The sequence below is a fragment of the Chenopodium album genome, chromosome 16, assembly GCF_948465745.1.
Source record: "Chenopodium album chromosome 16, dcCheAlbu1.1, whole genome shotgun sequence".
NCBI lineage: Eukaryota > Viridiplantae > Streptophyta > Magnoliopsida > Caryophyllales > Amaranthaceae > Chenopodium > Chenopodium album.
This window is the reverse complement of record NC_137849.1, coordinates 44990884-45133674: the sequence shown is the minus strand read 5'-3', so window position 1 is coordinate 45133674 and position 142791 is coordinate 44990884. Positions and strand designations below refer to the sequence as shown.

General features: G+C 33.7%; 14 protein-coding genes and 2 pseudogenes across 16 annotated transcripts in view; 8 read left to right on the top strand and 8 right to left on the bottom strand.

The window, feature by feature from the left end:
• The window catches only part of LOC145585552 (dolichyl-diphosphooligosaccharide--protein glycosyltransferase subunit 2-like), a 9322-nt gene extending 4988 nt beyond the window's left edge, over positions 1-4334 (top strand). Inside the window, exons 11-20 of the mRNA XM_081642253.1 lie at positions 683-752; positions 1316-1420; positions 1534-1623; positions 1738-1886; positions 2253-2364; positions 2440-2523; positions 2932-3012; positions 3087-3311; positions 3681-3803; positions 4016-4334. Coding sequence (XP_081498379.1) covers positions 683-752; positions 1316-1420; positions 1534-1623; positions 1738-1886; positions 2253-2364; positions 2440-2523; positions 2932-3012; positions 3087-3311; positions 3681-3803; positions 4016-4120 — 1144 coding nt within the window. The 3' untranslated portion in view covers positions 4121-4334. The remainder of the gene's footprint in view (positions 1-682; positions 753-1315; positions 1421-1533; positions 1624-1737; positions 1887-2252; positions 2365-2439; positions 2524-2931; positions 3013-3086; positions 3312-3680; positions 3804-4015) is intronic.
• Positions 4335-5028: 694 nt separating this feature from the next.
• Positions 5029-10648, bottom strand: LOC145586669 (uncharacterized). The gene is made up of 11 exons (XM_081643558.1): positions 10280-10648; positions 8254-8861; positions 8077-8166; positions 7724-7963; positions 6907-7128; positions 6515-6815; positions 6118-6434; positions 5909-6024; positions 5726-5829; positions 5567-5640; positions 5029-5479 (listed from the first exon to the last, which is right to left on the bottom strand). The coding sequence occupies exons 1-11, from the start codon at positions 10497-10499 to the stop codon at positions 5387-5389; spliced, it is 2385 nt and encodes a 794-aa protein (XP_081499684.1). The 5' UTR covers positions 10500-10648; the 3' UTR covers positions 5029-5386.
• Positions 10649-11808: 1160 nt separating this feature from the next.
• LOC145585551 (exocyst complex component EXO70A1-like) lies at positions 11809-15088 on the bottom strand. Its single transcript, XM_081642252.1, has 10 exons — positions 14843-15088; positions 14166-14371; positions 13866-14081; positions 13491-13629; positions 13188-13400; positions 12841-13046; positions 12555-12752; positions 12375-12474; positions 12047-12294; positions 11809-11926 (listed from the first exon to the last, which is right to left on the bottom strand). The coding sequence occupies exons 1-10, from the start codon at positions 15083-15085 to the stop codon at positions 11809-11811; spliced, it is 1887 nt and encodes a 628-aa protein (XP_081498378.1). The 5' UTR covers positions 15086-15088.
• A 1140-nt stretch (positions 15089-16228) lies between these two features.
• On the bottom strand, positions 16229-20487 carry LOC145585550 (uncharacterized protein At1g28695-like). The gene is made up of 3 exons (XM_081642251.1): positions 20187-20487; positions 19698-20090; positions 16229-16762 (listed from the first exon to the last, which is right to left on the bottom strand). Exons 1-3 carry the CDS (start codon positions 20382-20384, stop codon positions 16229-16231), a joined length of 1125 nt encoding a protein of 374 aa, XP_081498377.1. The 5' UTR covers positions 20385-20487.
• A 9422-nt stretch (positions 20488-29909) lies between these two features.
• Positions 29910-33394, bottom strand: LOC145584401 (cytochrome P450 714C2-like; annotated as a pseudogene).
• Positions 33395-45333: 11939 nt separating this feature from the next.
• Positions 45334-51767, top strand: LOC145586668 (putative casein kinase II subunit beta-4). The gene is made up of 5 exons (XM_081643557.1): positions 45334-45989; positions 48496-48714; positions 50051-50160; positions 50264-50429; positions 51304-51767. Exons 1-5 carry the CDS (start codon positions 45746-45748, stop codon positions 51432-51434), a joined length of 870 nt encoding a protein of 289 aa, XP_081499683.1. The 5' UTR covers positions 45334-45745; the 3' UTR covers positions 51435-51767.
• A 3854-nt stretch (positions 51768-55621) lies between these two features.
• Positions 55622-61463, top strand: LOC145586665 (uncharacterized). The gene is made up of 3 exons (XM_081643554.1): positions 55622-57161; positions 59946-60207; positions 60865-61463. Exons 1-3 carry the CDS (start codon positions 55990-55992, stop codon positions 61045-61047), a joined length of 1617 nt encoding a protein of 538 aa, XP_081499680.1. The 5' UTR covers positions 55622-55989; the 3' UTR covers positions 61048-61463.
• Positions 61464-62521: 1058 nt separating this feature from the next.
• On the bottom strand, positions 62522-64266 carry LOC145586667 (large ribosomal subunit protein eL43). The gene is made up of 5 exons (XM_081643556.1): positions 64162-64266; positions 63421-63460; positions 62998-63086; positions 62813-62895; positions 62522-62720 (listed from the first exon to the last, which is right to left on the bottom strand). The coding sequence occupies exons 1-5, from the start codon at positions 64162-64164 to the stop codon at positions 62657-62659; spliced, it is 279 nt and encodes a 92-aa protein (XP_081499682.1). The 5' UTR covers positions 64165-64266; the 3' UTR covers positions 62522-62656.
• Positions 64267-66361: 2095 nt separating this feature from the next.
• LOC145586666 (large ribosomal subunit protein eL8y) lies at positions 66362-69030 on the bottom strand. Its single transcript, XM_081643555.1, has 7 exons — positions 68912-69030; positions 68246-68290; positions 67656-67857; positions 67318-67487; positions 67068-67196; positions 66884-66976; positions 66362-66697 (listed from the first exon to the last, which is right to left on the bottom strand). Exons 1-7 carry the CDS (start codon positions 68912-68914, stop codon positions 66566-66568), a joined length of 774 nt encoding a protein of 257 aa, XP_081499681.1. The 5' UTR covers positions 68915-69030; the 3' UTR covers positions 66362-66565.
• Positions 69031-73095: 4065 nt separating this feature from the next.
• Positions 73096-78908, top strand: LOC145586664 (metacaspase-1-like). Its single transcript, XM_081643553.1, has 5 exons — positions 73096-73603; positions 75417-75747; positions 76739-76859; positions 76968-77198; positions 78477-78908. The coding sequence occupies exons 1-5, from the start codon at positions 73255-73257 to the stop codon at positions 78534-78536; spliced, it is 1092 nt and encodes a 363-aa protein (XP_081499679.1). The 5' UTR covers positions 73096-73254; the 3' UTR covers positions 78537-78908.
• A 1136-nt stretch (positions 78909-80044) lies between these two features.
• Positions 80045-89381, top strand: LOC145584399 (eukaryotic translation initiation factor 4G-like; annotated as a pseudogene). The gene is made up of 10 exons (XR_014100354.1): positions 80045-80214; positions 80964-81106; positions 81230-81376; positions 81496-81563; positions 81745-81801; positions 82398-83542; positions 83675-83834; positions 84187-86926; positions 88497-88691; positions 89048-89381. The product of XR_014100354.1 is annotated as a eukaryotic translation initiation factor 4G-like (transcript).
• Positions 89382-94834: 5453 nt separating this feature from the next.
• LOC145585549 (putative serine/threonine-protein kinase PBL19) lies at positions 94835-98807 on the top strand. Its single transcript, XM_081642250.1, has 4 exons — positions 94835-95583; positions 96333-96593; positions 97390-97512; positions 98033-98807. The coding sequence occupies exons 1-4, from the start codon at positions 95221-95223 to the stop codon at positions 98579-98581; spliced, it is 1296 nt and encodes a 431-aa protein (XP_081498376.1). The 5' UTR covers positions 94835-95220; the 3' UTR covers positions 98582-98807.
• A 6828-nt stretch (positions 98808-105635) lies between these two features.
• Positions 105636-106539, bottom strand: LOC145585547 (FCS-Like Zinc finger 3-like). Its single transcript, XM_081642249.1, has 2 exons — positions 106318-106539; positions 105636-106185 (listed from the first exon to the last, which is right to left on the bottom strand). Exons 1-2 carry the CDS (start codon positions 106470-106472, stop codon positions 106026-106028), a joined length of 315 nt encoding a protein of 104 aa, XP_081498375.1. The 5' UTR covers positions 106473-106539; the 3' UTR covers positions 105636-106025.
• An 18391-nt stretch (positions 106540-124930) lies between these two features.
• Positions 124931-128219, top strand: LOC145585546 (sterol 14-demethylase-like). Of its 2 annotated transcripts, none has more exons than XM_081642247.1 (3): positions 124931-125063; positions 125914-126414; positions 126941-128219. In XM_081642247.1, the coding sequence occupies exons 2-3, from the start codon at positions 125941-125943 to the stop codon at positions 127937-127939; spliced, it is 1473 nt and encodes a 490-aa protein (XP_081498373.1). In that variant the 5' UTR covers positions 124931-125063; positions 125914-125940; the 3' UTR covers positions 127940-128219. The 2 variants fall into 2 exon arrangements, with proteins under 2 accessions (XP_081498373.1, XP_081498374.1); XM_081642248.1 differs by having other exon boundaries at positions 125034-125063; positions 125918-126414.
• Positions 128220-128611: 392 nt separating this feature from the next.
• LOC145585545 (ATP synthase subunit delta', mitochondrial-like) lies at positions 128612-131139 on the bottom strand. The gene is made up of 2 exons (XM_081642246.1): positions 130760-131139; positions 128612-129160 (listed from the first exon to the last, which is right to left on the bottom strand). The coding sequence occupies exons 1-2, from the start codon at positions 131006-131008 to the stop codon at positions 128816-128818; spliced, it is 594 nt and encodes a 197-aa protein (XP_081498372.1). The 5' UTR covers positions 131009-131139; the 3' UTR covers positions 128612-128815.
• Positions 131140-132905: 1766 nt separating this feature from the next.
• Positions 132906-139485, top strand: LOC145585544 (dolichyl pyrophosphate Glc1Man9GlcNAc2 alpha-1,3-glucosyltransferase-like). The gene is made up of 4 exons (XM_081642245.1): positions 132906-133790; positions 136419-136625; positions 137168-137405; positions 138833-139485. The coding sequence occupies exons 1-4, from the start codon at positions 133065-133067 to the stop codon at positions 139231-139233; spliced, it is 1572 nt and encodes a 523-aa protein (XP_081498371.1). The 5' UTR covers positions 132906-133064; the 3' UTR covers positions 139234-139485.
• The last annotated feature ends 3306 nt before the right edge of the window (positions 139486-142791 follow it).

Here is a 142791-nt window from a genome sequence, read left to right as displayed (position 1 = left end):
CGATTCTTCCTTGGTAATATAGGCATTGGAATGGTCAGGTTTCATGTAAATTTCAATTTATAGACCTTTTAGCCAATATGAAACACTAAGAATTGAAATAAACTTTGAAAATTTACAAATAGCAAAAATATTTTGGGAAGTATTCTATATAATTAGAAAGTATACGTAATTGATATCTCTGTCATGGAACTTGGAGAAAAGATCGTGATTAATCCCAAAGAATGGGGAAAATACCTTTTTTGTGTATGAAAGGAGATTTCAGGTCTGGACGTCTGGTGGTTCAGATTAGTTAGTTTTGGATCAAACTAACAAATAACTCGAAGTTGTTGGGTTTTGAATTAAATTCAATTTATTTAACACGAGCAATGAAAATTCTAGATTATTTATGTAATATGTACTTGTCTGGTTTCAAATGGCTTGATGTAGTAGGTTTGAAGATTGACCCCATAAGCACTGAGTGTATGTCCCTGCATAATAAAGATTGCAAATAATTGCCAGTCATTTTTTTACATTTTATATTATATAAGATTTCAATAACTGGAAAAGCGACTTTTCTCTCATTACTGTTAACTTCCCTATTGATTTACATTTTGCTGCTTTGTTCCCTCTACTATGTATGAATACAGAGCATGGTGAGTTGAGCTTCATGTAAATGTAACAATTTTTTATTTTTCCTGTGTAGGGTGTCAATTCCATTGATCTTGTCACTCCCATCTACGGTGCTATCCTATTCCAGAAATGACCAGCTCAAGGTACCCACCATTTTTATCTTTCATATGTGAGAAGTTGCTTTTTATGTGCCTTAATCTTTTTAGTGCGAGGGCTCGCTTCCCATAGATAGTTTTGAGGGCAAAGGAAAATGTAGAGTAGACCATTCTATTGTTAGTGTCCGCATGTGTACTATGTAGGCTATATATCCAGGCTGACTGGTGTCATTGATGTCTAATATGTGAACTGGAGGCAACTTATATAGGATACCATTTTTTTTTGTGGGGTGGGGAGCATGCTGGCAGAGAAAATTCAGTTTTTTTTTTTTTTTTTTTTTTTTTTTTTTTTTTTTTTTTCCCTTTCTTCCTCAACCACTTTAGTATGGTCTATGACCTTGTCATAAGTATGGTATGTGGTTAGTGAAATGTGATATTTTTTTTGGCTGATTGAAGCTCTTGTATCTCATAGCATCAGTTCGTATAATTTCCTGCAATAATATGTGCATAGCTTACCTTCTTTTTGTAAAGGCTGCAAAGTGTTACAAATTGACAAGTATGGAGTATTTTTCTAGTGTTAAGTTTGTTTTAATTGTAATATATGTGAGCAGGTTAAGGTGAACACCGTACTTGGATCTGAGGCACCTGCCCTGACTGTGAAAATCGTGCAAGCTGCCAGTGTTAATTCAAAAAGTGCTCCCGTGATTGAGAACCAGGTTTTGACAAACTTGGCATATGTTGCTTGATTTGTTTCTTATATTTACAATTCTGATTTCCTACAAGCTTTTTAATGACTTGCCAACTAATAAAGCCAAATCTGTTGTCTCAGGATCTTAAGTATGCCGCAGATGGTGGATTCCATGTTTTGGATTCTTTGCCGAAGGACATTGATGTTGGGAAATATGAATTTGTTTTCAAGGTAATATTTCTGTTCTTCACTTTTCACTGCTAATGTTGTGATCTCATGCAGAAAAAAGCCAGGAATTGACATCTCTTTTTTTTTTCCCCTCCCTTTTCTTGGATCATAAATTAGATTGCTCTCAATGATCCAAGTCAGAGTGATGTATATGCTACAGGAGGCCGAACTTGGGTTAAAATTTATTTCACAGGAGAAATTAAAGTTGAAAATGCAGAGATATCAGTCCTTGATAATGATCTTGGCAATGTGGAATCTCAGAAACAGTAAGTATATTTCCAACAAGTTTCTGAATACTTATTCATCCACCATCTTTGATTCTGAGCATGATATATCAAATATTGGCACATTTTATAAATCATACATTCCAAAGTCGTATCTGTGCAAAATGAACCCGTAATTCCATGATTTGGCTGTTGGAGAACTTATGGTCGCATCTGAGCTAAATTAGAAAATGGAGACGTTATAGTGTATTTTGAACACTTTGTGTACCATAGTCAATTAGGCACACTCATTTATTGTTCTAGAATCTGGGCTTGACATGCTTGTTCAAGAAATGAAAAGAAAAATTCTTTATTAGAGAGTTGTCTTGCAATAATCAAGTTTTTTAATGTTAGAAGATGGGATTGCAGGTTAGATTTGTCCACAGACAGTGCCATTTCTCTGTCAGCAAACCATCTTCAGAAGCTGCGTCTCTCCTTTCAGCTGTCCTCACCTCTGGGAAATGCATTCAAGCCCCATCAGGTTTTTATTTTATTTTTTTAGAGAATGCCTCATCTTCAAGATCTTTAGATAGTTTGCTAATCAAGATGGCGGCAGGCATTGTTGAAGCTGCGACACGAGACAAATGTTGAACATGTATTTGTTGTTGGGAGTTCGGGGAAAACGTTTGAATTGACGCTGGTAAGTTTCCTTTACTGCTTTCGGTATATCATGTCACCAATGAATCTTTCTATATCTGCATAGAATTATATGAATTCCTATTTTTAATTTTGAAAGAAAAGTTAACTCATTAACAGAAGAGGCATATGATATCTACAAGAGAAATCAAAACTAGCAAATAGAAACTGAATTGGATAAAAAAATATTTCTAATGGGAAATCGTTGGGGATGTTTATGTTGCTGTGTAGTACAGCCCTACATGAGGGGTCTTTCGATCTAATTATAGCATTGTTGGCTTTGAAACTCCTATTCTTTGCTCCATGTACATAACATATAACGCATGGATGAAATATTGTGTACAGTTTATAGTTTTATCATCTTTCTGAAATTACGTATCTGCAAGCATCATCTCATGATTTTGTTCTGTAGGATTTCCTTGGACTAGTGGACAAGCTCTACTACCTTTCTGGCAAGTATGATCTGCAATTAACCGTTGGAGATGCTGTCATGGTAATTATGATTCTGTACATTTTCAATGTTCTAGTACTTGCATTGTTTTGGTTTTTCTAAATTGACCTTTTCAGGAGAACTCTTTCTTTCGATACCTGGGTCATATCGACTTAGATCTACCTGAAGCACCTGAGAAGGCAACTCGGCCACCTCTTCAGCCAATTGACCCTCTTTCGAGGTTTGGACCCAAAGAAGAAATAGCTCACATTTTCAGAGCCCCAGAAATGCGTCCACCTAAGGAACTTTCTCTTGCTTTCTTGGGCCTTACCCTTGTTCCACTTGTAGGATTTTTTATTGGGGTAAGTTAATCTTTTCAGGCCGTTTTACTTCCATTGTGCCCCAACTGGCCAAAAGGCAATTATTTCCTTGTTTAAAGAAATAATTATATAAAATAAGCTCCAAGATGTTAAGTTACAATACAAGATATGAAATTGTTCATGCCATTTTGATTATTTGTATGCATTGAAGTAGAATTCCTTGCTGTCAAAAAGTTGTCCTTTTATCTGTTCTGATTATTGTAACATACATGCTTTAGCCTTTGTGAACCACTAACCATTGGATTTTATAATGTTTGTAGTTTTGTACTTTTAATTCCTGTTCAATTTACTAACTGTTAGCTTTGAGGTGCCACTTTTTCTCTTACTCTGATCTTCAATGCCTTCTTGCAGCTCCTTCGCCTTGGGATAAACTTTAAGAAGTTCCCTACAGCAACAGTATCTGCTGCATTTGCTGCACTCTTCCATGTTGGCATTGCAGCTGTACTTTGCCTCTATGTCCTTTTCTGGCTGAAGGTTTGTGTATACTATAACTCATTTTCCACATGAACTTGTGATTTGTAAATCCTTTGTACAAAACTGTCTTATTTTTTTTTCCAAATTATTCTCTTGGTCTGGACTTGATTCATTTTCCAGGAAATCTTTATTTTTTTTTTAATTTTATTTTCTTGTGTTTGCGGTTCTGCAAATGGTTCTTCTGTATTCAACCCTTTGTTCAATACCTGCAGTTGGACCTGTTTACAACACTGAAATACCTGAGCTTCTTGGGAGTCTTCTTGTTATTTGTCGGTCACAGGACTCTTTCCAACCTAGCCAAAGTGAAAGCTGACTAGCACGGTACATTGGAGGAAAATTTCCTTGATTGAAGTGTGCTGTTGGGGCACATATTTATTTGAGGAATTCCCCTTTCAGAAAGTTGAGAAGTTGTAGACATTTAGAGTCAATTTTGTAGAATTCGATTTTTCACTTGAGAATGCCAGCTATAGTGTAGTTCTTTATTTTATTGTATACACGTATTCAGAACTTTTATCTAAAAGCATTCTCTTCTATGAAGTCTTTCAATATTCCCCTTCCCCCCAACATTGTTATTGCCTTCCAATCTGTGGTTCCAACAGCCCAAATTCAAGACATTGAATCAACTTGTAAACAATGAAGGCTATAAAAGTGAATCATATTTTGAGTTTTTGAGTCGTTCAAATCATCTTTTCATCTGCATTTATCGGTATGGTTCAGTTCAGTCAGATCAATGTTGTTTTGTACTTGTGGATATAGTCATATAACTGCAAGGTCTGCAACACAAGGGACATAGTAAAGGACTCTGTGGCGGTCTAATTATAAAAACTTAATCAACCATATCCAATTTTGAAAATGTTTATGCAGTAGCTATTGGTATAAAAACTGTATATTGTGGGTTAAGTGATTAACACTCAAATTTGAAGATTTAAAATTTTCTTGGTGCTTAAGGAGCCACAAAGGCAGATGATCAGAATCGATCCGTATGACCATATTCCTAAAATCAAGAAGAAACCTTTAATCACTTGAGCTATCCCTAAATCTCAATTGTTAACCTTTATAATTGGTGATTAGTCCATTTAATATCTCCCCATAATTACTCATCAACCTTTTTGCAGTCACAAAAAATTTAAACTTTGATCTCGCCAAGCCAATTGGTGGCTGCATCTATCTCCTCCCTGAGGGTTTGTGTAGAACGACTCTTTAACAGATTGTATAGGAAAGAGGATAACATTAATGCCAATGTATAAATCATTTCTTGCCTTGTAACTACATCAAAACACAAGCTTCCTTGCAGGAAAATTTTGAAACAGAATTTCTTGCCTCTAAACCTATCTAAAGTGCTATGCTAAACTAACAATACAAGATCTTATCATCACTCGGCCTTAAATAGGACAAGTGTAACTATTGCAAATGAAATACACTAGTAGAGCTTAACCCCACATCACCTTACTGCCGCCTTCATATGAACATAGAGGTAAAAAGAAAATTGTAGAATTGTTGAAGTAGCAATACTAACGCATGTTGCTGCAAAGATGAGAATTTTAAGGCGTCTTTGCTGCCTCACAGTACTAAAACCAATCAACTCAGTAATATGATCCAGAACTTCCACCTCCCATGTAACCACTACCACTCACACCACGGCCAGAATACAGTGATGAGTAAGAACTGCCACCAACCTGAAAGATCAACAAAATTGAGTAAAAGCCTACCCAATTTTAGAAACTGAACTGAATTTTCAACTAAGCAGGGACTTCGAAACATACATCTGATCCACGAGAAGGATATTCACTCCCATAGCTTGATGAATACATACCACCATCATTGCCACTGTATGAACCTAGAGTACAAGAAACTATCAAAAAGAGACGTATGGTGACATAAAACGTTCAAGTTACTAAATATTTATAGTTACAAGGGTGTACCATTATAGCTCATGCCTTGACGACTACTGTAAATGCCATGAGAATCCTGAGCAGAGATTGAACTTCTGCTGCTGCCACTATATCCCGCAGTGGACCTCCCCATTCTAGAAGCAAGAGATAATTTTAGTAGCTGAAAGAAAAATACATGGCCAAATACATTTTAGTCCTGAGATTAACATTGACCTGTCACCATATGTATCTGCATACTGAGAGCTTCCTGAAGGAATGTCATAGTCCACACGTGCCCTTGAATGGCGAATACTATGACCAGGATCAGTGTATCGTGAAGGAACATCATCCTTGGAAATCAACATCAGAATTTAGTAAAACCATTATGTTGAATAACAAAATGAGAAGGTACAAATTGAAACAAAGGAACCTCAGCAACTAACCATAGCACTATAAGGGCGTTTAGAACCAGAAACAGACTCATAATCACGAGGGCGCCCTTCACGATAACTTGGAGGTGGTCTTTCATATCTTGGGGCATAGCTATCCTCTGGATAAGGTCTCCTAGTTGCAGAGCGTGATGCACTGCTCCTATGCACATCAGCATAGACAGGTGAACGGGCAGCATACTCGTCCCTATAAGTTGGACGCCTTTCTGGTGGCATCCTAGACCCATATTCTGCCACAGCCCTGCTCCTTGGAGGGAGCTCTTCCCTCCTGATATAATCTCTCTTCAAGCTACTCTTGGGTGATGGAGGAGCTGCACACAACAATGGGTCAGATGACACTAATACAGTTTACTGCCATCAAAAGTGACCAGCAAAGATCAGAATAAAATACCAGGAGCTCTTCTATCATACGGCCTCGGTGGAGGTGGCAAAGGCCTGGCTCTAGCTGGCATAGGTGGTGGGGGACGCCTATCCCGTACTCCAACAGGCCTCTTCAAGCCACGACCAACAGCAATGGGAGCCCGGCTAGCAAGTCCCCTCATACGAGGAGGAAGGGGACGTGGTGGTAATGGACGGTTCCAAGGAGCCCTGGGACGCCGCCCAGCTACACGGCCACCCTTATGATCAGCACGGGGATGGTTTTTACCTTTACCCCGCTGCAATGGCCTGGACAATCTGGCTCTTACTTTAGCCTGTAGAAGAATAAAATCAGGTAAAGCCATATGCATTATCTCACATACCTAGGTAAAAAACACATAAACAAGCTTATAAACCAATAATAACCTTGTGATCTCCTTCACCCAATTCTACATTATTAATGCTTTTAGCACATGTTACTGCTGCATCATGAGAGTCAAACGAAACAAAGCCAAAATCCTTTCTTCTTGCAGATGGCATATTACGAGCAAGTTCAACCTTTTCAATTTCCCCAAAACTCTTGAGTAGGATACGAACACGATCCTCATCCCATGAGGCAGGAAGACCATCAATAAACACAGTTTTGACCTAAAACAGTTTCAACCCAATATCATCCACAGTTAAAAGAAACAAATATTCAAAGAAATTGAGCAATGCATGACAAGAGCTTAACAGATGTGAAGCCTGGAACCTCAAAGATAATCCCACATTAAATATATACCTCAGCCAGCAACCCCAACCAGTGCTACATTCTTACAAAGATGTGGATAAGTATTACAAAAAAAAAAAAAAAAAAAAAAAAAAAAAATTACAAGAAATTAAAGAAGCATATATCATATCCAAAGTCGTAAGTAAAGACCACGTGTTGTTATAAAATTTAAGTTTAAAAAAAAAGCTTAGACAATTAGATCTACAGATATAAATATGAATAGAGCACAATGAAATATAATTAAGAATGATTGATATTTATTTAAGATAAGTAATAAAAAATAAAGAAAGCAGGAATAAGCATAGCCAATAATTCAATAAATTAAAGAGGAGAGGGGGGGAATAGAGACTGTATTCTGCTTTAATTGGCCATGTACTCACAAACTACCCTTCCTAATAGGTGTTTGACAGCTTGTAAGATCAATATTACTCCATTATCATCCAAGGAATGGGAAAGATGCTTGATCTAATTTACCTGGGCCATAATTTCATCTCCAGGATCAATGAAAGAATCTGCAAAAGAAACTTTTGCAGGCCTCTCAACTCCAAGCAAAACATCCCTTTTCTGAAGACGTTTAAAAGCATCCATGGCCTCGGAACGGGAGGAAAACTCCAAAAAGGCAAAACCTCTATTTTTTCCTTCATTGTTACTATCTTCCACTAATGTCAAGTCCTCGATATTTTCTATTCCATAAAGTTTCAATTTCTCTTTTAACTGGAAGAACAAATTAATATAGGCCAATCAGAAGAGAATAATGCAACTCCACATAACCAATAACAAAATAAACGCGAAGCCTGAAGAAGACAGCAACACCACAGTCTACTTACTTTTTCCTTTGTCCATGTTTTGCATATGTTACCCAAAAAAAGGGTATCGCTGTCTTGGCTTGGTGTGACACCACATTGCTTCCCATTCACCTGGAATTTTTGGTGTTAGAATAAACTCATCAACATTATCTGTGCTTTGCAGTCACTCAATCTATATGACAAGATCAAAACAAGTACCACAGGATTTTTAAGCTCCAAGACAGCTCGCTTTGCTTGCTCAACAGTAGCAAAGCGTAAGAATGCAAAGCCCTTGTTCTTTTTGGTCTGAGGGTTCATCATGAGCCTGACTTCAGTAACCTCGCCAACAACACTAAAAACTTCCTTCAAATCCTCCTCAGTAGCATCTTTGTCTAAACCACCAACAAACACTTCGAATTCTTTACGTTTACGCCTCTCTTTGACAAGTTCATGGTGTTCACGTTCTTCTGCAGCATCAAACAGTTCAGCATGCTCATGGCCATGGTCAATCTCATGCTTATGCTCAAGCTCATGGCCAGCATCAGTATGCTCATCGTCTTCTTCACCCTCCAGTTCCTCTGGAACTTCTTCCATATCCTCCTCAGCCATGTCTCTCTCCTCTTCCTCTTCCTCTTCCTCCTCTTCAACTAGGTCACCTTCCTCAACTTCCTCCACAACTTCGTCCTCTTCCTCCTGGAAATCTTCCTGGTCAACTTCTTTCTCATCATATCCATCACCATACTCTTCTGGTTCATATTCTGGTTCGTTATCCTCAAGGTCCAACCGTTCATCTTTTTCATATTCATCCTCTTTAACCTCATCTTCTTCTGCCATAGAAAGAGAGGTTGACAGAAATCCAGCCAGTTAACATGGTGAATTCACCATTAGGAGTAATAAGAGTTCTAAAGTGTTGGATGCACAGATAAAATTTCCATTAAGCCTCCAAAATCCAAAATCAAAAACATAATTGATATGGTTATTCAATAAAGTTAACTCAGGTTAAAAGTAAACATGTCCAAAAGAGCATTGGAGCATAGATTGTCTGTCATATCCGGAAAAAAAATAAAGCCACTTCCATTACTTTGTTGTTTCCTCGTAATAGATATTTGGGCAATTCTTAATTGTACCAAATGCATTAATCTTCATAGAAAGTAAACAGATTCGTAATCCATTTCTCACTAATGTTAACCTTTGCATACCATTGGCAATTTATAACAGACCTTGGTGTAAGCACACTCTATAAAAGTGTTTAGAGATTAAGGGAGTTTGAAACTTGTGCATATAAACAAACAGGAGATAAAACATAGCAAGGTAAATATAATGTTATGAAGAACACTTGTCCCTTCAAAAGCCCTTATCCCCAATATTGAAGTCTTAGATGGGCACTCCACATAAATGACTGTTTCCAAACACTGAAAAAGGGCTTGAACCATCAAGAACAGCTGAAACAACACAAAGACTTCCCTTGGTCATGCGTATATTAGATTTCCAATGGTTTAAAATCTTTCATTACCAGAAATATAGATTTGTCCTCCGAACAAGAGATGTCATGCCAGGTTAATGTGAGAAAGAACACAATGTACAAAAATCACTCTTTTAACACGCCTTTCTTATACACTTCATGTGAAAACTCACTACGAAATTATCCAAATTTCAATGTTTATAGTCCTCCCCATCTCCGAAGAGAATAAGGTGGAGTCACTTGAATTTCACCTAAGAAATTAGTTCTTTCTTGCTCATAACTTCAACAGGGATGGACCGACTTCAAGAATAGAGAGACTTATATAATCTAACAACAATTCATTCATTAGTGCCCAAAATGTCACCCCCACGACTAAACCAACCAAGCTAATTAAGCATCTGATTGACAAATTAGCCTAAACTGTATACCCAACAAATAAAAAAACATAACATGCAAAAACAATAATGAATCTTTTCTTCCATTCAGATAAAATTCATTCAACAAAGATATCTCCTTTACTCTTTTTTCTCATAAAACCTTCAAACATACCAACAATTAACTTCACCTAATAGCACTAATACATCATTAATATGAAATTATATCATAGATTAACAAACAAATAATCACCCACAATTCCAATTTCTCTTTCCTATCAAAAATCTAACCCAAATCAACAATTTCTTCCAATAAAATCAATATTAGCCTAAAAAAACATACAATTAATCAATAATTAAATCAATTGCAGAAATAATAATTAAAAAAAAAAAAAAAAAAGATACTTACTTGTCAAAAGAAAGGATCCATTAGACTCAGATAAAGGCTCAACATTCAGATCCGTTAAGCTATCAAGACTATAATTTTGTTCGGAAACTTTAACGTTATTGTCGTTAATTTCAGCCCTAACAACCTCGTTTTTAACATCATCGGACTTCACCGGAGTTTGTGAAGTTCTTGTCGTCTTCTTCCCCGGAGTAGCCGCCGCTTTCTTCGTTCTCGGGGGCATCTTCTTCTTCTAAGTCGTCTTCTTCAACTTTCGATAATTTTTTTTTTCTTCAGATTTTGGGGAAAATCAGGAAATTGAATAGAGAGAAATAAAGAAGCAAGAAATCAAGATAAATAGAGAGAGAAAAAGAGGGGTTTAAAATTAGGAAAGAAGAACCCTAATTTTGGGTTCGTTTACTTTTATTAGGATTTTCCACCGCATGACGTGGACATGTACACGTACTTAATAAATACGGAGTATTAAATACTCTTATTACCAAGTCTTTGCCTTTTTTTTTTTTTTTCTTTTTTCTTTTTTCTTTTTAATTTTTAATTTTTTTCTTTTTGTATTTGTGGAATCCTTTGACTCTATGAGAATATATGATCTCACTATGTCCTTTACTACTTATGATCTCATAGGCAATTTTTATTTCACAACAGGTTGTACTGGAGAAACATGGGGAAATTGAGGATCACAAAGTCGATAGAAATAATGTTAAAATAAATAAATACAATGAAAATTTTTAAATTAAGGCTTCATTTGGTTTTATTAAAATAAATACAATGAAAAATGATTTTTCATTGAGAACTTATATTCAACCACAATTGCAAATTAGTTTTCCTTTGTTTGGTTCATTATAAGAATTTTTTTAGAGACATTGAAAATAAGAGTCGAATTGTGAAGATAGTTGAGAGGAGTAGAAAAGGGAATGATGGAAGGAAAAAAGATGACTTTCCTTCTTTTGAAAAGGAAAATGTTTTTCATCATTGAGAGTACAGTGTAATAAGTTTTTTTGAGGAAGAGAAAATATGGAAATTCATAATGGAGACAAAGATTGAGGTGAGGGGAATAAGGGAGAATTGTTACATTAATTGTTAATTGTTACAATAAGGATTGAATGTTAAGGATCAATGTTACAATTAATGTTACATATTGAAATTGAATGTTAAGGATCGATGTAACAATTATTTGTTAAGAACCATTAATTGTTACATCAATCCTACCTTAACATTCCATTTCAATATATGATATGATTTTTCTTAGTGTAATTTGATGTCTATATCAATTAACTATTATATATTCTTGAATGTTATTGATAACTTATCGGCTTTCTTGGATAAACAAAAATCAAAATTAAAAATGAGCACAATATTCGGACATCAATCACCCCTTTTTCCAAATGTGTCAACCTTCATATGTCTCAATTACACATGACAATACATAGTTTCCCAGAGTTGTATGAGAAAGTTTAACTAACAATCATGTTAAATCAAGAAATATGTGCATGCAATAAGTCTCACAAGCTAGTCATTTCAGTTGTAATAAGCACCTATCGCTTTTGTTCACCCCAGTTCTTGCCCTCGAAAAACTCGTTTAGCATACGATCAAGATCTTCTGCACTGAATCTGATATACTTTTGAGGGTTTTTTCCACTTTCTATCATAGGTCTACAACCACAAAATTCCCATATTTATCAGTTAACTCAGTTTATACAAGTATATGTTAATTTATGTTGTAATATTAATCTTGCTTGTATAGAATTGAAGGGGTTTGCTATGATCACTTACCCATAGCGTTTGAAAAAATTTCGATAAGCAGGCAATAAGACCTCTGCTATAGCCAACCTCAGAGACTCGCGCAACTCACTGTCAGGAACTGTCCATTGAGATTGTCTTTGATGAAGCTCCTCGAATTGAATGTTGAAGTTCTTGAATCTCTCCTTTACCATTGACCTTGAAAGGGTCGGTGTTGCATCAGGCGTACTACCACCCCCACTAGTCGAACCTGCTGGCTGGACTGACAGAAATTGAAGGATCTACGAAAACAACAAAAATAAGGCTACTGCACTTTGTTGTTGATCATAACAAGCACAATAGTATGTCAGTAGAGCAATACTTTAGACCAGGAAATCCTCTTGTATTGATTAGCATGTTGTTGGACAATCCTACGATGTCGTTGAACCCAATCATCTCCTAGTAGGTCTTTTGCTTCAGACCTGCAGCAAAAGGAAAGCAGAATGAGTACGAGTAATGACAAGAAAAAGTTAAACAATAAAGATAAAAATGTGTAACAAACCTCCTAACTGATCGAACAATGTAATGAATGTTGTTCATAAGAAATAGTTGAGTCAAAGCAATATCTTTATACTGCTTGGATTTGCCATCCAGGTTAGTCTGAAGTGCTTGCATTATTCGAGTTGTGATTGCAGCTAGCTGCGCTCCTGTATTATCCCCACTCACTTCCTGGAAAAGTTGTTTCAGAGTGGACCGATAACTGTGAGACAGGAATTGATCACAACATGAATATATAACCTATTCATAGGAGAAATTACAAGAAATCATTCAAATTACACTTGGCTTACTCGAACAAAAACTTGACATAGTTAATCACATAGCTAGTCAATGGATGCACTGTTCCGTCCATAACAGTTGTTTTTGTGGCATCCTTCTCGACTGCATCTTCAAAATCACCAAATGTCTCATGGGCTGTCTGTGCCAGACGTTTTGTCAAGCTTGTCGCGGATTCCCTCATTTCCATACAAGGCTTACCCTCAAAAATAGTTTCTATCTATAGATACAACAACAGAACCAAAAAATGTACTTACTGTCAAATCCTAACAGATAATTCAAATGGAAAAAACAGAGGAAATCAACTGAATTTATAAGAAAAATAACACAATAAAATCAAAGATTACTTGATTCTTGTTACCTCAGGCTGAAGTTCTCTCATTATCTCATACATGTCCAACAATACAAATAATTTTTCGGGTGACCTTTTACTTCTCGCAATTGCATCCCCAAAACTAAGGAGCGAGGACACACATCCTGAAGTCACTTCAGCAAAACATAATATTCTGATTGATTCAATAGCTTTAAATATCTCATCACAAACTTTCTTCTCGCCAGAAAAGAGCAGTTTAACCTGCATTATTAATTCAGAATGCCAATAATAAATTCCATCACGAAACATTAGGATTGTGTAAAGACTTCAGATACAAGATCGATTTCTTACAGCAATTCGCATAAAATGTATCCAATTCCCAATCTTTGCCTCCAAAGCCTCCCACTGCATCTTTTGTACATCTTCTTTGGTAAGTCTCTCCACCCCGAGTTTTCTAAATGTTATTTCCATTACAGATGAACGTGTTTCCCTAGATATTCATATAGGATTAAAGACACTATTAATTAGTACTAATGACCACAAATCTTATACTAAATTATTAGCAGTTAATCTATCAAATTTCCCATGTTTGAAAGAAGATCATACATCTTTCTGATTTTTTTTTTTTCTTCTGTTTTGCTAGGTAGAAAACATATTACAACTCCTCTAATCAATCTCGATATCTCAACTAAATGAAACAACATAAGTAAAAAACAATGTGCATACCGATAAATGCTGAGAATTTGTTGTTGGTAGCCTGCTTGAATCATTTGATTGGCCAACTCATGGAGCAAAGGCAAAACTCGAGGTGGAATAAGATCTAGGGACTTATAACCTGCATTTTCCGTGCTTTTATTACTCTGTTCACCAGAAGCTGATGTTGAGTTAGGCCGTAATGTGTTTGGAAGGCAGTCGAAAAGACAATCTGGTTCAACAGGCTTGCTGAAACAAGGATACATAACCATTGATCACTCACTAATACCAAAAATTTGCATCAAAGTTGAAAATTTTTGAGTGATGACAAACCTGTTGGACATTAGAATTTGCTTAAACTCGTCTTCTAGTTTAGAAATGGCCTTAGAAAGTAAGTTGTTAACGCGATTTAGAGCATCATCATTACTCTTGAAACTTTTGTTGCTGCTGAAAAAAATTAGGACTGTTTTCAACTGATCAATTGCTTCAAGGTAACTTTCTAAATCTTCATGAGGTCCTCTTAAAATTTTTGCCTCAGCCTGCATTTTTTAGGACCGAAAAATTAAGTAAACCTCTTTGTTACACCCTTGATTATTATATATGTCAATAAGTTCCATAGAAAGCATATTGAAAAAATAAAGGCTCCAACTCATACCAACAACTCCCTCTACTAATACCATATGACAAATGTTATAGCCTTACGATGGTTTTGTATATTATATCACGCAACTCACATTTGGCTCTTGATACCATGTCAGATGACCAAATTAACCAAAAGTCCTAGACATCAAGCTTGCATTTTAACAATGTCGTGATGCCTATTTGAATAATATCCGAAACAATGCATGACCACAACAATTGATCATAGATTAAATTTTAGGAATAATGGCTATGAAATGCAATATTGTAGATATTAAACATTATTATATTGTTCCACATACTCATTATCAAGTTACATTTATTTCACCTCAAGTACTCGTGTGAGATCATCAAAGAATTAAGAAAAGAACCTTGCGAGCGAGATCAAATTGAGCGACGACTAACTCGGTAGCATTCAAAGTCTTGTCAATATTTTCATGCGCCCTTCGAATGGAATGGGTTCGAATCTGAGTAGGGCGCATAGCAGTTTCGAGGGAAGATAAGCGATGATCGAAAGAACCCAAAATAGAAACCATGTTATCTGTAATTGTTTGGCTTTTTGAAAGAGATTCTTTCATGAATTTCACCCTTTCTTCTAATGTTTCTTTTGACATTGGCAATGGTGCCCCCATTTTTTTTTCCTTGAGATTTTGTTTTCTGCCAATAACTTTATGTTTGTTGGTTTTGTTCACAGAGGTGCCCGATAAACTAGGATACAATTTTCATTTTATTTTTGAAAAAAAAAAAGTTGAAAGGTTTGTTAAATTTTTATTTTTGTTTTTTTTTTTTTTACTTTTGTTTAGCAAAGAACCCCTAACGGTGATATCGTTTCTGTGCATAAAAACTGTAAACACCATTAGCGATTTTTCTAAATTAAATAATATCATCCTCACCCAAAAAAATATTAAATAAAATATTATACTTTAATTTTTTTTTTCCACTTTAGCGATTTTATAATCATACATTAAAACTGCAAACACCATTAGCGATTAGCATTTTTAAATAAATGTACAAATAAGATTTGATCCTTGAAATTTACAATGGCTGCATTGAAAAGTCGTCATCGTTAGTATTTGAAAGAAAGATTTGTATTGTTTGGGAGAGAATTGCAAGTGTTTGGATGCTAGGTATAAATGTGCCTTTAGGCCATGCTTCTTGAGTTTTAGTCTAGAATCTTGTATGTTGGAGCGAGTTTTCACCAAAATCTTTACAAGCTTTTGCCTATCTTTTCAAAATGCTCCAAATAGTTCATTGTAGAAGGCTCTAAAACTAAGAACGAACCTCCTAAAACCTTCTACAAGGAGCCATCTAGCTAGGGGTTACTCACTCCCATCACCCATGCATGCGACTCCGTTATGGACAAGGATGTTTCCCACCAAATTTCAAGCATAATTGCATCAAGCCTAATGTAACCCATTAAAGCCTTGAACCGCGACTTTATATCCCCACACGAGGGTTCATTACATTTTCATAGGAAGAGGCTATCCAAGACATCCCATGGATTCATTACATTTTAATCAAACGCCCTTTTCTCAAAGGTTATCCCACTTTATCAACCGAATTGATTACAATTACTCTTACATACTTGTACAAAGTAATATATAGATCATTGGACACTAACTTTTATCTTATTTTTGTATACACTATTTGAAGGGTAAAAAAAGTATACAAAAAACAGCAATTATATATGATTGCATATTAAACTATTAAGCATTTTATGAATTTGAATTGTAAACCCAAATTAAAATTCTTCCAAATCAAGTCATAGTGCCATTTTCAACATTATTCCTACGCCATGACTTTACGCATTCCACATGTGAGGACCATCGAAGAGACCTTGTTACATTCGCCGGAGCAACTTTGAATTGGCCCCAATCATGAAGGACCCTCCTCAAGTCAGCCACTTTGGCACTAATATACCGGCAACAATTTGAATGGACCGTTACAACGGAACGGACATCCCGACTATCTTGGCAAAAACCACTAAAATAACGGGTATCAAGGAATCGCGCCTTGATACCCATTTTTTTAAGTTTTCCTTGCCATATCATTTTTTGTAAGACGTCTTGCTCCTTAAAACCGGTTGAGTTGTCCTTCAACCCGTACCATTTTTCAAACAAAGAAATGGTTTTGTTGTTGGATTTTACAAAATAAAATCCGGTGTTGATTGGGTTGGAACTAGAAGACGAGTTACCATTGAAATTGTCCGTGCTAAATTGTATGTCAAAATGTCGAGTCTTATTTGTGGTTAGGATTGTAAAGGGATTCCTTAACCATACCACGTCTGTATCCTGTTACAAAATATTGAAAAACACTTCATTTCATTAGTCCATAATCATTAAATCGAATTTGATCGTAATTTCGATTACAAGCTTTGTACTATGGGCAGGGACAATTAGCTCTTCAAAGAATAATGCAAGCACAAGAAGAGTGAAGAAATTTTTTTAAAAAAAAACAAAATGCCACAGAAACAAAGTGATGGCCCCTAAATTATGGTAGGTGAGAATTAAAAAAAATAAATAAATAAATAAAAACAAATATACGAAGTATAATAATACGGAATCTGTGTTTAAGGCTTTTATTGTTGCATATAATATGAAACAGATGTAATATTTGTAAATGTTAATTTTGAAAATTGATTTTTGAACACCCTTGTGTGAGAAGAGCGTAAAAAACTGTGCTCTCACATAAGGATGTGCCAAAATCAATTTTTGTGTGCCAAAATCATTTTCCGTTAATTTTATATTTACGTCAAAGTTTTCTTCCCCCACCATTTATATATCAACGTCAAAGTTTTCTTCCCCCACCATCAAATCAATACAAACTTATGGAGTAATAATTGGCATTGTCCTAAACTCTGGTGTCACAAACAAAAGACAATATGAGGTTAAAAAAAATGAGTAACATGTGACAACTAAGCTAAACTTGGAACTTGCTAACCACAAATGGAAGAAAAAAAAAGGGAAAGATGGGGGTTGCACTTGTACCAATTAGGAATATGATACCCTACAATCACCAATTCTCCTCTAAGTTCTTGTAGGACTTGTACTACATTTGGATCTACTAAGAAAACTGCCCTTTTACTTTGAAAACGAAAGTTCTTTACTTGAACTAGTTAAAACTAGAAACTTAACAATTAGTGATATGATGGAGTGCTTCCTATATTAGTTCAGAAATGGTAGGATTATGTTAGGTTTCAGGAGTTCATGTTTATGCTTTTATGGGTTTCGTTGTTATAAACGTGAGATTGATTGATTAGATGAAAAACAACGAATAATCCACACGCACATAGTCAATTGTTTCATGATAGTAACAATATGTTAGCTACATTAACTAGATAAAGAAAATAGATAAGCTCTATTGATTTTGAGAAAAATTAGTCACAAGATTAGATTGCTTTTGTTTTAAATTATTGTTATATAAGATCAAATATAGTTATATTCATTAATAGAAGATTTTAATCCCTCCGGTCATATTTATTGGTGAAAATGATCAAATCGTAAACAAAAAAAAAAACAAGGAATAAGGATCTGTTCTCTTTAACTTAATTTAAGTTCAGTTCCTTTCGTAATAACCTTCACTCATAAACAATTTAGTTCAGCTCAGTAAATCAGAACATGCCCTAAGTGGTTAAGTGCCAAGAACATATGAGTAAATTAAATAAGGGTATATTTTATTCACCTGATTTTCACTTATTTGAACTTAACTGAACTAGAAATTGATTTATAGAAGTAGAAATTGAACCTATGAGGATTTGAACATATGAGGATTTGAACCTACATGCGATCCAATGTGCATAGGCTCTAGTCTAATTAACCTCTAGATTCTAGACCAAGAACTCATTGATTTTAATGGTTTATAAGCGAGGCGAACAAGGATGGTGTCCATTCCAACTCGAACAAAACCAACAAATCATATACCTAATTTTAGAAATCAAATGTTGTAGTGTGAACATATAATTGTAAATATATAACAATATATGATGGTTAATTCCAAAAATAAGATGATGCATACTTAAAGCCAAATTAGGACTTATTGAAACTTTCTGTTGAGTGCCCATCTTTTAATTTTTCCACATGTACTACATAGTTTTCAATCTTTTCATAGACATTAATGCCTAATTATACGGAATTGCTAATACCGTCAACTTTTATTACGCTAAAAGAATTACCAATTAGAGTAACAGCTTTGATTTTTGTTTAAGACTAAACATTTAATGCTTCTTGAATACTGTGGCAATCACTTTGGATCTCACAAGTAACCATAATTAATAATTAAATATTCTATTTCCATGTACCTAACCTACTTCTGTTGTCAGGCCCAAAATGTGATTAATTAAAAAAAAAAATACTTGAACCTTAAGTCCTTAGTTCCTACGTTACACACACCTTTATGGTTTCAATATTTTGACTTCTTTATTTATATGACTGATTTATTATGGTGTAAGTTATAAGACTTATAGTTATAACTCATGATACTGTGAGTTTCTGAACCCGTTTAAACTTACGCCAACCCAACACGTACAACCCGACACGTTTTATACCCACATATTAGAACATGACGTAAGTTTAGATAAGTTTCAATTGAATGAGATCAAAAAAGTTAAGTTTAAAGGTAATTAAAAAGGTTTTAATTTATAACTACGTAAAGTTCTGATCTACAGATTACTCCGTAATCCATTTAGGTAAGTTTGATAAAAAGACTATGCACCAATAATTTTATGGTAAGTAATTACATTTGAAAATTTTACCATTTTAATTGACAAAGGATGTATCAATTTACATACAACCAAATCAGCATCCCCTTGTTGAACTTGTGTTTCGTTTTTATTGACATTTATTCTTTTCAAACTATATTCCGTAACTATGTAAAGTACTCCGTAATACATAGGTAAGTTCTGATAAAAAGACTATTATGCACCAACATTTTCATGATAAGCAATCACATTTGAAAATTTTGCAATTTTAAATTGACAAAGGGATTAAAACATCTAGTTCAGCCTCCCCTTGAACTTGTGTTTCGTTTTCGTTGACATTTTAATGTTTTCAAAAGTTACGGAAAACCACTTAATTATTTTTCTTAAAATTCATAAAAATTAAAAGCTTCTCGTCAAAATCAATAACAAAATGACATCCCAATTCCTTAATTTTATAAATTGAAATCCAAAGTTCCATATAACTACGTAAATAATGTCAACAGTCAAAATGTTAAAAAACACACACGTACCGTAAAAATGAAGTTGTACCCTTTTTTAAGGATATCAGTGAGAAACAGAGTTCGACTCCACATCATGTTGATGAAATCTTTAGACATGAAAACTTTCTCCCCCATGAAATCTACACCGTCCGTTACTAGTCGATAACAATGGAGCACACGAAACCGACATCGATCGTAAGCCGTCTGATCAACAGCCACAATCATCAAATGGTTCACAAGCTCTCTTGTATTTTCCCCTGCCCAAAACCCTTCTAAGAACAAATCAAGCATATTTGGCACAACTTCACCCTCCACATACGCCTTATTTACAACTGCTATTATTACTGTTTTATTATCCTTCATCGATGCCTTCTCCAACGCCTCGTCTAGCTCGTCTTTCTGAAAAGGCTGTAATGCTGCCATCTGTTTTTTTTTTTTTTGAAAAACAATACATGGTCAATAGTTATTAATTAACATGAACATGAATTTGACACGACATAGGAAAATAAAATTAATTACCTCGTTCGGACGGGGAAGAGAAGGGCATTGGAGGAATTTGGAAGAGAGGAGGGATTTAGAGGAGAATGAAGAGAGAAAAGATAGGGAAAAAACTCCAACAATGAGAAGAAGAATAATGGAAATGTTTTTAATAGAATAAAAAAAAGGGTTTTTGTTGGAATCCATGATTATTGAGAAATAATTAGAGGGTTTTTCCATTGAAGTTAGAGTTTAAGGAATGAAAGAAGAATTGAAGGGAGCTGAGGAGAGAGAAGGACGGAGTGATGTTCGGGTGGAGAAGTCATGCAGGAAACATGAGTCGTTATTGGCCTGGAGATCATAAAAGGTATTGAATCGTGGAATTAATAATCTCTCTTGTTTTTATATTATTTAGGGGAAGAAATGGGTAAATAAGGAGATTGATATGTTTTTGGGTTTTTGTTTTTGGGTGGGGACACTCAGCACGACTGCGTTATGTACTACGCGTAATTGTAATTTAAGTTTTTTTTTCCGGGGATTAAATGGGGGTGGAAGCATGAATAAGGTTTTAGGCGTCTAGAAAATCATATTTAGTCATAACCGGATTTGAGGTTTAAATTGGCATTTATTGATGTTTTTTAATTTCGGTTTTGAGATTCTTAAAGTGGTACGTATATAACAAGTTAATATGACTGTGTTTTAATTTTGAAGGATTGAAAAAAATAAACAATGTTTATGGCGTCAAGAAAATCATACATCAAGTTATGGCCAAAAAGAAGGCTCTGTTTCGTTTTGATATTATTTTTTGTTTATTTTTGAGATTTCCAGAGCTTCTAATATACTACAGATTATCATATGATTATTTCTGTTAAATTAGAGAACAATTGACAAAGAAGTTAAGCTTTTTGTTTGCGTAGTTCCTAGAAATTTGTTTTTCGAAAAATGAATACTCACAATAATCGCAAGCGAATACAATACTCGTATCAAACAAGGCATTATAAAGGCAAAAAGGTATTGTTTGTATAGCAATCAATTATGGAAAGAAATCACAAAGAATTGAAAAAGGCATGAACATAGAACATTGATTATTTTGATATGAACCAATCATAATTTGAGTAATTGAGTTATGAGCCTCATAATAATTCACATTCTTTCAATAGAGGTAATGTTATTGCATATAAGCATTTAAATATACTAGTTCCGATTTTTTTTAGTTGCAACTTTGGGGTATTATTTGAGAGATATAAAATATTTCAAAGTTGCAATTAAAAAAAATCGGAGGTAGTACTTCCTTTTTTGTATTAAGTTGGGAATTTATCGACAATTTACGAGTAAATCGGTGTTATAAATGTTTATTTATTGTCTATTTTTTTCACTTTTAGCTTTTTATATGCAGCCCTTAGAACTACATACATCTTTTTCCTTTTTTTTTTTTTTTTTTTTTTATCATATGGAGATATTATTTCCTATTTCCCCTCTTCAAGTTACCTTATGTGAGATCCTATCAAATAATTGAATTAAAAAATATATATATTTTTGACAGAAGATCTTTTTGAAATTCTATGTTAGAGCTAATTGAATTTTCCAAGAACAAATCAACAATATTAAATTTCTTAGAACCTTGGAGAATATATTGTACGACATTTCTCTTGTACTGCTACATTTTTTAAATGGTCATGAAAGGTTGGTAATATTATTTAATCAAGCTTAAACATAAAAATAAAAAAATAATTTTGGCCACTTGGCAAATTTACACTTGAACAGAGCGATACTAATCTTGAGATTAACTAATGTCAAAAATTATAAGTTTACCAATAAGGAGTACTAGGAACCAAATTTAGGTCCATACTTTTGACTTATAATAGGGTCGGCAAATATTGCTACTTTTATTTTTCTATGCATAAAATATTTTTATTACTATTTGAGAGTGACGTAAATAATTAATGGCACACAACGTTTGAAATGACCTTTTATTAAAAGTAATAAATCACAAATATTACTTGAAAAGTAATCAATTATATGTGTGGGCGGTCTTTCGATCTTATGGCAAGCTTAAGATCTTATATATAGTTTTTTTAAAAAAAAATACTCCCTCTGTTTCATAATATTAGTCATATATGAAATCAATCACATAAAATAAGAAAAGAAATATATTTGGAATCTAACATTAAAGTACAACATAATTCATAATTAGTTTACCTTATTTAACTTTTTTGATTTTTTATTAGGAAAGCACAAGTCATAATTGCATAATTTAAGGTAAATATTTCCTTACTTAGACTCATGTCATCAATCTACAACCAATTAATTTAAAAAAAAAAATAAAGTTATAATGAAATATATTCAGTATGGGTAGATCTTTTTGAAACACCCAAAATAGTATATGAGATTAACATTATGAAACGGAGGCAGTAATAAAAATAAATAAAAAAATAAAAAATCTTATATATAGAAGGCAATAATCATTGCAATCTGTAATGCTATGTTGAAATAAGGGCATGTTCTCATTGATTGAACTGAACTGAACTTAACTGAACTGAATTGAACTTATTGGAGCTGAACTGAACTGAACTGAATATTTTATGAGAGAAGAAAATTAACATAAGAAATGACCTGAACTGAACTTATTGGAGCTGAACTGAACCGAAAATAAGCTGAAGAGAACAGGCCCTAAGTCGATAATAATAAGTTGTTACTCCGTAGTATTCCATCCGTCCCTTAATTAGATTCATACTTCTCTCTATTATGTGAGGAATAAATGCTAGAAATATGAATCTAATAAAAGGACGGAGGGAGGCTTTTTTTCTATTTTTTTGATAAAAAGGATAAGGAATTAGCGAATAACTATTACTCGTTGATTGTATTAGTTTGTATAACTAGTTAATTGTATTAATAGTCGTTTGTTAAGTGTTTGACGTTTGAATGAGCTAATAGCTACCTTATCTGTGTATGAATGACTACTTGACTAGTAAAACTATTGGAAATTTGGATCGGAATAATCAATCGCTAGAGAAGCTTTGAAAACCCTAGCTTGGCATAAAAGTATATACCTAATGAATATAACCAAATTTAATGTGATGTAGGTTTAAGAGACTAGATAGCAACATCTTGAGTTTTTTTTTTTTTTTTTTTTTTTTTTTTTTTTTTTTTTAAATAAAAAAAAATGTTTTAGTGAAAATGGATATGAGACTACGTATTAAAGTAGGGTTTTTTTTTTTCTTCTAATGAAACATCCCTAAACAAGGTATGAAAAACTTAAACTTTGGCAGATCTTGATTTAATACTAGTATAATGTTTCCTGTGCTGGTTCTCAAAAAAAAGTTATGGAAAACTAAACAGGACATTTCTTTTGTTGTAAGCAATTACCGTTTAACACAGTGGCGGATCCACGATGGGTTCAAGTGGGTTCATTGAACTCACTGATTTTTTGATATTTTTTTTTTAAAAAAAAATTATAAAAAAACGGATATAAACCATTAGTCCGCTGCATTGTGATAGTAAAAACAGCATAGCTCAAGGTCGTGGGTTCGATTCCACAACTATCACTTTTCAGCCTTTTCTTTTTATTATTTTTTTCCCCTTTTGCTTCAATTACTTCATTATTTTTTTTTCTCCCTTTTGCTTCAATTACTCATCATTCAAAGATTTAAAAAATCAAATCCCTTTACCTAACTATTTTTTCTCCCTAATTTTATTCTCCAAAGTATATGAAATTCTGATTGCTTTTTTTTTTTTTTGCTTAAAGTACTTTTCTGAACTCCTAATATCCAAAAAAAAAAAAAAAAAAAAACTCATTCAAAGACTCAAAACATCAAACCCCTTTAACGTAACTAATTTTCACCATTTTATACTTTCTACGTTCTATTTTAATAACGTTTATAATTTTACAATATTTACACATACACTTCTTTTATCATTGTTTGTGATTCATACGTTGGAAAAAATATATATAGTCAAGTGAGATCTTGTCAGATTCGTCTCGACAGAAAATATTTTTATGATATCAACTATTTATAATTTAATTTTAATAAAATTAATCTTAAGATAACTAGGTTTAGAATGTGCATTGGTAGGTGTTTCAAAAAAAAAAAAAAAAAAAAAAAGAATGTGCACTGATAAGCGTAAAATCACCAAATTTAACAAGCAGAGGACCTATATTTTGTTTTTTTAATGATTCCGAATCCATGCTTCTGAATTCCTGAATACGCCACTGATTTAACACATTCCAGAAGTTTGTGACTTTGTTCTTGCATTATTTGCATGTGAGTGTGTGACCAACACTTTTTTTTTTTTTTTTGGCCATTTTCCTTATCATCAATTCATCATCCTTTCTTTTTTTCCAATTGGTTTTTTTTTTCATGATGTTCACCTCAAAGTCCTCGTGCTCTTCTTTTCCTCCATTTTAGTACTCAATCTTTCTAGAAGCTCCCACTATTTCATATGGAATTGTGGATCTGATGTCTCAAATATGTACAAACCCCCATATAATTCATGACCTTTGTATTTATGTACAAATAACAATATAGCAAATATCATGTTTTGTTAATCTTGTTTTTACTTATAAATAAAATGTGTTGAATTTCGGGAAAACTCCTCAATCTGGAGTGTGTAACATTGATCAATATATATATATTACAAAACTCGTAAACCTAGTACATAATATACAATTATTATCAGGAGTGATAGAGTATAAAACATATTTCAGAGGCCTAGGAATATGTTTTATACTTTATCAAAATGTAATTAAGGAAAACAAAGACTACCAAATTTAATTTTTAACTGTAAATTGGGGAGATATAAGTTTTTCAGAGTCCGTAGTTAAGCTTTTAAATGACAAGTGATAATCAAATGAATAAAAAACTCATATATTGAAAAATGAATGTGAAAAGTAACAAATACCATGCTAATCACCAAAAAGGAAAAGAAAATCAAACCTTTGAAATCTAGTTTTCGTTCTAGCACCCGGTAAGGCGGCGGCTGCCCGACCGGGCGGCAGAACAACAACTCAGACGCACTCTCGCGCCCGATCGGGCGAGCACAGCCCAGACCGAGCGGCAGAAAGTGTTTCTCTAAACCGAGAGTTTATCTCTTTACCAAGATACTTTATCCTTTTTACCAAGGTTTTGCTTTAATAATCTTATTTAATTAATTCACAACACCATTACCTAAGTAAATTAATTAATTAACATGATTTTAGTCTCCCATTCTCTAAATTATTCAACAATATGTAATGTACATGTTTTCTATATAAATTTTTTTTTGCATAATGTAATAATATAAAATAAAATTATTTACGAAATCTCTTTGTCGAAGGTATGTACAACCCACCAAAAACATGATAGCCAAATTTTAATATCCCAATGTATTCGTTCTGTCAATGATTCCGAACAATTGCTCTTCTCTTCTTCACCCCCCTTAACTTCAATTTATGAGGAAAAAGCTAAGCAACCACTTAAATAAAACCAATAATTAATAGACAATTAACACCCCTCCCACCTCAAAAACAATCCTAAATACTACATAAATTCCAAACCAAACATAGAGAAAATATCACTGATTTAACTTAGTTGCACTTCAACACTTCAACTAACCACATTAGCTCTAACTTTGGATTGACGAGTTGATTTTCTCAATAATTGCCTAAACAAGCTTATATCTACAAAAATTAGATGAAAATAGATCAGAGAAATTAACAAGGAAATAAGAATTTGAAAATTAGCATAAAAAGAGAGATAAAAATACAATTACGTCTCCTCTTGAATAATGAGGTTTATTTAAATGAGCAAATATAGAGGAAATAATTTAAATAAACTACACTACACTTCCCTACTTACTTCATATTGTCATTGCTTTTTAAAAAAGAGTGAAAACACATTTGTCGTTAAATATAGAGTTAATCAACTAATTTAATGTCAAACAACACTATCTTTCATAAACATCAACAATTCCATCCTTTTATTTATCCTTTTTTTTAGAAATATATTGCGATTTATAAATAATTGAATCAAAAAATTTGTGGAACTAAACTTTTCTAGCTTACAATTGATTCCAGTAGAAAGAAAGGTTTTTTTGTTAAGTATTTGTTTGACAACTTATTATAGTTGCAAAGTGTAATGCTCCTTTCCGTCTTTTATTAAATTGACACGACAATCACCTTAAAAGTCATGATTATTCCTATAATATCTTCTACCAAAATGTTATTGACATGATACAACCAGTTATATATGGTGCTAAATTGATAATCTACCAACAATGCTAAATTGCTAAACTATAAACAAAAAAATCTTTTATTTTTTTTATATTTTTATTTATTCATAAACATTTATTATTTTATTTTGAGTGATTTTCCTCAATAATGTTGAAACAAAAACAAATTTTCATTATGCACCTATTTAAAAACAAATTCCCAAAATACCATTCATGTAGGATTGGTATTTGGTTTGGCTTTAGCAACATTAGCGGTTTTTTTTTTTAAAAAAAAAAAAAAAAATCAAAGAGACCAGTTATTAATGAAATCAGGTCTCTTTGAACTTAATGATGCGGGCCCTCTTTTTGCTGTTGGCTAAAGCATGGTTTCAGAAAAGAGTCCCCCTTTTTTGTTGACAGGTCTCTTTAACTCCTTACTTTTTAAGAAAAGAGACCTAATAGTTGAAAAAGGCGGTCTCTTTTCTATAACCACAGCAATTTTAGGCTGAACCAAATCAAAAAAATTACCCCAACAACGATATTACCGCGGACGGTATCTCGAGAATTAGTTTCTAAATCGACGCACAAAGAGAATTTATTTTTATTCTAGCAATATTTTGAAAAATTGCTCATTTAAAAAAAAAAAAAGGGTAAAAGAAAAATAGAGACGCTTTGCAAAGGGAGGAGAGAGAAAAAAGAAGGCGAAGCAATGGCGTCGAAAGTAGAATCACCGCCATATCCAAGTGCTGCTAAAATCTCCGATTCTTCATGCTTCCCTCAATACACTGCTTCCCTTAAGTGTAAGCTTTTACCTTTTTATCCTAATTTCTATTTTCTAATTGCGTTTTTTTTTGTCAATCCCTAGTTCATGGCAAAATTGGGTATTTTATTCAATTTATGGGCATTAATTTTTTCTAACTAATATTATGAAATCATCGATTTATGCGTATTTAGCTTATTAAGGGTTTTAATGAGTAAGACTTTGATAGAAAATTGATCATTTGATGATTTCCCTGTTTTATCTGAGATACCCTTGAAAGTTAATGTTCATGATATTGTGAATATATTTTGCTTTCCATTTAGTAGTTTTAATGATGAAATTGACGAAATTTTTGGGATTTGGCTTGTGATTATAGTTTGAGATTTTGGGTTAGATCAAGTTGTTAAATTTGTCTTCTTAATGAATAGGTTTAGAGCAAAATAACTCAGAAAAGAGCAAATGTCAAGAATTCTTTGATGATTACAAGGAATGCAAGAAGAAGGAGGTAATCAGTATTAACACCCTTAATTTTATTTTGTTTTGTTTACTAATTATGTATTTATTTTACTTATACAAAAAGAAAAGTAATTAGTTGAAACAACTGATAGTAATCCTTTTAGAGTAATGTCTAAGAATAAGGTTGAGCATCATAATGTAAAGGCTGATTGGTGAAAAATGCATATTACATGTAATGCACATTAAATTGTTGCTAAATCTGTTTTCTTCCTGAGATTATTTTGGTGCATTTTCTTAAATTGGAGAATTTCGGTGAATCTGCCTTTGAAATTGAGACTTAGAAGGCGGTAGTGGCAGGAACGGATAAATTGTGGTGAACCTTTTATGTGTTTTAAGTTTCCTTGGTGGAATTGGGGAAATTTGTTTGTACTTCAGTTCTCCAAAAAGTAGGTAAGATCAACGATGCATTATCCTAGCTAAGACGACTTGCCATTGTTTGTGCCATGTCCATTTCACTGAACTTATCCTAGTAGCTGCATTAATATAGGAAAGTCTATTTGAAAGTGGGTAGAGAAATTGATGAAAATAAGAGGTATTAAAATGGATTTCTTTAGTCACTGTATTGTATTGGGTGATCGCATTTTATTCCATTTTTGTTCAATGTGCATTGTGATATGGTTTGACACTGCTCAAGCTTCAATGCTTATAATGTGCTTTTTTCTTTGCAGAGAGAAGCACGACTGGAACGCAACCGACACCGCTCTCTCTTCTCATAGTTCCCTAGGACAGGCTGCTTTGAAAAGGTTCTGCTTTGATAAAGAAAAATTGAGATAGATTTTTTGCTTTGAAGTGCACTTTGATTCTGAAATAATACGAGTATTTCATTAGCTTGGAAAAGCTCTGTCTTATGCTGAGTTACTTGTATATGTATGCACTCTTACAGCTTACTCCCTTAGACTTGGGCATTTGCCCTTTATTTCGAAATGTTAGGACCACATGGATTTTAAGATGTCGATTTTGTAGTGTCGAGTAAGAATCTTCCTTTCATGATACATAAACTAATTTACTGCAAATTTTGAATGTTTCACTCAATATGATGGTCAGTGGTTTGCTGAAACTTGGACAACCTGTGGCAGTTACTCTTATAAATTGGGAAGAAGTTGGCTAACCTCATAGCAAAATACAGATGCCCTAATCAATTGATATATTAAATTGTCTTTGTCTCATTTATTGTGTAATGTAGTATGTAGCTCCACGTTTAGGATTAAGGATCTATGGACGTAACCTCTTTGCTGTTGTAGGGTTGAAACTGTGCAAGTTGAGCCTTTAAATGGCTATATCCCAATATGCTGGATTCTCTTTGTAGGCACTTTCTGTATTTAAAAAAGGGGGAATTATATTATTGTTGTACCCAAAGAATACAATTCTTGCCCTTTGTTGTAGTTTAATTTCATGTTCAGGTTGAGTAAAACTCCTTCAGGTTCAGGAACCAGTTTTAGTTACAGTACTTCACTGATATTCTGGCGAAAAGCAAGAATGAGAGACAAGATCACTCAAATTCTAAGTAGTAATGTCAGTAAACTAGTAAAGGGTGAAAAATAAACCACTTTTACATTCCTCTGATCAACAGGATTCCAAGTCCTTGTCCTTTCTCCCCAAACTTCAAGTACCTCAGCTCAATCTCAAGCTGAAGCCTGCCATAAACATCAAGCACTATGCTGCTGTGTTAGCAGATGTTTCATGACCGGGCAAATCTGTGTTACACATTATCAAGTTTTCTTGATCAAATTTCAGGGCAAAGTCTTCCTTATTGCTGCTTTTGATCTTATCGCCTTTACAAGTTTTTCTTGTAAAAAGCCGTCACTATCATCCTTGTTCTTTCCAAGTTTCCATATTCCATAGCAGCACGTATATTCATAATCTCTGAGTTGGGGAAAGATGATATGATAATCGATATGATATGATATTCGAGTACTTAAAGAATTTGGGGAAAGATGAACAACTTTTGTTTGTGACAGTTACAACTTCATGTTTCTTGGGGACATGGTACAGTAGAATTTACATTTTTTGCAAGTACACGGTATATTCATTATATCCAGAGTTGAGAAAACAAGATTGTTCGGTCTTAATTTCATACTTCAAACTATACTAATTCAGAGTCTTTCTTCAAAAAATAAAAAATTACTTTTCACATATCAAAAAATTGAAACAGGCCAATAATTGAGTTTTGGAGGATTAGTTGCGTTAAATTCATAGAGAGAAAAATAAATAGTCAAAAACTCAGAACAACCAAATTAAAACATATCAACATAAAAAGAACAATCTTTTTGAAACAAAGGGTGTATTAAAGTTTGACTATTGTTATTGAAATGTACACAAATTCATGATGTGAACTTTGTGCTTATGGAGTGTTTGGGGTAGACTTTGTTAATTGCTAAGGTTATTTTTTCTCACTGATTATAATGAAAATCAGTAGCTAATAGTGAACTATGGCTTTCGCCTACACCATGGCTAAAATCTAGCATCCAAAGAAGCTGAGTAAATGCTGAGTTTACAAAACCTGAACCAATTAAGCCCTGCTTAGGAGGAGTTTAATTCCGTGCTCAGGATCTATTACTAGCCTAAATGCAGGGCTGTGCTGATAACCTGGTGAAATCGAAAAGTTAAACTTGGACAAGATGAGAGATAAGATCACTTTGAGCTCCATCATGGCGAAATTTTGGCCCAGACATACACGAGCTCCATACCCAAAAGGTATGTAAGCTTGCGGGACTTTGCATGCTGCTGCAATTCCATTTGCAAATCTTTCAGGGTGAAATTCTTTCGCGTCTGCTCCCCATAGATCTGGATTCTGGTGCAACATTGCTATTGGAACTTGAATGTCGAGTCCTTTTGGAACTTGAATGTCTTTTAGACTGGCATCTTGTATTGCTGTTCTTACAGAAAATACTGCTGGTGGGTAGAGACGAAGCGTCTCTTGGATAATCATTGTCAACTGCCAAAAGAAAGTACAGGGTTACAAAAAAGAGTAATAGAGCATAAAAAAAATACATGCAGTGCTCAAAAAAACTTTTGTATAGTTGGCCTAAAACTTAAAAAATATCATTCAATAATTGGGAATTCTTTATCATAGCTAATGTTTCTGAAGCTTACTCCATATTCGATAATAGTACAGTACAAAAGTGAATAGTCTAAAGTTTGATTCCATTTTAGGATTTAGCACTCAAATCACCATGCAAATTAAGATCCAAGCACCATAATATTCAGAATTCAATACGTCAAAACAGACATACTAGCAACACTAACAGTGTATTAACCAGTAATACGATATACCAAACTAGAGATTGGAATCTCAACCTCCACATACACCCTCTTTCTATAGTAGATGAAGTTGGCAAATGACACTTTAGAGGAGCAATTTTGTGAAATCAAGAGTGTAATCTATTAATGAAAATGACAGTCGTATTGATAAAAAAAATGTATACATACCACTTTCATATGTCTCAGACTGTCAGCAGTTATAATTCCATCTCTACAAGCTTCAAGTGCCTCAGCTCGAGCCCGAGTCTGCCAATCAGGGTGCACAGCCAGTAACATTAAGCTCCATGCTGCTGTAGCAGCAGTTGTTTCCTGACCAGCAAAATATATATTCTTGCAATTGTCTACGATGAGCTTCTCATGGCTCTTATCATCCATTTTGAAGGGAATGTCATTCTGTTCACCACATTTTCTAGCACCTTCAAGTATCTTTTGTAAGAAGTCCGTCTCACGTTCAGCTCCCATTCGTTCTTTGACAACCCTTAATATCATTGAATCGATTTCTTTCTCTAGTCTCTTTATCTCCCGATTGGTCTTGGTTGGCATACATATATATATATATATATATATATATAGAATACAACAATCAAATCTCATCTACTTATCGAGCTTCTATTGTGATAAGATCAGTATTTACCTTGAAAAGGGAATCCCAACATACAGATTTTTACTCATTAGCTTTTGAGCTTTGAGAATATGTCTTTCCCCTTAGAGTAGCTGCTCCCAAATGCAGTTTTTGAAATTATATCAGCTGACAAACTTTTCATGTCTTCATCAATCGCAATCTCTGCTGTTCCACCACTTTTGCTTACTCTATCTTCCCAGGAACTCAACATCGAGTTTGTCGCATCCACCATCAAACCAAACATTCCCTGCACACATTTCATGTCAGTCAAGCTTGGTTGAACACAACCCAAGCAGTTTGATAATGCTTAATTGTATAGAGCCCTTGTCGCGCCAAAGAAGATAGGCTAAACCCTCTAGCTTACCTTAACTTTCTCAGGGAAAAACTCAGGAGAAATGAGTTTCCTTTGATAAGACCAAAAGGAACCACTAGAGGAGATAACACCTTGACCAAGCAAAGGACCGCGATCCTTTGACAAATACGAAGGCTTTCCTAAATCCACAGAGCTGCATTGGACTATGTCCTTCACAACATTAGGGTCTGTTACGCACAACATCTGCATCCTTCCAGTTGTATACGTGAACACTGGTCCTGCTCCACCAAATTCATTGTTCCAATTTACCCAAAGTAAAAGAGAGGCACAAATCAAAAGATATAAGTTGTTTGCATTGTAAATTTGTAATTAACATAGTACATATAGTAATCAATCATGTCGTTTTCAAATTTTATGAACATTTTCGGGTTTGGGTCCGCCTAATGAGTTTAGGGATTTTAAAACAACCATTTTATTATACTCCTTAAGAGCGATAAAAATACCCATATCTCAATAATGTGTATTCCATATTTCATTTGTCTAATTTAGTTAACAGGTTTCCTCTTCACGTTTCAATCAATCAATCAAACTCTTAATCCCATAAGTGGGGTCATCAGCTACATGAACCAAAAGTGATTATTCCGTGTAGTCGTTTCCTCTTCACGTCTGACAATGCAAAATTCGACGATAATATCTCTAATTATCAACAATTAAAAATATAAAATGAATATGTATTTAGACGGTTTTTACAAGACCCACATGATTGTGTTTTACTCTCATTATTTTCTTAAATCACACTAGCTAATCAAAATATAGTTTGTGAATAGTGTTATATAAGTCAAAGTGTGTTAACTAAAAAAATAACGACAAAGAAATAATATACAACATGTATGGACTAATACAAAAAAAAACATGTTTATTCATAGTAAATTCACCATAAAGGCATAAAGTCCAACCAAACCAATGTTAAACCCATTAATCATAAAAATCAAAGGTATTTTGTCCAAAATAGTCCTAACAATCTCTTTCTATTACTATTAATACGCTGATTCTTGGTTCGGTAAAGCCACAACAAGACGGGTCAAGTTTAACACTTTATTTTTCAGGGTTATCAAACACAATTAAACAAATTCATGTATACATTATTAAACATCTTCATCTCAAAAAAAAAAAAAAAAAAAAAAAAAATCAAACATATATACATTCATATAAAGTAAAACCAACCAAAATCACCAAAAACATGTAATAATAGTGCAAATTAGTATAAAATAAAAATGAAATAAAGAGATAGAAAATAAGGGTGTTACCGTATAAAGATTGCCATTTATAAAGGTGAGGAAATAACATCAAAGGCCAATCATGGTTAACTTGAATATCACATGAATTAGCATAAGATGGTAAATTAATTTGAGATTTAATTTGGGTAATTTGTGGGATATTACCCAACAAAATAGAACAAGGTGGTGGACCTCTAATTCCTTGATTTTGCAACTTCAACCTTAATATAACTTAGGCTGCAAAGTTAGCTTAACATAGATGTAACCAATTAACATTATAATTACCCCAATTATTGCTGACATAAAAGCTTCCATTTTTTTTTTTTTTTTTTTTTTGTGTGTGTGTTTAATTTTTACCCAGAAAACTAAAAGTAGCTATTACTTTGGTTTTATCTTTATAAACTGATTAAATAGACAGAGCCAAATGCAGTTTTAAATTAAATATAGTTTTCCTTACAATGGTTTTTGTTTTTGTGTGGGAGAATCTTAGCCTTACACGTGCTCCATTAATTTTGATTCAGGTTCTTTCCAAAGTTGATTGAATACTTCTCCCACCTCCCTTTATTACATGCCTATTTCTCATTTTACACGAGAATTAAGAAAGTTAAAGATTTCTTAAAACTAATAATTAAGAGTATAAATATGCATGTGGGGTTAGAGAGAGATAGAGAGAAAGAAAAAGTGGTTGAGAATTAGGAGAGATAAAGTATTGGGAATTGATGTTAAATTACAAAAAAGAAAAAGAAAAAGGGTGACAAATTATCAAAAAGAGAATAATATTATAAAAAAGTACAACCTATAAATAGAAACAGGCACTTAATTTTGGTCACCCCAAAAAGAAATACAGGCATGTAATAAAGGGACGGAGGGAGTAGTATATTCTTTCGGTTCAAAAATAATTTTAAATTTTTTTTGATCATATTTTTTAAGAATAATTCATTTTAAAAACACATTTTATCATGAAATATTTTACGAGTATTAACTATTAGTAATATGAAGTTGTATAATGCTCATATCAACCTTTTTTTTTTAATAAGATTAAAATAATGTTTTGGCATGTGTACCAAGTTTAAATGTGTCAATTATTCAGATTTCAGATATAGGAGGAATATAACTATTTTTACAGAGTTGCTAATTTTATTTTTTTTTTACATAAATGTGAAGAGTTTAATTTGCTTAGTTGTTTATATTTAGCAATATATAAGGGTATTATAGTTATATCAAGAGAGCAGCACAGCCTGATCACCTTAGCTTATACAGAGTATAATCTTTCAATACCTTTTCAATAATCAGTATTTAGAGTACTAATCATTCAATACTATCTTTATGATGAAAAATGTTTGGTAATAAAAATCAATCTGTGCAAATTATGGAGGGTTTATTACCATATTTTGTCCAGACTTTATTATTGCATTGATAAGATTTGATAATTGAAATACTTGGACTGTTGGACATCTATCCTTTTGTTCATAATTAAATGTTGGTGTAAAAAGTGTATAACCTTTTATATTTCTTTTATGAAGCTGTTGGAAACCTATTATAAGGCTTCATTCACTTCACCTTATTTTTGCTGAAATGAAATTGTTTTTACTGAACTGAAATTATTTTTACTGAACTGAAATTAATTTTAATGAATTTAAATTATTTTAAACTGAAATTATTTTTACTGATTCTCTGTTATATTTTCTTCTTAAATGTATTGATTTTTACTGAGCTGAAATTATTTTTACTGAACTGAAATTATATTTACTGAACTGAAATTATTTTTGCTGAATATTTATAAGGTGAAGTGTAGAGGGCCTAAGTCTAATAATATTTGTTTATTTCAATAAATAAATAAGTAAATCCAATTAATTAAATTAGAGCATAGGATTGGAAAAAAAAACCTAGAAATTATAAAAACAATTCAAATATTCAATAGAACGAAGAGAATATGAAGCATTATCACTTGATAGAAACTATCCAATGGCCCAAAACCTACATTTTGTATAATCACTACCGCATAAAATGGCTTTTTTTTATTAAAATAAGTATTTCTATTACTCGTAATAAGTTAACATTAGTTTATACTTTCTTCGTCTTTATTTAGTTGCAATACACCCTTTTGGCACGCATGTTAAGAAAGCTATTAGACTAGGTAAACGGATGAATTAATTTACAAAATTTTAACACTTATAAGAAGAAAGGAAGTTGCTACAGTTTAAATTTCATAGCTTAATTCATTTGTTTACCTAGTTTAATCACCTCATCGATAAACGTGATAAAAGGTGTGTTACAAGTATAAAAAAACAGAAGAAGTACTACGTATAAGCTAAGTTTATGTAAGTTCAGCTAGAAGAAAAATCAAAAGAATAGACTTCATCTCTAATGACTTAATGGCTATTATCTTTTCATCTAACACCTTGTAATGTGTTTGAACAAAAGAACGTTCATGTTTATCAAGTATGACTACTCCATAGGTGTTAACTAGGAAGCTAGCAAGATTTTATTTAAATCAGCTACACATTTTATTTGTTAACACAAAAAAAAAAAAAAAAAAAAAAAGCTATTAGGTGAAACTTGTCTCACCAATGGCTTTGTGAGACAAACCCAAAATAATGATAGTTTAGCCTATACAAATGGTGAAATAAACATATGACATATTATCTAGACACTTAATGATATCTTCTAAATAATTACTCCTGTCATCCAACCAATTAATCATATCAACCTGCCTAGATAGTTAAAGACATTGTCCAAGTAATATAATTACTGTTATCATTCAGACAATTAAAAATGATAAAATAATAACAACCGGTAAAATAATCAAATAAATAAGAAACCCTAAATCAAATAAACATTTTTAATTTGAAAAAATAAAACCCTCGAAAAATCCTATATTACAATAGAAAATAGAGTTAAATTACCTTTAGTGAAGTCATCTTTTCAACAATCGGCACGGTTTATTTCCTCAATTCAGATAAGAAAATTACCATGTTTGCTTGGGGTGAGCAAAAATTCAGGGTACCCTGAACCGGATCCGAAACCGGAACCTGTAGAGCAGGACAGGTTCCGGTTCGGGTAATAAAACTAGGAACCTGTAATTTAAGCCCCAAATATGCAAGCCCAATATCAAAATTACATATATAAGTAACCTTAAAAGTAAACAAAAACCCTAAGCTCAATTCTCATTTTTCATTTTCACCAGCCGTCACCTACTACAAAACCCTCTTATTGGTATGTAATCTAATAATCTATCATCTATGTATGATCTCCTTCCCTTAAATTAATTCTGCCAAAAATATTAATTGCAATAATATACTTAATTTGTTCTTATGCTATGTAGATATCAAAAGTCTTACTTCATGGGCTATCAAGATTCAAGATGCGAATATGAGATTGTATAATAAAATTTGTATTTTTATCATATAAGTTAAGTATTTGTATTAAATATACTAGACAGTAAACAATTAGTGTTTTCTTGTTATATTTATATTTGTATTAAATTTTTAAGCTTTTAATTTATGGTAAACATCCATTTTTTTAATAACTTTAGAACAATTTAATAATTTTGGAACAAAAGACAGGGTACCCGGTTCCGGAACCAGAACCTGCAGGTTTTGGTTTCGGGTAATAAAATTAGGAACCTGTTGCAACAGGTTCCGGTTCCGGGTAATAAAATTAGGAACCCGGTTCCGGGTAATGGGATTTGTGCAGGGTACCCTGCTACGCTCACCCCTATGTTTGCTACCAACGAAACCCTAGGATTCCTGACTTAAATGGTAATTTAACACAAAGTTGTTGCCACAAGCAACAAATTGATCTGATGTTAAATGTGAGGAATTTGATTGGCAATTTCATGATGATATTAGTAATTAACAAGGTAGTTTGTACGGTACGGTAGTCCTACCATTTTAAGGCGTCTGGATCCTCTAGAGTTGGAGGAAAACTCTACCATGTAGAGTTGGGCTTATCATAGCCCTCCATGCATATTAACGGTTGTTATCACTTAACTCTCCTTTTACTCCCAAAAAAAAAAAGAAAAAAAAAAGCAATTACTCTGTAGGCGCCTAATTAAATTGCTTAGCTTCTTTTCCCACCAAATTTTCAGTACTGGGAGTAATTATTTTCCCACCAAAATCTTCACTACTTTGATCAGTAATACTATGAGCCTATATCTCCACCATTGTTAAGCAAATTGTTTTTTTTATTTGCTTCCCCAAATTTTAAACCTACAAATATACCCATTAAAAAAATTAAAGCAACAATCATCTGCCATTGACAAAAATTCAAGTCGCAACATTTGATCAAGAAGTCTACAATTTGTGATTTGTATTTTCATTCAACCATTGCAAGTAATTAAGATGGAAATTGCTTCAATATATGCCCTATTTTAATTTATATTTCAATTGAAAAACTTCAGTTTTTTTTTTTTATATCTTTTTTTATTTTTACACTTTAAATTATTTTTAATTTGAATGATGATCTTTAATGATTCATACTAATAGCAACAATAAAATTTATTTGTTATAGAATGGCAGATAGTAACGACGAAGTAGAAAATTGGGTTCCTCGAGTAAGCATGGAATTTGATTCGGGGGAGGATGCTTGGAATTTTTTGTTACAATATGGAGGGAAGATGGGATTTAACATTCGTAAGCATTACGAGAATAGAGGCAAGGATGGACAAGTAACTTCTAGGAGATTTGTTTGTCCAAAAGTGGGTTTTCGTCAACCTGACAAGCGAGACCACTTGACAACCAATTCTCGAGCTAAAAGAAGAACCGGATGCAAGGTCTGCATTGGTATTATATTAATTAGATCGACAGGAAAATACCAGGTTCATGATTTTGTATCGAACACAAACATGTACTTCATCAACCGGAAACTAGCCACTTATTGTCGTCGCCGAGAAAAAAATCTGAAATACAAACCGTTGAAATCGAACTTGCGGATGATTCCGGAATTCGTCCTAGAGCAGCTCATGAGTTCATTGGTGCTCATGTGGGTGGATCTTCCAATCTTGGCTACGTTCATAGAGACCATAAAAATTATCTACGAAGTAAGCGCCAATGAGATATGATGTATGGGGAAGCAGGAAGTTAATTAAAATACTTTCACTTACAAACAGTGGAGAACCCTTCATTCCAATACTCAATTCAATTGGATTGTGAAGAGCAAATAACAAACATATTTTGGGCTGATGCAAAAATGCTTATTGATTATGCTTTATTTGGAGATGTAGTTGTCTTTGATACTACCTCTGGTATAAATAAAGAGCATAGACCACTTGGTGTATTCGTTGGTTTTAACCATTTCAGGGAGACAACAGTTTTTGGTGCAGCTCTTTTATACGACGAAACAGCTGAATCTTTTAAATGGTTGTTCGAAATATTTCTAGCAACACATGGTAACAAGAAGCCGAAGACTATTTTCACCGACCAAGATAATGCTATGGGAAAGGCCATTTTAGAGGTGATGCCTGATGTGTGGCATGGATTATGTACTTGGCATATTACAGAAAATGCAATCAAGCACATATTACGTGATGGATTAGATGTTCTTCGTGCATTCAAAGCTTGTATGTATGATTACAAAGAAGAAGCGGAGTTCGAAAAGACATTCGAAGCATTGCGTGGCAAAGTCATCAAAGGTACTTGGTTAGATAGTATTTATGCTTTGAAAAGAAAATGGGCAGAATGTTACATGACAAATGTGTTTTGTTTGGGGAAGCGAAGTACTCAGTTAATGAAAGTTTTAATAAAGACTTAAAAGACTATCTAAAATGCAACATGGATATAATGCGGTTTTTTAAACAATTTGAGAGAGTTCTTGGATTAAAGCGTCAAAATGAGTTGCACAATGAGTTTGATTCAAGAGAAAAACTACCAAGAATTAAGATGAAGAGAACACCTTTACTTAGGCAAGTTATCCAAATATATACTCCTAATATTTTTAAAGCATTTCAAGATGAATATGAGTGGTCAACAACAGCTTATATTAAGCCACGTGTTGAAGGTCAACTTACCAATGAATATAGAGTTGTAATTTCCGACCCTGAGAATGACAACTGTTTTGGAAAAAAAATATCAAGTATTGGGTGATCCTTCAATAGTAACTGTTTCATGTAGTTGCAAAATGTTCGAAAGATTAGGGTTATTATGTTCTCATGCATTAAAGGTCCTTGATACTATGAACAATAAATTAGTCCCTGAGAAATATATTTTGAAGCATTGGACTAAAGAAGCTAGGAATGAAGTTGTGGAAGATGTTTCTGGAAGGGCTATTCTTGAGGATCCTTGATTGGATGCTACTCGTAGATATAAATCATCGTGTCAAAAATTTGTAAAAGTTGCTTCAAGAGCATCTAATTTTGAAGAATCATCATCACTTTTAGAGAATGGGTTAACTAATTTGATTTCTGAGGTTGATAAGTTATTAATGAGCCTTGCTATCGAAAAGGGTAGAGCTTCTTCTGAGGTGAATTCAAGTGAACAGCTACAAGCATGTGCTCCTAACAACATTACTTTGAAACCAAAAGAGGGGAAAAAGGAGGAAAGCGAAGAAAAAGTTGGACTGAAAAATTTCATGATGCAAGTACCCAAGCCTCTCGGTCAAAGCAGACAAAACATAACAAGAAGAAAGTGCGAAATCATCCAAATACAGAAAATATACCACCACAGGTAAGCCATAATCATAACTTCATAAAATAGTTAACATTAAATTGAACTTTTTAAATTTTTTTTTTTTTAAATTTTTTCAGCAAGGAGAAATTTATAATATGCCACTTGAGATTAATTATGATAATCTTGAAGTCCCCTTGAGCAATTATACACAAGTGTTGTTGGTAATTATCATTAAACAATTAAATTCTTCTTATTTGTTGTGCTCTGTCATTGAGTTTTGTATTTTGTAACATAGGGTGAATCTTATAGAAGTGAAGCTTCATCTTATTATAACATATGGAAAGAGGTCCCATCTCAAACTCGGGTGTATGTTGTAAATAATATAGTTTGCATTTTTATGTAATACCTTATACTAATACATTTTCAACGACTTTTTATAGGCTATGAATGTACCAAATTCTAGTCTTGAGCTCAATCATCAGACCTATTTTAGCAATATGTCAAATGTTGACCAAAGAGGTATATTAAATGTTATATAATTCCTAAAAATTGTGTGACACTTAGGTAGTACAAGTTGTGTGTGAGTTCACATAGTGACTTTTTTTTTTACATGGATGTAGGCATGTGATGCTTAAGGTTCCTCTGAGTCGCTTTACAAGTTGAAGCTCAAGTGCAAGTTTGATGAAGAAAGAGTCATGTTTTTTTTTTTTTATATATATTCTATGTAATCATACATCATTATGAATTTATCCATATGCTCATTTTAAATAATATTATAATCTCAATTAGTTTTATCACAACTCAAACATTTTTTCATTATCGTGTAGCCTATGTAAGATTTGAACCTACTTCATTGTGTGCTTTAGCACAACGCTCTACCATATTGAGCTAATAGGCTAGACATACATTAGTGGCATACCAAATTCAAGTAGCCGAAGTAGGTAAGCTCTAGTAGGACAGGTAGTTGTCATACTACTATAAGTGAAATGTAGTTTGTTATATACTTGAACATAAGTTCCACTAATTACAACAATATGTGCAGTAGAAATTAGGAGCAAAATTTAATAGTTTGAAAAGTATATTAAAATGGGCGGAAAGCAACAAAAGTTCTATTAAGTTCTACGCAATTATGTCTGATCAAAATCAGTCAAAGTCCTAAACCAAGTATAAATTAATTAACCATGATATAAACAAGATGATATTTCCCCAAATTTTCGAATTAAAAAATAAGAGCAATAAAATTAAACCCATCAAGCTCCAATAAACGAAAAACCAATTACGAAGTATTATTTTAGCACACAATATATCAACAACAACATTTACGCAATTGTTGCTCACAAAGATCATAGAGAGAATCAAAACCCCCAAAATTTATCTAATTCAACCAAAACAAAACCACCAAAAATTAAAATTTCAAGAGATACATACCTGATTTAATTAGATGCCAGATGATACATTGATGGTTTTCATTGACGATCGAAAGATGAAATTGCCATAGGTACTGAGAATTTTGATCATCTAGATTAGAAGACAATGGAGAATGAAGACCCATGAGAGAGAATGAAGTGAGGGAGGCGAAAAATATAAAAAAACGAGTATAGTATGAAATTGGGGTGAATAATGATTTTTTTAAAAGTTTTTTAATAAAGTTAGTGGAGGGTTGAGTGAGAACAACCATTGACATGCATGAAGGGCTGTGATAAGCCCAACTCTACATGGTAGAGTTTTCCTCCAACTCTAGAGGACCTGGACGCCATTTTAAGATTGATTTTTCTCTCTCCTAAATTATCAGTGATTCGTGTGTTGGGTGGAGCGGATTGAAGATTTGGAGTGGAGATGAGGTATTGCAGCAAGAGTGTTTCGAGGTATGAAGGCCCTCTTACCAATGGTTGGGTGCCTCACCTAATATTTCGTATAATGAAAAAGGCAAAATTGGCCTCAAAAACACAAACTTTTAACAAGATACATATAACAGCATGAACTTTCACTAGTAACAGCATGAACTTTCACTAGTAACCGTAACAGCACCAACTTTTTCATCGGATGCACAAAATATCATAAATGAAACGTAGGATCGGAAATATCGAGTATAAATATTTTATAAATTTTTGAAAATTTTGATATCATATTTAGTCCTCAAGGTCCAAATTGATCCAATACCTTAATCGATACATTTTTATAGTACGCAAATCGATGTTTTTGTAATTTTTTTGCTAAATTTGATCTCATATTTGACTAAATTGACCTGAAAAATCTCGTTTGATAATTTATTTCCTGCATAAAATTCGAGGCACGTAATACCAGACGATTTTTTATGATAATAAAATATTAGGTACCATGTCTTCGGCAAAATTTTTGGTATCGAGCTTCATTTATGATATTTTGTGCACCTAATAAAGAAGTTTGTATTGTTATAACTACTAGTCAAAGCTCATGCTTCTACTTGCACCTTGTTAAAAGTTCGTACTGTTGAAGCCAATTTTGCCAATGAAAAATGGTAAGAACGAAAATAATCTATATGTATGATAGTTATCGTGTGGTTTCTTATAAAAAGATAAACTTAAGAGAACAACACATACATTTAATTGTTAAATCTTTTAGCTCGTGCCTTTTATGTGTTTTAAATTTTAATATCCACTCCGTATAAAAAGAATTTCAATACAATTAATAGCATATGGAGTATATGATAAGTTTTGGATAAAATACAAATAAAATTAGATTTTCAATAAATGATTGATTATGCAATTAAGTAATAAGTACTCGTAGTATTTGTCTTTTTATAATCTTCATTCCATTAAACAATTAAAAATATAACTCAATATATGCTTCAAACTAAGATTTATATTCGTATATCACAATCATTCTTGTTAGGCCATATAATTTGTCTAGCTAATGGGCCGATATTAAGCCCGAATCTCCTCTCCTAGGTTGTATATATATACTGTGAATATCGTAATACAAGATACAGAAAATCATTCACTCTATTCTTCTTCTCTAAATTGTCATGGTATCAGAGCCAAAATTATTCTAATCCCTAAATTAATCAATTTCTAATCTCTACATTCTAAATTCCTAATACCAATTACTACATATTTTTTCTTCTTCTCTGATTCGGATTTTTGGGTTTCAAGCTATTTTTTGGTTGAATTTTGGTGTGGCGCTTTGTCTACTGTTGCTTATTTTGTTTCAATTTGGTGTGTTGTGATTTCTTTGGATTAGTGCATTATTTCTACCTTATTATTACTCTTGTTGCTGTGATGTGGTTTATCGCTACATCTATTATTCTACTGCTCCTAATCCTTGGTCAATAATGGTGAATGGACATACTTTATCTTCTTCTATTCAATCCGATCAACATGATAATTTGTTGATTGGTAATTCTCTACCTAAGCGACGTCAAAAGTCAACTTTATATTGTACTCATTGCACTCGTACGGGGCATGATTATGCCGATTGTTTTCTTGTTCATGGGTTACCCGAATGGTGGCTCGATAAATATGGTCATAAGGGGCGTTCTTCTTCTCCGGATGCTACTACTCTTCAGGCCACTGCTGTCACTTCTTCTCTGCCTGCTACTGCACATATTGTTGCCCACTGTGATGCACACTCTATTGTTGCTGCCCACTGTGACGCACAGCCTGCTGCCCTCTATACTGCCCAGGCTACTGCCCTCGCTGCTCATACTACGGCAGCCCCTAATTCTTATTTTTCCCCGTCTTGGATTATTGACACGGGTGCCTCCCATCATGTCACGGGTGACGAGCTCTCTCTAATTGATATTCAATCCATTCTACCATGCCCCGTCGGTCTTCCTGACGGAGCTCAAGCAATTGCTACAAAGGAGGGTCGTGTTTTTTTGGCGGATGGAATTATTCTTGAACACGTCCTATTTGTCCCTAAACTAAATTGCAATTTGATTTCGGTGTCTAAATTGATTGATGACACTCACTGTTATGTACGATTCACTAATTCTTTATGTGCTATACAGGATCAAAAAACGGGGAGCGTGATTGGAGGAGGTGAACGAATAGATGGACTCTACTATTTCCGGCGTCTTCCAAAAGTATGTGCGGTCACGGGTTCGGAGGTCTCTACATTTGAGTTGTGGCATCGCCGTTTGGGGCATCCGTCAGAAAAGATTGTCAAGTTACTTCCTGCTATTCGAGGTAGTTCTCATAGTCAATTTTTACATAAGGCATGTGAAATTTGTCCTCAAGCTAAACAAACTCGTGATAGTTTTCCTATAAGTGATAGTCGTGCTAGTCGCATTTTTGAACTGATTCATTGTGATTTGTGGGGGTCGTATAAGACTCAGTCTACATGTGGTGCTCACTATTTTCTGACTATTGTCGATGATTTTTCAAGAGGTGTTTGGGTGTATCTGTTGAATACCAAAACCGAGGTCTATTCCTCTTTCTGCTCTTTTTTTGCTATGATTAAAACTCAATTTGATGTGTCTGTGAAGTGTGTCCGGAGTGACAATGGTACGGAATTTAAACACATGCTTCCTTATTTTGATGAACATGGCATTTTATTTCAAACTTCGTGTGTTGGTACTCCACAACAAAATGGCCGGGTTGAGCGTAAACACCAACATATATTAAATGTGGCTCGTGCACTAATGTTTGAAGGCAATTTGCCGATTGCTTTGTGGGGTGAATGTGTTCTTGGTGCCGCGTATTTGATTAATCGTACTCCCTCTCGTGTGTTAGGCAATAAGACACCATATGAGATCTTGTTTGGCAAAGAACCTTCTTTTGATGAAATGCGAGTCTTTGGTTGTCTTTGTTTTGCTCATAATCAAAAGGCTAAGGGTGATAAATTTGCACCTCGAAGCCGAAAGTGTGTGTTTGTGGGTTACCCTCATGGCAAGAAGGGTTGAAGGCTCTATGATCTAGCCTCGGGTGAAATTTTTGTATCTAGGGATGTTAAATTTCATGAGAACGAATTTCCGTTTGTCACTAGTTGCACCTCTAATGACGCAAGCGTTGTTACAAGCATTGATGAGTATATTGCCAGGCCCAAAGTTTGGGACCTTTAATGGCATTAAGTATTCTGGGCCAAATTGAATTGGATCAAGTGATCCTTGAGTTAAAGGGACCTTACATGTGAGGGGAAGTGTTGAAGAATAAACCTCTCAAGTGTCACCACATGTAAGTGTCCCACATTCGTTGAAGAAGAGAGAATTAAACACTTTATAAGGCTAAGGGGCTACTCCTCCTATTGCCATATGGTTTTGGGATGGAACCTCCTTGGACTTGTTAAGTGGACTTTCTCTCTTGGTTTGCGGGTGCGGCCCAGACCCGCGTTTAACATGCTTCCCACATTGATGATACATACATAACCTTTTTTAAAATGAAAATGCATAGAAAATAACGTTATATACACCATTACTCCAATTTTATTTGTATTTTTCATTTTTTCTTGGATGATTTTAGCCACATATATATTAGCAAATTTATTATTTACAAAAATTCTCTCAATTCATACCCTACTCATATGAACATAACTCGCATCCAACTCTCCACTCAATACAATCATTAACCTTATACGCGGTGCGCATCACATACTCACAGACAAATACCATACACAAGATTCGATTTCAAATTTATAAGTACAATATCAAATCTTAACCAACCAACACACGTAATTAACATCCATGTATATTATCCATTATTTTAAAGTCGTCGAACCATCAAGTGATCTAAATGTATAAAATTTTTATGTAAATGGATTGAAAAGAAATTGAGATTAGTCCAATAGATTTGAAAAGAATGGAAAATTAAAGGAAAGAGAGTAAAAGAGCAAAGGCAACAACAAAAGAGGAGTTTGGCTTGCTCTCTCATCATCATCGTCACCTTCTTCATCATCATAATAATAATCATCAACCCTTCAAAATTTTCCCAGATTTTTTCACCCCCAATTTTTTCAACAATGCCCTAATTTCTCAAAACTCTCCAAAAAATCAAAATTATGTCTACCATTTTCAATTCCTAAGCTCAAATCCCTCTTTCTCTCTCCTATACTCCAATTTCAAATTCGAATTTTGGGGTCGAAAATTATGCATAGAGAAAGAGGTAACGTCGGAGGTGGGTCGTCGAAGTCGTCGGAAATCGGAACTATTGATCGGAAACGTATCAATGATGTGTTGGATAAGCATCTCGATCGAAGCTCAGCTTCAACTTCGAGGGGATTGAGCACTAACCCTAAGGATAAAGAATTTAGGGTTTCTGCGCCTTCGACTTCTACCGGAAAAACGCCGTCTGATTACTCTGAGTTGAATAATTCCAAGAATCGCAGTGATGGTTGGTAACACTTTTTAATTTTAGCTCTAGAAATTTGGATTTGGGGGTGAATTTTTGTTGCATGTGTGTGTTTGGTTGTGGATTTTGGCTCATTTTGGGAATTAGGGTTCTTGCGGTGTAATATTGTTGTTTATTTCTGTGAATTTGAGCTCATACTGAGCTTTTTATGCACTTGAGCTTAGTTGATTTGGAGCTGCAATTTGGTGTGTTATTGTTTTCGAATTTGATTGATAATTATTGATGTTAGTAATATTTGATGAAGATTGAGTGATGGGAATTAGGCAGGTTTAGTAATTTGTTTGATTGGGCTTACATGAGGTAGTGGAGTGTATGTTTTGTGTTATATAAACCTTACAAAAGTTTGTGTACATTAGTTTGTAATTGGAGTAGTGAAATTGGAATTGTTTCATTTTGTACTCATTTAAGATGTTACGAATTGAGGAGATGAGATTTCTTTCCTTTTTTGCTTTGTATCTGAGAGATGTACCTCGCGAGTAGTTGTAGCTGATTGTCGAGAATGAGGAAGGTATTCCCTAAATGATTTAGGGGAGTGTGTGACTCATTTGGGTTTGGATAGCTCCAAATGAGCTAAGATAAGCCTCATTGAGCCGCATAATTGATGTGATTTATTGATCCGAAAATCAACAAAACACAAAGGATATGTTCGAGCTTAATTCTATACTGGAAATCCACCAAGAACCAAACCAGAACTAAGACTAATTAACTAAGAATCCACCTAATTAATTAATCCAAACGAATGTTTTAAACTAAAACAAGCAAAACAGCAATTGATCGCAATCAACCAAAACTCAAGTATGCAACTTAAGAAATAAATCTGAATATTTGTTGTATATTTCGTGCGCTTTAACGTGGGATTACAATGAATATTTATAGCTAATTCTATCCTAGAACAAGTAGAATTCTAGGCTAAAACAAACTAGTACTCGTCTAAGAATTCTAGTGCAAGTAGAATTCCCAAACTAGCTTGGATTCCAAGCTACGCGCACAATCTCCATACGCGCAAATATCTTCAGCTAATCTCCCCAAATCTTCCCTAGATTAGATAAGATTTCCTAAACTAATTTAGGAAAGTTTTCCCACACCCTTTCTCAAAATATCTTAAAAACTTAACTAAAATAACTTTAAAGAATCATAATGCTTAAACCAAGAAGCAAAATCTACGAAAGCAATTAAAGAATCTTCAAGAACCCTCAAGAGATAAAGAACACTCAAGCGTGTTTAAGAACACCAAGAAAAGCCACCATGCAAACCGTGGACTTATCTTGATGTCCAAGGTAGTGTGAGTTGCTAGCCATGGACGCATCAATGTTTAGGGACAAACTTTGTTGATGCTTGTTGATCAAATCTTCGAAGTCATCATCATTGATATTTGTATCAATAATAGAGTTGGGAGAATTGGGGCATGGGCACCTAGGGCTATGTGCATGGTTGGCGTTCTGCACTTTAGCACTGTGAATTTTATGTTCCCTCATTATACTTGATAGAATTTGAGTTCTAAGAAAAGAATTAGACCTTCAACCTATTTCTTATTCTCTATGTCCATTAATGAAGGTTGATCCTTTCAATCTGACTAATGTGCAATTACTCGTAATCTCGTATAGTCAAATGCTCAACATCCGTAGCATGTTGATGATTGAAGATGCTTTTTGCCATCTATTTAATCTCTTCAGTATCTATTTAAATTAATCAGTATACACGCTGCACTACTGCAGTAATGCACACTTAATTAACTTTGGGATAACCGCAGGGAAGACTGCTTATTCAGAATTTGGCCTTGAAGCTGTATTATGTTTTGCTTTTAAGTACGCTTCAGGACAAGCATAAAGATTCTTCAATTAATTTTACTCTGTTTACTTTTGTGCAAACATCGGTGCATTAGGTCTGCTGCAGTCCATGTATAACAGGATTGCATCTCATATGTGCAAAGTGCAAATAAACCTATTGAGTTTTAAAATCCTACAGGTTATTACTGGCTGCTGTCCAACTTGTAATATGTAAATGTTTTTATTTTTTATTTTTTTATTTTTTTATTTTATTTTATCTCTTAGCAATATGATTATGGAAAACACTGGCTTGCCATACAAGTTATATTTCCTACTGCTGTCAGAACTCGGAAGTCTCTCCCCACCCCCATAAGGGTACTATAAGTATACAGTGAGCTACCTGCAGTCCCCTGCACACTCTGCATGTGGGATTAGCTAGCTTTAACTTTTAATTTTTAACTTCTTGATAAGCCCTGAATTTGAGTCATATTTACTACCTGGTCTAGTCTTTTAAAAATAATAAAAATAAAAAATAAATCTAAGGTGATCCTTTTCTTTCTTTGTTTCCTGATATTCCGATTCTTGTTCTAGCTTGTTTTTCACATTGATGAAGTTTTATTAATTGTTTGATCTGATTATGTCCACCTTGTGGATAGATATGGAATCAGGATTATGTGCTTGAAATCATATCGTCTGATTATTCACATTTTTCTTCGTTGTAGAGGAGTCTGAAACTGACAGTGAAGAGTCGGATGTTAGCGGTTCTGATGGTGAGGATACATCATGGATTTCATGGTTTTGCAATTTGCGTGGGAATGAATTTTTCTGTGAGGTTGATGACGATTACATCCAAGATGACTTCAATCTTTGTGGATTAAGCAGCCAAGTTCCTTATTATGATTATGCTCTTGACCTCATTTTGGATGTTGAATCTTCTCATGGTATGTGTCGCCCTGTTTTTCTTTTTTCCCTCTTTATTTGGGTGTTTTTCTAGAAGTTTATCCATTTCAATGCTTGGTGCTACATGTCTTTTATGATATCTCCATGCGACTCTACTCACTTGCCGAAAAGAATAATTCTTGCCTTAGAAATAAGGAACACTGTTCTATGATTCTATTGATGCAAATCTTTATTGCTTATATGCATGTTTTGTTTAGTAATTATTTTTCCTTAGCAGCTATTTCCTGAGACATTAAAAGCCATCTGTGTAAGCATGAGAATTTGAGTAGTAGCAAAATTAAGCTCAAGCCGCATCTTTCATTTGTTTGAGTGATCAGTGACCCAAGACAGAGTGATGTTCTTCAAAGACCCTTTTTTATGTTCTGCTTTTTGGAAGAGGTGATTTATTTCAGTTATTTGTCTTTATAAATTGCTACTAGCCCCCGTTATTTTAGAAATATATTCACTTGGGTTTAGTGACCACAATGTGTCAAGCAGCCCAATATAAAATTTATCACTGGGTGGTGGCCTGCCTTCCTGGGCCTATCTCACTGTACAGAACATGCAGCAAATATTGTTATTATGAAATTTCTTCTACAAGAAAATGTGTGTCAATCTATGATAATGTGATGCAAGGAACTAGGAAAATCATTCTTGGTGAGCACCACCAATGTATAAAAAAGCTCAAGGTGCGCTTAAGTGAAGGGGGTTTTGCTGCGTCTCTTTGAAGTGAGGCCTACTATGTGAACAATAAAAATAAAATGGTTGAAGTTTGCTCCAGATGCGCCTCATGCTTTTGGTGCGCCTCAATGCCTTATGTGCCTAATAACGAACGCCTCGCCCAGACCAAGTTAAGCGCTTACCACATAGCACCTAGGCGCGCTTTTTCAAACACTGAGAACTACTAAAACTTTCCTGTCAACTTTATGCTAAGAAAGTGAAATTACATGTGTGCAAATGGTTTTTTTTTATTATTATTATTATTGGGATACATGTGTGATGTGTAGCAAATTGTTTAGGTCTATTTCTGGGTAGATCTTTGTCCTGGAACAATTTAAATACCCCACCCCTTTTCCCACAGCTTTTGAATCCCTTGGGCCACTTACTTCCCTTGGAGAAGGGGGAGGAGGTTTATCATGATTGGCACTCTTTTGATGAAAACCATCATTTAGAGATTTTTTTTGCCTTAGCTCTGCCACTTTATAGAGTCAAATATACTGCATGGGTTCTGTCCTTAACGATTTGTGTCTAGTCTGAAGGATGCTATATTAAGCTCAATTGGCTCCTCTGTGATTTGCTTCTGATCATCTTGATCAGTATCCCTGTGACATCTTCTAGGTGATATGTTTACGGAGGAGCAGAATGAGTTGATAGAATCTGCAGCAGAAATGCTTTATGGCCTTATTCATGTCCGATACATCTTGACTACTAAAGGAATGGCTGCTATGGTAAGATGTTTCTTCTCTGTTAGGTTGTTCCACTGCCATTATCTTCCTTTTGAAGGATACTTTTGTAATCTATTTATGTGAATTATTGTGCAATCTTCTACAGCTAGAGAAATACAAAAACTATGATTTTGGGCGATGTCCTAGGGTTTATTGCTCTGGGCAGCCTTGCCTTCCTGTTGGTCAATCCGACATTCCACGATCAAGCACCGTGAAGATCTATTGTCCAAAATGTGAAGACATCTATTATCCGCGATCCAAATACCAAGGCAGTATCCTTAATAGAGTGCTATCTAGATATGTCTTCCCTGTGTCATATTTGACTGTGTTAGTGTGCAATACTTGCCTTGACTTTTCTGTCCAACTAATTCTGTGAAATATAGCCAATATCCTTTTATTGAGGGGAGGAACTTCGGGAAGGGGGGGTCCAATAATTGTTTTGTTGACTCTGACTGCCTGTGAATGACCTAATATGTTGTCTTTTAAACATATGTGAGTCATCTTTGTTTTGCCTCTTTCCAAAATTCATAACCTTAAATTATAAAATAGTTTGCATGTTGAGTGTACATGAATTTCTATATTATTTTGTTAATTAGCCTCTTTCAGTTACGGAGAATATGACAATCATGTGCCTGCTAATTTGAGTGTACATGAATTTCTATATTATTTTGTTAATTAGCCTCTTTCAGTTACGGAGAATATGACAATCATGTGCCTGCTAATTTGAATGCACCTCGCTTCATTATAAGTGTTTGCACACTTTATTGGCAGACATGACATGACATGACAGGATTGGAATTCGGACTGATCAACAACTAGAATCCTATTCTTGACTAGTTCTCTTTGGATTGCAACTTATTTCTGGAACTTAACTTCAATATCAGTTGTAGACTTTGATTTTGGGATAAATATCATTTACCTCTGCATGCTATATATCTATTAGCACTTTAGTAATCAAATCAATGTAAAATGTGAACTGGTGTGGAAAAAAGAAGGTTTTTGTCATCTGGCAAGGAGATAATTGACATTCATTTGCTCCATTATTGTTTAATGGCTTGTAATCTGGTATCATTTTATGTGCATTTTGTCTTGTTGAATCTTCAATTCGTTCAATTCTCTATGTGCTGTTTCCTTGACACTGAGAAGATATAGATGGTGCTTACTTTGGAACTACATTCCCTCACCTTTTTCTGATGACATATGGTAACCTCAAGCCAACACAAGCAACTAGGAGTTATGTGCCAAGGATTTTCGGTTTCAAGGTGCACAAGCCTTGATATGTCAGTATTTCATGCTGCTTCTCACAATGCCAAAAAAATCACTGCTTAGCAGTGTTCCTCTTTTGTTCTTTTTTGAGTACATATGCCTCAAATTTTCCAGGTAAAAACTGCAGTGGTTTTTACAAATCCACAAACAAACTTTTAGGGAAGAAGATCCATGTACAATGGCTAAAGCCACCTCAAAAGTTGTTAGTGACAGTATGCGTGTAATTTTATTCCTAAGTTTTATTGATAATCACTTAGTTTTACATTGGTTGTCTTCGAACTGTCTTCTTGTTATTACCTTTTTTTTAACACCGCCCATTCTTATTTGGGAACTGGGACCGTGGATTTCTACAGTGTGAATTGCCAATTTTACCGAGGTAGGGAAAACTGTTCATCTGTTTCTATTAATATGGAGTAGCAGTCTTGTTGCTCTAATTCATGTTTCCAAATGTGCTCTTGGAATCTAGAAGTTTACAGTACTATATATTCTGAGGTAACAGCGGGCAAGTAACAGCATTATGCAACTGTTATGAACCTTACGCAGGGCTTCAGATGCATAAGCTTATATTGCAATAATGATCACCTCAGAATCGAAAATGAAAGTTTAAAAAGTTGCAGTACCATGAAGTCAAAGGAATGCTTGTTGTGGAATGTGTCTAGCCTTGCAGAGCAAGACAACGTATGCTTGCGGCGTCATCTACACACCTGGATTTGGCCAAGTCATGATTTCTGACCATTAGGTATCTTTTTATTGTACAGGTGTGGTCTAAAATTAGCAATCGTTCCCAATGAACAAGTCATTAATTCAGTAAGAGTGTTTCATAAATCATAATCACCCTCAGAGAACGAGTCAGGCAGACAGTTTAATTGAAAGCTCCCAGACTGAATTTTATTTTATTTTTTGGTTCAAATGATATTAATAATTGGTGCTTGTTTAAGTCTCACTTGGAGGCCATGACTTTAGTACGGACATAATTATATGTGAAGAACACATAATCTTACCGTCTCTTCACTGTTAATTATCCTAATTCAGAAGAGTTTTTTTTTTTTCAATTATAGAGTTGAAAGAGAGGGGACTAATAGATAAATTTTAGTCGTTACATCAGATAGCCAAATTCTTAATATCTTGTTCTGGTGCTCAAGCTGTAAGGTGAGCTAGATCGACTTTATTATTTTACTTAGGTCTCGTTCACTTCAACTTATTTTTGCTGAAATGAAATTATTTTTACTGAAGTTAAATTATTTTTGCTGAACTTAAATTATTTTTACTGAACTAAAATTAAAATTACTGAACTGAAATTATTTTTATTGAACTGAAATTATTTTTACTGATTTTCTATTATATTTCTTCTTTAACTTTACTGATTTTTCCTGAACTGAAATTATTTTTGCTGAACTGAACTTATTTTTACTAAAGTGAAATTAATTTTACTGAAGTGAAATTATTTTTACTGAATATTATTTTTTTAAGGTGAAGTGAACAGGGCCTTACCTAAACATATTAAAGCAAGTTTGTGAGTTTCAATCATCAAGTAAAGTTTTTGGTTGGATTAGTTTTCTAACAAATGCAAATTGCGTCTTTAATCTTCACTTTTTGTGTTTGACAATATTTTGTTATCGTCATTTATTGTATAGGTTTTTCACCATATACCCTTTAGTTTTTTGTTTATTCACTATAAATCCATGAACTTTTTAAAATTCATCGTATACCCTCGAATTTTCACAAAAATACACCATATACTCTTAATGACTAATGATTGTTAACTTTGACAATCATTAGGGGTAATTATGACTCGAAACCACCCTAAATATATTCTTTTACCTCCGAAATCACTTACATTTCTTTTTCCCACCCCCAAAACCACTCCTAATTTTTTTTTCTCATCCTCAAAATCGATCATACGGATATGATTATGGAGATTTAGAGTGGTTTCAAGAATTGGACAAAGGAGATGAGTGGTTTTGGGGATAGAGGGAGATATCTAAGGTGGTTTTGAAGCATAATCAATCAAATCCCCCTCATCTTTTTGTCATTAGGGATAATGGTGAATTTTTATAACAACTCAGGGGTAAATGGTGAATTTGAAATTTTTCATGGATATATGGTAAATAAACAAAAAACTCAGGGGTATATGGTGAAAAAACCGTTTATAGTATCTAATGTTATTTTTTCTTCCTTTGTTTAATAATAATCTGATAAAAAAAATGCAATTAAAATTAACACGTACGAGTAGTTTATAAAAGTTGTCTAATAAAGAAATCATACATTCGTACAAGATGAGCTCTCCAGGTCATAGAAAGGTTATCCACTTACTTACCCACCTAAATTAGCCAATTAGGGAAGGAAAATACTTCAAATTAACTTGTCTTAAAATAAAAAAAATAAAAAAAATAAAAAAAAACTTGAAATTAACTTTGAAAATTGAAATTATAAATTTGATAAATATCTCATTTATTCCAATACTCCGTAATATTGTGGTACATTCGAAGAAATATCCTGGCTGCTGCCTTTTAGTCTTGGGTTCACTTAATTGGCCTACAATTAGAGCAATCTTAGCCACAAGTCTTAAAATTTGGATATGACATCATTTTTGGTAATTACTATTGAAAATGATGTCATTAAATTCTTGTTAAGACTCACTAAGACTTGTACAAATTTATCACTTTAGCCCTAAGACTCAAATATATGACATATTATATGTAGAAAAGTGCAAAAAAAAAAGAATAATAAAAATAAAAGTGAAGTGGGTCCCAATCTCAAGTCTTAAGTTGAGTTTTGGAATTTCAATACTTAACTTGAGACTTGCTTGAGATTTAAGAAGAAAAATGGGAAAAATCTTAAGTATAAGTCTTAAAACTCAAAATGATGATGTTACCCCAAATCTTAAGAGCTGGGACTAAACTTGTTCTTACACTCTACATAGCATTTAGAATTATTGCTCTCGTAACTAATCAATAAATTTTGTCTTTATTTAATTTGGAATTTGTTATCAAATACCTTTGCTTTTCTTATTATTTTTTTTCTTTTTTTTAATTAGCCGTAATATTAATCTTAACTAGGGTGGATATTTGTGACTTGTGACCTCAACTTGAATTGGCATCACTATCTATTTTAAACATTTTAATGTCAACCGAGTTGAACTCGTAAAAGTAATTTTTTTTTTTTTTTTTTGGTGCAAACGAGGGGCAAAGCCCCAACTCTTTTCATTGTTAAATATATAAGAAATACAAATATATAGTAAGTTACATGTGTTTGAAGTTTACATATAATCTACAATTATTATCTTTTGTTACTACTAGGGATGTTATGTCTTCGTCATACCAATGTTTTTTTTTTTTTTTGGACTTTTTTTTTGTTGAAGAGACCATTAAAATGATATGGAAAAGTTCTTATTATTTTTGGTTAGAAAGCGGTTTTAGAATCTTACCAATTATCTTAAAAAATTTATGGAATATTCGAGAGATCTTTCCTAACCTCCATCCACTATGTACTAGTAATAGAGAGTAGAGATATAAACTTTTATCTCAATATAGTATTATACTATTATTAGGTACTCGTAACATTTTATTTTTGCTCAAACATTAGCTAGATGACATAGGTTTCACAAACCATGAATATCAACTTACTATTATATGTATATTTTGAAAAAACAAGGCACCCTATTAATTAATGATCTTAAATACAAAAAAAAATTGAGAAAAAAAATCCATGTGTGCCTTTCATATAGCCTTTTAAATCTCAAAACACCTTACTATTATTACAAGTTACTTATAGCAATTTACTCAAATATGAGTCAGATGACAAAGGTTTCATAAACCACAAATATCCGCTCACCACTTATTTTGAGTGTACAGTATATAATTTGTAATATAAGACTTATTTATTTTAAGTACTCATCTTCCTAAAAAAAAAAATACCATATCGAATATTCACTCTACCTCAAAATTGACCTATTCAATATATAATTCAAGAAATACAATAGAAAAATGTAGCAATATTTTGTGCATATATTGACTAAACACTATGATCAATCTAGATAACCAATGCAGGCATACTTGATCAACAAATTCAAGCTGAACAATTTTTTTTAAAAAAAAAGTATAAGATGACACGTGTCATTCAAGTAATAGATGGATGACAAAATAGTAAATAGATAAAAAGAGCAAGGACAAGACTAGAAAAATGCATCATTTCCCAACACGAGCATGACCTCTGATTTCAAAACCAAAAAAAATTGCACTAATTTTCTCTCTCTAAAATTAGCAAGAACTGAACGAAGAAAACGCAAAAATTACTCGTATTTCTTCTCCCAAAAAAACGGCATCATATCCCTTTACCCTCCTTATCACTGAGCTTCAAATTTCATCCCCAAAAAAAACGAAAAAAATTCGAAGAAAAAATAGAAAGAACATAAATAATACAGTAAATTTTACAAGAAAAGAAAGAAAAGTGAGAGAATTTTGTAAGTAGTAGTAAGAATTTTTGGAAAGTTTTTTTTTTTTTGTTTTTTTTGAATAATTTTTTTTCTGGGGTTGTGTAAATTTCTGGGCTTGATTCCATATGTAAATGCATCAGAAGAAATCTGAAGTTCAGATCGGAAAAGAAAGCAGTGGCATCTCTTCCGATTTCAACCCAAGTCCACCCTCTTTTTTCCCATCTTTAATCACACAAAAACACCCAAATTTCAGCAATTATAATCATCAATTCATCGAATTTCAAGCAAACCCACCTTTAACTTGTTCAATTGTTCCAAATTCTGGTGTTTTGGATCCAATTTTAGTGAAGAATGAGCCCAATTTTGGGTCAATTCCATCTCCTTCATCTTCAGCAACAACACCTAAAAACCCCCTTTTGTCAACTCCCCATAAACGCCCTTTGATGAACCCTACTCCTTCCCTTGTTAAATCCCCTACTTTACCTTCTTCTCTTAGTAATTACCCTTTTTCTGCAACACCCACTTCCAATTTCAAACCATTTTCTGTAAATTCAAGGTGCCCATCTTTGTTTTTGGTGGTTTTGACGGCAAAATCGGCTGCTTTTCGGTTAATCCGCCGCTTTCGCCACCTTCGCCGGCTTAGGGTTCATCTACGCCTCCTACTTTTGCTTGCTTTGCCATTTTTTTACTTCTTGGTATCACATCCTAGTCACTCTTTTATTCTTGATTTTCTTTCTGCATTTGCCTTTTCTGCTGCTCTTTTGTTCTCCCTTAATCTTGCCCTACCTAGACTCCCCTCAATTAGGGTGTTCCTTAATCGTTCATTCCCTTTCCCTATTAAGCTTTCATCTGCCTCGGCCTCAGCGGCTTCCCGGCCTTTGCCGGTGTTTTGGTCAATAGGGTCTAGGTCAAAAGCTGAGAAGAAGGTTAATTCAGGATGTTGGGTTCAAGTTTATAGCAATGGAGATGTATATGAGGGTGAATTCCACAAGGGGAAGTGTTCTGGTAGTGGGGTGTATTATTACTACATGAGTGGGAGGTATGAGGGGGATTGGATTGATGGGAAGTATGATGGACATGGGGTCGAAACGTGGGCTCGAGGGAGTCGGTATAGAGGACAGTATAGGCAGGGTCTTAGACATGGTTTTGGTGTGTATAGATTTTATACAGGAGATGTGTATGCAGGTGAGTGGTCTAATGGACAGAGCCATGGTTGTGGGATACATACTTGCGAGGATGGTAGCCGGTATGTTGGTGAATTTAAGTGGGGCGTCAAGCATGGGCTCGGGCACTACCATTTTAGGTAATTTCATGACATCCTTGTATAAGTTTTGCTAATTAATGAATGGTTTTTTGGCTATATGATTAATTGTGGGATTGCTATTGTGCTGTCGCTTCATATTAGGTAATTTCATGATTGTTTGGTACATGTTTATAAAGGCATTTGTTGCTCATGATTCCATATTTGGAATTTTAGGTGATAATATACTTTGGTATGTTCCAACATTTATGATGATCCTTAATGATGTGGATAACTTCGCATTGTGTTGAACTGTTGACATGCATCATTTAGAACACAGTAATTATTTCCTTATAGCTGTATTGATACAATTTGAAGTTAATCATCTTGTTTGTCTTGGAAATTAAATGCTTAGTCAACTGTCAACTATTTACAATTTAGTTGCGTTGGATATATACTGTGCATTTCTAGGCACTTTACTCCTATTGCACCAGAGCTATGGTGATAGAATCCTTAGTCATTATCACTGATCCTTTCACTTGTAGATAGTAGATATCTTTATAGTTAAAACTGAGCAGTAATGCTTGTGATGTATTAGTTGATAAGAATAGGATATATTTGAATGGAGTGTAAGTTTCTGCTTGATTGCGTTAAAGTGATTCATCTGCAGTATAGGAGAATTTTCACATGATAATTATGTTATGTTAATTGATAAGTGAACTTTATTACTAGGATTGTCATAACTAAATAGTTGTTTATACTTATATTTTTGAGTACTTAGGATCTCGACAATTGTTGTGGTTAGTGAAGCATTCATAGTGCAATAATTCAACAATGTCTCTGAGAAGTATGAAAATTGAGTGACCAAGGTATAGCTTAGTGTTTGAGGTGTATAGAGGGTTGCGTTGCAAAATTGAAGTTCTAGACAATTGCCGTGGTTCCAAGCATTTATAGTGCAATAAATCACTAATACCTTTGAGAAGAACAAAAATTGAATATTAAAGTGTAGGTTAGCACTAATGTTGTCATTAGATGGAATTTAAACACTCCGTATAATTGTATTGGGGTTAAAGATCATATGATGGAGTTGGTGTGTCAGGATTTGGTGGGGCCACTGCTGACCAAAGATTTAGAGTTTCTCAAAACCTAATCGGCTTTTTTTGTCTGATTTATCTATGTAACATAATGGAGTTGGTTTGAGGGGGTTTAATGGGGCCCAGTATGAGTGACAGTAGCTCTGTTATTAGCTGTTTTATACTCAGTATTTGGTACTGCGTTATCCTATGTTGTAGAAACCCTGTTATATCCGATTTAATCCCTGGGTGCAAAGAATTTTATAGGTACCACCGTAGTATCTTTAGCAGCTATCACTGTTGGTGCTTGGCAGGGGTAAAACTTTATTGCAAAATCGTTTGTTGCTTTGTTCATGTATCTTTGTTTACTTCAACTTTTCATTTACCTTTTGTAATCGTATTTAACTATGTACTTGTACTCGAGTATGTATCAAACAAGGGTAAAGCTTGACGAAGTATTACTCAATCCTTGGTGTTGTAAATTTTTTGGATACTTAAGACTTGATTTGAAGGATACAGTATCTCAGGTTTTCAGAAAAATTAAGTCCAACATTAAATTGATACACTTTTTCCGCCTTTGAAGGTAGGCAAATCTGAGAAGTGAGTTCCCTGATGTAGTTTCTAGAAATTAAATAAATAAATTGTACTCATAAATAAGCTATTAAATGAAATGTTTATTTTCTTGATGATGATGGGCCAGAATAAAATTTTTTTCTCCTCCTTATGTTGGTTCTGTTTTACACTTTTGGCTGAGCAAAATAGGAAAGTTCTATTTCTATACATCACTTGACTGCACAATTTTGGGAATATATGATGCAAGAAAAAAAAAAAAAAAACAGCAATTAGATTCTATCTGATGGAACTTCTAACCTCTTTGATAAATAGGCTTTCTGATAAAATTTTACTTAGTTAATTTTTCTCTAGTAGTTAGCTACATGGTCAAAGCAACAAGCCCTCTTTAGTGAGGTTATGTGTGAAAGTGTTTTTTTTATTGTTACATATTCCGCTGGCTCACTTCTTTCTTTGTCTCTGAATCTCTGATAGACTGTTATATTGATGCATGATTATCTATAGAGTAGTGTAGTATGATGTTGCATTGCAATTGGCTATCTTTATGTTTCATTTGGGCTTGGAGGCAGAGGAGAGCTCATTGTTGAATGTATCCATTTCTCCAGATCAATAATCCTTCAACCTGTTAATCGTGCTTGTATGGTAATTTTGTGGTGATACTGGGGCAAAGAGTGTAGTTAAATGCTATAGATTCCTGCAAGATTTCTTCTCTCTTCTCTATTTTTTACAGCAACCTATCAGCCCCACTCACCTCACCCCTATATAGCGGACCAGATTGACTACGATGAATCTGCAAGTGATACACATTACACAATCTATTCTTGTATAAAAATGAGTGATTTCAAAAGCAGGAAAAGTGCATTTTTGGTTGGAGAGTAGATGAAAGGAAGTTGAATAGTAGTGATTCGCTCCCATTCACTCCCCCCCCCCCCCCCCCCTCTTCTCTCTCTCCCAATTGCTCTACCACTGCCTTTTACTTCCTACTGTGGTTTTTGAATTATGAAAGATCACTCTGTTCTGTTCCCCTTTTTAACTTTTTTTTTAATTATTTTTTTTTTATAATGTCTGGATGTGTAATTGTGGTCTTATTATGTGACTAACTGACTATTGTTGTGATACTTGATGTGTTAAGATGTGGTAAGTAGATAAATACGTATCTGGTTATTTTACTTTGATATGACCATTATTCTCTGGTTATTTTTAGGAATGGGGACACGTATGCTGGAGAATACTTCGCAGACAAAATGCATGGATTTGGAGTATATAAATTTGCAAATGGTCATCGGTATGAAGGAGCCTGGCATGAAGGTAGAAGGCAAGGTCTTGGAATGTACACATTTAGGAATGGAGAAACGCAAGCTGGCCACTGGCATAATGGAATACTTGATGTCCCAAGCACACAAAACGCAACCTATCCCGTATCTCCAGTTGCCGTCAACCACTCCAAAGTACTAAATGCCGTTCAGGTAAGCTACATGCCTTCATATAAGGAACTTGTTAGTTTCCTTTTTATTTTTGTTCGTGATTATATGTTTATATTTGTTTGACTTGAGGTGAAATGCTTTTGTTCCATATACTGGAGGAGTGATGTTCTGGTGCAGTAAATGTTTATGGATGTCTGAACAACTTTTTGATCTTGCTCACATTGTCCTTGTTTAATACTACTAGTAGCTTGTTTAATACTAGTAGTAGGTTTATTCATGGTTATATATCACATTGTAATAGCGTTGGCTGTGTGTGTGTGTGTGTGTGTTTTTCATGGCTTGACCTTGGCCCCAAATGAAATTTAAATAGCATTTGTATACTCTCCTTTTGAAAAATTTGAGCGGGTGGGGATTGTTGCTTACGGGCTAAAAAATTTATGCTCTACCAAATTGAGTTTTCATTGCTCTAATTCACTGATTATGATAAGTTACGAAGAGGATTTGCCTGACAAACTGAGAACATTTCATGTCACAAGCTAACAATATACTGAGTATGAATGAAGTCCTTGTCATCACTTTGTTTTTGGACTGCTTGTTGAGATACAGATCCAACTTTTTATGTTTAAGTGTTTGGTTTTTCTTGTTGGTTCTTTTCCATAACCCTTTGCAGTCAAGGTAACATCTCTTTTGTGTGTTCAGGAAGCAAGACGAGCAGCAGAGAAAGCATATGATGTTGCCAAGGTTGATGAGAGGGTAAATAGGTCCGTTGCTGCTGCTAACCGAGCAGCCAATGCTGCCAGAGTTGCAGCAGTTAAAGCTGTTCAGAAGCAAATGCATCATGATACCAAGCATGACCACCGAGCCCCTGCTCCAATTGTGTGACCATTAATTTGCCAAATATCATCAATTTTCAACTCATCTATTAAGATATAGCAGCTGAGTGAGTGATTATCCTATCGATATCCTCCACTTTTGTGATCGGCTTTAGCATCGTTGTTTTTAACTTTGAGAGGGTTTTAAGGAGTATTGCTTAAAATAGATATACATTTCTAGTTGAAACAAAAGTCGTCTTATTCCTCTGATGTTATTTCCCATTAGCTTCCTCTTTCTTCAGTTTATTGGAGGAAGATATGGGTGTTAAGTTTTGCCCTTTCTGGCTTCAATTTGTATAAAAGAAAAATATGCGTAGTCAGGTGTAATAGGAGCTGGTGCTTAGGTCAAACCTTAATCCGGCCAGTGTTGTATCAAATGTGAATTTCCCTTTGAAATGAAAAATCTAGAGAAAGTTCATGTAACAACCTTGCCTTTTGTTGTGTTCTTGGTCAATATTTCAGATCATTATAATTCATAGTTTTTTGCAACAAAGGAGATTTTGTTTGCAATTCTGCCTTATGAACAAGGGTTTACTGTGCTTATTTTCCTTTTTATGCATTCTAGTGTAGGCAGATTTTCTCCCCAAGCTTCTCCTATTATGAGCACATTAATCTCAATCTCTTGACCTTTAAACAAAGTACATCTATAATTGGCTAGCCTCATGATGAGAGACCTCTCATCTCTATCAAAGAGTGTCGCCTTAAGACTGTCTTGAGCGAACTATGTTAAATTCATGTTAAAGAAATAATCATGTTCTATGATCATGTATCTCAAACACAGTATTTGTATATCCTCCTAAAATCATCTCAGTATTTGTATAATCCACCTAAACAAATCAAGCATATATCAAGCATCAACCTGGACAACCTCCGACCTTTCTTATTCTTGCTCTCACAATGAACGCCTAATTGACCTTATTTTTTGTTCTTCTCATATACTATCTGCTATACCAGCAAAACGAAAAGCATACGCACAATTGAAAATGTATTCTACTATTTGAAACATCAATTAGAAATCCACAACCTGACAACCTTTCTTCACCCTTGTTGCAGTTGGTAAGTTTAAATAATTAACCCCTAATTATTTTTTACTTTAAATGTAGGCATTATGTTCATCGGTACACATCTTAAACAATCTTTAACAGCAATTTTATTTGCAATTTAATTAGCTTACAAATAACCGATTACCAATTGTCTCATGCAATATTCTAAATGCAATAGGAAAAAACCTCGAATACTAAAACCAATGAGCTAACTCAAATAATAGTGACATACTGCAGACAATGTACTTCTCCGGATAATAGAGAAGTATCATCCTAGGTTTGGAAACCCACTACTGCCACCAAAAGCTAAAATTAAAAGATTATGTGCATTAGAATACAGATGATATCATTAATACTAAAAACCACACAGAAGATATTGTAATGATATAACGTCTAGCTTGCACGTAAAACCAACACAATGTAAAACAGGCACAAGGAATAAACAAGAAACTCAAGAAATGGTTTAGCACTAATTGCAAACTTGTCAAAACATTCAAAAACAGTGATCCAAGATAAACTTATGATCAGTCAAATACAAAATTTCTAAGTCTTCCAAATATAGGCACTAGAAATAATTTAACTCTCGGTCTGCTCCCTCAACCTCCTGATAGTACTTCTCACGGTCACTGCACTGGCGGTGCTGTTCAAGTAAGGAAAAAAAAATCAGTAAAGAAATAAAAAAAAAATGGAAAACCAAATCCGTATATAATAGGATTAGAAACAGATCCTTACTTCAAAGTGTAAGCACCACCAGCCTTGACCTTGCCACAGTCCTTGCATCCCCAGATGCCAACAGCCTTCCTCTTCACGGCGTACTGCAAATTTTTATTATGAGATGAGTCATCTAAGACAATTCACAAACCATAGACATTGGTATAAAAGAGAAGAAAGCATTAAGAATATAAATGTAGCTCTACCTTTCCGCAGAACTCGCAGAAGTACTTGCTGTGCTGACTTACTTCCATCTTCTTAATCTGCTTACGCAGACTAGCACCATAACGGGTACCTGAACAATGAACAATGCGCATCAATTGAGATACACCCCTACATACACTTTCAATCTACTAACCCAACATAACAGCAAAACAAAATAAAATCTTGATGGCTGATACCACATGTATTAAACTTCAAATAACCCATCTCTAATCAAAGACAAAAAGATGTTCTAAACAAAGATTACCATATGCTGTCATCAAGAGTGATTTATGAACATAATCAGCACTAAACAACCTAAATCAATCATATTAGGGTCATAATTCATAATCTAAGAATTACTTCATGCGATGTAACATAATTGAAATACAATAAGATTACATTCAAACAAAATTGAAAATACTCACCGTATTTCCCGACAATACCAACCTTCTTGGTTCTCTTGGCCTGTTTACATGAACAAGCAAAAGTCAAAAATTTGCTAAGCAAAAGCTGAGCACATTCTACACCAATAAATACCACAATTAAAACAAACATACCAAAAAATGCAACTTTCACAGCCTCAAGTTTTGACACTACACGAAGTTCAAAGCATTCAACTCACTCATTGTTTAAACCAGTAAATGAAGCAAATTCACAATATTATTTTATACGCTAAAGTTATCTTTCAATGCCCAAATTTTGATAAATCTGAGTGTGCCGGCAACAATTCCATTATACTGAACTAAAATCACTATCAAAGATTACAGATTACAAACAGATGTTTCATAAACCCTAGATAACAATTAATATGGACCTCAAAAGCCAGCAAAACTTACAGATTACAAACAGATGTTTCATAAACCCTAGATAACAATTAATTTTAACCTCAAAAGCCAACAAACTAAGCTAATAATCAGCATTAAAATGCAAAAATCGACTTCTTATCAGATCAAAACAACAAAAAGCGCAAAAAAATAGTACTGATTTGGAGTTATTAAAATGCAAATTTCACAATAAACTCAAAATTACTAACTAACATTGCAAGCAACAAAAAAATCAAACAAATCAATCCAAACATATGTCTATTAAATCAGATTCATACACAATAAATTAATCTAAACTAGATTATCATCGATGATTGAAAAGAGAGAGATTGAGAGGAGTACCATTGCGACGAATGTAGACGGCAGAAGAGAGAGAAAATGAAATCCTGAAGAAGCAACTGCCGAAGTGACGAGAAAATAAGAATAGGGTTGAGATAGGGTTTTATACTTCTGCTTCTTTATTTACGGGTGTTGGACTTCTAGGGTTTACACCACTTCTTTCTTTGGGCCTATATTATTTACTTTATCATTTGGGCTTAATTAATGGCCCATTGTTTTATGCACCACGTTTCTTGTATTGACAGCCCGACTATAAAAGATGGGAAATTTTGTGCAGTGGTGTCAATTCGGATGTTCGGATCGGGTCTGATGAGGTCGGATTAGGTCAATTGTTAAAGTTGAGTCATATTAAATTATTGTGCCCACGCGAGCCGAAATTCGAATCGGATATTTTTCGGGTCGATTTCGGATCAGATTGAGCCGGTTGTGATTTTGACATAGTCCGCGATGGATGCACAATGAGATGACGTTGATCGGTGCACCATGGTGTTGTTTGTAAATTTATAGTACTCTCTTCGTGTTTTAATCAGAGTTACACTTTAACTGGCATATAATTTTTGGTAATTTAATTTACTTAAATAAAATAGAGTAATATTTTTTTATTACGAATTTTATTCATGTAATGTCAATAATAGAGGAAATATAAGGAAATGGTGGGAAAAATAAATGGAATAATGTTTGAAACACAAGCTTTTATAGAAACCTATTTTGGATGTACGACTTAACGTATTACATAGGTTTCATTGTAAACAAAGGGCATGTTCTCTTTAGGTTTATTTCAATTCACAATTTCATTCTCTCATGACACAATTCATTTCAACTCTATTCAATTCAGTTCAGTTTAACTCAATTCAGTAATCAGAACAGACCCTAATACAAATAACTAAACACATCAATATATAATTAGCGAACAAAGTATTTCCATCACTAAATCTATTCTTTATTTAAAAAAATTAACGATATTGAAATTAATCTTAAATCGTGTGTTATACCCTTCAATTTAAGAGAATTTTCAACTTTTTTGGACTAGAAAATAATGAAAGTCGAGGCAATTTTCAATAATCTTAAGAGATCCTAGGAAACCGCCTACTTTGCTTATTATTCATCAATTAGGTTGTTACATAACACCCCCCCGGTTATGACTCAATGTCGTCCTAAAACCTATTAGTGAATATACATGGTTCCAAGCAACATAACCTCCTGGTGCATCTCACCATCACTTGTATTTTCCATGTCGACTTTTGACAATGTCTCAAAATGGTCTAAAATTGTGTTATATTCTTAAATTAAATCTCCATAAAACATTTTCACACACGACAGACATCAAGGCACTTTCCTACAATGCCTCTTATATGATCAAATCCTTCTAATTCATGTCTTGGTCCATGACTTTGCTCATTCAAGGAATATAAATTCAAACTTCTTTAACTAATTAAAAAGATTATTGGTTGTGTCACAACTGAGGGATAAATGTACAAGGATGATGGTATTTTCAATTTAATTTTGTTTTGTAAACTTTCTTAAATCACACTTTTATAAGTTCTTATCCACCTACAAATCTACCATTCCATTAAGAAAAAATATTGTGTCTATAATTAACAATAAGAACCTTTTAGTTATTTAAGATGTATGCAATTTTGGTTTACCACAATACAACTTGATCTTTATCTTCTACCGTGTCATGACATACAATGCTAAAACCTTGCCACAATGAAATTGTCAGATCAGGTTATATCCTAAATTTGTGTTTAAAACTCATTTCATTAATTGTAAGACTAGTTTACTTCGTTATTACATACAATCATATGTCTAGGTCACTTCTAGCGTCTGATATTGTTATATCTTGATGTAGGGAAAATATGCAATACTGCTTGGTTGTTTGCTTGATCATAGGAGGAAGTATATCTGTATATGTTTACTTAGACAACAAAATTTCAAACTTCTGGAGCATGATGTCAAAAGGATTCAAAGGCCGGATCATAACAAAATTGCAAAAAAGACTAGCATGATGACAAGGGATTCTTTTGCCTGTTGCCTGCACACTTATTGTCCATTGGATAACCTTAGCATGGCTCTTAAGGATACTATTTGCACCACAGCCCACGACATAACCTAAATTCACTGTTTCTTCCAAAAAAGATGTTGCAAAGCACGGGCACTACACTATTTAGGGTCACATTAAGTTCATATCTACTTTAGAAGGTAAAATAATAAAGATTGCGCACTCCATACAAATGGTTCATATTTGAAGGTGACAATTTCAAAATCCACTACTACCAAAACTCAGTACAAGTACTTTAACCGAAAAGACTAAAGTTGAATTTCTGAAGTGCCGTAAATGTAACCAAATATAAAATAGAAAAAACACTAGGGAAAAGACCTCTGCAACACAAGTTACTTCTTGAATCTAATTCAACCTCTGGGCAGCTTCCTTGGCAAGGACTCTCTCCCTTGCCTTCATCTTGGCCTGAGATTTGGAACCCATGATACCGCCTCCCCACTTCTTCCTGTGCTCCTCGTACTTGTCATTGAAGTTGGCCTGTCAAAGGCAAGAGAATACACATTGTGAGGCTCTTTTCATCAAATTAAAGAAAAGATATACAAGAATTAAGATACAATCAAGCTCAATCCATTCAACACATTCAGCAGTTGCTGATAATGTGGATGATTCAGTATGGCTTAATGGCGTGATCAAATTAGATCGAGAACAAGACCAAATTATCACCTTGACAGCCTCAACAATCCTGCTGAACTCCATCTTGTCCTCATTCTTCACAGAAGTCAGACAAAGAGCAGCTGCGGTCTTCTTGTGGACAACCTGCACAAGATACAAGTTCAGGAGAAGGATTAGTGACAGGTTAATCAAATTCAAAAAAAAGCAAAGTAAGCTAGCGTAATAAATAAATTACCGTTCCAAGACGAGCCTTTCCCTTGACAATGCAGTATGGAACCTCCATCTTACGGCACAAGGCAGGAAGCCATACAACAAGCTCAATAGGGTCAACATCATGGGCAATGACAACAAGCTGAGCCTTACCCTGCAGCATCATTTTGAAGTTTGAAATACAAGTCAGTGACACACTACAGCACTTTTCTTCATTGATCAGTGAAACAACTACAGAAACAATTACAATGAAGTCATTTATCTAGATACATTACCTGCTCAATAAGGTATGTGATGTGGTTAAGACCATACTTCACAACAACAGGTTTCTTGCTCTCGGGCTTCTTTCCCTCAGCTTCTGCCTGTGCAGCTTTCAAAAGTCTTTCCTTCTTAGCAGCTCTGTCCTCAGGTCTATACTTAAGGAGCAACTTGAAAAGGTTTGATGCTGCAAGAGAGAGAATTACCAGTCAAGCACCAGTTTTACTATGAAAACCCATCAAACTTAATACATATCATCATCAAATAATCCATCAGATATTATGTTGTAGCACTATTAACAATGCTTATTAAAGAACTATAGCTTGCATGATAATAATTAAAGTAAAAAAATTACCAAGGTTCTTGTCAAGAGCCTTGGTGAACTGGTTGATAGCTGGAGGAACCTTCAAACGTTGCTTCAAGATCCTTCGCTTCCTCTGAAGTTGAACAACCTTGGGCCATTTGATAAACCTGGTGAGATCCTTCTTTGGTGGAAGAGCACCACCAATTCCGAATTGCTTGGGTCGCTTCTCAAACAAAGGGTTCGTAGTCTTCTCCTGTAATAAATATTCATATTAGATAACTTGACTATCATAAAGATTGCACACTCATCTCAATAGCTCTATGGTCCTAATCTATGTCCAACAATATTTCCTCCAGATAAACAACCATTAAGCAAACATAGCTATACTACATTACACAAAACCAACAATGTCATATCGAGGATTTAAAATCCGAAACAAAACTACAAATTTATGTCAATATTTGTATCACCAAGGTGAAAAAATGATCAAATTCAGACCTTTATGCAACAATAGCCTACAGGCGGAATTTAGCTATCAGCAGAGAAACGGTAGTGACTATAAAGTAAAAACTAATTAATTGACAACGATATATAAACATAAAACAAGCATCAGCCGATAAATGGTGTAAGATCAAACTTACAGGCTTCTTCTTTCCAAGAGTCTTTACGGCACCTTTTTTTGGGGCCTGTCAGGGAACAAACAGTAGAATTTTTTAGGTAATCATAAACTCAAACAATAGCTGCAACAAAAATTCACAAAGATAAGCAAATTCAATTCACAAACACAACAGCATTACAGAAACGAGACATAAATGCAAAGAAGTTTGACCTAGAATTGTTTTTAATTGTTATACCATACCACAAACATTCAAACTATACGAAACAATCATGAAATCAATATCAACACAAAGCAAAATCAGATATTCAAAACGTAAGTTCTCTCTCTCCTCATTCACAATAATCAACGCAGCAGATACACGTTACAAATTCATACTGATAGCAATTGAAATCAAAAACCTCAAAGGCCAACAAATTAAGCTAACAATCGGCATTAAAATGCAAAAATCAACTTCTCATCAGGTGAAAAATACAAAAAGCACAAAAATTAATGCTGATTTGGAGCGATTGAAATACAAAAAACTCACACTAGACTAGAAATTACTAACAATCACTTCACATTTCGAGCAACAAATAATCAAGCAAATTAAACCAGAAACTAGTCGATTAATTCAGATTCATACTCAATAAATTAAGGAAAAACTAGGATTTTTATCGATGATTGAAAAGAGAGAGAGTGAGAGGAGTACCATTGCGATGAATGTCGACGGCGGAAGAGAGGGGAAATGAAATCCTGAAGAAGCAACAGCCGAAATGACGAGAAAATAAGAATAGGGTTGAGTTAGGGTTTTATACTTCTGCTTCTTTATTTACGGGTGTTGGACTTCTAGGGTTTACACTAGTTCCTTATTTGGGCTTTATTCTTTGTTTTGTCATGGCCTTAATTAACGGCCCATTGTTTTTTATACTGTCTTCTTAATTTGGTAGGCCAATCACTAAGATAATCCGAATCCGAGTAAATAGATCCGAATCCGAATACGAGATAAATCGGACTTAAACCTTCCGCAAGGTATGATTTCGGGTCCGAATCCATCCAATATGATGTAAAAAATGAAATTTATTTTTAAAAAAATACGAACATTTATTAGTATATCTCATAAATGGGGTCCTATGTCCGAATAAACGAACCGGATTTGTATGCTAGATATATGAGTTGGATCAGACTTGGACTTCTGATCAAGCGGATTTAGATTTTGATTAAGCCTCTTCTGACCTGAATCCGATTCGTTGTCATTTTTATCAATCACAAAAAAGATGGAAATTTTGTAATACATCAATGGCCCGGCCCGCTAGTCTGATCCGACCCATCCAACCTGTAAATAGCATGGGTTTGGGCATGAGAATTTATGCATATAAATTTTTTATCACCTCTACCTTCTTTTACTATAAACAACCAATATGAACAAATGTGCTACAACTTACACCTACACAAACAACCAAATCTATCTATTTATCTATATATATACTAAAATAACAACCGCTGATATCATCATTGCTTACGTGTCACTTTTTTATTTAATTTTTCCCTCCAAAATGCAAGGATGATGTCATATTTTTTTTCTTTTTTAAGGTACCCTATTTAACATAACTTTGAAATATATTCCATTTGAATTTTTAAATTTTAAATTTTGGGTTTTCTACACATCAATTAACCTATACTAAAAGCAAACCTAAAGTGACACTTGTCACGATGTCATTACAAAATTTCCCGCCTTTTTTACTTTTTTTTTTTTTTCGTGTGTTTGTTGTTGAAATTTAATGACTTCCATTTTATAACATACAAATAATTCTTATTTCTATTTTGATAGCACATTTAATCCAATCATACTCAATTAATTTTTTTAACATATATTCTTTCTATATACGAGATATCTATTAATTACAAATATTGAAATATACTATAGATTAAAAATAAGGTATTGAAATACATCATTATCTAAGATTATTATAATATTATCAATTTTTTTTCCAACTTTATCATTTGACAGTCTAATTTATTTAAATTAAAAATAGAAAAATAATTTTGGTAGCATATTTTGAATAAATCTTAAAATTATATCTAATGTTTACAAGAACAACTGAACAAAATCATAAAATCATTCTATTATATTATACTCCCTCCATTTTTTATAAGCTAGAATTATCAAGACACAACTTTGACCATCTATATTTTTAATTAGATATTATTAAAATTATGGAAATAAAAAATTATAAAAGCAAACATTATGACATTAATCCAACAACATAGGATGTGTTTGGTAACTAGCTTATTTGACCTATATTAGCTTATTGACTATTAAATAGGTCAATTCAAGGTGTTTGGTAAGTAGCTTATTTAAAAAGCTTATTCCACTAAATAAGCTCTTTTTCAAAAAGCTCATTTTGGGAGCTTTTTCAATTAGCCTATTCAATTCTTATATTGAAATGACACTTATACCCCCATTTAATTAAAATTTCTAATATGAACTACCTACCCTACAATTAGTTTATTGGTCATTTCACATAATCAATTAGCTTTAAATAATAAGCTATTTACCAAACACTTTTCTACAATCTAATTACTCTGATCTATGCATTTATGCAATGTAAACCCCCTACTACTCACTAAAAATATATATTTTAAAAAAGTTAATTACATAATACTAATTATCATAAAGTAATATAAAATCAACTAAATTTTTATATTATGCCGGTCAAAGTGTGTCAAGAAATTATAAGGACAAATGTACATGAGTTCATATATGGGTCAAAGTGTGTGAACAAATATAAGCTAATATTTTCATTTTCTTATGTAAAACCTTATAGCTTCTAAATTTCTATTACTATATTATTTTTTTTTTTAATAAAATTCAATTCAATAACCTTTATGAATTTGGTATTAATTCGTATAAATTAAAATTCAAGTTACTTTGTTACAATTTTTTTTTTTTTTTGGATAAATTATTGTTGAATAATTAACACCATCATTTATAATTTTTGTTGTAAAGTTTAATTATGACCGTGCATGGCACGGGACTTAACCTAGTATTATGCTATTTACTTATTTACGAGTTGTTAACAATTGTTAATAATATAATTTAATTGAAATTTCTTAATTAAAATGAAAATTATGCACTTTCGGGAATTGCATATTCATATTTAATTAGAAATTATTTAGGAAAAATGAGGAAGTTATTTTCTTTCAGTATGTATTGTTAAAAGTTTATAATTCAATTCTTATTTTAAAACCATGCATCGCACGGGGTTAATCTAGTTGAACAATGTTTGATTAGCCAATGGAAGATTTTTGAAATATTAAAGGAACTTCGATATTTTCGAAAAAGTCATATTAAACAAACTCGTTCTCTACAACTTTAATGACCTGTTGGTATGCCTAGTTTAGTTTCAACCAATATTTTATCATATTGGGAGAGGCCTTCTGCCTCCACTTTAGATTAAAAAAAAATATATATTGAAAGTGATCTAAAAGCGTGTATATACCTTTCTATTCTAAAGAATCTTCAACTTTCTTAATCTCAGGAAAAAGAAAAGAAAAATTAAGATTAAGGTGATTCCCATGGACCCTGCAATGTCACCTAGGTAGTTGAAACTATTTACCAATTACTATATCTATTGACAATTAAGTGTATTACAAACTCACATCTTTTCATTGATTTTTGGCCATCCTACATGGTTCCAAACAAGTGAACAACATGTGTATGACCACGTGTTGAATCTCGAAATTATAGCAAATGGTATGAAGTTTGTGTATGAGAATCTAGATTATTGCCTAAACATTGAGCGTTGCATTTGCTAGTTTATGTAGTAGCGGGATAACATTTTTAGATTTGACAAGGTTAGATATCAAGGTGCTTCACATGCTTAATTTCCAACGGACCTCGTAAGTATGGATATTAGGTGGTCAAAACCATCTAATTAAAGTCTTAGTGGCTTTGCTTCTCTCAAAATCTAATGTATAAATTAATTTAATTTAATTGGTATATGGCTACTAGCTGCTAAATGTACAAAATTTTGAAGTTTTCAATTATGTTCTTAAATCACACTTTAAAAGTTCTCATTTATTATTAATTTACGACATAAAAAGAACAAAAATATTGCATGTCTATAATTCCTTTAGTAAAACAAATATTGCACGTCTATAATCTACAAATAACACAACCTCTAAGTTAGTTAATCTGTGTACAACCTCGAGTTTAAAAGTGTGATACTAGCATTCTAACTAGTTATTCTCTATCTTGTTGGGTAATGTTAATGTTTTGCCCCGCAAAGTATGCTACTTCATCTTATATATCCTTGATTTGTGTTTAAACTCATTTTGGAATATTAAAACTAGTTTATTAGCACATGATACGAAGTAATAAAATTGTGCGTGTGATATTGCTTAATAAAGTCTAGCTAGGCCGAGTAATATAATATGTTGTGTTTGGTTGAATATATGTGATATTGCTTATTAAATATTTTTTTAAAAAATTTTATTTCTATGAAATTGGACTATCTTTTTGTCTAACTAGACAATTTTGTTTGAACTTTGACTAGTCTCAAACCTAAAAACACAATTAAGGTTTTTATATTTTATCAAACAAAACCAAAATACAATAAAGATTAAATTTAGCAATTTTATCATCATCTTATTCATCTACGTAGTAAATAAATAAGCTAGATTAGTTCCTTTTTTTTATTTTTATTTTTATTTTTTTTTAACAACAGCTTAATTGAAGAAATTAAGCTAGATTAGTTATATAGCTATATATTAATCTAATATATTTCTTTCAAAAAAAAAAAAAAAAAATCCAATATATTTATTTTTATTTATTTATAAAAGAAAACTCTAATTGGACGCGGCAAAATTGCATCAAAAATCAAAAATTAGTTCGATTTCTTCCAGATAATCAATTTTCCCAAAGTCAGTCAACTACCTTATCTCCCAGAATAATTACACCCAAATCTCACAACACCCCAAAAAAATCAAAATTAAGTTTAATCATTAAAAAAAAAAAAAAAAAAAAAAATCAAGACTACCCCTTTACGCACAATGATGATGCTAGTCAACTGCTCCGGTTGCCGGACCCCACTACAGCTACCGCCGGGTGCCCGATCCATTAAGTGCGTCGTTTGCCAAACCATTACCCCAATCGCTGATCCACGCGCCGTCGCCCCACCTCCATCCCATCACGATGCGCTACCCGTTCCCTCACCGTACTCTCACGCGCCTCCGGGCCCTCCTCCATCGCCGCACGGTCGGAAAAAGGCTGTTATTTGTGGGATTTCTTATAAATTCTCCAGGCATGAGCTTAAAGGGTGTATTAATGATGCTAAGTGTATGCGTTATTTGCTCATTAATAAGTTTAAGTTTCCCTCTGAATCCATCATCATGCTTACTGGTAATTTCTTAATCTCACCTTTTGATTATTTATTTGGGATTTGATTTGATGATTTGTTTGATCAATTTAATTTCAAGGTGGTAAATTGATTGCAAATTATGCATTTAAAATAAATTTTGCTGCATTATGACCTAGGGTACCAATTTCTTGGACAGATGATTCAAATTTGGTTGCATGTGTGTTTTTTTTTAATAGTTTCTAATGATATGATGCTTAAATGATGAAAGATTATATCTTGCTTGTTGTTGGGATTGTTTCTCGGATTTCGTGAACGATCAAGCTATGTGAGGGTTGGAATGATTATCATGGAGTGTAATTTGAGTGTGGAAAAGGAAAGACGAACCCTAACAAGGTAATCACAACAAAACCAACCTAGTGATTGTATTTGGCGGTATTGTATTAGAGCTAAACAATTTGCTATGTCAAATATAGAATAACTGATCTCGGAAATGGTTTTACTCAGTATTGTAGTAAGAATTTTGGGTTTGTTGACACTAGTATTAGTCGTGTTAAGACGATGTTTACTTTGTGTGATTGTGTCCATTGATCATTGATTCCCCAATATATTTGCCGTTATGCTTTGTATGGTCTCCTGAAAATGATTTATGAGATTGAAAGTGGCCAAATAGAATAACTAAAGGCTGATTGGGACCTGGTGCCATTTATGACTCATGATGTCTATTGAGTATTAGGGAGTTTTGACGAATCTTGGTGTTTCTTTGAATCCAGTAATACTTAGCTCCATGTTTTTATTGACGTTCCATATCCTACTTTTTGAAAGGTTCCCTCCTTTTGTTACACTCTTTCTGTCTGTCGAGTAGTAACCAATATTTGTCTGCATATGATATGAAAGTACTATAATAAAGGCCTACCAATGAGGCTTTCCTAAACTTATATGTGACTGATTGTTCATCATTAATAGTTCAGTGACTGCTTATAGATTAGTGGCCTCTTATATTTGCATTTTTTTTTTTGGAGTAGCTGTCCCGTTGCCCTCTCATAGTTTGCCGCCTTTTGACGTGTTACTTTAATTTTTTCTTTTTTTTTTTCTAGTGTATCTTTGCTACATGACATGGGCTCCATGTTTTGGGTGTTAGAGGTCTTCTCTAGATTAACCCAGCCCGAAAAACCTTTCTAGTCTTGTTTGCCCTTTGTTTCAATTGGATATTAAGATGTGGACTATAGTTTCTTAAGCCTTGAATAATCATTATAGAGTAGGCGTAATTACATTTCAAATAAAGAAAATTCTCCCTGTCAAACTTGGCTTCACATATTTAGAAATTTGCTTCACTTAATAAACCAGATATTGAAGGGATAAAACCCTAGTCATCCTGCTGAACATACAATTAATAATTGGAGTGTACCCTTATTTTTAAAGTTTTAAAGTTGAATATCTTCATCTAGTGAAGTGAGATGGGTGTGAGCCATGTGACTGTGTGATCGAGACCTCTCATGTACCATCTGAGATATGTTTCTGCACTTTTGCAACCATTACCAATTTACCCTAACTGACTAACTGTGACTGTAGTCAAAATTTTATTCCATGATTACAGTATCCGATATTTTTTTTCTTGTGGTTGTAAGGCTTTCAGTTATAGTGCGTGTGAGAGTCAATTTCTATGCACTTAATTGCAAAATTTCATGTACATTAGCATTGTGGAAGTTAAGTAAAATTAGTAAAACATAATTATTTTAGATGGTGGTTTGTATGAAGATAAGCTTCATTGATACATTCTAAATTGTTAATGCATTATATTGTTACTTCGATCATCGTTGTGAATATTAATATTATGTTGTCAACAACGGAATGCAGAAGAAGAAACTGATCCGTACAAAACTCCTACCAAACACAATATGAGAATGGCATTGTTTTGGCTTGTAAACGGCTGTCAGCCTGGGGACTCTCTGGTTTTCCACTATTCTGGCCACGGTTCACGACAGAGAAATTATAATGGGGATGAAGTGGATGGATATGATGAAACTCTATGCCCCTTAGACTTTGAAACACAGGGGATGATTGTTGATGATGAAATAAATGCAGCTATCGTCAGACCTCTTCCTCGTGGGGTGAAGCTTCATGCAATCATAGATGCCTGTCATAGTGGCACTGTACTGGATTTACCATTTCTTTGTAGAATGAGCAGGTTAGTTTGTCGGAAGTGTTAATTCTTGGTCATGCTACTTGCATGTTCTTCAGTTCGCTGGTTTTCTTCCCCCTCTTTGATACCCCTTTATTTTTGTATTTTAGTTTACCAAAAAGTGTAAAATCATGAAATAGCCTTTTATTAGCTATTGTGTTGTATGGCACTAATTATACCTTTTTCTTAAATTTCTGGTTTAAAGTTAACCCAAATAAACTGATCATCCTTTAAAACTGCCACCCTCTCCATCATCCAACCACCCCTTCTCTGTCCTCCCCAAAGCAGCCATCTCCCCCAAGTGTCCAAGCCCCCTTTTCTGTCAACCAATCCCAAAACAAATCAGTAAAGCCATTTTTGCTCCTATTGCTTCTACTAGAAGCGGATAAAAGGTTCCATTTCTTAAGGAATCGTGCAATTATGCATTGCAAGTCTTGTTTTTATTCCAGGGAGCTCTCTGATGGAAAAACAAGAAAATTCTTGACTAGAAGCAACTATAGAGATTGAGTGGCCTTTGCTCACCCATATGATTATGCATTGGTGAATCATTAGGTTTTAATGTTTTATTCTTACGGTGCTGTTTTGTCAGTGATAGCACCTTAAATTTAATAAAAGGCCGAAAATCAGTAGACATTATATTAGCTTGAATTCCTGAGTATCACTGATCTTTTAAATCTAATAGTTCATTGATATTAATATCAAGAGATGAGCAGGAGGGGGTGGCAAGAGTGAAGAAGCCAAAGGGAGGTGGACTGGAGGTGCTGCAGCGGTTGTGAGTATACGGAGGTAGTTTTTGGTAGTTCTAAGTGGCTAGAAGGGCGGTGGCTATGTCAGGCGGGGATATTAGAGGGAGGAGGGGAGGGGCAAAACAATTAAAAGTAATCATGGCTAACTATTTACTCTGTAACATGTTTATTGTTCTTGTGCATTGTTCTCTACACACACTCATCCGTATACTGCAAATGTCTAATATAACATCTTTAAGTATATGATGTAGGAGTGGGCAGTATGTTTGGGAGGATCATCGTCCTCCATCAGGGGTATGGAAAGGATCCAACGGTGGAGAGGTTATATCGATTAGTGGTTGCGATGATGACCAAACCTCAGCCGATACAGCTGTAAGTTCCTGCCTCTTGCGTTTTGCATTGTTCTTTGCAGTCGTACATAGCTGTATTGATTGGTCGACAAACAGGGAATTGATTTTGTAAAGGGCTTTGTTTGGTCAGGCTTTATCACAGGTCACTTCGACTGGAGCTATGACTTACTGTTTCATCAAAGCCATTGAGAATGGACAAGCTAGCACATACGGGAGCATGTTAAATTCTATGCGGGCAACCATACGCAATGTTGGTAATAGCTCTGGAGGAGGCGCTGGAGGAGCTCTCGGAGGTGGTGTTGTTACATCTCTTCTGACCATGCTAGTCTCTGGAGGAAGTGTCTCTGGGGGGTTGACACAGGTGAGTTTTTTTTTTTTGTAATGTATTGTAAATTTTTCTTTTTCGTTCTGTTTAAAAATAATTTTTACCCTGTCTATTCCCACTTATGTAAGGTGTACGCATTAGTTAGCCAATAATGAACATGAAACTTAGTAGTGTTCTTGTGGTATACTAAACGCAATAATGAAGAATCAGTGTAGCTGATTTCAGTAAGTAGTTGTAGAGCTTGATATTCCTTGATTGTTTTTATTGCTTTTTGTTGAAACCTTAATGCCTATCTTGCAATTTTGTTGATTATGCATGCTCAATTATCCAATTTTTTATAAGCTTTGCTAGGATTTATGACATGATCTTGTTTGTTGTTTCTTCCAATGGATGACAAACCATGTTTTCCGGGAGTTTTCTGTCACCAAAAAGGCGCATTTCTTCAGTGGCATGCTGTCTTGAGATCTTTGCTTCATTAAAAATAGCATTGTTTAAATGTAGGAGGGTAGATGTTTCATGAGAGAATTAGCAAGAAAGAAGTAAGCTGTCAATGCAAGCGGCAGAGTGGGCTTAAATCAACCGTAACCCTTAAAACAATACCTGATGGATCATAGGGAATTTTCAAGTAGTCAAAAAATTTAATCTTATATCGATTGGTCATCAACTCATCATAGCTAGCTAAATAGCGCAAGGAGCCTGGAACTATAATGGATGACAGCAATTCAGCATTATACTCCTCAACTTTCAGTGATGTCCTTAAAACAGCTATCTTATACCTTCTTTAATTCTTTTTACTGGGTACTGAATATCCAAGGTCGATTATAAATAAATAAATTATTAGGTCCAGAATCATGTGCGAAATGCATCACAGAATACTTCGTATGGTAGAAAACATATATTGACTATACTCGTGGGAGGTGTCAATCTAGTACAAGTAGCCTCACGCCCTCACTCACCTCATTCACTATTTAATGGATAAGCCGAGATTTAAAGTTTTAGATGAACCGAACAAAAATAGGCACTCAAATTACAGGTTTACACTGCATTTCATCTGGACATGTATGAGTGATCACACAAGAAAGATTCTTGTGGGTAAGCATAAGCTGTTGTTTTGCAAGGAAAGTGAACAAATGAAGTGGAACATGTTAGACATTTCAAGTTGGACAGACTGAGTAATTTTTTTTTTTGTTTTTTCAATTAATTTAATTTAATGTTCGTGGAATTTATTTTTTGTATAAGATGTCTGGAATTGCTCATTCATCCTAGATCTTATTCTTTAGAGATTAACTTTTCTTCTTTCCGTATGCTGCACAGGAGCCCCAACTTACAGCTTGCGAGCCATTTGATGTGTATATGAAACCCTTTTCAATATGATTTTCAAATCTAGGTCAATTATATCCATCAGAATGTCTGGTGGAATTGCATCTCGCCTGCTCTATCTCGTTCTCAAAGATGCAGGATTTGATGAGCTAGTGTGTGTCCAGCACTTCCTGATTTTGCTGTAAATGATTAATTATTGATGCAGAATTGGATATGTTTTGGTGTAGAGTAATAATTAATAAACTACAGGCGGATTAGTATTTGCTTTTCTATATTATTCCTTTTAACTTGCTTCCTTTTGGAGTAAACCAGTGTAAATACTCTATGTAAAATGGACCTGTAAATTCGGGAAATTGTAGACTTGATTGGATTGAAATACATACGAAGTACATATTACTCCGTAATAAACTAACAATCTATATATATACCAGGGTATACCTAAAACTGACGTGTGGAGTGCATGTGTGGACACATGCCTGCCATGCAACGCGGGTGTATATACAATTCCATGGAGACATGATTATGATTAAGCAATTGTTATGCATGATTTCTAATGCTAGAAGTACAGTCTGCACTTTTGACTCTCCCTGTAGCTTATAAACTGATGTTGATGGAGCTGTAGCTTGTAGAGGGGTACATAAAGCATAACAATCTTCGACATTAAGGAAAGGAGGTTTTTGTAATTTGAAATTATCAGAAGAAAATAAGGTGACAAATGTGACAAGAAAGGTTCTTGATTATCTTAATGAAAACTTCTTGATTATACCTTATTAAAATGTAATGAAAACTTCTGAGTCTTTTAATATTATAGGATAAGTATATCCAACTAGTAAGCGAGATTGAAAGGGTTCAATTAAAATCTAATCTAATACTAGTATTTCATAACGTAAACTAATTGTTCAACTTAATTGTTTATACTCAATAGATACGATTTTTTTACCTTTAGCAACGAAATGATGAATGGGTTTATGGTATGGATCATGTAATAAATGAATCAATGAGACAAAACTATCACTCATATAATTTAGAATGATTAAACCGATTGTGTATCATACACCCGAAGTTCTCCCGGAACCAAAAAAGAAAGAAAAAGAATGCAAGGCCAAAAGGCCAAGTCCTCAAAATGTTGCTTCTCCTTATAGATCTCCTTAAGATTTGGCTGTTGACCCTCTCTTTGTTTTTTTCTTCTCTCTCCAACAAAAACACCCTTCACAACATCACTCCCCAACAAACTAACAAACCCAACCATCTCTTTCTATTCTTCCCGCCATTCTCTCTGTTCTTGCTGACAATACTTTCTCTCTCTCCTCACTTTCTTCACTCTCTAAGGTAATTTTCTTCTCTTACCTTGAAATTACAACAAAATTGTATCAAAATTCACTCCCAATGATAATTATAATCAATTAGAATGTCAAAGTTTTGATTTTTATAGTGTAACTGAAGAAAAGTTCAAATCTTTATATAGGGTTTTTAATCTTTTAATATTTTTGATTGATTGAATTTTTGTTGCTGTGAAATTAATTGGGAAAATAATAGGAGGGTCGGAAAATCAGAACATATATATGTCCCAGAATCAAATAAGGGTTGAAAAGAAGGAGAAGCAGTACAGAAAAACAGGGGGTGGTGGAAGATTAAACAATACCTTGTCTGATCAAAATCATCGCAATTATTCGGCCACTGGCACCGGCAGAGGCGCCTCCTCCGCCCCTCCTATATCTTCTAACAATCGCAGGTTTCATCCTTTGTTATTAACTTCTTGGTCCGTCACGAAAATAATTACACTTTTATTTTTTATTTTTTTATTAAGGTCTTCAAAGCAATCCTTTGATTTTTAATTACATATTTTTATTAAACACGACCACAATGATTATATTTTGATTTATGTATGACAGTATGAGTGACAATATTCTGTCAATGTTTTTAAATTTATACCTCAAAAGTCAAAATGTAAAGTGTAACCATTTTTGTGAAATGTAAAATGTTGAAATGTTGTTTATTTTTCTTGTTGATGATTAGGGTTTGTTTTTTGAATAATAGTAATTATTTGATTAATAGGGTTGATTATTCGAGTTCTTATTTTTTATTTTTTTCTTTTGCTTACTTTCTAATAGTAGATTTGGTCCAATTAATTACTTGATTAATTGAGAATTAACAGTCATGTTGATGGTGTATTTTGAATTAGTAAAATACTCTGTAACATTTAGGCCGTTTGAAGAGATAATCTCATGATCTCAACCAATGAAAAGGTTTATAAACACAGTTTTTATTTGATACTTTTTGTCTATTTTGTTGTTTTTTCTTCTCTGGATTGTTGTTTGTTGTACCTTGTGATCATTAGAACCTTGCCTGCCAGAAACTAGCTGTTGGATCCACACTAGGAGGTGGTTGTTGCCTTGTCAGCTTCGGATTAGTTGATTACTTGGATGATTTCATTCTGATTGATTTCTTATTTTGTTTGGGTTGCCTTTTTTAATGGTTTAGTTCTAAGAAATCAAACAATGGACAAGGGGGGCAATCAAGGGGAACTTTTGTATCTGTGAGTACAACATCATCAGGCTCTAATTCCACTGCTGTTGGTGTTCATCATGTCGAAAATGGCAATCATGTGCACTCTACATTACATGGTAGTCTTTTCCTTATTTTTGTTTCCTTTTCTTTGTTTTTCATTTGTTGTCAACTAGTATTTTGTAGTCAATTATATGTTACAAAGATGTGATAGTTACCAGAACAATACTGGTTTGTTTTAGGAGTATCCTCTCCACCAGCTGCAGATTCTGTTCCCAAGCCATCAGATACATCGAGTCAGAAGAGCAGTCGACCCATTCCAAAAGCTCCGTCTTCTCAATCGTCCTCCATGACTTCAGATTCCACCTTGCCTTCAACTCCTTTGAAAGGTATTTCCTTATACTTCCATTTGTGCAAAATGACAATGATGGTTTCATTTTGTCTAGAGGGTAGACAACCTAAACTTTTTTGCATAAAGGTTTCAATTTTTTATCCTCTCTTTTTTCAGGAGGAGGAGGTAAAGAATTTTCTCTTCAGTTTGGATCCATAAGTCCTGGCGTTATGAATGGCATGCAGGTATCTCATTGTTTTAACAGTACCACCAATAATATGTTTAAAAATTCACACTGGATATTCATTTTCTTTTACTCCTTTCATTCGGAACTGTAACAGAATCTGTATAGATTATGCTGCTTTCAAAACTTAAAGAGTTAAAGCCAATACATCCAATGTCAGTCTCTCTCTATGTTTCCTGTAGGTGCCAGCACGGACCACCTCGGCTCCACCAAATATGGATGAGCAAGAGCGTAATCAGGTTTTTTTATCCTTATCTTTCCTCACAATTGATCTAGCATCTAGCTCTTGATTTTTTTTTTCTTGGTTGGCATAGTATACTACTAACCTAAAAAAAGTAATTTTTTTGTATTAAGGTCTAATTCAGAAAGCCAAATTGGGACAAAAGTTGCATAATGAATAATGCATAAACATAGCTGAACTTATATGTCTAGTTTGGGTCAAACTTGACTTTATACACTTGAATTTATCAAATGTTTCAGACTTTTTTTTTTGTATATATTTATAGAATAACATATCAGGCAATGCCTTACCAAGTTTCTAGTAATGAAGGGGCTATATGAAACTATCTTTTGTTGATTCTTAATTGTAACAATAAGGTCACTACATTGACTTCCTTTCTTTGGCATGATGCCTTTCAAGGGGCTTTAGTATAAGGCTATGTTGTCGGAGAAAGAGATTAGATAGTTTTCCAAGGTGTAATGTTTGGTGGCTTGGATTTATATATAGTGATGTTGATGCTGGTCTAAAGACAAAAGTCTCACGGCTTTGAAAGATCTCTAATTTTGTGATTTAATTTATTTATCTGTACTCATGGCTTTGTGTATTACCATTCAGGTTCGGCATGCTGCTGCTGCAAGAACTGCACCTGCTATTCCAGTATCATATGTTCCTACGCAGCAGGTGCCTGAAAAGCATGTTTCATCTGAGGAAAAACCAATTGCTCAAGAAACTAATATTGCTTTAAAAGTCACAAGAGTTGAAGTGACACCTTTGCCTTCTCCAATTCAACCAATGCAACCTCAGAAGCCTGCTGTTCGTCCTATGGCAGGGATTTCTATGCCTTTGCCTTATCAGCAACACCAACCTCCAGCTGGCATGCAGTTTGGCATCCCCAACCCACAAATTCAGACTCGAGGCACATTAAATAATTCACATCCAATGCCAATGCAGATGCCATTTCATATAGGAAATCCGCCTCAGCGGCAAGTTTTTATGCCTGGTCTTCAACACAATCTTATGCAGAATCAAGGAATCATTAGTCAAGGCCAGAGCATTGGTTTCAATCCTCAATTGGGACCCCAACCTCCTCATCAGCCGGGAAGTTTAGGAATGCCTTTGTCACCTCCTTTCCATCCGCATCAGCCTGGAAATGTTGGAAGCACTCGTAAAGTAGTGAGGATTACTCACCCAGAAACACATGAGGAACTTAGACCAGATAATAGGGATGGTGGGTCACCTAGATCAAGATCACATCATGTGAGGCTTTCACCATCTCAAGCTTTGCCTTCTTATACAGCAATGCGCCCTGGTGGATACTATCCTAATTCCTACAGTCCAGGTCCTCCCGTTTTTCCAGCACCAAATTGTCTTCCTCTTCCAAACACGCAAGCTTTTCTCAGGGTCCTAGATTCAACTATCCCATTCCTTCTGTACAGTCAACTTCACCATTAGTAAATGTTAAAGCATCTGTTAACTCTGGAGCAGAGAAGGGTACAAGTTCTAGTGACACTGAAAAGGTTGAGTCACAAAAACTAGTTAGGCTTCCTGTGGAACCTGACGCTGTTAAAAAGGATATGGAAGCAAATGCAAATGAATCTTCTTTGCAGCTAAAATCTGATTCAGTGTGGTTGAAAAAATCTGTTGCATATTCTCCAACAAATGGACATGTCATTAAGAAGGAAACTGTAATCAAGTTGGACTCTATAAGAGATGTACAAAAACATCCAGAGAAGAAGGAAAACGTCCGTTCATCACCGCAGGTCAGTTTTCTTTCTTTTTTTTTTTTTGTTTTTTTTTTTTTTTTTTTTGTTTTTTTGGAAGTAACTTAGGTTAGGATGGGTTTGGACAATGATGGTGCATTGTATCTGGAGGCTGACTTAAGTGTACGACAGGACCATGTCAATTCATTGAAGATTGCTGCTCCAGATGTTAAGTCTAATATTTCAGTTATGCATGTAAATGATGTTTCTGTGTTGAAGGAATCACTCTTGACTACTGATTCAGGATCAACTGGTGATTCTTCTGTTGATCTTGGAACTGAAGACCATGCAGGTAATGCCAATTCTAAAGTTTAAAGTAAGTGCGTTCAATCAAGGCATTGAATATGTTTTATTACACAAATCATATCATCTCTTTTTGTGTCATTTTCCACTAAGAATAATTGATAGTCCTTAGAATTTAACAATGAAGGTTAGGTTCCAGTTTGAGGTTAAAATACAGTTAACGTGATGATTAGAATTTGTTCATCATATTAATGATTTTTAAGTTTCTCATAATATTTTTCATGGGATGAACAAAAAGAAAGCAATTATTTATCACAAGTTGATGATCTCCATTGGTTTAAGTATTAAATTTAAGACAAAGTAATTGTGACAAATGGCTCATCTTGTTGGTTTAATTATAGATTTTCAAGTTGTATATACTCAAATACAAGATAATACTACTATTCAACTGACTACAAACATGACCCCTCCTATGAAAGCAGGTAAGGATCAACACTATAAACAAAATGGCTATGTTTTGCAAGTTATTGAGCAACAAGGGGAAAAGGAAGTTAAGGGGCAGCAACCAGGTAGTCCTTTGAAGTCTGCAGAATTTGTTAAAAAGACTGAACACTGTGATGAAACTAAGAAATATGATCGAGAGGCAGCTGGTTTTGAAACTTCTCATAAGGAGTCTGAGTCTGGAATTTCTGAGACTGAAAGTGCCAAGACATCCTTGCAAATGTTTTCTCCTAAGAGTGTGTCTGTATCTCCTGCGGCTGCAAATTTTTCTGAAGCAAAGTTAAGGCCGGAAGTAGAAATCACAGAGAAAGCAAGGCCGATTTCTTCTTCAGGTAAGTCAAAGAATAATAAGGGGAAGAAGAAGTGGAAAGAAATGCTTCAGAAGGAAGATTCTCTTGGGACGAATGCTGATCTGTACATGGCCTATAAAGGTGTTGAGGCGAAGAAAGAAACTGTTGCTTCTGTAGAAGATGTTTCCAGTACTTTGAAGATTCCTTCTATTGGTGAAAATAGTGCAAGAAAGAAAAAGGGTGAGAAAGGTAAACTGGAGTTTGAAGATTGGGAAGATGCTGCTGATGTGTCTGCACCGAAATTAGATGCCTCAGTTAAAGGAGAACGTAGAGGCTCACGTTATGATGAAGAAAGAGCTTTTGTGAAAAAGTATTCCAGGGATTTTCTCCTCACATTATCACAGCAGTGTACTGATCTTCCGCAGCATTGTCAAATCACGCCTGAGATTGCTGATATATTATCATGTTTCAGTGCCAATGCTTCTCATAGTGATCGTGATCATGCAACTTCAGGAAGAAATATTGATAGGGCTTCTGGATCTACCCGAAGTAATCGCCATGTTAACGGTATGATGGATTCTGGTAGGTGGAATAAACCAGTTCCTCAATTTTCAGGTCAGGATCTAGGGTTAGGTGTTGCTTATGGTGGCTATATGATGGGATATCAGTCTGGCCCTGATTATGGCGTTCTCAGACATCCAAGTGGACATGGACCCATTCAGCATGCTGGTGGGATCCTTTCCGGGCCAATGCACTCAGTGAGTTTTCAGGGAGTACAACGATATAACCTTGATGCAGAACGTTGGCAACGAGCTACAAGTTTCGACAGAGGTATGATGCTGGCTTCTCAGTATCCTTCACAGGTGATGCACCGAGCTGACAATAAGTATGAAGTGGGTAAAGTTAGTGATGAAGAACAGGCAAAACAAAGGAGATTGAAGGCTATCTTAAATAAGCTTACCCCTCAAAATTTTGAGAAACTGTTTGAGCAAATGAAAGAAGTTAAAATCGACAATGTAGTGACTCTAACTGGAGTCATATCTCAGATTTTTGACAAGGCATTAACTGAACCAACGTTCTGTGAAATGTACGCCAATTTCTGCTCTCATTTGGCTTCAGAATTGCCAGACCTCAGTGTAGATGATGAGAAGATCACCTTCAAGAGGCTCCTACTAAACAAGTGCCAAGAAGAATTTGAGAGGGGAGAACGAGAGGAACAAGAAGCTAATAAGGATGATGGTGAGGGTGAGATCAAACAAACTGAGGAGGAGAGAGAAAGGAAAAGGTTAAAAGTTAGAAGGCGTATGTTGGGTAATATTAGATTGATCGGAGAGTTGTACAAGAAAAGGATGTTGACTGAGAGAATAATGCATGAGTGCATTAAGAAGTTGTTGGGCCAATATCAAAATGTTGATGAAGAAAATATTGAAGCATTGTGCAAGTTGATGAGCACAATTGGTGAAATGATTGATCATTCCAGAGCTAAGGATCATATGGATGCCTATTTTGACATTATGTGGCAGTTATCTAACAACATGAACCTATCTTCAAGAGTGAGGTTCATGTTGAAGGATGCCATTGATCTTAGAAAGAACAAATGGCAACAAAGAAGGAAAGTTGAAGGGCCTAAAAAGATCGAGGAAGTGCACAGGGATGCTGCTCAAGAAAGGCTTGGACAAGCTGGTCGGCCAAGTCGTGGGCCCAGCGTGAACCCTTCAATGAGGAGGGGCCATCCTGTAGGATATAATCAAAGGGGCTCCCTGTTACCTTCTCCAGTTGGCCAGGCATATGGCTTTAGAGGTTATAGTACTCAAGTACGTGGATATGATGGGCACGATGTACGAAAGGATGAAAGGAGTACTTTTGAGAGTAGGACTCTTTCAGTGCCTTTGCTCCAACGCTCTTCTGGTGATGAGCCTATTACCCTTGGACCTCAAGGTGGTCTTGCCAGGGGTATGTCATGTAGAGGACAGCCATCTACCTCCACCGCCCCTTCAATTGATACTACGTTTCATGGGGATTCTAGAAGAGTAGTGAGTGGTTTGAATGGTTATAGTAATGCATCAGATTGTGGAGCTTATAGCTCAAGGGAAGATCACTTTTCAAGGCAGGCCTCAGAAAGTTTTGGAGGTATAGTTTCTTATGACCATTCTGGTGGTCTAGAGCGCAATTCAACTTACACAAATAGAGACGTTAAAAACCCTGATAGAAGTATGGACAAGCCTATACTGACTTCATCACTTGTGACACAAGCAGTTGCAGCTCCAGCTGAAAACATTGCCTCAGAAAAGGTGTGGCCTGAAGAACGCTTAAGAGACATGTCTATGGCTACCATAAAGGAGTATTATAGGTAAGAACTGCCTTGTGTTACTCTTTTAACTTACACATACTGAAATTTTTACCTATTTCTCAATGCTGTTATAATGGTTCTTGCACTAAAAGGTCTTCTTGATTTGGTTCACGAAAATAACTTTACCCCTACATAGCTTTCAAGTTTTTCATGTCTGAAAAGAGAGGGGGTGAAAATGTGTTATGGTGCTATTTACATCTTGTGCCCTTTATAGTTATGTGCTGCAGCTTTTGCTTAATATTTCCTTCTGCTTTTGTACCGCCTAGCTTTGGTCTGTAGTGAACAATCTTTTATCTCCTGTGTGCTGAAACTACAGAGAAATCCAAAGAAATTACTGAATGGCAATATATTCTTTGTCAAACTGCAAACTGCATAAATTTCAAATCTGTGGTTATCCAAAACCAACTAATGGCTAGAAAATTCCCCAAGGATGATCTGGGTTCATTAAAGGAATAGTTTATAAATCCCTGTGACTTTCCACTTAAGTGCATCTTTCAATGGTTTAAATGTTCTAGTGCAGGATGCTTTGATTTTCAATTGTTATTCTAAAATTAGAATTAACATCTTTTTTTTTTTTTTTTTTTGAAGAAGAAGAATTAACAAATATTTAGGAAGAATAGTGTTCAATCCAGTTTGGGTTTGGGTCATTATTGTTTTAGTTGTATCTGGATTGGATTCATTTCAGTCTTTCAGGTCACTTAAGGTCATGCTCTGGTGGTTGAGTTTTTTTTCGGGTTTCTGTTCAACTTTGGGTGGTCAATTTTGGGGTCAAAATTATCTTGGTTAGGCAATCTTGTGCTGGTCAGTCTTGCCATGTCTTTTCCTTTTTGAGAGAAAATTTTTTAAGTGTAGTTGTGTATCATTTCACAACATGTTTTTTTAGAAAAAGAATATTGCTATTACATTAGCAAATAAGAGTATCTTCTACTTCAAACAATGAGTTGAAATATTTGTGAATTAAACAAGGAGTAGAATAAGAATGAACCAAAGGGATGGATATTGGTCACATGGAATGGTTTGGTGCACTTATGCTATCCGCTTACCAATAGTTTTCTTTCTAATATCATGCACAGTTTTGACGACTGTGGTTGCTGGTAGTGTCCTATTTTGGTGACTGGTAGATTGTACTTCTTGGTGTTGGTATCTTGGTTTATAGCTACATTACTTATGATGTCTATCCAATTCTTTATTTGACCTGGAAACATATCCTTTTAATGACTCACTTCATCTCACCAAGTTAGGAGAATTGACGAGAATGCAGGGGGGCATTAGAATTGGAGTGGTTGCTACTTGCTAGCTAATGTGTTTATAACTTTTGCTGAACTAGCTTTCTTTTTTATAACTTGGTTTTTATTGTGATTATAATCTAGGATAATAAGGAATTTGTTTGCCACATACATAGTCCGACTTGGTGGACTTGCATTATGCATTCACTGGATTGAATCACCTTTTATGTTTTATGTACGTGAGACAATTATCATCTAGTAATATTGATTGCTTGAAGATAACTTTTGATTATTTACATTCTCAATGATGATTGTCAAGTTAATTGATGTTTACTTATTTTCAGTGCAAATGATGAGAAGGAAGTTGCATTGTGCATCAAAGACTTGAATGCTCCAAAATTCCACCCTACTGTTATATCTCTTTGGGTTACGGATGCTTTTGAGAGGAAAGCCTTGGAGAGGGATATGTTGGCAAAACTTCTTATCAGCCTCACAAAGCCTCGAGATAGCATGTTTAGTACAAAACAGCTCATTGAAGGGTAAGAGTTACTTATGGAATCATACATTTCCTTGTGATTTGCTGAATTTTTTTTGGGAGGGGGTTGGGATGGGAGTGAATTGCTCTCAGTGGCACATCCCACATGCCAGTCGTGCCCACCTACACGTTTTCTTTAGCATTTTCTTTAATTTTTATGTTATTAATTGACCGAACCAGCCAGTGAGCAGTCCTTCGTGCCTTGTTCTGTGCCATTCTACTCTTCAATAAGCACAGAAAACTGAGGGGTGTCTTGAGGTCTGGCTCAGTCCACATGACAGGTCTAGTGTGAAACTATCTGCTAGCCTCTTTTTGGTTATTTGTGTTTCTTTTTAATCCCAATGTTGATCTGTTTGCCAGTTTTGATTCTGTATTGACAAACTTGGAGGATACTATCACTGATGCACCAAAAGCACCAGAGTTTCTTGGCCAGATCTTCGGTAAAGTCATCCTAGAGAATGTCCTGTCCTTAAACGAGGTCGGTAAATTGATACACCAAGGCGGGGAAGAACCAGGCCGTCTTCTAGAAATTGGCTTGGCAGGAGATGTCCTTGGGAGCATCCTAGAGATGATAAAGTCTGAAAAGGGAGAATCAACATTAAATGAGATTCGAACTAGCTCCGGTCTTAAGTTCGAGGATTTCCGACCCCCTGATCCCCTCAAATCTTAAAAACTAAATATGTTTATTATGTAACTATATAAGGGATGATAATTGATGATGAAACTAATGATTCATTCAGTGTGACTTTGTAAGCTTAAATTTCTCTGACATTAATAGCTAGCAAATGAAATGAAATGATTATTTTCTGCAGCTAACTAATTATGGGCAGGTTGTCAGACAGATTTATTTATAGAAATTATAGTTACTTGCAATATCATTAATCTCTTTAATTAGTGAGTTGTAACTCTGAGAATCTGAGCTAAATTAGCTATGTTTCTTGTGTTTTTTCTGCAAAGATTTGGCAGTAAACATAAATTAACCTTATAATTTGTTTATACTACATAGTATTTCTCAGTTTCCAGATCTGAGCTGAACTACATAGTACCTAATGTTTCGAATGGTCATTCACTCAACATTTTTTTATGGGATGAGAAGACTTCCATATTTTTTAATAGATTGTAACAGATTTATTTATTTATTTTTGGTTCAGATACTATATCAGGAGATTCAAGACAGTGAGTTCCTGATGTAATGGTAAGAATCTTAAGATTAGGATATTAATTAAGTTTGATTCCAAATATAAAAGTCTCCTCCTGCATGGTATTCATGCTGCTTTATGGTTCAATTTTTATAACGGGTCAAAAAAATTACGCCAATCAGCTAATATAAGGATTATGTTACTTCGACTAGCTCTCCTTTTCACATCAAGTATTTGCGTCGATACACAACTCTTTGTCATTGGTATGACAAACACTTCAATTTGGACCATATTAAAACCATGTCTGACACTTGGACACATATTCATGTCTAACAATTCTTGTCGAGTCTTATTATCATAGGTGTCAATAAAGGGCATTATAGAGAGAAAACTTAAAGGAAAACTACTAAATAAGTGCGCAAAGGGACAATCAATAACGATAAGTAATATAGGACAAAGACGATATTAGTTTAAGAATGAGACAAATCTATCCTAACACCAAACAATAATTTCAAGTAATAATCTTTCATGAAGCTTGGCAATCTATGAAATCCTTGAATCTTCTTATCAAAGTTGATTGATTATAAGGCAATCAGTAAACATAGTAGCAAAAAAAACTGAAATTAATGATATTTATTTCCTAAAAGTTTACAAGAAAAGCTGGATGTATCTCTTGTGCTCAATGCATTCTTGTATCCAGCCATCAACATCCCACCAATCAGCAGTTTTTCATGCCCCAAAACTTTGGAAGGTAATATGCATGTAAAGAAGGGATGAATGTCCAATGATTATCCAATATTTCTCTTGGAAATGAAGATTTGTTATTATTATTCAATTACTTTTCCTAATTTGGCAAGCTCTCTCACTCATCAAAGTAGAAAGGAAAATAGATGAAGATTGGAACTTAAGTATCTCTTTTAATAGAAACTCATTCTAAAGTATGATGAAGTTTAACTATACACATTTTTTTAATTATATATTATAGTACAAATTTTAAAATATCAAAATTAGTGCAAACTTCATATAGTTTAGTACTCCATATGAGATTTGAACTAAATGAAAGAAGTATTTCATAAATATTAACCAAATATTATGTAATACTTAGAGTAATTGTTATATGAACACGTTGAAATAATAAGTGCAAACACAAATAGTATGAAGACGGTTGGGAGAACATATTAATTATTGCCAATAAGAATTCACTTTACTAGCTTGCTTTCAACAGTAGGAAAAAAATTCCGCAAATTAAAGATCTGTGTGAAAGGTAAGTGATGGTAAATAATCAATTACAAAATAGTAATCACTATTTCCATTAACTTTCAAAATCAGCAAAATTTGTACATACATATTCAAAGAAATCAACAACAAAAAAAGTATGATTGTATGAGCAACATAAAATTATTAATAATACTTGATCTCAAATAAATAGGAACAACAAAATAATAGTGGTTTAATTTACTTTAGCTAGCCCCAAAATTTAAGGAAGGAGGAGCTCCAAAAAAATAGGCCAAATGGCAACCCTAATAATAATATATTTGTGCATTCATACCAATTACTAAGTACCATGAAAAGATGCACATTAACACAAGGTAGTACGAGGAACTATGTGTTTTCATCATGTGGACAACACAATGCAATATTCTTGGGATCTATTTTGCCAAGTATGTACAAAACTATGCACTTATCAATGTTTGCCAACGATGGTTCAAATCAACTCTTCATTATAATATAATCCTTTGAAGATTCTATCAAATTAAATAATTAATAATTATAGCCGCAAAGTATTTTACAATAATTGTAGTAGTTAGGACTATTATGAGCTTGTGATTCATTTATAGCTTGTGATTTATTTATGAATAGGCATAAAAGCTTAATTAGTAAATGAGAGTCTCTTACTTTCTCCCAATAACCTAAAAGGATTTAGGCTCTAATTAGGTTTTAGTTCATTCTAAATAATATCCCTTTGTCTTTTAAAAATCAATAATGCATACATGCCATAAGTCCATAATCATATTGTTTTGTATACATTTGATAGCAATAATTATGTAATTGCATGAAAATAACAATTTGATAACTTGTTCATAATAAACCTAATTTAGTACTTGAAAAAAAGTTCCTTTGTGAATTATGTGTATTATTATTAGATTAGGAAAATTTGTCAATTTCTACCTTAAAAAGCCCTTTGTGATTAGGAGCGTTTTTTTGTTAAAAAAAATTCCATATTATAATTAAATTAGAATAATAAGGATTAAATTGATTTAATTAGGGTTTAGCCTTAGAAATGACATCATTTATGTGTGAAGTTGCTGAAAAAATGCACTTAGACAGTAATATTAGAATTAATCATTTTTGAGGTACTGTAGTAATTAACAATTTTTTTTTAAGGGTATTAATTCACAAAGGCCAATTTTTGAGGTAGTAATTGATAAATTTTCTTATAAATTATTCTAAATTTGTATATTATATTTTTCATATTAAATAATTCAATGTTAAATAAATGACCATTTCATCATCTTTAAAGGTGTGTAACAATTTATTTGTTTTCTTAAAAATAATTAGACCATATCGTTTTGAACTTATATATGCCATTGGGAGTGAAGATGATGATAATGTAACAAAAAAAATTCTGAAATTGGATGAGGATGATGCATTGTAGCGGATCATTAATGGTCTTGATTATTAGCATTGTACCCGTTAGTGTTCCAGAGCTCTACAACATTGACTTGGAAACTAGAATTGAAGAGATAGAAAAAAAAAATACTTAAAGCTATCATTTAACCATTACGATATAATACGCAAGGTTAGAACTTGTTCTCTTCAGCTTAATTTTAGTTCAGTTCAGTTCCTAATTTCCTTCTCTTATAAACAATTCAGTTCAGTTCAGTTCAGCTTAGCTCAGTTCAATTCAGTTCACAACTCAGTTCAGTAAATCGGAACAGATTCTACTAAGGATCACAATATATCTCCGAAGGAACAATCAGATAATGATGATGCTAATTAACTCAATGCAAAGATCCGGAGAGTGAACTATGTGATATTGTTGTTCCTTCTGAAACAATTTCATCACCAACACAGTTTTTTTAACCTATGCTAGATTGTCCTAAAATGAAAGTGTTTTTTCCATCGAGAAGCATCTCTCTTTTTTGGTCTGATACCTTAAAAAAGACATTCCGAACCAACCTATCAGGTGCAGACAACAAGTCAACAAGTGACTCAAGACACCTGTAGAAAATGGATAGAGTTTAAGCCGTCGGTATTAGCGACGACTAATTAAACCATTGAAAAAATTAATTTTTTAACTGATTATATTGGCCATCAGTAAAATCTATCGGTATTCCGTCCTTTTCTTTTTTTTTGAAGGGGGAGATTAAAATTCATTAATAATAAGCCATACGGCACTTACATAAGAGATCGTAATCGAACAATACAAAGACAAAAGAACCAATTACAAGTTCGAAATAAAAGAAACTACAATTGCACTCGCAAAATGACTTTCTTAAGTACCCTTGGCTCATATAACGCTGTCCTATGCAGCCTCTTGCAAGGGGGTCTGGCAATATGTTGTAGTTTCTGACGTGAACCTTCATTGGCTCAGAATCCCGTACTCCTCGACCTGAAATCAAAATTGGTGTCGTACACTTCACCATAGACAAGACAATCTCCGATTCAAACACGGAAATCGGCATGGAAGCATAACCCTTTAGTCCAAACCAACAGAAGATCCAACCGAAGCCCCATAGCCAAAAAACCCGGCTTAAATCCTGCACCAGAAGATCGGTACACCAATCTGCATGCCCCATATCACCCAACCACACCACACAGACAGAAAAAATAACAAAACTAAAAGGCACACAAAGACTCCTAAAAGAAAAAACAGGAAGAAACTTAAAAACTAAGACAACGAACAAAACCCTAACAACCCACCCCGCCGCCACTCCAAGCACAACCACCACAGCTCCGAGGTTCACCAACCCAACCCACATGCCGCCTGACAATAAAACCCGAACCACCAAGGCCCGCCCGAGAAGCCCATACCCCCCACACCACTGAACCGCGGCAGCGACGGCCCTACGCGAGGGACTAAGAACGGCCCTACGCGAGGGACTCAGAGGGATCTCCCTCCCCGTTCTCGAAAACAACGACGCAACGACGGACAAAACGGAGGGGCATAGCCACGGCGGGGAAGCGGCAACGAAAACCGGCGGCAAGCTGTCAACAAGGCCGGTGAGAAACTGGAGCGGCCGAAAAGGGGAAACGGTGCGCGATGCTAGGCCGGAAATACAAAAAACCAAAACGAAGACTAAAACGCAAAGGAGAAAGGAAAAAAACAAACTAAAGGAGAAGATCGGAGGCTCGCCGACGCCGTGGCATGGGTGGTGAGCCGTACGCCGGCCGGCGAGCCTCATGGCTGGAGCAGTTAAGGGGAGGCGATAAGGTTTTATTCCGTCCTTTTCTAGTAGTGAACTCCCCTCAATCAAACAATTAATAATATTCAACATGTATTTAATTTTCTTATTATAGAGTTATAATATGAATTTAACACCATTTTTTTATATTTAAATAAAAAATTTGTTTTATTTTATTTTATTTTTATACAAAAATATTTCAACCTAGGCATTTTGCCATACTCGTATAATCGTGTCATTCCTCTAATTTTAGACTGGAATTTTATTGTGTCTTCATATCCAATCTCATGCCTAGACTCTAGTAATTATGTCAAACCTATGAGTCCATGACCCCATCCAAAGCCTTTGTTATTCAAATAAACAAATCACCCCTTTGACTACAACTATAAAGAAAAGAAAGTAGCATTGAATTCCAATTCAAATTGACACCCTTCCTTCACTACAAATCTCATGTCCATTATATTTCATTTACGTGCCACCAACGGCTAACACCCTTACCAACTTCTCTCTCTCTCGTCAACTCCCACTCGTTTTCCCGCAATATTCAACTTCTTTCATCCAACTACAATTCTACTTCTTAATCTTTTCCCAGATTTTATCACTCTTTTTTCTCAACTCCTTATTAATTACGAGTTAATCCCAATTAAATCAGTGTTTTTTTCTTGTTTAACGTCATTATTTTCCGTTGTACATTAATTATTATACTCCTTTTTTTTATGTTATACCAAAATTTTGAATAAATCTTCAACTGGGTTTTCACTCTTTTTGGGTATAATTTCATTATAAAAATGGACAAATTCTAGAACAAATTGACGAAAAAAAGTCAGCTTTTTAAAAACCCATCTTGGTGGCGAGTAGTAAATTTAAAGTTTTATTTACACCCATTTGTGAAAATTCAAACTTTTTCAATGGAAACACGCCATTGAATGAAATCATTGATTTTGATAAGAAGCATCTAAGGTGTTCGACGGAATTTACCAGAGAAGAAATGAAGTGTTTTTATTACTTTAAAGAGAAGGCTCGTACCAGGGGACATAAATCAGCCCCTGAATTGCGAAACCCAGTTAGCAAATCTGACAATTCTGGCACTGATTCTGGTGGTGGAGTGATGAAATCAACTGGGTCGGAGATTTTTCGACGTGGGATTTCTGATTTGTATGAAGAGAAATCTCCCAATTTAAGGGTTTTTTCATGGTCGGAGCTTAGAATTGCTACTAATGATTTTAACAGGAAGCTGAAGATTGGTGAAGGTGGGTTTGGTTGTGTTTATCAAGGGAAAATTAAGCCTGTTGATGGGAAAGGTGATCCTATATTGGTTGCTGTAAAGAAGCTTAATAAAGACGGTTTTCAGGTATATTTGAGTAAATTTTGTGATTTTAATAAGTATAGAAGTGGTCCAAAATTTAGAACTGTACTTGTTTATGTTTGTGCATTATTGTGTTTTTATGAACTTGTCTTATGTTTGTGCATTATTGTGTTTTTATGAACTGTACCAACATATAGAAGTGTTATGCTTCGAGTCTTATGTTTGTGGCGAGTGATAGGAAGCAATTGAATTAGTGATCACTTGATCAGCAACTGTGTTGCTCTAGTGACAGTCCATTAATATACCTATTTTATTGCTCTGATGATACGTGTTTGATGACCACTACCCCAAAATTCTAATCCTAAGCTGCTGATAGTTAGATCAATTATTGGATTACAAAAAACGAGGGTAATTATTTTCAGATCAAATAAGTTCAGGAGTATTCAGGTGTTTTTAGGTGAATAGAACATAGTCTATGATCCCTGGGCAAGCTAGAAGCTCTGAAACGCTATATTGAAAGTTCTGCAGTTGCTTTTTATTGACTATGTTTTGAAAATGCTGTAAATTTATCTTCTACAATTCAATAATTCAATGTTGTTAGTTGAGCAGCTTACTTGTCTTCTATCATGGTAGGAAAAGTTTAATATAATGAACCTAACTAAGAACTATATCTGAATTTGATTTTGATCATAACTTTGTTAGCACATGCCATTTTTACATACCCAAATGTTGCAAATTATTAGGTACTTGTTTGTAATTTTCTATACGGGTTATATAAACTCATTTTTTTGTAGGGACATAAACAATGGCTGGCAGAGGTTCAGTTTCTTGGTGTTGTGGAACACCCTAATCTTGTCAAGCTCATAGGATACTGCGCTGTGGATGGAGAGAGAGGGATACAGAGATTGCTCGTTTATGAGTACATGCCTAACAAAAGTTTGGAAGATCACCTTTTTAAGAAGACATACCCACATCTTCCTTGGGAAAAAAGAATGCAGATTATTATTGGGGCTGCTCAAGGATTGGCTTATTTACATGAAGAACTAGAAGTACAGGTGTGACATAGTTGCATTTGGAATATATAATACATAATCTGCTTCTTAGACTTGTGTGAATTACATGTCTATCCCAATATGCTAGTATGGAGTAGTATCTCATCAATGCTTATACCATTATTTGTGTTCTCATGCATTAAGAAACCTTAGAAATGAAATGCATTTGTCTTCAAAGTTTATGTTTTACTTCGTAGTTTTTGGGCATTGGGGGTGTACTTTTTAGTGAATTTGTGAATGGTCAGTGGATTTATAGGTGGATATTCAAGAGTCAAGACAGTCTGCGATACAGTTTTTTGTGTTTTTTGGCTGGCAGGGGAACTAATTAAGTAGTTCTCATTCCTAGATGTTGCCAGAAGATGTGAGTTGCTATGACCATATTTCTGAAATATTGTGCTCTGTGCGCTGATCTAGCCTATTTAATGTGGTCATGATCATTTTTATTTCTGTAAGTCTGAGAGCCGAGGGGGTGAATCAGTTTCTAGGGTGTGATGCTCTACTCCTTGAGATACTGCTAGCTTATAAGCTGACAGACTTACTGTAAGTTTAATCTTACAATTAACAAATAACAAGGAACAAGAAAGATTGCACAATACATATTAAAGTCTAAAGAGGGACACCTCATAGAAAGCCCATTAAACTTGGATGAAGTCTGATTATTTTGTTTATGTCCTGTCTCTTATTCTATTTGAATCACGATACTACTGTGTCTGTATTACTGATTAGTTAAGTGAAATCTTTAGATCTTGAATATTTGTTGATTACATTTGACATTTGACTTTTGATGTTTGTGATGAAGGTGATATTCCGTGATTTCAAGACTTCAAATGTACTGTTGGATGAGAATTTCCAGGCAAAGTTGTCAGACTTTGGGCTAGCTAGAGAAGGTCCAACTCCAGGAAGTAGTCATGTTTCCACAGCTGTAAGTATGAAAGACTAAATGCAACTTAATCATCTTCAAAATAATTAATTTGTGGTCAAAACCCCCCTTTCACAATTGTTTAACTCAAGCTTAGTCTAGAAGATCAGATTGCTATGAAACATATAATATAGAAGGTTGCTAGCTAGAGAATAAGATGGCAAACCAATTGCACAATGGGAACAGAATACCGAAAATATCAGTGTTAATTTCTTTGCTTTCCTAAAAAAATCTGAACTATAACTGTGATGACCTTGCCCGAATGGCTTTTTGCATGTCTTAACATGGAATCTTTATTTGTACCATGGTATAATATTTTTTCTGGACAATATTGATATCTTTAATTCAAATTCACTGTGAAGATAATTTAGCAATGGATCAATCATTTGACATTCAGTACTTTTCCGATAAATTATTAAGTTCAAAGTTGTGTAATCAGCAGCGAAGTTGGAGTAATCAGTTTTAACAAATGATTTGCTATGTCGATTTCTGGTGACCTTGCTGATTTGTTAATTATGTTTAGGTGGTTGGCACACATGGCTATGCTGCTCCTGACTACATAGAAACAGGGCATCTCTCATCAAAGAGCGATGTATGGAGTTTTGGTATTGTATTGTATGAGATTCTAACTGGAAGACGATCATTAGAAAGAAGCCTTCCAAAGCCTGAGCAACAACTTTTGAGCTGGGTGAAACAATTTCCTATTGAAGGTAAAAAGTTCAGCTCAATCATAGATCCGCGATTGGAGGACCAGTATTCTTTAAGTGCAGCTCGAAAAATTGCAAAAGTAGCAGAAAGTTGTTTAGTGAAGAGTTATAAGGAGCGGCCAGATATGAGTGTGGTGGTCGAGAAGTTGAAGGAAATAATGAAGACAACAACAGATGATGGAAGCCCTGGCAAGAAGGGTAGCAGTCCTACTGAGAATGAAGCAGGTGAGCCAGAGAAGGGGAAACAAGTAGGGGTTTCGGAATCTGCTAGAAGACGGTTTGCTCACCTCGCAAAGCTTGGTGAGCAGGTTGAAGGTGTTGGTAAGAGAAGATTTATGATCATGCAGAGAGCTAAGGTCTCATGATTCAATGCGTCTCCTAGGAAGAAACTAACTTTTGGAATCAAGAGAAGGCCAGGAGCTAATGTGAGAAGCATAAAGTTTCAGGAACTGCTATAAATTTAGAGGAGCATTGTCCTGAAACCTATCCATGTAAATCCTGCTGTTAAAGGAAAGACTCGTGAATCGGTTAAAGCTTGAGGTTCTTGAGCTTTAAATTATGGAAAGATGAATAACATAAGCATAAATGAAAATCGTGAGTTTTGAATTGTTTTTGCGTAGAGTAATTCTTGTGTGTTACGAATGTATAACAAGTATAAAATGGCGTGTAAAATATAGAGTACAACTTAGCTTTTCTGCGTTTCATGGCATTTTTATTTCAAATTATAATACAGCGTAAATCAAATCAGCATTTCAGCAACAGTCAGAGAATTATTGACGAAAAATCAATCTTGAAATGTTTGAAATAGATCACCTTCTCTAAATTGTAAGGGAGTAATTAGTACTACAAGTTGACAAGTAGGGTTGATAATTGAAATCAAAATCTTGATAATCTAAGTAAGCAATTTCAGAAGCCAACTTGGATACAGAGTAATAAAGATTGTAATATCTACTCTACAGGATTTGATTGTCATCTTGCTTAACCTCGTATAGTCGTATACTAGCACAGATCTCTCTTATATACGTCAAGCTGATACCTTGCATTTGAAATATTCGATCAACAATAACATCGAAGAAGCCAAGCCATGGCAGATAATGTAAGAATTCCTGTGTCAAAATCGTTCATGTTCAATCGAATTAGACAAGGAACAAAGGGGCTCAACATTAGCGTCTGACTTCCTACGCCAATACTTATGCAAGGTTGATGTTTATCGAAATTCCAAATGTATACATCTAGATGATTTTGTTTTCATAGGTTCTGTATGTCATGTTGCTCTGTTAAATTAGGACTATTTGACCCAGTTTCCAATTTGATGGGTTGACAAAAAGATGCTATTATTGGTTATCATTAATAAACTTTAGTTCTGACTTTCTTCGGGGGTGGGCAAGAAACACATCTGAAGCATTCCGACACTTTTTTTCGAATACAAGGACTTTGGATACGAATTAATGGTCAGTCTTAAACCATACTAGGTCAAAGAGGAACCCATTCATTTGGAGGACTGAGTCAAATGAAATAAGTAGATGGAAACATATAACTTCAAAATCATATTTTGGGGAGCTTTGAGCTTCGCCCAACTCACTCTCACCTACTGCAATCGAATTCTCTACATGGATGAATGGATTGACATTCAGAAGAAAATACCCAAAATATGTTTTCACTAGAACCCTGAAAAATTAGTACTACTGTCACAACAGCAAAGTAGGGAGTTTGATGTCAAAGGTACACTATGTCACTGTTAATTTAGGAGTTCACAATACAAGTCCAAAAGATATAGCAAAACATGACTGCATGAGTAATGTATGGACCCCCAATGTCTCTGAAACGAGAGATGAGACGGAGAATAGATTGGACCATTGGGGGAACTAAATACTATCTGTAAGCTGTAACTAGGACCAAGCAGAAAAGCACAGATAACCTTACACCCACCTCACCACCACCACCCCCAAACCCAAAAAAAAAAGGTCAACTGCAGGCCAAGAAAACCAGGCAAACAGTTGATGATGCCTACTAAGGTAGTAAACTAGTAACCTTGGGATAACCTGCAGCGTAGGACCTGGACTTTCCCAAAAAACAATAAAAGAGCTACACATTCCTGAGTCTACAATAACCATCTCAGAATATGATCACGTGAAAGATCCAAAATTCAGAAGAGTAAAGTTCAAATGCTACAATATTTGTAGACTTAAACAGAGGAAAAGGAACAAAGAGGGGGAAAGGTTCAAAGGAAGCAAGTTAAAAATTGATGCTACACCAATCAACCTCACATTTTATTGTTCCAACTGATGGCATATAAACAGCTTAGAAAATCTAACTTAAATGGAAGCTATCAGGAATGTTGAATCCTAAAGATAGTAAATAACGTAACTCGTTTACTGCATACATTAAAGTAGACTTTTGAGAAGAGTGAGCATTGGCCTGTAACATGTCCCACTCTATTGGTAATTAAATGATTTGGTGTACTAGCAAGTTAAAAAGTACTAGCATGAATCTGCCATCTTTCAACTTGTTGTAAACTTGTATATATATTCCAGAAGTAAAATTGCAATCCATGTAAATCCATTTATTTACTCCAAATTTCTAACCACTTTGATGTTCAATCTAATTATAGACTAAGCATAATGAAGACACCAGACATGCCCCTACTCCAAATTTCTAACTAGTCTGATGTTCAATCTAACTCTAGGCCAGGCTCCTAATGAAGACACCAGATATGCCCCAAGCATTGGTTGTTGGTGTACACATTTTTTCCGTATGATGAAATCATGAAAAAAATTCCAACTGGATTAAACTTTGTTAACTTTACAGAGCTTTCAAGGCAGTAGAATAAACAGATGACAAAGTTACCACAAAACGACATGCATGAAATTCTTTAAACAACGAGTGTATTTCAAACTTCGTGATTCTTTTTGGCTTATCCATGACGATCACCAACCTGACTACCATAAGAAACACTAACGCTATGTTTGGATAGAGAGAAATGGAGGGAAGAGAAGAAAAATGGAGGGATACATCCTCCCTTGTTTGAATATCTAATGCAAGGAGGGAAAGGGAGGGAATTGAAAGAATCCATTTTCCTTCCACTTTTAATAAACCAAATCTCTCCATTATTAGAGAGATTTCAAAGGAAAATGAAAGGTCTCTTTCTCCCTCCTCTCACCTCCCTTTCCCTTCCCTCTTTTTCCTTCCCCTCCCTTTCCCTTCATTATTGTTATCCAAACATAGTGTAAGAGTGTGTTTGGATTGAAGGAAATAAAGGGAAAGGAAGGGAAGGGAAATGGAGGGAGGGAGTTTCTTTCATTTGGATAAAAAATTAGGGATGAAGGGAACTGGAGGGGAGATAAATGGAGGGACTAAATTCTAAGAAAATAATCCTCCAACAATGGAGAGATTTGGAAGGAAAACTCATCCTTCTTCCTTCCCCTTCCTTTCCCTTCCCTCCCCTTCACCTCCCTCCCTTTCTTTTCCTTCCCTTAACATTACCCAAACAAATTGTAAGTCATTGACAAAACACCTACCAAATTAAAAACAACCATAAATCTGAGCCATTTGTGTAGACGAAAAGCTTCTAAAAATAAGATGCAAGGAGGTTTGACATTTCCAAGTAGAAGAATGAATTGGGATTAAATGCTGGTACATATGCTTCATCAAGCAATTTTCATCATTGTGATAAGGCGCTAACAACTCATTTAACAAGCAATTGGCACATAATGGCAGGTAAGGTAAGGTCTTCATCCTACTTAGTCAATACCATCTCTTCTTGGCTTTCTATTATTGTACCAGTACCACTGGGTACCTAAAAAAAGGTCTTCACCCTCTAGTAATAATCCAAATTCCCAAGAAACTCACAAAAAATGCAAAAATAGAGAGCTTTGCCATCTGAATATGCAAAAATAATTATAACTCAAGGTGGCTGTGAAGAAAGCATACTTCAGTCAAAAATTAAATCCACCAAATTATATTTTTAAAGTGCAAATAAATTATTACTCTCCTAGTTCCACTACAAGGAGCCTGGATGTGTGGAAAGCTTCTGTTCACCAACTCCCCTAGTTACAGAATATTAGAATGGTGGATCAATGAAAATGGAGTAAATGTAGCAAAAGCTATGAAACTAACTTTATCTCAGCTATAGGCGAATTCTGCCTCGCTATTATCAGAATTTGGTATCACTGCAGTGGCAAAAATTAACTAGCTCTGCCTCGATAATTCCCTCCGCTACATTAGCCTTAAATATCTAAGTATAGAGGAAACATTAACATTAGCATCCAATCCAGCTCAAAGTACTCAAGTCCAGTAGTTTACCAAGGGAATTTCACAGCTTTAACGTTTCCAAAAGCTCACCGCTACACTAAACAAGAAAGACCTTTCGACGAAATCACATATGTAGCATACCAAGCAACACTTCGCAAAATCTCAAAATTCAACAAAGTACCAATTACAACAATCAAAACTCATACCCAACAATCAAATTCTACAGCTTCATATCACCCATTCAAAAATATTACATAACAAAAAAAAACCAACACAATCAACGCTAAATCAACCCAATAATAATAATAACAAATTTATCAAATTTATTGCAACTTTGTTCAATATCAGTGAAAATTTCTCAAAATCCACATCAAATCCATCATAAATTCAAGAGTAGAACAACTTCTACAAATTTCTCACAAAACAAAAATCAAAGATCTGAGCTTAGAAACATTCAACTCAGAAGATAGAAGAAAAAAAAGGATCTGGAACAAAACCTAATAGCGATGCTCCAATTTCTCCTTCTCCAGGTACCAATTAACATAGGAGTAAACTCCGACGAGAGGTCCGAGCAAAAGAGTGGTGCTAATCCAATTCTCCGTCACCTTGTGAGTCAATTTTCCGGGCAGATCTTTCCATAATCCGGGCATCACCTTCTGCTGGTACGGCGACAAAGCGTATTGCACCGCCCTCATCTTCACCGGAATCTTCCCCATTTTTGTCGAAGATGATGATCTGAAAACCCTAGTTTGCGGAGGAGAGAGATTGTCGTAGGTTGAGAAATTGAAAGAGGGGAAATGTCAATTGAAGGTGAAATTGATTTATTTTTTCTAGAAATGTGGAGAGGGGTTGAGATATGGGCCTATGGACTAATGGACTCCTCGGGTCATACTGCATGACTTGTTCATTCGCGTTACAAATGGTGTCGAGGTAGGTTGGCCCGGAACAAGAAAAACACGGCATGATACAACATGACACGTGTATGTGCATCGGATCAGTCGTCTTTATTTGGGAGAGGCATGACAAAGAATGGTAAAAGTAACGAAATTTGGCTTAGGCATGACTTGGCTAGGCATGGTGGTATGTTGGCCTGGCTTAGTTTGTTCATGGGTTGACCATTGTAATTTTTGTCATGGCATGTAGCTTACTGTTTGGGCCTAGTTAATTCTAAAGCATGTGGGCTTGGTATGAAGCATGACCCACAATCATTTTTAACTAGTGTTATAAATTCACAAGACCCACAATTCTTAGAACCCGGAACATCTAATGTAAATTTTATGATTTTATTGTTACAACTTACAACTTGCAAAGATTTATATGTAAGGAAAAAAAAAAAAAAAAAGGAAAAATCTTCAAAGGATGATAATTTTTCCAAATTTACTATATATTGAAAGGTACTAATGGAGTACCATAATCACCCTCCCTCTTAATAAGAAATCGGTTAGTTCCACGCTAAGCAAAGAAAAAGTGTTACAACTAAAGTGATTACATACTAATCTGTATAGTGATTAATGTATCAAGTTGATCTTATAATCTAATTTAGGCTACATGTCCAAGTTTGTGGTGTTACGCAAATTATAGAACCCTACTAATGGATTTTACCTTGTACATTTGATGGTACGCAACCATAGTCATCACCAAACCAATAATAACAATTAATTAAGAATGTACTTTTAGTTACACTTTTTTTTATTTCCTAGTTCTCCCAATCTAAGTACTTACAGTACATTTTGCAAGTCGATCTTGCAATTATGACTTGTGAGATAGAGAATTGATTGAACTAGTGCTAAGTTTATTTAATTAAAAGTATGTTAATGAGTACTTTTTTTCCTTCTATTTAATGGTTCCATTTTAAGAACTTATCTTATAATAATAATAATAATAATAATAATAATAATAATAATAATAATAATAATAATAATTGATATTATCCTTAGTTTTTCATATTACTACACTCGTAAAGTTTTTCATGTTGGACATATTAGTACTTTTTCCTTAAATTTGCAAAGGGTTCGCTTTTTCCCTTCATGCGATGCGAAAGAGCAAACTTAAAATGATTTTATGTTTGAATTACACAAAAGTGTGACAAGAGACCTTAAGATGATGGATATTTGACGTGTACCTCATTTATTTTTTTATTTTCTACATTGATCATATACAATCGTTAATTTTGTAAGAAGAGATTTCATTTTCTTATCTTCAATAATACAATTACATACATAAACATCACTAACTATCAATTCTCATGTTATTATTAATTTTATTGTCAAAACACGCCATATACAAACTATTATATTGCTTTATAGATACGGAAGATCAATAATCTAATCTTAAGTATGTTTGTATGGGTGTTTTTTTCACTAAAACATCATTGATAAGACATACTCAATTTAATATAACCCTCCTAATTTGCACCCCAAATAAATTAGTTTATCTTCAATAGAGTCCATTTTCAATAACCCTTGAAAAAAAGTTCATTTGCATTATAAAGATCTAGAACACCCTTTATGTAATTTAATATATAATTCCTTTCATAATCTAAGTTAATTATTATGAATGCCATTATTTCTAGGGTGATTTGGCTTAAGTAGTGATAATTTTGAAACAAATCACAAATTATGATATGAGACATGAGTTAGTGGATCATTGATATGTGTGGCTCAAAGTCTGTCTATTGTCACATCCTACAATCCCTACAACAGTACATATACCCTGCTCTTTAACTTATTCATGTTTTTGTACCCTAATTTTTTTATTTTGTTTTTTCACTTTATTTCAGTTATTTGATCAAGTAACAACAACTTTTGTCCTAGCATCATCAAACTTTTATTATTCCTCTCAAATCAGTTTCCTGAATAAGAGAGTTGTGAGTTGTCCATGCTCATTTTGTTGGCGGCTTATGCCATAGTACATGAAATAATAATAGTGTAGACTTATGGCTCTTGTATGTATATAGCTCATGTACTCGTGTATTATTTCGTCGTGTTCGTATACAACATGTTCAATCATACTATTGTTTCGTAAAATTATTAACTTTCAACAATAAATTGTGTTCTCTATACAAAACACACGTCATAGGGATACAAATACGGGTATACAGATCCAATTTTACATAATTATGCGTGATTAGAAAGATGAAAAATACGAAGAAAAGTAAAAAGAAGATCATCCATCAAACTGATAAAAACATCATTCACAACTCCCACACCCAAAATCAAAAAGAAAAAGAAAAAAATTAAAAGACAAAATTGTCCTCCATCATAACTTGCTTCTTGATCTTTTTCCCTAGCTTATGTCATACATACACTTTTTTCCCCACTTTGTGGGGGTAGTGATGTAATTCCCTTCACATATTTCTAGCAGATCACACCAAAAATCTGGGTTTTTTTTTTTTTGGTAATTATTTCTAAAATCTAATTTCCTAAAACTTTTAGTCACTGCATGAAATTTTTCCCAAATTATTGGGCAAAAATTCAAGGGAAAAAAGTAAAATAAAAAAGACAGCAAGATTTGAGGAGATTTTATGTATATACTATGATCTGATAATTCTGATTAAATTCAGGCCACAGCAACTCCAGTTCTAACAGCTTTTTTAGACCCAGATTTTGTAGATGTATCTGCTTTTCTTAGGGTTCTTCTATTCCAAGGTCTTTCTTTTGCTTCATCAATCTCTATTTGTTCTTGTCTGCATTCATCACTACAAAATGGTGTATTTCCCCTGCATAACACAAAATTCCCACATTGATCAGAAACCAATCCATAACAAAACACGAACATAAACACAAACACGACACGACACAACACGACACGACATTAAGAAGATATATGGGCTATTGACTTATTGTATTACCTGTACATAAAGATGTCATGATTGGGTTTAAGTGGTTTGTTGCAGAAAAAGCAAGAATCAAGGAAATGAGGCTGTTGATGATTGAAGAAATCTTCACTTCCTGCATAAAATGCAACTCTTGAATTTGAAGATCTTGTTTTACCAAAGGAAGCCATTTGTTTCGAGGAAAATTAAAGCAGGTAGCTTAAGAAAAGTGATTGAAGAAGAGAAAAAGAGAAGTAAGAAAAATGGGCACTAATGTCATGTTATATATAAAGAAAATAATAGTATGGTGGACTGACCTCAAATAATATAAAATTTTAATTAAAAAAAGAGTGGGACCAAAAGTGAATAATTGGGAAAAAATAATTGGTTAAACTAGTTGTTGTGTACTAAAATAAAATAAAAATTAAAAGTGGAGAATTGAATGATTTGGGTACATAAAAAGAATGGAGTTAATTATTAAAATCAATGGGAGGTGGAATCTATGGGTATTGGGAAAAGCAGTTTTCTTTAGCTATTGGTGTTTGGTACATGCATCTAGTTTGTTTGTTTTCACTTCAAATTTAGGAGTTTTTAGTTCATTCTATTTTATTATATTTTATTTGACAAAAGCCAACAAACACTCGAGAGACGTCAGATAAGAAAGCTAAAAGTAAGAAAATACATAGTATTACAAATAAACATTTTCACCAATCGATGTATGATTTTAACATGCATTTCATTATTAATTACAGTCCATCCGTTTCAATTAAAAACACTCCTTTTGATTTTTATAGTTAAACTTTTAAAACTTTGAAGGAAAAAAAAAACCTCATAATAATATACATAAAATAATTAGATATGTCTCAATGTGTAGTTTTTTAATATCAATTTTTTAAAATGTTTTAATATATAATTAAAATTATTAATGATCAAAAGAACATCTTAAAAGCTATTTCAAGTCATAATAAGACTATCAAATTAAATTTAAAAATGTATTATTGTTATATATTTAACGTCTCAAGACTCTCGTTAGCAAGAATTGTTTGTTTTGTTTTTGTGTTTTTTTTTTAAGCTAGTTTTATAAATTTTGGTGGGGGTTGGTAGGACCATAAAGAGTTACAACAGTAGCATATTAAAATTATATGATGGAGTTATATATTAATTTATTTAAGAAGTTGATGATGAAATGAATGATGATTATATACTGGTTTATTGTGCTTTACCAGACAGTTTTTCTGTACAGTGATCTTTTGCCTCCTCTCTTCCAGTATATTTGCTCACTTGTCATTTGGCAGTATAAACTCTTTCATGTTTACATGGTTTAATTTGTGTATGGCTGTCACATGTCTTTTTCTTGCTTTGTCCGATTTATGAACGGTAATAAATTGTGTTAATCATGTGCTAGCTTTTCCTAAGAAATTATTCATGTCAATTTCTGAAGTACTATATATATGAATTACTTGAGTAATGCAATTTAGTTTGCTCTTTTGAAAAAATAACAATAGCTATATGTTCAATGTTCTACATCATATACAACTAATGCAATTCGTAAAATTACTAGAAACTTATAAACTATAGAGTTTGTAGGAGCTCATTAGTCGACTTATATATATATATATATATATATATATATATATATATATATATATATATATATATATATATATATATATATATATATATATAAAAGAAATGTTTACCTATGATACCTATCATATGCCTTACGTTCATAATCCAATGGTACACCAAACAAAACTTCTTATGGAGTATTTGGTTGACAATCAAAATACATGTTGAATTATTATGATGCATTCGACATCACTACTGGTGAGAAATTCGTAAATTTTCAGCAATTTGACATCTCAAAAGAGTTTGTAGGACTTGATCGACTTAAGTAAAATTTATAATTATATTTTACCATGTCTTAAATTCACAATCCAACTAAACAGGACTAGTGCTAAGTGCTTGTTAGCTTCTTGGTTCAATATTATAGCTAAAAAAAAGTCCATTAAATAACTATTAAATTGTCAATCTATATGCATGTTAAATCATGGAGTATTATTCGATATCATTATTTAATTTATTTCAATAATATTTAGTTTTCCTATCACACGAACAGTGAGAAATTCGTAAATCTCCGGTCATTTGGTATATCATATACGAGTACAATATATACCTTAATACCTTAATGTAATTAAGAGTACACGTACTAATTAATCCGGTTAAACACTCAAAATACACACTTTGTACAAAAATTACGGTATTAAATTATTACATTATAAATTGTTTAAAATTAGATAGATTGATTAGATTCCTCATATCTTTGTTGAAAAATCTAATCGATCCATCTGAAAGTGATACAAAAGGAGAAGAAAAAAAGAAAAGCAAAACATAGATATAAAACAGTGGGACTATGAGACTATCACTATCAAAAAGAGCAAAAACCAAGTCTAGTGATCAACCCCACATTAATTAAGGATTATTTCATAATACAGCTGATAATGTCAACTTATAGGAGGAATAGGTCGGAATTTTTTAACATGTTTGTTCCCAACTAATATGTACTATGTCTAATATGTTTAATTATTGGACCTTATATTGTCCATTATTATTTTCTTATGTTCTAATATAATGTTCGATGTTAATTATTTGTTCCATTATATTTAAAACATAGTTTGATACTATACCTGAGTGTTTAAGTTGTTATAATATAAATTATAATGCACTAATTGTAGTTGAATGATACAAATGTGGTCGTTTAAACCATCTAGTAGAGTAGGAAGCTATAGATAAATAATGGGGTTGAATACTTGCAATTAATAACAAAATCGTTCTTAATTAACACGAATGAAGTCTCTATTTTCATTTGGCATTTATAAGACAACTTACAACCATAGAATACATCAAGTAAATCGTAATAATACGGAGTACCATTAGGCACATAAATATAACTAACAATACCTAAGTTAATACACATATGACCTAACAATATAATACAAGTATAAAACTACACTCAATGTCAAACATTTATACAAGTCTTGTTTGTCAAAACTTGATGCACCAACACTACAAAACCAATCACACGCCAAATATGAATACTACCCATTCCAACCAAGTAGGCATGCAAGTAGCAAGAAGAAGTAGCATCCCCCTTCCCGTATCTTCAATCAACCTATAATATCTTTGCATCATCAATACTTCAAACACTTAATTTTGCCTCACGTCAATAAAACGCATGACGCAGAAACACACAAAGACTACATAGTAACATTTTCTATAACACATGAATAACGAAACTTAAGCTATTCATTAGTCCATGTTTACACGTACTTTGTTTTATTATATATCGAAAAACCGTCTAATTTATTATTACCGCTTTTGTACATTCATTTAATCTAATTAATTACTTCATTATATATAAAAATTCATATTAATTAAAAAAAAAAAAAAAAAAAAAAAAAGGCCAAAGAATTGTTATTAGGGTTTGATTGGAAATAGATGAGTCAGGACTAAGTCAGGGTTGATAGGGAGAGTATCTTACAAGTCAATGATTTGTGATTAATAAATAGGACACCCTTAATTACTCTTTTAACACCTGCCCCAACCAAAAAGAAAAAAAGTCCCAAAAAGTGGGACCCACTCTCAACTGCCCATGATTCCCGGGCAGAGTCCAGATGCGTTACTTTATTTGCCCGTGACACGTGCGACCTCGGTTGCCCAACAAATAGAGCCACTCACAACGTGACAAACCATACGTGGGGGAATTGCTTAATAATGATGGTAATTAATTCATTAATTAAATGATTAATAAGAAATTAAATGGAGGAGAAAATAATTGCGTAGTTTGGAAAATGGAAAAATGGGGTAATAAAAATTTGCAAGTCACGAGGTCAGAGGAATCTCCAGAGTTTGGTGTTAGATCTTGCTTCCCATTGGGTTACCACCGTAACCAATATTCAGTCAGTCCATGTTTTTTTTTTACTTGTTATATGTTCTTAATTGAATGATCGAATGGTAAATTTTATAGAGTAGAATATTAATGTAGCACGTATGAAGTTATACTTCCCTTGAATTTGATAATCTTATATAATTTCACTCTGTAGTAAACTGGTTGTGTACATTGGGATGACTTTTTTTTTTTTTTTTTTTTTTTTTTTTTTTTTTTTTTTTTTCCCTTTAAAAAGCCTTAAAGTTTTGCAAACAGAGTAATTCTTTTAAATGATTTTTGGATTCATTAAAGTATGGTATGTATATTCTCCAAAAGCTCGAAAAAATCTAGTCCGACTACTTGGGCCAAAATGTCTAAATTGGTCCGATTGGTCCATTAATCTAATAGTTTATCCCTAGATTCAAGACTAGGCACCTATACCTACATCCCCTCTTAAACAATGTGCATAATACCCACTACACAGCAACTAGTACAGTACTTTTTTTTTTAAAAAAAAAGTCACCATTTTCATTTATTCATTTCAATTTCTCTGCACATTCTCTCTCCTCACCCATTCTCTCTTTACATCATTTCTCTTTCATTTTCTCTCTCATCAAAAACTTTAATGGCAAAATTATTACAAATATTATCACAAATTATCACAAGAAATCTTTCTATCACTATGAAATTCAACAAAACAAGACAAAATTTGAAAGAATAAGTTATTTGTTCAAATTTGGAACAAAAAAAAGTATAGTTTTATTAATTTTTTTTGTTGCGATTATATTTTAGAAACATAATCGAAACATCAACATTGGTAAATGTATCATTGTAAGTATCATACTATTGTTTTAGTATTTTTTTTGTTCAAAAACTAGTAAATTAAACCAGTACATTCTTCAATTTTTATTTACAGAGCGAAGGAAACAGTAGTATTAATAATTAGTTTATAGTGATTTTTTTTTTGGACAAATATTCATTTTCATTTTGATAAATGTTCATTTCCATTTGGAAAAATGTGCATTTATATATAGTATACTGTCATTCACATAATAATGTTAATTCTTTTTCAAAGTTTGGAGTGGAAAATTATTTTGATGAATGTTCATTTTTATTATTGTAAGATGTTCAATTACATATTAGTATATAGTCATTCACAATTTTACATATTAACATTTTGATAAAAGTTTATATCTGTGTCATCTTTTTCCCAATATTTCATGTTCATTTCAATTTTGAATTTCAATATATGTTTTTTCTCTCATATGAATATATGGTCAATCCCATATTGATAGCTTCAAAGGTTTATTCACGTATATATTTTATGTTCATTGATCGTTATCTTTCACAATCATTTTCAAACTAATATATGTTCATTTATATATTAATAAATATTCGTTTTCAAATAGTTGATTATTTCCAAATTAATATATGTTCATTTATATATTAATAGATGTTCATATTGATCATGTCAATTGTTATACTCATCCATGTTCATATGCAGATAAAAATTGATTCATTTCAACACTTATATATATTTGTTCAAATCTAGTGATTTATATGTTTTTGTCTATTATGAATCGTGGATAAATTAAATTAGACCATGCAATAGCATGAAAAAATGAAGATGGCAAACAGAAAAAAAAAATCAAGAAGGCATGGAGTCGTCAAGCAACTTAAACCAGTAACACAATTATCTTGAATTGTTCGAATTTGGCCTGGATTAATACCCAATAGTTCATTTTTTGGTGATATACAACTTCATTTTGATTTTTATGAAGGACATAAACCTTTCTTTTTCCTTAAGTACTACTATAAATCACGTCCTTCAAAAGAAAATATATAGATAGTATATATATAATGTTTATAATAGGAAAACAACATGTTCATAAACAAAAACTAAATATTCATAACAACTTGAATTGGTGATTGAGCATTAACAATTGTAAATTTTAAACCTTCACTAACTATATATATTAGAATATTTGAGAAACAAGTTATACTTTGTATGTCATAATTCATACAACATTATGTATTGTTTATTAATCATTATCAACATAATAAATGTTCATTTACAAATTTAGTAATAAACCAATAAAGAAATACTTGTATAACCTTAGCAATAAAATAATAAATGATACAATGTTCATGAATCAAAAAGCATATGATCAAAATCAATTACAGAAAATCAAACACCTAATAATTACCAAAACATAGTTACATTCAAAAATGTTCATTTATTATTACATAGATGAACAAATTTCCTAAAAAATAAATTTGACATGCAACAATAAACGTTCTTCAAAAAAGAAAATGTTAAATCTTTATATACTTGTTTTTTTTAATAATAATCATTAGACACTTGTTTATTTACCAATCTATTAATTTATTTGAAAAAGACATGTTAATCGCGATAAGAATTTTTTTGAAAGAAACTAATAAATCAATATTTTTTTCCATGAACATCTACCATTACCCCACAAATTAATTAAAAAGTACAAAATATATAAATTTAATACATTTTTCTATAATAATGGTTCACAATTAAAATGTTCAATTAGAAATAATTATATGTTCATTTGAAAAACATTATATGTTCAATTATGTAATAATTACATGTTTATTTATAACCATTATTAAAAAAATGTTCATTTACAAAATATTATATGTTCACTTATAAAGTTAAATACGTTCACTTATAAGAGTTATATATCTTTATTAAAAAAAATTAAAAAAAAAGGAAAAATCAATAAATTTTAAAAAGAGGAAAAAATTAAAGGAAAAACACATCTGTAACTTTTCTCTTTTTCTTCAACACCATAGCTAACTTATGAAGCTTCATATTTCTCACTCATGATACTCATATCACAAGAATTCATCAATGGAGGGAGTAACTACATATCCAATTATTTACAACAATCCTCAATTACACTAAATAACTTCTAGATTTTAGTCAATATTCACTCTAGAATTTCATGATTTCATCAATAATTTCTTCAATCGAGGGGGCACCTCAAAGCAAGCTACCTCCCATGGAAGTCAAACACACCTCATAATCAAAATCACAACTTCAACCAAGTGAAATTAACCATCATAAACCCTACTATTTAATTAAATAAACACAAATATGATTATAATAAGAAAATTAAATGTTTAAACGTTAACTACTGTTGCCTCATCATCGTCACTACCACAACAAATCAGCAAAAGTAGTCAATTTTGGATCAAATTATTCGAACAATTATTGTGTTTGTTTGTTGAAATGGCTTCGCTGCAGCGGTGGAAAGCGGTGGTTTATCATTGGAGTAATACTCATGCGTACATAGGGGGATTGGAAATACTAATTAAAACGGTGTAGTTTGATAGGGGTGTAGGTAGTACTAGATACACCTGGGTCTAGGGAAAATTTTGTACCATTAATCGACTCTCTTACAATCTTACTAGGAAGCAATAGGTCTAAGATGCACCCTTGTGCACCTATTTTAGATGCAACACCAGTCCACAAGCCCAATTTCAAACGCGCCCCATTAAAAAAGCCCCTAGTCAAAATGAGCCCACCCAAAAACTGAACATATTTTTAAAATACAGCCCACTTAAGCATCACTTTCAACAGCTATTATTTTTAAAACTAAATTAACCCCGTGCGATGCACGGTTTTAAAATAAGAATTGAATTATAGACTTTTAACACGTAGTGAAAGAAAATAACTTCCTTATTTTTCCTAACTAATTTCTAATTAAATATGAATATACAATTCCCGAAAGTGCATAATTTTCATATTTAATTAAGAAATTTCAATTAAATTATATTATTAACTATTCTTAACAACTCATAAATAACTAAATATCATAATATGTGTAGAAAACCCAAAATTTAAAAATTCAAATGGAATATATTTTCAAAGCTATGTTAATAGGGTAGCTTAAAAAGTAAAAAAAAAAAATGACATCATCCTTGCATTTTTGAGGGAAAAAATTAAATAAAAAAGTGACACGTAGGCAATGATGACATCAGTGGTTGTTATTTTAGTATATATATAGATATATTTTTTTTAAAAAAAGTCACTCTTAAATTAAAATTTCTTAAATTTATTACTCCTCTCTTTGATTTTCTCTCTCTAACAATCAAACACAATTCACTTTCTCTCTTAAAAAACAACCATGAATATTTGAGATGGGGAGATGAAAAATCAAACTGATTCTCCAAATAAAAAAAAGGCAATTTTATGTAAATTTCACTTAATTTTGTTTGAATTTATATTATTATCACTTAATTTTGTTTGAATATTGGTCGATACTCTGTTGTTCGAAATTTTTTATTCGAATTGTAAAAAAAAAAAAAAAAAAAAAAAAAGAAAAGTGAAATCAAACGGATACCTTATGTTCACATTCTGAAATGCATATGTTCATATTTTGAATTCTTATGTTCATATTTGAATACTTATGTTCACCTTCTGAAATGCATATGTTCATATTTTTTATGTATATGTTCACTTTCTTAAATGCTTAAATTCATATTTTGAATCCTTTTGTAAACTTTCTGAAATGCTTATGTAAACTTTCTGAAATGCATATATTCACTTTCTAAATCTATATGTTCATATTTTTTATGTATATGTTTCCCTTCTGAAATGCTTAATTATGTTCATACGCATTCAAAAATGAACCAATGCATATGTTCATATTTTGAACGCGTATGTTCATTTTCTAAAATGCATATGTTCATATTTTTAATACTTATAATGTGTATGTTTCATAATCAATTTATTTTTTATTTCTTCAATTTTCTTATGTTCATAATTAAAGGCCATAAATTCAATTTATATGAATACACGTTCACAAACCTAATCAAATTGATCAAAATTCATTACAAAATCACCACAAAAAAATCGAAATTCATACATAGATCAAATTGATAGAAATTAAACTAAATACAATTACAATTGAATATAACCTTAAAAAAAAACCTAATTACAATCAACAAAACAAAACACTAACCTGGAATAAAAACTAATTCCATAGTAAGCAACAAAATCAATCGAAAAAGTGAAACAAAAGAGAAAAATAAAGAAAACATAGGAGAGAGAAAATGAAGAACGAAAGAGGAAAGACAGAGGTGAATAAAATTTTGATGAAAATTATGATCGAAATTTTGATGAAAATTTTGATTAAAATTATTATAGGAAAGAAACGTGAAGAGAAAAGTAGTAAAATCAACTCGTGTTCATCACCTATTACAAATTGACAAATACCCAAAAATTGTATATCAATCTGTAATCCCCCATGATTTCGTAATTACTATAATTATATATATATTTTATTATTAATTATATGATTATTTTATGATAATTATATAATTTTATAAATATTTCAAAAATAATAAATTAGTTTTAAGCTATGTAGCTATTACTAACTATTGACAATAATCATTTTACCCATACAAACTAAGAGCCTAGTCCAGGTTACCTCACTTATGTTTTTTTTAAGCTTTGGTATATATTTGGGCCTAAACAAGTTGTCCTAATTATATTTGGATTAGGAAACCCTCAAACCCACTTCTTATTATCTATACCCACCTAAAATTTCCCCCCTTATTTCCCCTCCAATCTCACGTAAACCTCACCCCTCACCAATTATATTGTTGCTTTTCCTCTTCTTCCTATTCACGCATCAACCAGCGAAAAAAAAATAAAAAAAAATCGATGCTGCTACACCTGTAATACCCCGTATTTTTGAAACATATTTTCTAATTAATTAGTATTTTCTAAAAAGGGTATTTTAAATAATTTATTTTTCTATTTGAATTTTGGAGCCAAAATGATATTTGAATTTTGGCGCTAAAAGTATTTTAAAACTCAATTATTATTTTTGGATTTTGGATAAGATTTATTATCCATTTATTTTATTTTAAAAACCGGCTTATTTATATATATTTCGGATATTTTAATTAAACAAAATTATATTTTATTATTTATTTAAAAGGGCCGAAAATTCCTAAATTGTTAACTATGATTTTCGGATTTTCTATGTGTAGAAAATCTGATTTTCTTAGTTATTTTATTTAGTGAATAATTGGAATTTTATTAATTAATTATTTTATACAATAAATATTATTTACACAATTATTTTTTATTCCTTAAAACTATCAAATTAATTCCCTAAATATCTAAAGCCACCATGATGTATTTTTGGGTGACTTATTTTGGTAAATTATATTTTTAATTATCTTCTCAAAATCTCTTATTTTCTTTAATTCTATTTCTCCATCTTTTTTAATATCTAATCATCATATTTTCTTGCCATTCATTCTTCTTAATTATTCCCCAAGTAATCCCAATGTCCTTATTATTTTTCATGACATACATACATTCCATATTCAATTATACACAATCGCCTTAACATCTAAACTTTCCTTAATTCTTTTATTCACTTCTCCAAGTAATTTCCTTAATACTTTTTACCATAATTCTTCCTACATTCTCCTACCATAATTCCCTGATTCATGAGCCTATAAATACCCCTTCATACCTCTCATATTCTTTACACCAAAAACCCAATTTTCTTCTTCTCTCTTATTCTTCTTTTCCCTAAACTTTTTCATACTTTTCTTCTCCTCTTTTCATACAAATATTATCCGGTATACCTTTGAAGCCAGTTTTCGGGCACTTCTGGTCAGTTTTTGGGGTTTTGATGTTTCACAGAAGATTGTTCCTCTCAAAAAATCCTTGAGGTTAGGCTCAAGAATCACCCAATTCGGAGTTATATTAAAGGACTTATGACCTTTGCAAGTTCTGCCTATTCTTTCCTACGAAAATTCAATTCTCTTTAATCCTATTCTTTTATCTTCTTTATGGTTAGTTTTCTAAAATACAAATAAGCTATAATTTAATATTAAAGTATTATTTTAAAAGAGTTTTAGAGTCCATGCACATTAGATTTGAGTTTATGCTGTGATAACCTTATGGTTATGTTATTTGCAAGGTGTATTCGCTATTGAGTGTTGATTGATATTCGGAATCAAGGTTCTTGAGGTTCTTTTTTATGTGGTTTTTCTAGCAAGGATCAATGTACGTTTAGGTGGCTAGATACCTTTGAAAGTGATTAGTTTGAATAACATGTTTTACATGATTTGATTGGTGATTGAATTAAATTGATTTGAATTATGATTTTCAAATAAATTATGTTTGAAGGTATTGATTTTAATAAAAGTATTTTGAATGATTGATTTTTAAATCATGTTTTGAATGGTTTGAATTACTTATCGTGTTTAAATAAAGGAATTGATTTTAAAAAGTTTGTTGAATTTAATAAAAGGTTTTTCAAGGAAAAGTTATTGATTTTGAAAAGTTATTAATATGAGATTTTATTCTCAAGTATCTACTTAAAAGGTTTTGATTTTCAAAGTATGTGGAATTATTAAAAAGGAGTTTGAATTATATTGGAATTTACTGGATATTAAAAGGATTTATTGAACCATTAAATTATTATTATTAATGCTTTATAAGCATGTCGGTAATCCCACTATGCGGATTTGGTTTATTGATAAGGCCTTGGACTTTGTATGACCGGGTCTTTCCTCAAGAATAGCCTTGTAATATAAGGAGACTAGCTTGGGGGGTATGCACACTTGGGTGAGGAATTGGATTAAAAGAAATTGGTTCTTAATAAAACTTAATAAAAGAATTGGTTTTATTATCTATTATTTTGAATATTGAATCATTGGAATCGGTTTTGGAATAATGAGTTTGAAATTATTAGATTAATTATTGGAATTATTTTAAAAGCATCTTTGCAAATAAATTGAGTTTACATTATCTTGCACTTATCGTACTTAGCATAATTTGCTAATCCGTATTTCCTATTTGTTTTGGTTCGCCCTGTTTACCTTAATGGTAAGCAGTGTTAACTAATTTCAGGTGGAGTCAATGATTGAGCATGAGGAGTCCCGGGAATGGTTTCACCTAGATTAGGAAGTGTTGGTCTTGTGTCTTTATTTTGAGTACTCATAACAATGTTACTATTTTTATAAGTATTAATAAAAGAAGAGTTTTGAAGTTTCCGCTACAAAGTATTGGTTTATTTAATGAGTTTGAGTAGCCTTGCGTAATCACGCGGCGGTAATACGCCTAAGTCTATCTATCTCTACGGTATAATTATACGTATTATACTAGTATTTCCGTAGAGGGAGATTTGGGGGTGTTACAACACCAGCCACCGTAGCCACCGAGCAGCACCACCACCAGCGTCCGCCTGCTGCTGCGCCGCCCAACACACCACCAGCCACCCTAGTTTGCCTCTTCTCTCCTCCTTTCTTTCTTTCTTTCTTTCTTCTTCTTTTATTTATGCTATTTTAAAGTTCAAATTTTTTTAATCTTGAATTTGACTATTGTGATTATTATGAGTTGATGGTGTTTATTTTATATAAAAGATTACAAATTTATGATCTTTATTATGTTTAAATTAGTGAAATAATTTTCAGATTTTTTTAATTAAGAAAATAAGGGTTTAAACCTTGGTTTTTCATGATTTTAGGGCTTAAAACGTGTTAGTCAAGTTTCTTAAGCATATAGTATTTATATTATGTTAAAATCATAATTTTTAGTGGTTAAAACTAATTTTCAGATTATTAAAAATGTAGATTTGGGAATTTAAAGCATTTTAAATCATGTTTCTTAGAGTTTTCTATACACTATATGACCGTTATGATTAATTTATGTTAATAGCTTATTAAAGTATCAAGTTCAAAGTTTAAATTAATTTTCCTGATTTTTGTAATATGAATTTTATTATTTTCGGAATTAAAAAATAATAGGTTTTGATGTTTCTACATATATATTCAAGCTATTATTCCATTATTACAAGTATGGGTTGTTAAATTTGCAAAGGATGCATATAAACTAAATTTTCAGATTTGGTTAGTAGCTTAAGCATGCTGTAATTTAATGTACAAGGGTGTATTTTAAGGTTTTTATGAAGGAAATTTAAAGAACTATATATAAGCTTTTGATTTTAATTAAAAGGAAGGTTTTAATGTGTTGTTTAATTGGATTTTGAAGGTTTTAAAGTAAGTTAGTATTGCTGTAAATTTGGTTGTTTGGGTATTGATTGAATTCTTATTGTTCGGTTTAGGAGAAGACTTTGTAGAAGGTGATTTCTAGTTGGTTAAGTGGCCAACCAACTCGTTTATTCAAGATACATACGAGTTATGAAACCTTGCTTTTAGAAGCATGTTTAGGGATGTATCGAGAACTTAGTATCATGTATAGAGAAGACTGGGCTTAATTGTGTTGGTTATACATTGTGATTTCCGTACGTTGTGTATTATTCTACTTTGCAAGTATTATTTATGCATTAATTTTGTAAGATGCGCTTAGAGGCAAAGGTACGTGAATATGTGGAATGATTTATTTATTACTCGTTCATGATCATTGAGATAGAATGAGTAAAGGAAGAGTTTAAGTCTTGTAAGACGAGGTTAAGGTTTTGGGGTGCTTTATGCACTCAAGGTGTTTATACACCGAGGTAGTTAAAGGAATCAATAATAAAAATTGCTTGTCACTGATAAATCAAGAATTGAATTGGAAACTTGGTTTACTTGACTGAATTGATATTGGATTAATTGTATTGTTTTGCATACGAGTCATCACCAAGTCTAAACTTGTAAATCACGTAAAGTGCAAGATGGATGAGCAATAAAACTCTAGATTTGTGCACATCTAGAGTAATGACAATCAGGGGTTGGAGTACACGGGGTATTAGCCGTGCACTTTTCTAGAGGCCGCTGATCTACGAGTCTCTTGTTTCAAATACTTTTCAAAAACTAGGAGTTAGATGAGATCTCATACTAGCTATGGTCACGGAGTCGCGCCCGCGGCCATTGGATGTTTATTGATGTTTCCAAAAGGAGGCATGGGGATTTTCTTTTATTGATGTTCCAAATGAAGCATGGGATGGACAACCTTGTCTATTACTTAATCCGATGAATATAATGAAATAATTTATCTATTATTAATTAGTGAAGTCTTAGTAATATAAACATTTGAGTCATGTATTTGAGTCTATAATTAAGTTGTATTTGATGATTGATTATTAGTAGCATGTTAGGAATTTCTTATTATTTTTCTTCGTAGCTTGTATGTACTCAGCGTTGCTGATTGCATGCTTTTATGTGTCTTTCTTTGGTCATGGCCTTCGCCTTTCAATGACCCTGTAATGATCCAATCTTTACACTTGTAATATTGAGGAGCAGACTCATCACAGGTGTTTACATAGTTTGGACTTGCATCAAGGTGGTGGGATTTTGAGTGGAGAGTTGGTTATTGATTGCAGTTTATTTCTTTTCATAAGTTTGAATTTATTTAAACTCTGGTTTTATTTATTTACTACTTTTGTTGGGTTTTGAATAAGGGCCTTAATAGTTTCAACTTGTAACACTTAATTTGGTTTTATTCGTTGGTTTTGAAACTCCTTCATAACTGAGTTAGTTTTTCCGCTGCTAAATTCTAAATCAGCCTTAACGTTTGAACACGTGGCGGTAGCACGTCAGTAATTCTCTTGTATTTTGTTAAAGGTATTTACAGGTTTAAAGAGAGAATTATTGGGGTGTTACAAATCACAAATTTAAAAAATATAACCAATTAAACCAAATTACATATCAATAACATAAACTAACTTATATCAACAATCACTTCAAGATTCCAATTTAATCCATCACGAATCAACGAAAATATAAAAAATGAAGGAGAGAGAAAATTTTAATAGAAGAAGATAATGTCAAACACAGTGGAGAGAGAAAATTTCAACCAAAATTAAAAATTAAGTGAAGAATTTAGAAACAAGAGAAATTTTTTTGTGAAAATTAAGAAATAAGGAAAGAAATAAAATAGGAAAAAGATTGAAGGAAGGAGATGAAGTAATATATACCAAAACTCCAGTAGTACATAGTATGTATGTGTGTTTGGCACTTTGGTATATAAAATGGGATATTTGACGAGTGGTGTAGGCACCTTAGATGCACAATGGTACATCTAAGAATATGCCTACTAGGAAGTGAGGAAATTATCTGGTTAAGTTGGCCATAGAGAAACATAATTCTTATGCAAGTTTGACTTTTTACGATAAAGTCAACCAAACAACTTATCAAACTTTTACTCCCAAACTTTTACTCTCAAGTATTTTGTATTTTTGTACTTCTCAATTCTCAAGCATTTAGATATCAACTACTCTGTAACAAATATAGTAAGAAGTATCTAATTAGATATATGTGTTGATATTCGCAAGTCGACTATTTATATAAATCTTTGAAATTTACTCTAAAGTTGCAAATATACAAGTACTATCTTAATAATATCCACAATTTCTTCTACTATATGAGATTTCTTTTTTTTTTTTTTCTTTTTTGACACATACTATATGAGATTTCTAGAACGAGTGTGAGTTTAATTTTCACCATCTATTTTAGATAATTATGTGGATTGGACATTTTTTTGATATGCTGTAGTTTTGAGGTTTGTTTTGATTTATTTCAACTAACCCATTTTATTGTAGGAAAATAGAAAAAAAAAAAAAACACTTAATTTTGTTGCAAAATTGCACATTTTCTCAATCAATAAAATTGAAAAAAGTCTTATAATATCTCTCACAATCTAATAGTAGTAAGAAGATGAAGTTGTATTGTGGACTTAAGGGTGCATTCTATTCACCTGATTTTCACTGATCTGAACTTATTAGACCTTATTAAAACTTATTTTAGTTTTATTTGTATTTGGGTAACTCTTATCAGAACTTATTAAATTTTAACTAAATTTAACAGATCTTAATAAGTGAAAATAAGGTGAACAGAACAGACCATAAAATTCATTTACAACACTAAAATTGCACTATAAACCAAATATAATTGACCTTAAGCATATTCAAAACTAGATGTCTTGAATTATAACTAAGGGTCTGTTCTCTTTAGATTATTTTCAATTCAGCTCAGTTCTTAATTTCCTTCTCTCATAAAATATTCAGTTCAATCAAAACAGGCCCTAATTCAACCTAAAATCAAACATGGCTGAAAAGACTGTAATCAATCTACTTTCTACAATAAGTTATGGAATACTCCATAATAAACAATATACAATATGATCCAACCCAAACTCTAATATAATACGAAGTACTTGTAGTCCAATTAATCCAAATACTTATGAAACCTGAGTCATGAAGTTGTTTCTTTTTTTTAATTGATAAGGAGTAGGGGTGTTAATTCGGATGATCGGATTGAGTCTGATATTGTCGGGTCGAGTCGGGTAAATTTTTAAAGTTGAGTCATACTAAATTGTTATGTCCACACAAGTCCAAATCTGAATCGGATATTTTTCGGATCGGATCGGGTCGGGTGTGTATTTGACACCTCTAATAAGGACTAAGGAGAATCCTGACTAGACATCATGACTTATAGTAGTAGACACGGTGATAGATCCCTCTCCTCTTCCTAAGCAAACAGCAGTATATGAGCAAACTGCAGACGAAGATGAATAAGTCGAAATATTGAAATCCTATCATGCAGTTGCATTTGATGTTGGTCTCTTCAATTCTTGTTTAAATTTGGTTCTGCATTTAGGTAAGTTCCTATCATTTTGTATTTTTGAAGCTAGGGTTTCCAATTTTAAAATACGTTCGTAGTTAGAGTTGTAATTGATATTCTTTCATAGCTAGTCTTATATGGCTTCATTATCAATAGTCCTGGTTCATGTATGTCAATGACGTGCAAAATCAATATCTAATTCTGTCATTTAATAGCTTACATGGGATTCAAAATCCATACATTCTGGAAATGCACAAAGGTCAGTCATTTGAGCTAATAAGCTGGAGAAGAATAACTCAAATTACCCCTAGCAACTTGGATAAAGTAGAGATGATTGGCTGAAAAACTGTATTGGTTTTCAACAAATATTACAAAGTTAATACCTAGGAGACTTTCCCTTAAGGTGGGTTTCTAACAATGTTTCTTTAAAGCAGGGCAAAAAGGATAGCTAAGTGAAATCAGAAAAGATTTGGACAACTATAACATGCTCTATCATGGGCAGCCAAAAGAAATAATTGTAACAACTAGGTTAGATCCCGTGCCATGCACAGTGATCTGTAGTATAAACTAAATTAGTCCCGTGCGATGCACGACATAAAAAATTTCTTTGAAATAAATATATATGTACCTCATATGAGAAAAAAAAATATATATAGATACAAAACCATTAATTGCAAAGGTATTTAGATCTAAATAAATTTGAAGATAGTAAAAATTTAACCGAATTATACAATACAGAGTACTCTTAAACATAGAGTAATTATATTTGGAATCCAGATAGTTTTTTTTATCAATCCATAATAATGAAAAAAAATAAACAGAAATAACATATTATAATAATTGTCTTCAAAAAAATATACTTCGTATATATAATTTAATAATTTAAGGTAAAAATAAGAAGGTTTCAAAAAATAAGTAAAAATATAAATAAGAATATGATGTCAGTAATTGATTTAGGCGGGAATTTTTTTTACCACAACTTGACACCTGTACAATTTAAATAGGGGATGATGTCAGCGGTTGTTACTTTAGTTATATTTATAGATGTTTCTAACAATGTAATCCGTACTTTTCAGCACCTTACCCACTTTTCAATTTCAGTTAAACTTATTCGTCCATACACTAAACTCACAAGTATTTAGCTTAATTGTAGCTTGTTATTAGAAGCAAGCAGAAATAATTGTAAGTAGATGATTTTATTTGTTCCCACACTACAACATCATTAATCATTATCATGATGTCTTTAATGTTTTTAAATACATAGCTGAAATTGTCAAACCTAAAATATGTAATTGTATTTAATTAGTAAGAGATTATTTTAAACTAGTATACTTTGTATTTATTTTAAATTCGTCATTTCTTATCATTCAAAGATTGAAATACAAGACATAAGAATATTTGTTATAGTGCATTCTATGCATTGTAACCGAGTAATAGATTTGTTATTTGTAGCATAAATGTGACAATTCAACTTATAGTTTAGGGTTTTGGTATTTGAGAATCCTAAATTGGGGTATGTTCGCCATGAGCTAAAAGGGCCTAATTTTTTTTTATTCCAAGGCTCTAAAGTAATCAATTCTTAATCATTCTCATAATCGGATTTAAATCTTATTCCTAATCCTTCTACCACTATCTAAGGAGGCAATGGGGGCATTGAGCCATGAAAGACTAGCGTGTCATGTCAGGTCAATCCACCGAGTTCAATAGTTTTACCATGCTTTGTCATACGAGTATCCATTATATCGACTCACATCATACTTTTGCAACAAAGAACGTGACTCAAGCACAACCTACGGCCCAACACGCACAACATATCGTACCACGCTATCTTGGGACCAGATGCGTTGTGCTACAAACTAAACCAGTTCACTCTAGATCAACTTCATCCCCCATGGCCCATGTCTAGTCCACTCCATCCATCCAGATCCCAACTTTAAAGAAATAGATTATTGGAATCACTTAGATCAAATCTTCAAATCTGAACCACTGATCTGATAATTAATAAAAAGCCAACGAAAAGTAAAACTGAAATCTCCCAAAATCAAGAATAATATAAAGCATAAAAACAAAAATTAAGCGTATAATACATGGGATAATCCGCCTAACCCCACAGCTTTACGCACACTGTTCTTCGAAATCAAAAAATAACAAAAACAAACAAGTGGGTCAATTTCAATTAGTGACAGTATGTCTTAGTGCTGTGCAAATACCTCACGTTTCAACCCCTCTTCACATTTTCATCTTCTCTCTCCTTTCATTGCTAATTTCCTGCATTTTTCATGATCTGGTAATGTTTCTATCTTATTATTATGCATGTATTTATAAATTTTTCTTTGATACTTATTCGTGTGATGCCACTTCATAATCTGAGTTTTCTGGGTTTTGTTAGATTTATAAGTTTATACATTTGATTAACTAGAGATTGATATAATTACAATGTTGTATTTGATGATCTGCTTGATTGGTGGAGCATTATTTGTTTATTGCTGTTGTTTTGCCTTGCTTTTATCGAGTCCAATTGCGATTTCTTTTCTCTGTATCAATGGTTTCTTATCTTAAGTATTTGAAAAATTGTTGTTTGGGAAAAAGGTGAGTGGGATTGGTTTTCTTTGTGTATGTTATTTTTTTGGTATAGAGAGAGCCATAAAGGGTAATGTCGTAGACGGCATTCGATCCGATTGCCAACCATAGAGTTTAACTAATTAACTAAGTTAGTTGACATCCACGTCTGTTCTATCTATGTGAATGACTAACGACAGTTAATATCATCGGATTGGTGTGTTTGAGACTTGGAGTTACTTGTATACCACCATTCACCTAAAATTGAACTTTGCAAAGGGGTGACTTTAATAGTTTTATGTAATTTTTGTAACTAAGGAATACAATACACTTGTCGAATACAAGACCTACGATTGTGTCTTGTGTCTTGTGTTTATGTGTTGGGGAAATCATATGGTTTTGAGAATGGCTTCTGAAATTTTGAGATATTTAGTTGAGGAGTTTCAGAACTTTGTGGACTTTTTCATTTCTTATTCTTTGAAACACTAGAAAATTCTCTGATGAGTGCTAACCTTTCTTTTGAGAATACATACCTTAATATTTGTTCCTTGGTTAATTATTCTCACTTTAATCTTCAGTTAGTAGCGGATAGAGCTAGCACAAACATGGAGATAGAGATCATGGACAGTAAGTTCTTAAATGTGGGGCTACTAATTGTAGCAACCCTTATAGCTGCTAAATTGATATCAGCACTAATTATGCCGAAATCTGCAAAACGGCTACCTCCGGTGATAAAGGCTTTTCCTCCTGTCATTGGTGGCCTTCTTCGCTTTCTTAAGGGCCCCATTATCATGCTGAAGGAAGAGTACCCAAAGCTTGGAAGTGTATTCACCTTGAATCTTGTCAATAAGAATATTACCTTCTTGATTGGTCCTGAGGTGTCTGCTCATTTTTTCAAGGCACCTGAGACTGATCTCAGTCAGCAAGAGGTCTATCGCTTCAATGTCCCTACTTTTGGACCTGGTGTAGTCTTTGATGTAGACTACTCTGTTCGCCAGGAGCAGTTCCGCTTCTTTACTGAGGCTCTTCGTGCCAGTAAACTCAAGAGTTATGTTGATCAGATGGTTGTGGAAGCTCAGGTCTTTCTCTTCACTTCTTTTCTCCTTTCCCTTTAGTTTCACTTTGTGTAGCTTGTATCTTCTTTAGGGAAATGCAATTTGTCTGATTTGATACAGCTTTGCACAATTCAATGGTTCTTGTTAAGTTGTGTAAAACTCCATGGCCAGAATGATTTTCATTGATCAATATAAGATTACAATAATGACTGTCCTAATCGCGCTGGGAGACAATGATATTTACTCAGATATGTCCAAAATCTATGACGAGAGCATTCATTGTATATTCTCTGCCTATATATTTTATTTGAATTTTGATGTCATCCTTTAGCAATGAATGTCATATTCCTCTACCTAAAGGGCTAAAGTGTTTGATATTGTGATGTGAATTCATTTGCAGTACTGAACACTTACAGTACCTAATATCCAATACACTTGATGTATTTTGAATCTGAAAATGATAGTTTTTTTTTTTTATATTGCTAGTCTTTTCTCTGATTCTAATACCATTATACTGCTTATACAAAATTATTATTTTTTGTGTATGTAGGATTACTTCTCCAAGTGGGGAGAGTCTGGGGAGGTTGATTTGAAATACGAGTTGGAGCATCTTATTATCTTGACAGCCAGTAGATGTCTCCTGGGTCAGGAAGTCCGTGACCAGCTCTTTGACGATGTGTCTGCCTTATTTCACGATCTTGATAATGGGATGCAACCCATTAGTGTTATGTTCCCATATCTTCCAATTCCTTGTCATCGCCGCCGTGATAGAGCCCGTAAGAAGCTTGCAGAGATTTTCGCAAGGATTATATGTTCCCGTAAATCCTCTGGCAAGTGTGAGAATGACATGTTGCAGTGCTTTATTGACTCAAAGTACAAAGATGGTCGGGCAACAACAGAGGGAGAGGTCACAGGTCTTCTGATTGCTGCACTGTTTGCTGGTCAACATACCAGCTCCATTACATCTACATGGACTGGTGCGTATCTTCTTCGTTATAAAGAATTCTTTTCTGCTGTTGTTGAAGAACAGAAAACTGTCATGAAGAAGCATGGGGAGAATGTAGACCATGATGTTTTATCAGAGATGGATGTCTTGCATCGCTGCATCAAGGAAGCACTTAGACTCCATCCTCCGCTGATTATGTTGTTGCGCCAATCACATGGTGATTTCAGTGTGACTACTCAAGATGGTAAAGAATATGATGTCCCTAAGGGTCATATTGTTGCTACCTCACCAGCATTCGCCAACCGTCTCCCACATATATACAAAGATCCAGACAGCTATGATCCTAACCGTTTTGCCCCTGGTAGGGATGAGGATAAATTAGCAGGGCAATTCTCGTACATCTCTTTTGGAGGGGGCAGGCATGGTTGCCTTGGAGAGCCATTTGCTTATTTGCAAATTAAGGCAATTTGGAGCCATCTTCTAAGGAATTTTGAGTTTGAGCTAATTTCTCCATTCCCAGAGATTGACTGGAATGCCATGGTGGTGGGCGTGAAGGGGAAGGTGATGGTTAGATACAAGCGAAGAAAGCTTGTGGTTGACTGATTGTGGTGAAGCACCCTTTAAATTTAATTTATTTGTTATGTTCTGTGCCACTGAGGCCATGCTTGATGTTCATGTTAGTAGAGTTGGCAGTTGGTTGTAGAGCTGCACCTTTTTTTCTCTTTTTGATTTTGCGATGTATGTAGGATGTTATTAATTCCAGTGTCTTTGAGATGCAGACTCTTGTGGTTTAGCCATTTCTTGAATTTTAACTAGTCATTACTACTCGTAGCTCTTTTGGGTTGATTTGGGAACTGGTAAATACCTTTGCTAGAATGCTATCGTGATACTCTACTCGGGTAGTTTCTGTATGTTTCTGAATACTCTTAACGTGAACTGTTATTGTTTCAGTGTACTGTAAATCAGCCTGAGAATACTCTTAACATGAACTATTATCCATTCCTAATTTGAAGCTTTGCACCAGTTCAGTTGATTTTGTCGTTCTTCCAAATAGCTTTGCATTACTAAGACCTAACAATGTAACAATCATATTAAACCATGAATTAACCTAAACTGTTTAGCAAGAAGGTAATCCTTCAGTTCAAATTTGTGCTAGAATGGACCTTATTCTTATTGTTCACATATTCCCGCGAAGGGGGTCAAAGTATCCCACGTTTAATGAGCTATACTGCTCGTGTCACAGCCCCGCAGGCATTACCAAGTACAAGGAGAAAGTACACAATAAAATCTACCTTCTTTGACCATTTCATTGCCACATAGTACATGATAAAAATACAAGAAAATTACACTATCATTCTAGCTTTTGGCCAAAGAGAGAAATAGTTGCATATCCACTAGTACACTACACTACGTCGAGGAAGACTAACAGGCAAACTTCCCAGGAAAATATCATACTCAATTACTAATATTGCTGCAGTTTTACCCCGTGAGAGCAGACTGTAGCGCGTTGTGGACATCAACTCCAATTTGTGCTTCAATTTTCTCATAATCAGTAGTGGCTGAATTTAACTTCTGTGAGAACTCGGCAAGCCCCTTTTTGACCATGGTACGATCAATGTTATCTAAAGGAACGGCCTCAACTGTAATAATGTCTGCAACTGAGTTTGGATGGATAAAGGCAAAGCCACCACAGACAAAATATTTTGTTATTTCGTTGCCTTCCTGAAGAGAGATAATGCCAGGCTTCAGCTCTGTCATGGTTGCTGCGTGTCCTGGAGGAACACCCATCTGCCCAGTTATTGCTGGCACTATGACCATATCAACCTGCATATTAGGTTTTGGGGATGAGATTCTTGTTGATACAACTTTTTACTCCATACAAGTTCATGCTCAAACTACATATATATCAGCAAGACCAACTATGATTTACAATTGATTGCAAAGATGATGGAATTGTTGATTAGGCATGCATTGCACATCTTCATCAGAAAGTTCAATTTGGTTCAGACTTCAGGATGCGGAGAGCAGGAGATCTGAATTTTGTCAACTTTTTCAAGTCTAAATTAAACTATTAGAGCAGACTATTTCAGTGATATATGGTAAGATACCTAGAAATGAGAAGGCATAAAAGCAACCAACCTGAACACATCCGTCACATTTACCAAAATATCTAATCAAAACAGCATTGGGAGTCATCAATGATCAAGAGCCTGCTGAGAAGACATACACAGATACACCAAGAGGTTTCAAAGGCTACACAGAAAAGACAAAATAGAAAGGATCTTATTCCATGGCATCCCACAGAAAGTCGATAAGATTATTTGGTTAGGGGTGAAGAGAATCCAGTAGTTCTGGAAAACAGATAAAATATAAAATTTCCGGATTATCAAAATTTTACTAGAATCACTTATGAGTTATGACTACTTTGTGAGTTGAATTGAACCTTCACATCTAATATCAACTAATCAAGCTTTAACTCAGTATGGTGTTTATTTTAGCTCAGCACCACATGAAACAACCTCATGATCCAGCCTAGAGCTTCACTCCTACGTATAAGACTGAAACGCCTTTTGTTCTTTTCATGTCCCATACTATGATTTTACACAAAACAGGTTTTGCCAAAAATAGGAAGATGTTAGAGCAGGAACAATGAAAGTCCAGCACTTCAATTAAACCTCAATATTGTAACAAGACATGATTCTCTAGCCTAAACTCTCCACATTAAAATCGAAAACAACATCGTGATACAGAAGACTGGAACAGCCATATAAATGAAGGTACATTTGTCTAAAATTCCAATTTCTAATTTCCACTCAAATCACAAAATCTGCAAAATATTTTCATATTGTATCATTTCCACTAGATTACAATTTCTTTTCTATATCAATGTGAAGTTTCAATTTTGATCTTGATTGTGATACCCATATATTTTACTAGGTATCACCAAGACACCAACCATGTACCTGCTTACAACAGATTAAAGTCTCGAGAGATCTGACAATTAAAAGGTGACACAAACATATGACCAAAAAAAGTTGAGCAAACAAAAATGAACCAATATTTCAAACATAGTCAAATCATGTACCAACAGAAATTTATACCTCTATAATTACTATTTATAGTATAAAATAAATAATACTTCAAAAAACAGACTCAGTAACACAGCAGCTTTCATTCCTTGAAATAAATAATAATAATAAAATGAACCAGTATAAATTGTTATATAGTAAAACCCATCGAAATCTACACCAAAACGATTAAAACAATTGATTCATCAACCAACAACAAACCCAAAATTTCAACATTTTGATAAATTCGTATTCATGTAAGATATAAAAACAAAAGAACATAATTAAGCAATCCATATTCAAAGATTAAATCTTTTACAATATAAACAAAAGAAAATTAATGTTATAATGTTACCTGTTTGTTGGAAAGGTGGGAAGAGTAAGGAAGATGAAAATTGAGGGTGAGTTTGGAAGGAATTGAAGTGGGTATTGGAGGAGAAGGTTGGATAAAAGAAAGAGGAATTTTTGGTGGGGCAAAGTTGGGCACAACTTTCATCCAAGCTTCACTGAACATTTCTTCTGCTTCCGCCGGCGCCGCCGTGTAAACGGTGGAGAACCACCGTGAGGCGGCGGCGCCGGCGAGTCGTGAAGCTCTTGGTAGCATGAATCGCTCGGCTCGCAAGTCGGAGAGAAGAGAGAGAAAGTAGAGAGAGAATCGAGGAGTGAAGTGTGATGAAGTAATGAAGTGAAGCTTTCAATTGAGATTGTGTTTTATGTTTATTTTGGAGGAATTTGTTTGGTTTTGGGAGAAGGGAGATGGGTTTTTGTTGGGTTGTGGAAGGTGATTTTGACTAGCCAATGACCAAAAAACATTGTGGGGTTCTTTGAGAAATTATTTCCCAATTTTAATTATTGGAATAATTAGCCAATTTTATCTATTCATTCAATTCAATTTTAATAATAATTATTTCCAAAAAAAAATCATTTAGGAATTAGGAGATAATAATGTTTATAATTTTATTGTACTCTGATTCTGATTGGATTTAAGGTGTAATACAAATTACACAAAATAACATGTAAATAATCCTTATAGTTACGTGTTAGTGTCATTTCCACATTTACTACTAGGTCTATCACCAATGACACCGATTTATAAACTTGAGGTCATTATTTCATTATAGTTAGTTGTATATGATGTTATGGCTGATTATTGGCGAGAAAGGAAAATTGTGTTCACCCATGTACATAAATTTGCATTTGTTTCTTAAAAGTAAAGTTAACGCTTATAGCAATCTTTTAACATATAAAGAACGATATAATAAGTATGGGAATCTTGTAAGAAAAACTAGTCTTTTAAAACTCATAGTATAGATACAAAGTATATACCATTGATCTTCCAAAATTGGAAGTAGTGGCGCATCTATCTTAGACAGGAATCAAAATCATCAACTTTTAGAGATAAAAAACTTATATATAAGTACTTTAAGGTCACACACAAACATGATTGCCTCTTTGATATAGGCAAATATAAAGTACTAGTATAGGTGGTCATGAGTATAGGGGTTGTTAAAATGTGAAAGTGGGTGGGTTGAGTCATATTCCATTTAGCTTCGAAAGCCCAATTATAACATAGCTAGGTTGGGTATCTTTGGATTTTTATACCTAAAGTGTATTTGCACTTTCTTCTACTCTAGTATTTTTCTTTGGCCTTTCCATATTTTAACCTTCTCCTTGAGTTGTGCTTATGAGTTGCTAGAGCAATTGGCCAAACTTAATCATCTAGGTAGTATGTAGCTTATGCATGATTTATTAGTTGTCAATTGTCATATTTGTAGGTTATGGCTTAAGTCCACTCTTTGTTTAAGAATTTAGGCAAGGTAACAACTTGTTTCTTGACCTTGTATCTTTAAATGTGATTGACAGTTTATTGGATCATTTATGATTTTATTTTTATTGATTATGATTGATTCTAATGGGGTGGAAACCCTTATAATTTGTCTAAATTCATGACAATTTTCCTAAAGACCTTGTTAGATATTAATTGTTACTTCAATTAGCTATTAATTTTAAATTTTGCTTATCGCCTCTACTTTCTTACCCTTTTTCTTATGAAGTTGTTTAAAGTCTATTATTTTTTTTATCGACTTTTTACTTTAAAACTTTATCTCAGCTACGATTATTTGTATATTGTTCGGGGTTGATCTACATTTCCTAGCAATTTGTTAAAGTTGTGATATGTTCGACTCCACCTTCCTCACTGTTATAGTCATTTGAAGAATTGAAGTCATCATCTTAGTTCGTCGTTTTGGTTCTCCAATCGTGTCTTTAGAACTCTTTGTAACGCTAAGAGCCCTGTTGAAACAAAACTTCTCATAAATCAATTGAGTTTAGATTTTTCAAGAGATGGGGGAGAAAATGTAAGGACAATTCCACCCTTAATTGCTCCCATTGATGACAATTGATCCCACAACCTCATTACGAGATACTGTACCATCCTTGTCATTGGATCAAGTATTACTTTGAATATTATCTTAATTTACTCTCCTCATAATCAAATCACACAATGTTTTAACGAAGAACAATGAAAACATGAAACAGCATAGAATGAAATTGAACGGGTGAATGCAGGATCCAACTACCAAAAACTATCCTCATATTTCTCTCTCCTCTTCCAAACTCCATTGTTAATCTTCTTCACAAGCTCCATTTCTCTCTCCTCCATGGAAGATCAACCTCCAAAACCCATCAAAGAACTCATATGGTTTTCCCTCATTTCCACTTCAATCAAACTCCTCTTACTCCCATCTTACCACAGCACAGATTTCGAAGTTCATCGCAATTGGCTCGCAGTTACCAACTCTCTCCCTCTTTCTCACTGGTATTCCGACACCACTAGTCCATGGACCCTTGATTACCCTCCATTTTTCGCTTATTTTGAGCTCTTTCTCTCTCTTTTCGCCGCAAAAATTGACCCCACCATTGTTAATCTTCATGAAGGTCTCAATTACAAAGCCGATTCCGTCGTTTATTTCCAGAGAATCACAGTGATTGTCTTCGATTTTGTTCTTCACTATGCAATTTATCGAATTACTCGAAAATTGGATTCGACAAAGCGGAGATTGATCTGGGTTTTGGTTATTTGGTCGCCTGCATTGTTGATTGTTGATCATATGCATTTTCAGTATAATGGGTTTTTGTTGGGATTGCTTTTGATTTCGATTTCAGCGTTAATGGAGGGGAGAGATTTGATGGGGGGTTTCTTTTTTGCGGTTTTATTGTGTTTTAAGCATTTGTTTGCTGTTGCTGCTCCTGTATATTTTGTGTATTTGTTGCGGCATTATTGTAGAGGTGGATTGATCAAGGGTTTTGGGCGGCTTTTGATGATGGGATTGGCGGTAGTGGTGGTTTTCGCGGCGGCTTTTGGGCCGTTTGTGTACCATGATCAGGTATAAATGTTGCTTCTTTGTGGCAGTAGTATGTTTATGTTTGGTGTATGTTTGACTATTATGTTGTTTAGTTACTTTGTTGGAGTTATAAATTTGAAAATGTGTGAGTTTTGTTATTACAGTATTGGTTTTATCCTTGCTTCTTTCTGCAACACTATTCTATTCTGTTGCGAATGCTGAATTGTGATGATATTCTTATTGATCAACCATGTTTATACTGAATCGAACAATGTGAACTTTAGGGTTAAGAAATTCTTGAAGGGATGATAAATGGAGGGTTAGGATAAGGATGAAAGAAAATTGAAGCTTTAGAAGTTTGGAGATATGTGATTACTCTTTCAAAGAATGAGAAGCTGAAATAATGCCAGTGTACCTGGAAATTGTATGGGGGGTTTAGTATGCATAGGAAAGAATGATTAGGTCTACTCGTTAGTCTTCAAGTAGAGTTCTCTAATTGTTACAGGTGATAGAGAAATATATAGGTGAAGAAAGTTTCTTATACGTCTACTTTGATTTATTCATTGTCACATATTACCTACGAGTTGGTGATGTTAGCAAATTCTTATGGAATGTGGGTATTGGAGTATTGAGGAGCTGTAAATTAGATTCTTTGATACACGATGCTTGTGCATTGGTAAAAAGAACTTGTTTTAACAGGACATACATATGCTGAATGTGGGTATTGGAGTATTGAGGAGCTGTAAATTAGATTCTTTGATACACGATGCTTGTGCATTGGTAAAAAGAACTTGTTTTAACAGGACATACATATGCTGATGTGCAACGTAGCACTCATAGATAATGGTGTCAACTTGTGAAAGTCCTTAGCTTATACTTCTTTAGAGGGGAGCTACGCCATGGTAATCAAAGCAAGCTTGTGAAGATTTTCTATTTATGAAGAAGTAGATAGTGGAGTTAAAAATAATGTTGTTGATTTGTGAAAGCCAGCTTTAGGTTGTATACCCCTCAAGGGGGGATCTACTTTATTGAAAGGTTGTGAAGATTTGCTATGGACGAAGTAGATAGGGGAGTTACTGAGTTAGGAATACAAGAAAAATGTGCCGTTGTGAGAACCAAGTTGGTGATTACTTAGCGAAGAGCCAAAGAATCATACTTTACATACCATAGCTGATCTAAGCTTGTAGATGTGAGGTATTGTTTAGATACACAGTGGTTGCAAAGTGAATAGCTGCATACTATTAAAATGAAAGTCTGAGGAAAAGCCAAAGAACTCAGAAACAAAGAAAATGGATGTCATCAGTTTTTAATGGTGTCCCCCCAATCTTTTTGAAAGTCATACAAACAGATATTTTTATCACCTGGGGTATGTCGTCTTTGCCTTAAGACATGATGATTAAGGAAAAATGAGGTGGTTCCAGGCACAATTTATGACTCCCAAGGCCCTTTGGGAACCCATGGAAGTACTAGGATGCATAATCTCGCCGGGTGAAAAAATGATGTACGGAAACCAAATTTGAAGGCTATACACGAAATCGGAGCAATTTAGGAGGTGTCGGGACCTGATTTCAAAAATTCACGGAATACTACGGGATGCATCCCGGAGTCATATAATATTGTTTCGACACATATACGACCATTAGTTGGTTACATAAAGGCCCCGTGAAAGCTTATAGTCAATACAAGAGGCGTGTACGAAATCGGGTAAATTGGATGCTTAAAGGAAAATTGGATGGTTCCACCCACCCAATTGGACTCCTGGAGGGTATTAGGGTCCATGGTAAACATCTCGACATTTTTTGTTTTCGGGTAAAAAAAAAAGTCGAAAATTTCCAAAATTGAAGGTTATAATTCAAGCTTTTTGCGTAATTTTGAAAGTTTCAGGACCCGGTGTCGAAAAGTCTTGAGATGCTAGGGGATACATTTTGGGGTCATATAATGTTGTTTGGAACCGTATATAATCATTATATGTTGTCATAAATATCCGTGGTAGCCTTGAGTTTATGAAATCGGTGCAAGTTGTAAATGGGTATATTGACCTTTTAAAGGCTACCTTTGAAATTGAAATTTTGATTTTGGTGTCCCCCAATCTTTTTGAAAGTTGGAACCCACAAATATATACACATTGGTCCCAAATAGCCATTTGAGGGGATAAAGTACAGTAAATTACTAAAATACATAAAATTTCCAAAAACAATGAACTTGTTTCTATGAGTGTGAATTTTCATATGATAGGAAGTTTTGAAAAGGCCAAGTTAGGAAAATAATCCATTCATTGCTATCCTAGGTAAAATGACATTCTTTGTGAGATGAGCTGAAATAAAAAGCATGACATTCTGTAGCGTGTAAGCTTAGAAATTCCTGTCTTCTTAAGTTCTAGCAATTGATCTATCGAGTGGCATGGTATTATTTATTGTTTGATGTAAGTCGTAACTTGTGTGCATGTATGGCACATTGGTACTCATCAGATGATGAAAAGTGCTCTTATGAAGCACTCGGGTCTGGGAATTCATTTGATCCAGGCATATGGCACTCGGGTCTTAAGGATATGAGATGCTAATTGAGCCTTCCCCTGATTGTTATGCTATATTCTGCACACTACATAAAGCTCATTTTGCCTGCATGTTTCTTCTTACAGGGTTATTTAATTGTTCAGTTATTACTTTGCAGATGCTTCAAGTCATCCATCGAATGTTTCCTTTTGGCAGGGGTCTATGCCATGCATTTTGGGCTCCAAACTTTTGGGTGTTCTATATAATGGCAGATAAACTACTTGCTTTCTTTCTCAGAAGAGTGGGTTTTAATGTCCAAAGACCAACAGGTTCTTTCACTTCTGGGCTAGTGGGGGACTCATCACCTTTCGCTGTACTGCCTCAGGTAGAATAGTAGAATTTTAGTTCCATTGCATTTTTATTTTCAAGTTTGTAAATTTACGAAGGCTTCTATAACTTGTCTCTAAGTTCGGCTTTCTAATACTACTTACCTGTAATGTTAGTACACTCATGAATTGAGTGGCTTAGTTGACAAAGATGCATGTTTCCATACTATTTTTTCACTTTATGTTTGGAGGATGGAAGCGAAGGGGGGAGGGGGGTTGGGGGTGGGAGAATTCCTAAGAAAATCCTTATTGTATGGCTAAAAAGTAGCATCTTCTTGAAGAAAATACTTATACTGAAGGTATGTGTTAGTACAATATTGGAGTTCAATGACTTGGAAACATAGTATGAATTAGCATTCAATTTTTAGAACTGAACCCTCTTGTCAGCACCTTTTCTGTTTCCCCTGTCTTCTGCCTAGAACTTGTTCGTCAATTTTTTTCTTTTCGCTATTAAGTAATCCTTGTGATGATTATGTTGCCTGGGCCTTACTTTTGGGTGTTAAGGAAATGATTGATAATATCCTTTTTGTTCTGTCAACAGGTCACTCCGTTGATGACCTTTATGATGGTCTTGCTTGCCATCTCTCCTTGTCTTTTCAAGGCCTGGAAGAATCCTCGGCCAAGGAAGATTGCTAGATGGATAGCTTATGCTTACTCATGTGGCTTTGTATTTGGTTGGCATGTCCATGAGAAGGCAACACTTCACTTTCTTATCCCTCTGGCAATTAATGCAGTGGACAGCATAAATGATGCACGGCATTACTTTTTGATCTCAATAGGTATGACTTTGCTTTCTAATGGCTATATTTGATCATTGCTTCATTACATGATATTGACTAAGTTTATTTAATAAATTAATTGGTGTCTGCCATTTTAAGCTACGTAATGCACTACTCTTGTTGATCTTAGGCAACATAATGAGAATTGTTGAAAGGGGCTGATTGCCTTCTTATATGCGTGCTAAATGCTAGTGGAGCTAGTTTGTTTCTCATTGTATTTCACCTATAGGCTATGTGTTATTCATAGTATGATTTGTATTCGTCCACTACGTGATTACTTGTTTTGTAGTATGGTAACTTCACTTCTAAAAGTTTGGTTCAAAATTTTTGCACTACCCCCTGTTCTTGGTTTTCGATTGTGGTCAGCTTAATGGCTAGCTTGCCCATCTTCTCCATAAAATCAACCTGTCACAATATGTTTCCCTCTTGAGTTTTCTCTCCTGTAGTCTCTTCAATGGAGCTAGTCAGTTGAACAATAGCTTGAGTTTTGATCATACCATGATAAGACATTACGAAGTTTTTAAAGCCAACAAACACGAAACATTGGGAAAAGTTGTTACTGAGAAAACTCCTTTCTATTTTACTAGTAAAGCTCAAAACTCAGTGTGGCACATTTTAAACTGCACTTCTAATAAGTGATAGCTTCATAAAATGCCTAAGAAAGGAGAGAACAAAATTCATGGAACTGAAGTTAAAAGCCGAGACAGAAGTACGACGTAGGCTATGTATCTTGCAGTGCTAAGTTTTTAAGTCCATCCAAAATTCCAAACCCATCTCGTATTAGGATGCATCTATGCTGTTGAAATCTATGTAAAAGTTGAATATAATCTTGATGTACTTCGTAATACAAATATAAGCCAACAATTACTTGCAGTTATTGCTTTCTTGTTAGTCATTTGAAAAGCTAAATTATCACAAGTGAAGTTGCTCACTTAAAAAGTAGCTTTTGGTTGGGTTGCTAATTCCTGTCAGACCAGGGCTCTTTGGTTTGTATAACTAGGACCTTGATTGTATTGCCGGGGCTGGGGGGGGGTTGCACAATGATCTGGTTGGGCTGTGCATAGAACCATAAACAGCTTAGATTTTCTTGTTTTGGTGTAAAATGCCATTTACATGCTCCACAACTTCTCAAATCTGAGTCCTTAGAGACATCAAAGCAAAGGTGGATACATCCTAAACTGGTCAGAATTGATGACTTTTGCATGTAACTTATAGCCTTTGGGAGTTTGGGATGTGTACTATTGTTTAAATTTCAACTGAGCCGAATCATATTGTAACCTTAAATCACATGCACAAACTACGCCCCTTGCATAATAATAAATTAATTTGGAAACGCCTTCATTTCTTTCAATCAATCAATCAAACGCCTTCCTTTCTTTACTATAGTTTATTGAATGACTAATTAGTTTGGTACATCTGCTATGCAGTTTCGTGCTACTCTCTCTTCCCACTTCTGTTTGAATCCAGAGAATACCCAATAAAAGTGACACTGCTGCTTCTGCACTGCTTTCTTATGTGGTTTGGTTTCACCATTTTTTCTGAGGCAACACCTACAAATTCAAAGAAAGATTTGCAGAAGAAGAATGACGAACTGAGAGCAGAGGAAGACCAGGGAATTTCCGAGAAAGGAAGCCTTGGCATTGGGTGGATCTACAAGAGCTACTTGCTAGGTCTTGTGGCGGTTGAAATATGGGGTCAATTTCTACATCCTTTCATTCTTGGAAACAAGCTTCCATTTCTACCTTTGATGTTAGTTTCTGTATATAGTGCATTCGGGATCATGTACTCTTGGATTTGGCAGCTGAAATGGATAATTCTCTATTCTTGATGTCTCATTCTTTCTTCTTTAGCTCGTATCCTAGTTAGCCATGTCTGATATCCTAGGTCATACGTTGAGCAACTCGAGTTTTTTTTTCCGGCTTGAATCTTTTCTCTGTCTCTTCGATATTTGCATGTATTACAAACAGTAGCAGTCCAATTTGATGCTGGTTAAACATGAACCAAAAGGGTTGATTTTCACTACATTATATTGGCCACAAATTATTCTTCCAGAAAGGGTTGTATTTGGTTAAGCGTTTCCGTTGTGATTATGGAGCATTATTTTTCGATATCTAATCTATTTATATACTATACTAAAATAGGGTACACTATCTCTATGGCTGTCACGTGTCCCTGTTTCAGGTTTTTTTAATTTTTTTTTTCTTTGGTAAAATGTATGATTGTCAAAAACCCTATTATTAAAGATACACCGAGATAATATCTTAACTTTCTTAATATTGTTTCTCAATTAATGTTATTCATGGATTTTCAGCATATATTTAGTCCATATCATTTGACTTTAGATTGCTTAATTGCAGGAGGGTATATTTTGTTATTTTGTACTCCATAAATTATATTTTGTTATTTTTGTTACCCCTGACCGAGTAACTCGAGTAACCCTTGTCGCACAGTACAGCAGGCCGCATACAAAAAATTGTGATAAACATATCAAATATCTATATAAAGATGTGACTATATTCATGCTATATGTGAATATAAAAAATTCCTATTTTTAGAAGTTACATGTTAAATTTCAAGTGTTTTAGAGGCCATAGAGAAAAAAAGATATGACATTATTTGTGATATACGAAATACAATATTAATATAATGATCATGTTGTTTTATAATAGAAATTATTTTTCCAAGCATATATTGAGTTCAAAAAGTTTCATATCTGGTTGGCTACGCCGTGTGGCCGAGATTACTTGGTCAGGGATTACTCGGTCGGTCAGGGGTTACTTGGTCAAGGGTTATTCGATCTGTCAAGGGTCACTCAATTAGTTTGGGGTTACTCGGTCAGGGTTACTTCAATTACCTCACTTACCTCTTAATTTATTTAAGTCAATTAAATTACCAAAAACTATGTGTCGATCAAAGTATAATATTTAAAAAAACATGGAGGGAGTATAGATACATTACCTTATACTATCAAAAACATAGTAAAGGTATCACACTTCCTTAGCATGAGGGGTAAGGGATAGCCCCACACTTGAGCTACAAGCATTGTATCGTGTAGAATGTCAAACATGCCGATTTTTATCCCTTTTTCTGCCTTTGATTTTTACTATCTATAATCTTCCAATTGTCCTTAAAAATAATAATAATAAACCAGCACGCAATGCTAGGAGTATAAACAAAGCAAAGCATTTTTTTTTATTTTTTTATTTTTAATAATAAAATAAATAATTTATTTTGAAACAGCCCTTTAATCGTAAGGTATATATATAATGTAGTCACGTTTTTACTCAAAACTTTAGGAAAGTACTTGTTATATATTTGCATCACTTTTGAACCTACCCTTCAAAGTTTGGGCATTCATTTAACTTGATAATTCATTCATTCAATTATCTGCCTCTACTAAAAGTATTCAAAGTCAAATTTAATGTTGCTGCTACCATGTCAGATTGAAGCTGAGGTCTTATTTATTGCTCCTAGTCCTACGTCGCAAAACAAATCGATGTAGACACTTTATGTACATTAATGCATAAGATAAATACTACGTACGTGTATATATATACTTTTCCTCACTTGGGGCACTTTGAAGATTGGATATTCACTATTCGGTATTATTCCTTTACCCTCCCCCCCCCCCCCCCCCCCCCTCCCAAGTCCCCAACTCTTTTTCTTTTTGACAAAAAGTCTCCAACTCTAAAAGTGTCTATCACTAACAGAAGCCGAGTTAAATTATATTGTAAGAGACTTCAAATCAGTAAGACAAAAAAAAATGTATGCATATACTTTGCGCATTTACTTAATTAAAGACATAGCTCACATATACTCTGTACTAGTGATGATATTCTCAGTGTCGATTTCCGACTAGTGAGTAATACCTATGCTAGAGAGTAGCTTAGTGATACCTTAATTAGGTATAAAATATTAATCATGGCCTTACCCAACCATTATTAGTTGTGCTCTCTTATATGTTTACTCCCTTTGTTGCATTAAATTTGTTTCATTATATCAGAACACAACACCTCTAAAATCCTAGTGTATAAACTTTAAACGACCTTTTTTGTAAAATAAATTGAAATATAAGTTATGTAATAAAGAACAAACCAATTATATATTTACACTTTAAAGGTTAAATAGTCTTATGTGTACAACATACATCGATATTACACAATTTTAAACCTCCAACTTCATATTACTCGTATATGTTAGGACAAAGTACACTAATTAATCAAGTAACCTGGCTAAATATCCCAATTTTATTTTTCTACTCAGTGCAATTTCAAACATTTATCTAACAACTTATCAACCATATATGCATCCAGCTCCCACCCTAAACACCACAAAAAAGGCACATTTCTATAAGAGTCCCTATATTACAAGAAACCCCCAAAACAGTTAGCATGCATCTTCTTAGAAGCTGAGAAAAAGAAAAAAGAAAAAGAAAAAAAAAAAAACGTGTAACTTCATGGAAATTTGTTTAAGCCACGCCATTTTAAATACACAAGAAGAAAATGTGTTGTCATTTCCTCAACCCTACCTTGAAACATATAAATTCCTTAATTATATTATATAAAGTTTTTATAAGATCATAAAACTATACAACTGTCCAATAATTTCCTAACTTGCTCACCAAGGTAATTATAATTAGAACAAGTAATAAATCCCATTTCATAATCATCACTTACATCATTTTTCTTGTTATATATATTTGCATGTTTTATCCACCTAACTAAAAACTCTATAAAGATATTATCCACCAACTTTTCTCATAAAATTGACCTACTTTTTAGAATAAATAGGGTTTTTATTTTTTGATTAGTTGAGTTGTTACCCATATTTTTTGCCAAACCTAAAATTTTAATCTTCTTCAATTGTGAAAGAGAATTTGAATATGTTTTTGATGACTAAGCTTACAAAGTTATATACCATGAACAATAATAACATTTATATTTATTTTAGGTGAGCTAATTTTTATTTTTACACACCTGAGATTTCATTTATTTTTTTAATAAATGACCCTTGTCATAGAAAATCTTACGTGTCAGATTGTGAGATTTCTTCTTCAATGCAGTTGTGTCCTTTTCCTTAATTATATATAATTATTGAAGTGCTAAATACAACAAATGCAATAACTCATTTTTTTAAAAAAAGAAAAAAAGAAAAAGATTATGTTGTATTTTAAGAAGTTAGCATTAACTGGAACACATGTGCATGCGTGGGTGTTTGTCTTCAACCTTGTAAATAAATCATCTAATCACATTCTTTAATATCCAACCATATTCTATAATCTATTAAATTAAAGTTTCTCAACATTCTTTCTGATTTCTTTTTCTTGGACCAGTCCAGTTGTTCTAATTAACGTTGTGGTAATATTTGTTGGGCAATTTTTTAGGTG

Bases quoted from the DNA above. Each gene is read 5' to 3' on its own strand.
- LOC145586669 (XM_081643558.1), bottom strand. From the start codon at position 10,499: ATGCCCCCGAGAACGAAGAAAGCGGCGGCTACTCCGGGGAAGAAGACG. The intron at 8,167-8,253 runs GTACTTGTTTTG...CAAAAATTCCAG, and splicing joins TGGAGCTTAAAAATCCTGTG to GTGAATGGGAAGCAATGTGG. The intron at 5,480-5,566 runs GTATGTTTCGAA...TTGATCTTTCAG, and splicing joins ATCCTTCTCGTGGATCAGAT to GTTGGTGGCAGTTCTTACTC.
- LOC145585551 (XM_081642252.1), bottom strand. From the start codon at position 15,085: ATGTCAAAAGAAACATTAGAAGAAAGGGTGAAATTCATGAAAGAATCT. The intron at 13,630-13,865 runs GTATGCACATTG...ATGAATATCTAG, and splicing joins CAAATTCTCAGCATTTATCG to GGAAACACGTTCATCTGTAA. The intron at 12,753-12,840 runs GTAAGCCAAGTG...CCTGTCTCACAG, and splicing joins TATGTCAAGTTTTTGTTCGA to TTATCGGTCCACTCTGAAAC.
- LOC145585550 (XM_081642251.1), bottom strand. From the start codon at position 20,384: ATGGAAAAACCCTCTAATTATTTCTCAATAATCATGGATTCCAACAAA. The intron at 20,091-20,186 runs GTAATTAATTTT...AAAAAAAAACAG, and splicing joins CTCTTCCCCGTCCGAACGAG to ATGGCAGCATTACAGCCTTT. The intron at 16,763-19,697 runs GTACGTGTGTGT...ATTTTGTAACAG, and splicing joins GGTACAACTTCATTTTTACG to GATACAGACGTGGTATGGTT.
- LOC145586668 (XM_081643557.1), top strand. From the start codon at position 45,746: ATGCATAGAGAAAGAGGTAACGTCGGAGGTGGGTCGTCGAAGTCGTCG. The intron at 48,715-50,050 runs GTATGTGTCGCC...GACATCTTCTAG, and splicing joins GGATGTTGAATCTTCTCATG to GTGATATGTTTACGGAGGAG. The intron at 50,161-50,263 runs GTAAGATGTTTC...AATCTTCTACAG, and splicing joins CTAAAGGAATGGCTGCTATG to CTAGAGAAATACAAAAACTA.
- LOC145586665 (XM_081643554.1), top strand. From the start codon at position 55,990: ATGCATCAGAAGAAATCTGAAGTTCAGATCGGAAAAGAAAGCAGTGGC. The intron at 57,162-59,945 runs GTAATTTCATGA...GGTTATTTTTAG, and splicing joins CTCGGGCACTACCATTTTAG to GAATGGGGACACGTATGCTG. The intron at 60,208-60,864 runs GTAAGCTACATG...TTGTGTGTTCAG, and splicing joins AAGTACTAAATGCCGTTCAG to GAAGCAAGACGAGCAGCAGA.
- LOC145586667 (XM_081643556.1), bottom strand. The intron at 62,896-62,997 runs GTAGAGCTACAT...AAAAATTTGCAG, and splicing joins TCTGCGAGTTCTGCGGAAAG to TACGCCGTGAAGAGGAAGGC. The intron at 62,721-62,812 runs GTAAGGATCTGT...TTACTTGAACAG, and splicing joins GGTGGTGCTTACACTTTGAA to CACCGCCAGTGCAGTGACCG.
- LOC145586666 (XM_081643555.1), bottom strand. The intron at 67,488-67,655 runs GTAATTTTTTTA...TCTCTCTTGCAG, and splicing joins GGCTCTTGACAAGAACCTTG to CATCAAACCTTTTCAAGTTG. The intron at 66,698-66,883 runs GTGATAATTTGG...TGCCTTTGACAG, and splicing joins GGATTGTTGAGGCTGTCAAG to GCCAACTTCAATGACAAGTA.
- LOC145586664 (XM_081643553.1), top strand. From the start codon at position 73,255: ATGATGATGCTAGTCAACTGCTCCGGTTGCCGGACCCCACTACAGCTA. The intron at 73,604-75,416 runs GTAATTTCTTAA...AACGGAATGCAG, and splicing joins ATCCATCATCATGCTTACTG to AAGAAGAAACTGATCCGTAC. The intron at 76,860-76,967 runs GTAAGTTCCTGC...TTGTTTGGTCAG, and splicing joins AAACCTCAGCCGATACAGCT to GCTTTATCACAGGTCACTTC.
- LOC145585549 (XM_081642250.1), top strand. From the start codon at position 95,221: ATGAAGTGTTTTTATTACTTTAAAGAGAAGGCTCGTACCAGGGGACAT. The intron at 95,584-96,332 runs GTATATTTGAGT...ATTTTTTTGTAG, and splicing joins TTAATAAAGACGGTTTTCAG to GGACATAAACAATGGCTGGC. The intron at 97,513-98,032 runs GTAAGTATGAAA...AATTATGTTTAG, and splicing joins GTAGTCATGTTTCCACAGCT to GTGGTTGGCACACATGGCTA.
- LOC145585547 (XM_081642249.1), bottom strand. From the start codon at position 106,472: ATGGCTTCCTTTGGTAAAACAAGATCTTCAAATTCAAGAGTTGCATTT. The intron at 106,186-106,317 runs GTAATACAATAA...TGTGTTATGCAG, and splicing joins CATGACATCTTTATGTACAG to GGGAAATACACCATTTTGTA.
- LOC145585546 (XM_081642247.1), top strand. From the start codon at position 125,941: ATGGAGATAGAGATCATGGACAGTAAGTTCTTAAATGTGGGGCTACTA. The intron at 126,415-126,940 runs GTCTTTCTCTTC...TTGTGTATGTAG, and splicing joins AGATGGTTGTGGAAGCTCAG to GATTACTTCTCCAAGTGGGG.
- LOC145585545 (XM_081642246.1), bottom strand. From the start codon at position 131,008: ATGCTACCAAGAGCTTCACGACTCGCCGGCGCCGCCGCCTCACGGTGG. The intron at 129,161-130,759 runs GTAACATTATAA...CCTAATATGCAG, and splicing joins CCCACCTTTCCAACAAACAG to GTTGATATGGTCATAGTGCC.
- LOC145585544 (XM_081642245.1), top strand. From the start codon at position 133,065: ATGGAAGATCAACCTCCAAAACCCATCAAAGAACTCATATGGTTTTCC. The intron at 133,791-136,418 runs GTATAAATGTTG...ATTACTTTGCAG, and splicing joins CGTTTGTGTACCATGATCAG to ATGCTTCAAGTCATCCATCG. The intron at 137,406-138,832 runs GTATGACTTTGC...TCTGCTATGCAG, and splicing joins TTACTTTTTGATCTCAATAG to TTTCGTGCTACTCTCTCTTC.